Source organism: Lithobates pipiens, unplaced genomic scaffold (assembly GCF_037356315.1).
Source record: "Lithobates pipiens isolate NorthernLeopardFrog02 unplaced genomic scaffold, aLitPip1_a1.2 Scaffold_10, whole genome shotgun sequence".
NCBI classification, from domain to species: domain Eukaryota; kingdom Metazoa; phylum Chordata; class Amphibia; order Anura; family Ranidae; genus Lithobates; species Lithobates pipiens.
The window spans coordinates 32,737,557-32,881,735 of NW_027507686.1; the positions used below are offsets into that span (position 1 = coordinate 32,737,557).

General features: G+C 47.1%; 2 protein-coding genes and 1 long non-coding RNA gene across 5 annotated transcripts in view; 1 reads left to right on the forward strand and 2 right to left on the reverse strand.

Annotated features, from left to right (window-relative positions):
- Nucleotides 1–18,881: 18,881 nt before the first annotated feature.
- LOC143929345 (uncharacterized) lies at nt 18,882–24,818 on the reverse strand. 2 transcript variants are annotated; one of them, XR_013262537.1, is made up of 4 exons: nt 24,440–24,818; nt 23,058–23,124; nt 20,108–20,202; nt 18,882–19,068 (listed from the first exon to the last, which is right to left on the reverse strand). It is a non-coding gene; the product is annotated as an uncharacterized LOC143929345 (long non-coding RNA). The 2 variants fall into 2 exon arrangements; XR_013262538.1 differs by having other exon boundaries at nt 18,882–19,065; nt 24,440–24,811.
- Nucleotides 24,819–33,713: 8,895 nt separating this feature from the next.
- Nucleotides 33,714–86,673, forward strand: LOC143929319 (solute carrier family 66 member 2-like). 2 transcript variants are annotated; one of them, XM_077453411.1, is made up of 5 exons: nt 33,714–33,856; nt 62,968–63,174; nt 66,091–66,224; nt 73,741–73,957; nt 81,943–86,673. In XM_077453411.1, the coding sequence occupies exons 2-5, from the start codon at nt 62,984–62,986 to the stop codon at nt 82,115–82,117; spliced, it is 717 nt and encodes a 238-aa protein (XP_077309537.1). In that variant the 5' UTR covers nt 33,714–33,856; nt 62,968–62,983; the 3' UTR covers nt 82,118–86,673. The 2 variants fall into 2 exon arrangements, with proteins under 2 accessions (XP_077309537.1, XP_077309536.1); XM_077453410.1 differs by lacking the exon at nt 33,714–33,856 and adding an exon at nt 55,122–55,242.
- Nucleotides 86,674–142,062: 55,389 nt separating this feature from the next.
- Nucleotides 142,063–144,179, reverse strand: part of LOC143929371 (voltage-gated potassium channel regulatory subunit KCNG4-like) — a 34,842-nt gene continuing 32,725 nt past the window's right edge. Inside the window, exon 3 of the mRNA XM_077453412.1 lies at nt 142,063–143,770. Within this exon, the coding sequence (XP_077309538.1) occupies nt 143,000–143,770 (771 nt within the window). The 3' untranslated portion in view covers nt 142,063–142,999. The remainder of the gene's footprint in view (nt 143,771–144,179) is intronic.

Below are 144,179 nucleotides of genomic sequence, written 5' to 3' on the forward strand. Positions count from 1 at the left end.
GTTCACAACCTTTGTGGAAACAAGGTTCACAGTGTTAAGCTGTGTATACAATTATTATTATTTTTTTCATTTGACCAGCGGGTTGAATGAAACAAAAACCTGAAAGAACACCACAGCAGCACAAAAAATGTTGGCGGGATCTCCCCCCCTGAGCTATAGTATTCCCCCCTTTCCAGAATACACAGATCAATACTTGCAGCGATTGGCTGTGAGCGCTGATCGAATGATGGTTTTCCCAGCAGGACTGTTCAACAGAAGCCGGTCCTTAGACGACTTTTCTATGTGTGTGCTCTTCTCTGTTCAACAGAAGTTGGTCTGATTCATGTTGAATTGGACAACTTTTGGTATGTGTGTACCCGGTTTTGGATTGGTAATGCTGCACTATGCAGTCTGGTTGGCTCACACAGGTACCCCTCCCACTCCTAGTCCCAGTCCTATATTTTGGGGGGTTTACAAGGTTTATAGATTTTCAAATGTGTTTTTTCTCCAGGAGGAACTCTGATATATGCTGGGCAACACATTTCTGTTATGCAGAAACTGGAGCTAGATATGTGGGTTTCATTCGTTAGTTAACTATTTCCTTTTTTGACCATTAAGGGACACAGGAATTCAGAAATAGTTATGTTATGCTGCTGCCTAAAAGAGGTTGGGGCAAAAAAATCCAGATGATCCCTCGACCAAGTAGTTCCTGGCCTTACTTCTCATCTTATGGGAGGCTTCCGTGCTTTATAGTGAAAAGGGGGAGGCTATGGAAGGCCTCTGTGCTTTATGGTGAAAAGGGGGGGGCCTCCATTCTTTATGGTGAAGAGGGGGAGACTATGGAAGGCCTCTGTGCTTTATGGTGAAAAGAGGGAGGCTATGGAAGGCCTCCGTGCTTTATGGTGAAAAGAGGGAGGCTATGGAAGGCCTCCGTGCTTTATGGTGAAAAGGGGGAGGCTATGGAAGGCCTCCGTGCTTTATGGTGAAAAGGGGGAAGCTATGGAAGGCCTCCGTGCTTTATGGTGAAAAGGGGGAGGCTATGGAAGGCCTCCGTGCTTTATGGTGAAAAGGGGGAGGCTATGGAAGGCCTCTGTACTTTATGGTGAAAAAGGGAGGCTATGGAAGGCCTCTGTACTTTATGGTGAAAAGGGGGAGGCTATGGAAGGCCCCTGTACTTTATGGTGAAAAGGGGAGGCTATGGTAGGCCTCTGTACTTTATGGTGAAAAGGGGAGGCTATGGAAGGCCTCTGCGCTTTATGACAAAAAGGGTGAGGTTGCAGGATGACGATGCTTAATGGAGAAAAGGTGAGGCTGTGCCAGGACTTGGCACTTTATGGAGAGAAATGGAGGCTGTGGGAGGACACCTTGCTCTTTGGAGACAAGAGTGGAGGCTGTGGAACGATTCTGCCCTTCATGGACAGAAGGGGAGGCTGTCAGAGGCTTTTGTGCTTTATGGTGAGAAGGAGGCTTCTGCGCTTTATGATGAAAAGGGGAGGCTGTGGAAGGACGCTGAATTCTATGGAAGAGAACGCTGTGCACTATGGAGGGAATGAGGGAGGATGTGGAAGGGCTCTATGTTTTATGGATAGAAAGGGGAGGCAGTAGGAAGTTGCTGAGATGTATAGAGAGAAGGGGAGGCTGCTGTGCCCTATCCAGAGTATGGGAGGCTGCAGGAGGATTCTGGAGAGAAGGATGGCAGTGCTCCCCAGCTGGGAGTCCGTGTGTCTGGCTCCTTGCCCCTTCCTTTTGACCATTAATCACAGCCAGTCCAGATGTATAGCTAAAGTTAACCTGTCATGGGGGATCTGTTGTATGCCACCACTGCTGACATCTCTTTCTGAAAATGCTATGTTCCTAAATGGTATGAAACAAAGCTTTAAAGTGGTTGTAAACCTCAGACATGAAATATGAACAGAAAATATCCCTCTATAGTGTATACTTGTCTCAATCCAGAGCACTAAGTGTCATTTCTGTCTGCTGCCTCATTCATCTGCTATCAGCATAATTCACTTCTGACAAGTTTTCCTGACACCAAGAGGAAAAAAGGTGACGGGAAGGAGCTCCAGCACACAGCCTCAGCTCGGTTCCTGTGCGTCTGTCTCCCTTCCCTCCAATCAGGTCTCCTCCCTAAGCTCTGCAGAGTGTAACTTCAGCTGTCTGCCTCCTGTTTGTAGAGAAGACTGCAGATAACAGGTACAACTTACATAGGAAGATTTGTTTAATCTCTGTATCACCTGAGGATAGTCACTTCAAGTGGTTGTAAACCCTTAGATATTCCCAGTGAAGTCTGACTTCACAGGCTGCATGCTTGTACGGAGTCAATGATTCTGCATATTGAAACCCAGCCGTTGGCATGTTCAAACAGAGCTCAAGATCGGCCACCTGCATACTTTCCTCAGTGCGGTTTTTCCTTTAAGATCCGGCAGCTCCAGATGAAGCGCCAGACGGTGGCTGTGATCTTCGGCAGAAAATGTTCATCCTTTAATTAGAGTCTTCATGTCAGATTGTTCATTAAGAAATTGGCTGGGCGGACACAGCTTCACAGGAACAATCCGCTGCAGCGCAGACGGAGGAGGAGGTGGCGCAATTTGTGCCGCGTCATGTAGAGATCACACCTGTTCACCACTCATCAAGGCCATGGATAAGGGGGTACCAATCGGTCCTCCTGTATGGTGCCCAGCTGGGTGAATCGGATGTGCACAGGGAGAGTGATCGGATGTGGGGGGGATACTGGAATCGATCCCCTGCATGGCTCCCTCTGCGACAGCTGAAAGCTGACTTCTCTCCCTCCTGCCAGCTTTCAGCTTCTGCAGAGAAAGCCATATAGAAGGTTGGTTCCAGGAAACGCCCTTCCTGTGCACCATACATCTCCCCCTGTGTGCCCCCCACCCCCTGCAGTGCTGCCGGCTTTCCTCCTCTCCTTCCCACTGCCAGCTGCAAGCACACAATAGGATCCTTCAGGATGGAGAGTGAGGAAAGGGTCTGGTAAATACGCTATATTGTCAAAGTATGGGGACACCTGCCTTCTACACGCAAGTGAACTTTAAAGGCATCCCAGCCTTAGTCCGTATTCGGTTGAGGTCAGGACTCTGTACAGGACAGTCAAGTTCCTCCACCCCAAACTCGCTCATCCATGTCTTTATGGACCACACTTTGTGCATTGGTATAATGGGCAGCGCAGTGGCCATCAACCCTGGCTCAGGACCCACTAACAGGCCAGGTTTGCAAGATAACTGAAATACATGACAGGTGATAGCATTTGCTGCTCAGTGATTGCCGTATTCTAGTCTGCATCTCCCCCAAGGTAATACATAAAACCTGGCCTGTTACTGAGCCCTGAGGACAGGGATGATGAGCAGCATTTCTCAACTCCAGTCCTCAAGGTGCACCAACAGGTCCTGTTTTCAGTATTTCCCTCAGAGGAAACGGCTGGGGTAATTACTAAGGCAGTGAAACTGATCCAGTCACCTGTGCAAAATAATGGAAAGCCTGAAAACATGACCTGTTGGGGCGCCTTGAGGACTGGAGTTGAGAAACACTGGTCTAGTGGATCACACTTTCACCTAGCAGTAAGAAGGGTTGCTGGTTCGAATCCCAGCCATGATACAACCTGCATGGAGTTTGCATGTTCTCCCTGTGCCTGCGTGGGTTTCCTCCAGGTACTCCGGTTTCCTCCCACACTCCAAAGACATGCCGGTAGGTTAATTGGATCCTGTCTAAATTGTCCCTAGTATGTATGAATGTGAGTTAGGGACCTTAGAATGTAGAGTGCCCCTTGAGGGTAGGGACTGATGTGAATGTACAATATATATGTAAAAGCTGCGTAAATTGATGGTTATATATAAGTACCTGAAATAAATAAATCATTTGGTGGAGGGGGGATTATGGTGTGGGGTTGTTTTTTCAGGGGTCATGTTGGCCCCTTAGTTCCAGTGAAGCTCTTAGGGCGTCAGCATACAAAGACATTTTGGACAATTTCATGCTCCCAACTTTGTGGGAACAGTTTGGGGACGGCCCGTCCCTGTTCCAACATGACTGCGCACCAGTGCACAAAGCAAGGTCCATAAAGACATGGATGAGCGAGTTTGGGGTGGAGGAACTTGACGGGCCTGCACAGAGTCCTGACCTCAACCCGACAGAAAACCTTTGGGTTGAATTAAAGCAGACACTGCGAGCCAGGGCTTCTCGTCCAACATAAGTGCCTGACCTCGCAAATGCTCTCCTGGAAGAATGGTCAAACATTCCCATAGACACACTCCTAAACCTTGTGGACGGCCTTCCCAGAAGAGTTGAAACTGTTATAGCTGCAAAGGGTGGGCCAACTCAGGTATTGAAACCCTAAGGTCTAAGACAGAGATGCAATTAACATTCATGTGCGTGTAAAGGCAGGTGTCCCAATACTTCTGACAATATTGTGTAATGCTGGCCATACACGGTTAGAATATTGTTCGGAAAAACGTCCGCTACGCTCGATCGTTCGAAACGTTAGTGGTTACATTTCGATTCTCGAAATGCAAATTTTGTGCCGAAAAAAAAAAACCCCAACGTGTTGGTTTTCTTTCGCAAAAACTATTGAGTTTCGAACTACTGTGTAATCGAACGAAAATAGTTCGAAAAATCGACAGCGCATGCGCATGTTAAAATCTAACCCCGGAAGTAATTTCAACCAGGAAACGAACAGAAAGATCTTTCTATTTTTTGACTTTTCGTTCACAATGGCAAAACTAAAATATTAGATTGGAGTTCAGGGTAAGTAATTAGGGGGTGATGGGGAGGCTACAATCAACGACTATTGCAAAACCTCCAACGACAGATGTATCGTGCACGGCAAAAATATCTGACGGGTTTCCGTAGGAGGATTCTCAAAGGTCAAATCCTTGTTACATAATTTCCCCGCTTATATAATCGATCGAGGACAATTGTACTATTTATGTTGTTCACGATCGCTAATATGTCGAATATTGGGCGACATCTATTGATACAATGTTGGCGTTCTCGCATGCGCGTTCGACACCGCGCAGATGTGGACCAAGCCTTACCTCCATTTTGAAGCAACCCACCCCCTGCCTGCTGTGTTAACTGCCCTGGAATCAGTATGCAGCTTCTATCACAGCCTTCTCACCCAGGTCTTTCACTTCCTGACAGATTCCTTTGAAATCCCGTGTGAAAGCGGGAGTCCGCCGGTACTCCGCGTTTTTTTTTTTTTTAAAAGCCAGCAGCTACAAATACTGCAGCTGCTGACTTTTAAAATAGTGACACTTACCTGTCCAGCGCGCCCGCGATGTCGGCACCCGAAGCCGATCTCTCGATCGTCTCTCGGGTGCTGCCGCCGCCATCTTGGGTATGGGAATCAGGAAGTGGAGCCTTTCGGCTTCATTTCCCGGTTCCCTACTGCGCATGCGCGAGTCGCGCTGCGCAATAAGGCTGCCTCTGGGATCCGTGTGTTTCCCAGCAGACAGCGGGGTGACTTTCGGAAAGGGGCGTAATCTACGCCTCTTTCCGCAGAGAGCTATCCCGGAAGTGGGTGCAGATACCTGTGCTGTACAGGTACCTGCACCCCCCTTCCCCCTGAAAGGTGCCAATTGTGGCGCCGGAGGGTGGACCTCCGCTTGAAGTGTTTAGCAGTCCCAGCAGAGCTTTGGTGTTCCTGCAATTTATGGGGAGTCGTGCTTCAGGAATTTACATGCCCTAAAGAGGGCAGGTAATACAGCAATACAGCATACGCTTTGTGGTCCATTTAGAAACTACACAAGAAGTCAGCGAATCAATACACAACGAATTCCATTATCTCCGTAGAACAATTCATCAGACGTTCGCGGACAGTTGTCACAGCCAACCAACACCCTCATCGCAAACCAATCGGGGAATATTTCAGGTGGACCTGTGGGGGGCGCTCAGTGGACATTTTTTAATTTTTTGGGAGCATAATCTTCAATATATCCTGTTTTATTTTCTTCACATGAAGCACAAAGTTGTATAACAAGTGAATACGTTCACCGTCTTCCCGCCCCCCACCCCTTGTTTTGGAGGAGGAGCTTCTGTAGAGGCCAAAACGCACGCTCCTCAAATAGGGGTGTCGGAAAAGATTTTTGATATCAAAGTGCCACAAGCCTGAAAAATAAATAGATGGCAGACAAACCCAGACCAGAAAAATCTGCCGACTCTATGAAAACGGCGCACGTTCTACCACCTTGCGCCGCCATGCTTCTTTGGTTTGTAATCTCAATTTAAAACAGAACTATCGGCAGCTATAGAACACTAAATAATCCCTTTATAACTAAAGGTAAAACTTTATTTTTTATTTTAGTTTTGGATAGAGTGGAGAGGGATTAGAACTCCTGTCAGATTTTTATTAGTCTGTGCCCCCATTAGGGAGATTCACCCTATTTGTCCTGTTTGCCATTATCATGGAGAGTAAAAGAAAATCCAAAATTTTGGGTTGTCACCAGAACAGGAATAGAGGGAAACTCTCCCACTGGGGACAGCCAGGGATTCCTGGAGAATGAAGAAGCAGCAAGGAACTGATCAGGTCATCTTGCTGCCCTCTCCTTCCCTCGCTGCGTTCTCTCCTTCCCTCGCAGCGTTCTCTCCTTCCCTCGCAGCGTTCTCTCCTTCCCTCGCAGCGTTCTCTCCTTCCCTCGCAGCGTTCTCTCCTTCCCTCGCTGCGTTCTCTCCTTCCCTCGCGGCGTTCTCTCCTTCCCTCGCGGCGTTCTCTCCTTCCCTCGCGGCGTTCTCTCCTTCCCTCGCGGCGTTCTCTCCTTCCCTCGCGGCGTTCTCTCCTTCCCTCGCGGCGTTCTCTCCTTCCCTCGCGGCGTTCTCTCCTTCCCTCGCAGCGTTCTCTCCTTCCCTCGCAGCGTTCTCTCCTTCCCTCGCTGCGTTCTCTCCTACCCTCGCTGCGTTCTCCCCTTCCCTCGCTGCGTTCTCCCCTTCCCTCGCTGCGTTCTCCCCTTCCCTCGCTGCGTTCTCTCCTACCCTCGCTGCGTTCTCCCCTTCCCTCGCTGCGTTCTCTCCTTCCCTCGCTGCGTTCTCTCCTTCCCTCGCAGCGTTCTCTCCTTCCCTCGCAGCGTTCTCTCCTTCCCTCGCTGCGTTCTCTCCTTCCCTCGCTGCGTTCTCCCCTTCCCTCGCTGCGTTCTCTCCTTCCCTCGCAGCGTTCTCTCCTTCCCTCGCTGCGTTCTCTCCTTCCCTCGCAGCGTTCTCTCCTTCCCTCGCAGCGTTCTCTCCTTCCCTCGCAGCGTTCTCTCCTTCCCTCGCAGCGTTCTCTCCTTCCCTCGCAGCGTTCTCTCCTACCCTCGCTGCGTTCTCCCCTTCCCTCGCTGCGTTCTCTCCTTCCCTCGCAGCGTTCTCTCCTTCCCTCGCAGCGTTCTCTCCTTCCCTCGCAGCGTTCTCTCCTTCCCTCGCTGCGTTCTCCCCTTCCCTCGCTGCGTTCTCCCCTTCCCTCGCTGCGTTCTCCCCTTCCCTCGCTGCGTTCTCTCCTTCCCTCGCTGCGTTCTCTCCTTCCCTCGCTGCGTTCTCCCCTTCCCTCGCTGCGTTCTCTCCTACCCTCGCTGCGTTCTCTCCTACCCTCGCTGCGTTCTCTCCTACCCTCGCTGCGTTCTCTCCTACCCTCGCTGCGTTCTCTCCTACCCTCGCTGCGTTCTCCCCTTCCCTCGCTGCGTTCTCTCCTTCCCTCGCTTCGTTCTCTCCTTCCCTCGCGGCGTTCTCTCCTTCCCTCGCGGCGTTCTCTCCTTCCCTCGCGGCGTTCTCTCCTTCCCTCGCGGCGTTCTCTCCTTCCCTCGCGGCGTTCTCTCCTTCCCTCGCGGCGTTCTCTCCTTCCCTCGCGGCGTTCTCTCCTTCCCTCGCGGCGTTCTCTCCTTCCCTCTCTGCGTTCTCTCCTTCCCTCGCGGCGTTCTCTCCTTCCCTCGCTGCGTTCTCTCCTACCCTCGCTGCGTTCTCTCCTACCCTCGCTGCGTTCTCTCCTACCCTCGCTGCGTTCTCTCCTACCCTCGCTGCGTTCTCTCCTACCCTCGCTGCGTTCTCCCCTTCCCTCGCTGCGTTCTCTCCTTCCCTCGCTTCGTTCTCTCCTTCCCTCGCGGCGTTCTCTCCTTCCCTCGCGGCGTTCTCTCCTTCCCTCGCGGCGTTCTCTCCTTCCCTCTCTGCGTTCTCTCCTTCCCTCGCGGCGTTCTCTCCTTCCCTCGCGGCGTTCTCTCCTTCCCTCGCGGCGTTCTCTCCTTCCCTCTCTGCGTTCTCTCCTTCCCTCGCGGCGTTCTCTCCTTCCCTCGCGGCGTTCTCTCCTTCCCTCGCGGCGTTCTCCCCTTCCCTCGCGGCGTTCTCCCCTTCCCTCGCGGCGTTCTCCCCTTCCCTCGCTGCGTTCTCTACTTCCCCAGCGTGACTTGTGCATGCGCAGTAGAGAACAAGCCTGTGAACCCGCAAGGCTTCACTTCCTGATTCCCTTATTGAAGATGGCGGAGCCTCCACCTGAGAGCCGAGGGACAAATCGGCTTTGAGGGAAAGACATTGCGGGCACCCTGGACAGGTAATTGTCCTAATATTAAAAGTCAACAGCTGCATTATTTGTAGCGGCTGACTTTTCTTTTTTTTTTTTTTTTTCAGTGGAACTCCGCTTTAAGGAGTATGAAGCTTCATTTCTATCAGTGCAGTAAGGCTGCATTAACACCTCTGTGTTCTGAAAACGCAGCCTGAAACGTACATCTCTACCTGCATTTTTGGAAACACGCTACAAACCAGCAAAAACGCACAATGCACTTGCGGCGCCGTTATTTATAAATAAAGTGAGTAGCAGTCCCGTGTTTTGATGCGCAAAAAAAAAAAATAAATACAGGAAAATGCAAAATGCAATGCGTGCTTGGCTCAGGGCCAAAAACAGGTACTTGAGCTACTTTGGCGTGCGTGGGGAAGCTCATTCAAGTGAATGGGCTTCCCTATGTTGTTGCACGACAAATTCTGCAAAAAAATGCACTAAAAAAAGTTCTGCAAATGGGGCTTTAAACAAAAAACTGGTAAAAACATGGGGAGGAACATCTCAGGGGATACCTTGCCCCCCCCCACGTTACTGTATGTGGGTGGGGATCTGACCAAGCTGTATTTCTTAACCACTCGCTTACCGGGCACTTCTACCCCCTTCCTGCTCAGGCCAATTATCAGCTTTCAGCACTGTTACACTGAACGACAATTGTGCGGTTATACAATACTGTACCCAAACAAAATTTTTAGCATTTCTTCACACAAATTGAGCTTTCTTTTGGTGGTATTTAACCACTTAAAGCGGTTCTTCACCCTAAAGGGGAAGTTCCGCTAGTATTATCCCTCCCCCCCTCCGGTGCCACAATCGGCACCTTTCGGGGGGAGGGGGGTGCAGTTACCTGGATAATCCAGGTAACTGCACCCACTTCCGGACAGACCGCCGCATGGCTCCGCCCATCGCCGCATGGCTCCGCCCCCCCCCCCCCGTTGTGTTCTGGGAAGCACACAGTTCCCAGAGACACAGCGGGGAACCAGCGCAGCGCGACTCGCACATGCGCAGTAGGGAACCGGGCAGTGAAGCCCTCATGCTTCACTTCCCGATTCCCTGACAGAGGATGGCGGCGGTGCCTGCAGCGAGACGAGCGATCGCTCGTCATCTGCCGCCGACATCGCTGGACCCTGGGACAGGTAAGTGTGATATTATTAAAAGTCAGCAGCTGCAATATTAGTAGCTGCTGGCTTTTAATATTTTTTTTTTAGGTGCAGCTCCTCTTTAAGGACCAGGCCTCTTTTTCAGACTGTTTTCATGTTTAAAACTGTTTTTTTTGCTAGAAAATTACTTAGAACCCCCAAACATTTTATATTGTTTTTTTTCTAACACCCTAGAGAATAAAATGGCGGTCATTGAAATACTTTTTTTTACACCGTATTTGCGCAGCGGTCTTACAAGCGCACTTTTTTTTGGAAAAAATTCACTTTTTTGAATAAAAAAATAAGACAACAGTAAAATTAGCCCAATTTTTTTATATTGTGAAAGATAATGGTACGCCAAGTAAATTGATACCCAACATGTCACGCTTCAAAATTGCGCCCGCTCGTGGAATGGCGTCAAACTTTTAGCCTCAAAAATCTCCATAAGCGACATTTAAAAAATTCTACAGGTTGCATTTTTTGCATTACAGAGGAGGTCTAGGGCTAGAATTATTGCTCTCGCTCTACCGATCGTGGCGATACCTCACATGTGTGGTTTGACCACCGTTTTCATATGCGGGCGCTACTCACGTATGCGCCCGCTTCTGTGCGCAAGCTCGTCGTGACGGGGTGTTTTAAAAAAAAAAAATGTTTTTCTTATTTATTTTAATTGATTTTATTTATTTTTACACTGTTTTAAAAAAAAAAAATGGATCACTTTTATTCCTATTACAAGGAATGTAAACATCCCTTGTAATAGAAAAAAGCATGACAGGTCCTCTTAAATATGAGATCTGGGGTCAAAAAGTCCTCAGATCTCATATTTGGGCTAAAATGCAACAAAAAAAAAAAAAAAGAAAATCTGACATTTAAAAAAAATATACCTTTAAGAGGTATGGGCGGAAGTGACGTTTTGACGTTGCTTCCGCCCTCCTATGGTATAGAGACGAGTGGGGGCCATCTTAGCCTCACTTGTCTCTATGCCCAGCTAGGAAGAGGACCCGATCGCCTCCGCCGCTACCGATGGCTCCGGTAAGCGGCGGAAGGTGCGGGAGGGCAGCGGGAGGGGGGTGGCACCTCTCCCGCCGCCGATAGCGGTAATCTCGCGGTGAATCCGTCGCGGAGACCACCGTTATCGTACAGCCGACCGCCGCCTGAAGAGATGGATATCTCGGTTGTGGCAGCAGCTGCTGCCGTTACCGAGATATCCCTCTTCAAAAATAGGACGTACATCGTCGTGCGGCGGTCGGCAAGTGGTTAAACAACCCTTGTTTTTTAATTTTTTTGCTAAACAAATAAAGACCAAAAATTTGGAAAAAAACTAAATGTTTTCATAATTTGGTATAACATTTTGCAAACAGGTCATTTTTCTTCTTCACTGATGTATGCTGTTGAGGCGGCACTGATGGGCGAGACTGATGAGGCGGCATTGATGGGCACTGATAGGTGACACTGATGAGGTGGCACTGATAGGCACTGGCAACACTGGTGGCCACTGTTGGGACTGCACTGATAATCTGGGCACTGATAGGTGGCACTGATTGGCAGCACTGGTGGCCACTGTTGGGACTGCACTAATAATCTGGGCCCTGATAGGTGACACTGATTGGCAGCACTGGTGGCCACTGTTGGGACTGCACTGATAATCGGGACACTCCTTCTTAATTTGTAACAGTTTATCTGCAGCTCTTTTTTTTCTCTACATCCGTTCAAAGTCCAGAGTTTATAAAGCTTCTCTGAGATTTCAGAAAAAAAGGGGCAGATAGATGAAATTACACATTGGACAGCTCAGTGAGGAGAGCTCTGAGAGATGATTGGAGGGAAGAGACACACCCTCCCCTTCACACAGCATCCAGGTACAGAGTTGAGGCTGTCAATCACAGGCTGTGTGCTGGATCTCCCGATCACCTTTTTTCTCTTGGTGTCAGAAAAACTGGTCAGACGTGACTCATGCTAATAGCAGAGGACGGAAGCAGCAGCCAGAAATAACACTTAGTGCTCTGGATAGAGACAAGTACACACTATAGAGGGATATGCTTTGTTCATATTTCATGTCTGGGGTTTACAACCACTTTAACTGCAGCAGAACAAAGCTGGGCCAGCAGGCTGGCTGTGTAAATCCTTTGATCTATGGCGCAGCTCTTATATGTGTATTTTGCCGGAGTTCTGCTTTAATGCAGATATACATTTGCTGATTTTTAGCGGCTGCACGGGTAGGGGGATGTTTTCTCATTCAGGGCTCTCTGTGTTATGAAATCCATTTGGACTAATTGCCGCCCCTGTAAAAGCGTTCGCTGTTCGCGCTCTTGTCCTCGCAGAAATCAGGTAATTGGAGTGATGTTTTGACACTGCGCTGCAATTATTATTCTAATCCCAAGGATTTTCCTGATGACGGCGAAGACTTGTCGCGGCGGGGAGGCGCGCTCAGCCCTCGACTTTTCACTCAGTGCGTGGCGGGGATCCTTTATCTTCCAACGCGGCGGATCGCGCTGTTCTGTAAAGTGCCGCCTTCACTGTGGTTGCTAAGCGAAGCAGAACGCCGCAGGAACATTTTCCGTACTTTTTTGCCTTTTTTGTTCTGCTCTCCTCTAGTTATTAAAATGGATTTTTTTTTCTGCTGAATATTAAACAGGAGAAATTACCACCTGTGACGGGCATTTTCGGAAGCTTAAATCCATCGGGGGGTAATTGTTATTGCTTACTGCCATTCAGTGCAAGTGCTCAGAAAGAATGAGGATTTGTTCCTTCTGTAATAGAAGATGATCAGCGTGTGTGCATGGATTGTACACTTCTGTTCTTTAAGGCGATTGGAAAATGTACCTAATTAATCGCCAAAGATGATTAATGATCGATTTCTATTGATTTTGCTTCTTGCAGCTGCTGGGGGGACTAAAACTCCCAGCATGTTCTCTCATCCTATGTAAAGTAACTACACCTTCCCACATTCATACATGAGACCTTAAAGGGTCAGTTGTGGAGGGAAGGGGATGGAGGGGTTGTGGTACAGTAGATGGATGACCCTGGGGGGGGGGTGAGGGGTCAGGATACAGTAGATGAATGGCTGTGGAGGGATTGGGGTACAGTAGATGGCTGGGGGGGGGGAAGGTTCGGGGTACAGTAGATGGATGGCTGTGGAGGGAGAGGGATGGAGGGGTCGTCGTACAGTAGATGGATGGCTGTGGAGGGAGGGGGATGGAGGGGTCGGCGTACAGTAGATGGATGGCTCGGGGGGCGGGGAGGGTTCGGGGTACAGTAGATGGATGGCTGTGGAGGGAGGGGGATGGAGAGGTTAGGGTATAGTAGATGGATGGCTGTGGAGGGAAGAGGACGGAGGGGTTGGGGTACAGTAGATGGATGGCTGTGGAGGGAGGGGGATGGAGAGGTTGGGGTATAGTAGATGGATGGCTGTAGAGGGAAGAGGACGGAGGGGTTGGGGTACAGTAGATGGACAGTTGTGGAGGGAAGGGGACAGGAGTTGGGGTACAGTAGATGGTTGACCCGGGGGGGGGCGAGGGGGTCAGGATACAGTAGGCAGACTGTGGGGGGAGGGTTTGGGGTACAGTAGATGGATGGCTGTGGAGGGGGGGGAAGGGTTTGGGGTACAGTAGATGGATGGCTGTGAAGGGAGGGGGATGGAGGGGTTGGGGTACAGTAGATGGGTAGCTGTGGGAGGGGGGAGAGTTCGGGGCACAGTAGATGGATGGCAGTGGAGGGAGGGGGATGGAGGGGTCGGGCTACAGTAGATGGATGGCTCGGGGGGCGGGGAGGGTTCGGGGTACAGTAGATGGATGGCTGTGGAGGGAGGGGGATGGAGAGGTTGGGCCACAGTAGATGGACAGCTGTGGAGGGAAGGGGACAGAGGAGTTGGGGTACAGTACATGTACAATTGTGGAGGGAAGGGGATAGAGTCAGGGTACAGTAGATGGGCAGTTGTGGAGGGAAGGGAGCAAAGGGGTCGGGCTACAGTAGATGGACGACTGTAAAGGAAAGGGGAAGGATAGGCCATGGTACTGTAGATCAGCCTTTTTCAATTGGGATGCCCAGGCACCCTCGGATGCCTTCAGTTTTCTTCATGGTTGCCCTGGCAAAATGCCCAGATATTGCCCCAAAATTGTATAGAAGCCAGCGGATGGATGAAACCCACCTTTTAGTTCCACAAAGCCACAGGCTTTCATTGTTTACTAGTACAACCTTCCAGCCACCAGAATCCTAACAACCAATAATGTCATTTGGTTGATGAGGATGTTTGGAGCCTGCACAGCATCCTTGTTTGCCCCTCTCCATCATCACTGGGGTCACATTAGCTAAATGAGGGAGAGAAACTGAAGAGAAACATTGGCATACATGCCAGCGTGCAAAGGTGTGTTTGTTTTGGAAGAATAAATCACTTCTAAAGCCTCGTACACCCGGTACGATTGTTGGCAGGGGATTGTCTATTGACAGACTGTTGTCCTAAAATCTTACCATTAGTACGCTCCTTTTGACAATTGTTGTCCAACTTTCGGGCAAAAAATGTTGTATAACAGGCTAGTAAATTTTTGGCGGACAACGGTTTGACGTCAGATTTTCGTATGGTAAGTACATAAATCCGTCACACAAAAATCGAAAGTACAAACACACATGCTCGGGATCAATGCTCACCAAACATGAAATTAGCAGAAGGGGCCCAAAGGGTGGCGCTCAAGAGCTGAAATTCCTCGTAGTACATCACTGTTTGTGTTTGTGGTACGACAATTGTGTGCCGTTAGTATACAAGACAAGATCCTGGCACACGCCCTTTTGACAAAAATCAGACGCTCGTTTGGCCAACAATCATACCGTGTGTACGAGGCTTAAGACCCCATATACCTTATATAACTTTTGTTGTCTGATTTCCTTTAGATTTACCAAAACCATGTAGTGCAAGGGCTTGCCTGATTGCATAAAAATTAAAACTTTCAGGCCGGGTTCACACCTATGCAAATTAGATGCGGGTTTCACCGCAGCCAATTCGCATGGAAGGAAAATGTGACCGACTCCCTATGAAGCTGGTTCACATATCTCTGTTGCGGCTGCAGAGCGCACTGCACAGAAACGCTGTGCATCTTTGCCTCCGTTTCAGGGCATAGATTCGGCCCTGGTTCATCCCTGAAACGGGGAGCAGAGACGCACAGCGCTCCTGTGCGATCCGCAGCTGGTTCCACCATGAACCCGGCATTAAGGTTTGACCTTGTATTCAATGGTATTGGTAAATCTGAAGTAAAAAAATCTACAGAAAATTGTATAGTGTGTATCCAGCTTAATGTTGGGTATTTTACGTGTGGGGATGGTGCTGCAGTTTGCAAAACTATTAGTATAGTTTTTTTTTACATTTCGGAGCACCCCACTCCATGATTGTGCAGTTTAAAGGGTGCCCTGCCTGAAAAAAGGTTGAGAAACACTGCTGACATGAGAGGAAGGGGTTGGGGTACAGCAAGACAAATTTGGAGCATAAGGGAGGGATAGAGGGGTTGGGGGAAAGTAGATGAACAGTTGTGGAGGGAACAGGATGGAGGAGTCGGGGTACAGTAGATGGACGGTTGTAGAGGGAAAGGGATGGAGGGGTCGGGATATAGTAAATGGACAGCTGTGGAGGGAAGGGGATGGAGGGGTTGGGAGAAAGTAGATGGACAGCTGTGGAGGGAAGGGGATAGAGGATCGGGGTACAGTAGATGGACAGTTGTAGAGGGAACAGGATGGAGGGGTCGGGGTACAGTAGATGGAAAGCTGTGGAGGGAAGGGAATAGAGGGGTCGGGGTACAGTAGATGGAAAATTATGGAGGGGTCGGGGTACAGTAGATGGACAGTTGTGGAGGGAATGAGATAGAGGATCGGGGTACAGTAGATGGACAGTTGTGGAGGGAGGGGAATGGAGGGGTTGGGGTATAGTAGATGGACAGTTGTGGAGGGAAGGGGATGTAGGGGTCGGGGTACAGTGGACAGATGGTTGTGGAAGGGAGGGGTTTGCATTACAGAAAAAAGAAGAAAAGGTGTGCAAGGTGCTACACTTCGTTTTGTTACTGTTACGGAGTTGAAAAGCCTGTCTGCTGTCAGCATGCTACAGAGAAGTACCTTTGTTCTCTGTGTAGAAGCAGTGGCCTCTCTGCAGAGGTCCAAATGCCTTCTGTTTAGAGCTCTCCACGAGAAGCATAAACTTTGCCAATTGCAGAGCTATAGGTCTAAATCAGAATGAATGGCTTCCTAATCAAGAGAAGTAGATAGTGGCCTGGTTTGGATGATGCCTGAACAACTATGGCGGGGTCTTCTAGAGAGATAAGCAGATAAAGTCTTTGTCAGGGGGGTGCACTGTGGTCTCCGTTATCACTGTTTTACCCCTGGCAGTATTACACTAACATATTACTGAGCAAATTGCACCCAATGTGAAAATATACGTTGCTGACAGGTCCACGTCAAACAATCCCCCCCCCCCCCCCCAAAAAAAAAAATCCTGTTCCTTGGTCTCATAAATCTTTTTTAAAGGGTTGAGTACAATTTGTCACTGGAGGCTCCTCTGTGGTATTATGCCGCCCTCTGCTGTCCATTGATAATTATTGCAGATGTGCTCTAATTATCGATCTGTGTGCACGGGTTTGGCGCAGGTCAGGATTGGTTTTCTCCCCATACAAGTCAGCGGGAATCATAAAGCAGCCTAGAAGGAACTTAAAGGGTAACTCTACTTTTGTGGGCGGAAAAAAAGCCACAAATAAATAATATAGTAGTGTATACAATTGTGACACAAGTCATATTGTAATTTAATTTTATTAAAAATGATCTTTCCTTTTCAATCTGCAGTGCTGTCATTTTCTGTGAAATGCAATATGGCTACCTCAACGTGTTCTGTACACAGACTGTGTGTCAGGTAATGATGTTGGATGAGAAGACCTGGCTCACAATTGGCATTCCAGTTAATTCCAAAGGAGTTCAGTAGGGTTGAGGTCGGGGCTCTGTACAGGACACTCTAGTTCCTCCACACCAAACCAGTCAAACCATGTCTTTATGGAGCTGGCTTTGTACACAGGGGGAACAGAAACGGGTATTCCCCAAACTCTTACCACAACGTTGGAAGAGTACAATTGTGCACAATGTCTTTGCTTGATGTAGTATTATCAGTGCTCTTCACTGGAGACACCTGCACTCCATCATTGGGTTCATATAGTTTTGGCCTTGTTAGATTTATTCACCTGATAAATTCATATGTGGCTACTTCCCGAAAAATATACCCAAAGTCTGACACAATGGCGGAATACATGCAATAAATTGTACAGCCATCACATGGGTCATCCATACTGGGAAGGTCCCAGATAAAAAGGGGAACCTAATCCATGGGCATGGGGATCACAACACACATTCTCTGGTCTTTGCTTCCTTTGCATTGTGACAGAAGCTGCAGATGCAAATGTTGGTAAGAAGTCAAAGAGGACCTGTCACATAACTGTGAATTGTTGCTTCCAATACCCATGAGTATATTGCTGGAAGAATAACAGATGACAATGCTGTGACGGCCTCTGGTGACACCAATTAAATCAGAATTGGCTAATGACAACTGTGGTGTAGAGTGTGGCGATTGTACGGATTAGCTGACGGAGTGGTAAAGTCACCCGGTGCTCCTCCATGAAATGGACAATGACTCCACTCATTAAACTGACACATTGATTTATACGCTGCGTGTTAGATCGCAGATCATTCTCGCTTGTATGAGGGGAGAATCGATCAAAGAGCGTGGTTGGTGACAAAGGAAATTAGAGTCAAGTGGATTATAAGATACCCATTACTTCTCCACTACGGGTCCCCTCCCCCACCCAGAGGGTAACCACAGAGCTCAATATACAGAAAGAGGCAGCCCTATATGGAGCAGGATGTGTAAGTCATGTATTCAGGTTTATTCTTTTATGATGGAAAAAAAAAAGATCAGTTTTGGCTTTGCAGCAATCAGTCTGGGAAATGATAACCTACGACCAAAACCCCCATTGGGGGAGTTTCCCTTTAAAGTGATTGTAAATTCTCTGTTGTTATTGTAAAATAAAAAATGTCAGACTTACCTCCTCTGTGCAGTTGGTTTTGCATAGAGCAGCGCAGATCCTCCGCTTCTTGGGTACCTCTTCTGTGATCCTGGTCCCTCCGTCCTGTTAAGTGCCCCCACAGCAACCAGCTTGCTATGGGGGTACCCGAGCCATATCACAGCTCCCTTTGTCCATTCAGACATGGAGCCGTGACCCAACCCACCCCCTCTCTCTGCAGATTGGCCCACGCTGCTGTCTCAACCAATGAGGAGGGGAATCCCAGCCAGCTGAGAAACTCCTACAACAATCACTGGATAAACATGGGCTCAGGTAAGTGTTTTGGGGGGCTGCTACTGCATACAGAAGTTTTTTTTATCTTAATGCATTAAGATGAAAAAAACCTTGGGCCTGTACAATCCCTTTAATTCCAGGCCTGAAGACACAACAGGAAGTAAGAGAATTCTCCTCTTAGTTGTCACCAGAACAGGTGTCCCCCACGTAGGAAGATTTCTCTCTATTCGTATTTTAGTGATAACTAACATTTTGGATTTTTGTCACTTCCTGTCTTGGTGACACCAGGACACACAGAAGGTGAATATCCTCGGGGGGGGGGGGGGGGGGGGGTTAAAACCTGACAGGGATTCTAACTCACGTGCCTGGCTTTAGATTCAGTTTTCAGTGGAATGGTAATGCAATGTACCTCACCATTGGGATGAAGCTCATCCATACTCCAATACCAGCTTGAAGGTGACACAAAGCTGCAGCATATGAATAATAGTGCCACCCTCTCTCTGCACCACCTGCCTGTCTAGTGGTGGCACCGTCTGTGCAGTCCAGCTCTGAATAGTGGTGCCAACCTTTGTGCAGACTGGCTCTGAATACTGGTGTCACCCTCTGTCTGTGCAGCCTGGCTTTGTACAGTGGTGTTGCCCTCTGTACAGGCTGGCTCCGAATAATGGTGTCACCATCTTTGTGTGCATCCCGGCTGTAATATTATGGTGTCACCTGCTGTCTGTGCAGTCTGGCTCTGAATAGCCGTGTCATCCTCTGTGCAAACAGGATCTGAGTATGGCTATGAAAATTAATGTCACCCTCTGTATGTGCAGGCTGTCTCCAAATAGTGGTATCACCCTCTGTGCAAGCTGGCTTTTAATAATGGTGTCACCCTCTGTCTGTGCCTGGAGACGCTCTGTTCTCCTTTCGTTCTTAAGAAAAAGAAAAAACAGCAGAGTTGTTGTTTTACATTTATTTTACTGTATATGTTTAAAATAAAAGTGACATCACAGGTCATCATAAAGTACAAAACAAAACACTCTAAATATACAATACATTATTAAATGACCGCTATCACATCCGGAATTAGAAAACTGCAGACGACAATCTTGATAGAAAATGTCACCCAGAATCACTTGGGGGCCTGCTGGAAAAAAAGAGAGAGAGAGAGAGAGCGACCAATCAGCTGGAACCATGTGTGGGGACATTTTCCCCTTTGTGTCTGAGGATAAAACAAATCTAAAATGCCCAAGCACAATTTTGCAATGCATCAGTAAAACCGTACATAATCACAAACTACTTTATACATCCAGGTGGATTATACCTTGTTGTAATGGATATCTCAGGATCATCATCAGGAGGATGATGGCTCAAAAAAGTAAAAAAAAAAAAAAAAAAAAAAAAAAAAATTTTTTTTTTTTAATTTAGTTGTATATTTATTGTTACTACCATAACTTACCACTAAAGAAGAACCCAAAATAAATTCTCCTGCCCCTGACAATTGCAGTGATACCACATATGTATATGTTAGGTGTTGCATAGTACAGTCCAAAAACAATAGTGCGCATTTTACTTGTTTTTTGTCCAACCTAAAGTTAAAAAATGCTTTTTTAATAAAATCCTGCCCAAAATATACTGACCCTAACCTTTGACCCAAACACTAACCCTGACCTAGATCAAACCTTGATCTAGTATTTAAGATAGATGACAGATAGTGTCTTGAAATTTTCCACCATTTTGTCATGTTTACAACCAAAAATTTAAATATATTTTTTTGTAATAGACCAACACAAAGTGGCATATGATAAAATGGTTTTCAACATTTGTTTACAAATAAATATGTGAAAAGTGCGGCGTGCTTTTGTATTCAACCCTTTTACTCTGATACCCCTAACCAAAACCTAGTGCAGGGGTAGGCAACCTTGGGGAGATGGAGATCTACTTGAACAACACTGATGAAGTCAAATATCACCAGGCAAATGGTCCTGTTAGGGCCGGTTCACACCAGAACGCAATGCCAAAGAGGCACGTGCCGCGAGTTTCCCGCACTGTGGTCAAAACGCACTGCCTTTGTGAGGATACATTGTTAACCCCAAAATGTAGATCCCAAACACAGTGGACATAAAAAAAAAATAAAAAAAAATTATTAGAGAGAGTGCAGGGATCGGGGGGGGCTTGGCACTGACCTTGTTTCCCGGGTCCTCCTCCTCCACACCGGCTTGTGTCATAAGATCTGCGATGTTCTTCTCCAGGTCATCAATGCGTGTGCTCATCTCATCAAGTGTTTGGATTAAGGAAAGCACATACAGTGGCGATGTACACAGAGAAACTAGATCACCACAATACACTCTGTATGTAAGGGGAAAACGCCTGAGAAAGAACCCGATTATATAAAAGTCCTTTCTATTGCTGGAGTGTTTATGAAACAGGTTCTGAAGGTCATAAGAGCCCCTTCTCCCCATGCCTGTCAAAGGGTCCTGTGAGGCTTCGAAACGTTGCACTCTCTTGTGATGTGATCACTCTGCAAGAAAAACCTTTGGACGACATTTGAGGATCCTTGGTGTGCTGGCGAATATGTGCCTTTACATACAGATGTCAGCAAGCCGCATAGGATATCACTGACCGACAGCTTTGAAATCGCACAGAAGTAGCATGATTTCAAAGCCGCAAAGCTGGCTAAAAGTGATTATAAAGGTTGTGATAAAAAAATAAAAAAAGTCCATTCACAGACAGACCGCAGCTCAGCTCCGCCCCCACTCTCTCCTCATCGGCTCACTGCCTGTGATTGACAGTAGCAGGAGCCAATTGCTTATGCTGCTGTGTGAGCCAATGAGAAGAGAGACCTGGGATAGCTGCTGCTCTCATGCACATAGCTGGGCTGAGATGGGGCTCAGGTAAGTAGGCGGGAGGGCTGGGGGTTGCTGCACACAGGTTATACTATTTACCCCTTTATATCCCTTGATTTACTAGTCAGTCCCAATTGGCTCCTTCGTTCCCATCACTATTTAGTTTTGTTTTTTAATACCATTTTTTAACTCTTTTCATTCGTTTGCCTTGCTGAGTCTCTGGGTCCCGTCACAGAAAGTGCTGTACTGTCTGCAGTATGTACACCAGAATGGGAAATGATTTCTAGCCCTGTTCATACTAGGGGAGGATATTCTACCACACACAGCAGGCTTCCTGTCCAGGACTTGTAACCCCTGAGCCCAAAGGTTGCTCAGAATGGGCACAGCAGCTACACATCCGATTTCTTATCGTCCGTGCAGGCGCAGGGAAGGCCATTTCTTCGAGTCTGTCCCTGTAAGCGCCATTACTCTCCCACATAAAGTCCTTTTTTTATAGGAAGTGCACATTTCCTCTTCACTGAAGAGGAAGGCTCCGTAGCTCATTAATCAGGATGGAGGCCGAAGTATTGTTAGTTTACAGTCTCCTCGGTAACAATGGCTTGCTATGGAGGTACAGAGAGTTGCCGTGGACACAGCTCAGCCCACTGCATTGTGAGGGGTTAGAGTTCGGTTTGTAATGAAGAGGAGGATGACCTTCAACATGGGTCAGCTTAAAGGGGAACTCTTAACCAGACAGTTCTCAGAATGAAATAGTCGTATCCTGTCATTTACCGCTTGACACATTGTCCCTTCTGCCATTGCGTGTGCAGGACCAAAGTGTGCTTCCAAGTTCAGGCTTTTTAAATGCTTTCCAAAAATGGGTGCTGATAGTTTCCAAGTAAACTGGAAGTGATGTCAGGTCATCAGTCCGGTTTACTATAAGGCTGGGTTCACACTGAAGCGATGCGGGAACGCCGCAAATCCGCGGCAGGTTCCCGCATCGCATGCCTCCCACTGGCAGTTCACACTGCCCTATGCGAATTGCTGGGAGTGTCAGTGAAACCTTAATGACACCCCCAGATCAGTTTGCATATCGCAGTGCAATCTGCAAACTCGGACAGGAATCGGATCGCATGGTGTGAACACCCATGCGATCCGATTCTGCTGCGGACCAAAAAAAGGGTCCCGTGCGAGTTTGCGGCGGGTGCGATGCAAATTCAGCCATACTATCTGTATGGCTGAACTCGCATCGCACAGAGATCGGATGCGATTTGCACTGCAGTGCGGTTCTCGTAGCCGCTCCAGTGTGAACCCAGCCTAAAGGAACAGATAATCAAAGCCGGTCCTGGCTTTGTTCAGCTGTCCAGCCAGCCGACGGATGCGCCAGCTAGCTGCTCAGGTCTCCCGATGGGACTGGAAAGCCAGAGAGCCGCAGTGGACGCTGCCATGCCTCTGGTGAGCTGGCTCTAAAAAAAAAAAACTGTACTGGAAATATGCCTGCATCTTTTGGTACAACCACCGTGGTCCAGTGATGTACCGGTACGTTGTTGGACGGGAAGTGATTAATTTAGCCCATTACTTCCTGTCTCATGTAAATTGCAAACGTGATTTTTAAATTTTTTTTTTGTGAATAAATGACCTCTGTAAAGTGCATTAGGTCATGTCATTACCTTGAAAGAGAAAACTCTGGGCACCCGGAAGAGGTATGTACAAAGCGTCCACACCATTCCCTCAGTGTTTGGCACTGCTGGATCAAACTACAATTCCCATCATGCACTGGAAATTAGAACTGAACATGGTGGGATTGTGATCTGTCAATCATGTCTAGGTCATCATGGATGGGACAGAACGGGAGTTTTCTGGCTGGTCAATCAAAATTGACTGTGTTAGTGGGTAGCATGTGACCACCTCCCCCCCACCACCAGAATGGCCCCCAGTGACCACTGCCTTCATGGGTCAGATTGGCCCCTAGTGCCAGAGTCTCTGATAGCCCCACATAGAGTGCAGGTGTATGCTAATGTATGTGTGTTGCCGCAGCCAATCAGACACAGCACGAAGGGTAGGACACGATGTGCAAGAGGCCTCAAATAGACACTAACCTCACTCACCCCCCCCCTCCCCCATGCACATAAAAAAAAACAAAAAAAACAAGCAGTCACATGGTCTGCTCTGATTGGTCGGGAAGAACACTCGACTACACCCCCTTCTGTGGCATCCAATCAGAGATCAGCCTGTGTATAGTACAGAATATATAATAAGGGAGGTGGGATTTCTGGAAGGAGTAATACCCCTTGTGTCCAGGAAAGGATATTTCTGCCGATGATCTGGTCAGACATGGTCTGGAACTTGTCCTGCATCTGCTGGAGAAGATTCTGGACCTGTAAGAGAAAAGAACCAATCAGGAGCTGAGAAGAGGACCCCATTTACTGCCAGGTGTACAATTACAATGGTGAGGTTGTGAGATGTAGAGGGGGAACATGGGAAGGTTGTATATAAGGGGGAGGTGGGGGGGGCGGGGCTGTATATAGGGGAATGTAGAGGGGACATGGAGGAGAGGTACACACACATAAGGGGAAAAAAAAAAAAAAAAAGCCATAACTTTGTGACCACCCACTTAATACGGAGTCGGTCCTCTCCCTGACCCCTCAAGGTATGGGTGCCACTAGCCCTCTGAAGGTCCCCTCACTGTGGTGTCTGGCACCACCAAGCCCTCAGTAGCAGATCCTTTAGCCCTGGTTCACACGGATGTGATGAAGGAAACTGAATGTTGCTGCGTTTCCCCACATCGTACTACAGACGCACAGCAACCACGTGATCCGCTGTGGGTGTCAATGTTAGAGTAACAACACCTGTATGGGGCCTCTTTTTCCAGCACATCCCACAGATGCTCCATTGGATTGAGATCTGGGGAATCTGGAGGCCAAGTTAACACCGTAAACGCTTTATGTTCCTCAAACTATTCTTGAACCATGTCTGCAGTGTGGCAGGGCACATTAATCGTGCCTAAAGAGGCCACTGCCATCAGAGAATACGTTTTCCATGAAGGGGTGGGACTTGGTAATCAATGATTAGGTAGGTGGTACAGTCCATATCAAAGTACCATCCAATGAATGGCAGGGCACAATGTTTCCCAGCAGAACATTTCCCAAAGCATCCCACTGCCTCCGCCAGCTTCACTTCTCATACTGCATCCCGGTGCCATCTCTTCCCTAGGTAAGCGATGCACACACCCCACCCGCACACCCCGCCGCACACAGCCCGCCCGCACACCCCGCCGCGCACACCCCGCCATCCACATGGTGTAAAAGAAACCGTGATCATCAGACCAGTCTGCCTTATTCCATTGCTCTGTGGTCCAGGTCTGATGCCCATGTGCCCATTGAGGGCGCTGAGGACACGGCTCAGTATGGGCACCCTGACCGCTCTGCCACCCCACAGCAAACTGCCATCTCCATTTCATCTGCTTTCAAACACATCAACTTCGGGGACAACATGTTCACTTGCTGCCTAATATATCCACCGGCTGTCAGATGTCATTGTACCAAGATAATCAATGTATAGAGGGGACACTGATAGACAGGATTATCATCCTTCCTGTGTGGGGCCCTCAGGAGCAGCGATCTGGGTACGGGGCCCCTGGCAGTGCACTGTGTCTCCTACAGACAGCATGTGGCCCCTCCTCCCCGCACTCACCACCTCGGTCAGGTCTTGTACCGTCTTGGGATCCGTACTGTCCGCCATCTCCCGGCTCTTTCTCCGCTCTTCCCAAGGCCGCACGGAATACACCCCGCTCTCCCAACCAGCCAATCGGAGCCACGGATGTCAGCGTTCCAGCTCCGCCTCTTCCGGGAACATCACCATGGAGACGACAAGCCGTTGTCAAGCGGAAAGAGTTGCTCTGCGCGCCATCCCGTGCGCGTCGCCACCTCCTCCTACACTACGCATGCGCAATGTTTCTTCAAAGCTGGTCACAGGAGGCGGAGCTCCACGTTTATACAGCAGAGCTGTGATTGGCCGTCAGAGATAAAACTCCACCCCAAGCTGAATTCTCTTCCTCATACAGGGGAGAATATGTTGCAGAAATGGCAAATTTTGCCCTTCAGAGCGACATATCGCTCTGCTACCCCACACCGCCCCTCCTTCATCAGCAACAATCCCTCCCACTTCCTGCCCCTCCCTCAAAACTAACCCCTCCCTCTCTCAACACTAAACCCACCCTCGCTCTGTACTGCCCCTCCCTCATCAGCAACAATCCCTCCCACCTTCTGCCCCTCCCTCTCTCAAAATTAACCCCTCCCTCTCTGCACTGCCCCTTCCTCATCAGCAACAATCCCTCCCACTTCCTGCCCCTCCCTCATCACTTACCCCTCCCTCTCTCTGCACTGCCCCTCCCTCAACACTAAGCCCTCCCTCTCTCTGTACTGCCCCTCCCTCATCAGCAACAATCCCTCCCACCTTCTGCCCCTCCCTCTCTCAACACTAACCCCTCCCTCTCTCTGCACTGCCCCTTCCTCATCAGCAACAATCCCTCCCACTTCCTGCCCCTCCCTCTGTCTGCCCCTCCCTCATCAGCAACAATCCCTCCCTCAACACTAACCCCTCCCTCGCTCTGTACTGCCCCTCCCTCATCAGCAACAATCCCTCCCACCTCCTGCCCCTCCCTCAACACTAACCCCTCCCTCTCTCTGTACTGCCCCTCCCTCATCAGCAACAATCCCTCCCACTTCCTGCCCCTCCCTCATCACTAACCCCTCCCTCTCTCAACACTAAGCCCTCCCTCATTAGCAACAATCCCTCCCACCTTCTGCCCCTCTCTCAACACTAACCCCTCCCTCTCTCTGTACTGCCCCTCCCTCATCAGCAACAATCCCTCCCACTTCCTGCCCCTCCCTCATCACTAACCCCTCCCTCTCTCAACACTAACCCCTCCCTCGCTCTGTACTGCCCCTCCCTCATCAGCAACAATCCCTCCCACTTCCTGCCCCTCCCTCAACACAAACCCCTCCCTCTCTCTGCACTTCCCCTCAATCATCAGCAACAATCCCTCCCACTTCCTGCCCCTCCTTCAACACTAACCCCTCCCTCTCTGCACTGCCCCTCCCTCTCTCAACACTAACCCCTCCCTCTCTCTGCACTGCTCCTTCCTCATCAGTAACAATCCCTCCCACTTCCTGCCCCTCCCTCAACACTAACCCCTCCCTCTCTCTGTACTGCCCCTCCCTCATCAGCAACAATCCCTCCCACTTTCTGCCCCTCCCTCAACACTAACCCCTCCCTCTCTCCGTGCTGCCCCTCCCTCATCAGCAACAATCCCTCCCACTTCCTGCCCCTCCCTCAACACTAACCCCTCCCTCTCTCTGCACTGCCCCTCCCTCTCTCAACACTGACCCCTCCCTCTCTCTGCACTGCCCCTTCCTCATCAGCAACAATCCCTCCCACTTCCTGCCCCTCCCTCAACACTAATCTCTCTCTCTCTCTGTACTGCCCCTCCCTCATCAGCAACAATCCCTCCCACTTCCTGCCCCTCTCTCAACACTAACCCCTCCCTCTCTCTGCACTGCCCCTCCCTCTCTCTGCACTGCCCCTCCCTCTCTCAACACTGACCCCTCCCTCTCTCTGCACTGCCCCTTCCTCATCAGCAACAATCCCTCCCACTTTCTGCCCCTCCCTCAACACTAACCTCTCCCTCTCTCTGTACTGCCCCTCCCTCATCAGCAACAATCCCTCCCACTTCCTGCCCCTCCTTCAACACTAACCCCTCCCTCTCTGCACTGCCCCTCCCTCTCTCAACACTGACCCCTCCCTCTCTCTGCACTGCCCCTTCCTCATCAGCAACAATCCCTCCCACTTCCTGCCCCTCCCTCAACACTAATCTCTCTCTCTCTGTACTGCCCCTCCCTCATCAGCAACAATCCCTCCCACTTCCTGCCTCTCCTTCAACACTAACCCCTCCCTCTCTGCACTGCCCCTCCCTCTCTCAACACTAACCCCTCCCTCTCTCTGCACTGCCCCTTCCTCATCAGCAACAATCCCTCCCACTTCCTGCCCCTCCCTCAACACTAACCCCTCCCTCTCTCTGTACTGCCCCTCCCTCATCAGCAACAATCCCTCCCACTTCCTGCCCCTCTCTCAACACTAACCCCTCCCTCTCTCTGCACTGCCCCTCCCTCTCTCAACACTGACCCCTCCCTCTCTCTGCACTGCCCCTTCCTCATCAGCAACAATCCCTCCCACTTCCTGCCCCTCCCTCAACACTAACCTCTCCCTCTCTCTGTACTGCCCCTCCCTCATCAGCAACAATCCCTCCCACTTCCTGCCCCTCCTTCAACACTAACCCCTCCCTCTCTGCACTGCCCCTCCCTCTCTCAACACTAACCCCTCCCTCTCTCTGCACTGCCCCTTCCTCATCAGCAACAATCCCTCCCACTTCCTGCCCCTCCCTCAACACTAACCCCTCCCTCTCTCTGTACTGCCCCTCCCTCATCAGCAACAATCCCTCCCACTTCCTGCCCCTCCCTCAACACTAACCCCTCCCTCTCTGTACTGCCCCTCCCTCATCAGCAACAATCCCTCACACCTCCTGCCCCTCCCTCAACACTAACCCCTCCCTCTCTCTACACTGGCCCTCCCTCTCTCAACACTAACCCCTCCCTCGCTCTGTACTGCCCCTCCCTCATCAGCAACAATCCCTCCCACTTCCTGCCCCTCCCTCATCACTAACCCCTCCCTCTCTCAACACTAACCCCTCCCTCGCTCTGTACTGCCCCTCCCTCATCAGCAACAATCCCTCCCACTTCCTGCCCCTCCCTCAACACAAACCCCTCCCTCTCTCTGCACTTCCCCTCAATCATCAGCAACAATCCCTCCCACTTCCTGCCCCTCCTTCAACACTAACCCCTCCCTCTCTGCACTGCCCCTCCCTCTCTCAACACTAACCCCTGCCTCTCTCAGCACTGCTCCTTCCTCATCAGTAACAATCCCTCCCACTTCCTGCCCCTCCCTCAACACTAACCCCTCCCTCTCTCTGTACTGCCCCTCCCTCATCAGCAACAATCCCTCCCACTTTCTGCCCCTCCCTCAACACTAACCCCTCCCTCTCTCCGTGCTGCCCCTCCCTCATCAGCAACAATCCCTCCCACTTCCTGCCCCTCCCTCAACACTAACCCCTCCCTCTCTCTGCACTGCCCCTCCCTCTCTCAACACTGACCCCTCCCTCTCTCTGCACTGCCCCTTCCTCATCAGCAACAATCCCTCCCACTTCCTGCCCCTCCCTCAACACTAATCTCTCTCTCTCTCTGTACTGCCCCTCCCTCATCAGCAACAATCCCTCCCACTTCCTGCCCCTCTCTCAACACTAACCCCTCCCTCTCTCTGCACTGCCCCTCCCTCTCTCAACACTGACCCCTCCCTCTCTCTGCACTGCCCCTTCCTCATCAGCAACAATCCCTCCCACTTTCTGCCCCTCCCTCAACACTAACCTCTCCCTCTCTCTGTACTGCCCCTCCCTCATCAGCAACAATCCCTCCCACTTCCTGCCCCTCCTTCAACACTAACCCCTCCCTCTCTGCACTGCCCCTCCCTCTCTCAACACTGACCCCTCCCTCTCTCTGCACTGCCCCTTCCTCATCAGCAACAATCCCTCCCACTTCCTGCCCCTCCCTCAACACTAATCTCTCTCTCTCTGTACTGCCCCTCCCTCATCAGCAACAATCCCTCCCACTTCCTGCCTCTCCTTCAACACTAACCCCTCCCTCTCTGCACTGCCCCTCCCTCTCTCAACACTAACCCCTCCCTCTCTCTGCACTGCCCCTTCCTCATCAGCAACAATCCCTCCCACTTCCTGCCCCTCCCTCAACACTAACCCCTCCCTCTCTCTGTACTGCCCCTCCCTCATCAGCAACAATCCCTCCCACTTCCTGCCCCTCTCTCAACACTAACCCCTCCCTCTCTCTGCACTGCCCCTCCCTCTCTCAACACTGACCCCTCCCTCTCTCTGCACTGCCCCTTCCTCATCAGCAACAATCCCTCCCACTTCCTGCCCCTCCCTCAACACTAACCTCTCCCTCTCTCTGTACTGCCCCTCCCTCATCAGCAACAATCCCTCCCACTTCCTGCCCCTCCTTCAACACTAACCCCTCCCTCTCTGCACTGCCCCTCCCTCTCTCAACACTAACCCCTCCCTCTCTCTGCACTGCCCCTTCCTCATCAGCAACAATCCCTCCCACTTCCTGCCCCTCCCTCAACACTAACCCCTCCCTCTCTCTGTACTGCCCCTCCCTCATCAGCAACAATCCCTCCCACTTCCTGCCCCTCCCTCAACACTAACCCCTCCCTCTCTGTACTGCCCCTCCCTCATCAGCAACAATCCCTCACACCTCCTGCCCCTCCCTCAACACTAACTCCTCCCTCTCTCTACACTGCCCCTCCCTCTCTCAACACTAACCCCTCCCTCGCTCTGTACTGCCCCTCCCTCATCAGCAACAATCCCTCCCACCTCCTGCCCCTCCCTCAACCCTAACCCCTTCCTCACTCTGCACTGCCCCTCCCTCTCTCAACACTAACCCCTCCCTTGCTCTGTACTGCCCCACCATCTGATCCTATGATATATATATATATATATATATATATATATATATATATATATATAACTAATCCCTCCCTCATCAGCAACAATCCCTCCCACTTCCTGCCCCTCCCTCATCACTAACCCTCCCTCTCTCTGCACTGCCCCACCATCTGATCCTATATATAATAACTAATCATCTAATCATCTGATATATCAGTGATCTGTGATTATAGAGCTGAACACAGAGAACCCCCAACTAGATGTGCAGAACGAAAAAAAAATGTTTAGTTTTATTTCCATAAATTTGTTTCATTAAATGCGTTTTTGGAATTTTGCTTTGTTTATTCATATTCAAATCGATTGGAATTTTCAGAATTCCAATCAATTCCAATTTCCATTCGAATTGCATTCACATTTTGGATGATGGTTATATTCTTTCTATTCCATTTTATTCTATTGTTTTCTATATTCTATTCTATTCTATTCTTTTCTATTCAAATTTCGGAAAACAGTTATATTGTTATATACTTTCTATTCTATTCTTTTCTATTTGTTTATTCAATTCTATTCTTTTCTATTCAAATTCAAATTTATTCTATTCGAATTTCTGAAGATGGTTATAATCTTTCTAATCTATTCTGTTTTTATATATATATATATATATATATATATATATATATATATATATATATACTATTCTGTTATTTTCTATTCTATGTAATCTATTCTTTTCTATTATATCCAAATTCAAATTGATTCTATTTGATATTCTTTCTATTCTATTCTTTTTGAATGCTATTCTATTTTTTTTCTATTTAAATTTATTCTATTTTAAATTCAAATTGTAGAATATGGTCATATTCTTTCTATTTTATTCTATTCTTTTTTTATTCTATTTTATTTGTTCTCTTCTATTCTGTTCTGTACTTTTGTTTTCTATTCTAATATAACCATCTTCTGCAATTTGAATTTGAATTTCAGAGTACATTTAAATAGAAAAAAAAGAATAGAATAGAATTCAAAAAGAATAGAATAGAAAGAATATAACCATTTTCCAAAATTCAAATAGAATCAGTTCGAATTTTGAAAACTATTCAAGATTGATTAGAAAACTATTCAAATCGATTCGAATTATGTCCCAATTTTTTTCCATTATTTTGGATTCCTCTAAATTCCTTACTATTGTAATTCGGAAATACGGATACATCAGAATTTCCGAAAAACGAAAAATGTGTCCGAATTTTAATTCAGAACGAAACAAACTGCACATGTCTACCTCCAACACATGTCGGCTTTGGCCTCCTTGGAGACCTTCTGACCTCCGGGCTTCCCTTCAATCTTAAACCTTACCTGGACTAAAATGGCTTATTCTGATTTCACTGCACACTGTGAGCTTCTCACAATGTGCATTAGAAGCTGCAGCAAATCAGATAGAGCAAAACCAAAGAAATTCCCAACTCAACTTACCGACCAGTCTGCAACCAACCAAATTATCCTGTCTAAAGTTAAAATCAGGGGTTTAGTCTGCACACCACACATTTGCAGGTAAATGCGTGAGCTACAGGCCCCGCCAGGGCACCCCAGTATTATGTAGTCCTAACTCTAAAATTTGAGAGCCTCCATAGTGGAAGCACATACATTATAATGGATAGATAGGGGGCAGGTGAGCCTGCAGGGAGCCCACCCCTCCATAAAGACACAGGGGTGCACTGGACACCCAGCATACAGCACAGGGGCAGCAAAGGGGTCCAGTGTGCCCCCTCTCCAATATTACATCAGTACAAACAAATGGCCCCTGCCTTCACCTATAGCTGGCCTTTGCAGCAAGGAGCACATTGAAGGGCCACGCATGCAAAACAAAACCAAATAATTTCCCAGCTCAACCTTACCGACCAGTCTGCAACCAACCAAATGATCCTGTCTAACTGTATGCATTAAAACCCCTGGTCAGGACTGAGGTCTCTTGAGAGGAGTGCGGGGGGCAGGATTCTGGGATGTTTTCAGGAAGCTATGTACAACACCCTGCTGGCTCCTCCCACCAGCCATGATCTGCCTGCATTGCATAGAGAAGCACAGAGACCCAGTGATGACATCAGGCCATCTAATACAAGGTCATGAAAACGGAAAGGATTTAATAAAAAAAAATGTCATTATCACGGTGATGAGGGGGGAGGAAGGAACCAGGGAAGGCGGAATATAAACCACTTCCCGCCAGGAGGGCATACATGGACAGTGGTTATACCGGGATGATACTGGCACCTACAGGCATCATCCTGGTATTGATCTTTTCAGCCGGCGATTCTCTTCAAGGCAGAAGTGATTTGAGTGGCTAATTAGCCACTCGATCACTTTTGCGGGTGGGAAAAGGGGGTTTTTCCCCCCACCACTGCCTCTCCTGGGCTCTCCAGTCCCATTGCAGAGGCTGGGAGTAATGCGGCCGGCGGTGATGGTTGCCCTGTACAGAGGGAGAGGAACTGACGTTGTTCCCCTCTCTCTGTAACCCTGGAAACCGGAAGAGATGAGCTGTTGGTTACTTCTGGTTCGGCCCCTTTATTTACCTGGCCAGCAACGGCCAGGTAAGTAGCCGATCGGACTTATCTGTGTCTGTCAACTGTGCAAGACTGGCCGAAGGTCAGAAGGTATCCAAGGAGACCAAAGCAAACGTGTGTTGGGGGTAGACATTGCAGATTGTTTCGTTCCGAGTTGAAATTTAGACAAATTTTGAGTTTCTCAGGAAATTCGGATGTATCCAAATTTCCGAATTACAATAATAACAAACTTAAAACGAATCCGAAATAACGGAAAAAATATTTGGATGTAATTCGAATCAGTTTAGAATAGCTTTTGAATAAATTTCAAATAGTTTTCGAATAGTTTTCGATTTGTTTTCCATTGGCTACATGGGAGGCCAGAGGACAGATTTGGGGTCTAATAGAAAGAGGACCTGTCAAGGCTCATGCTATCCCAAGGGATGTTGTTCATGCTTTGTAATGGCAATAAAGTTAGTACAAAAAAAAGTATAAAAAAATATGTTTGTAAAAAAAAAAAAATATTCAATGTGCCCCCGTCCCACCATGTTTACGCACAAATGTGAATGCATACGTTACTCCCGCACACACATGTAAACAGCGATCGAACCCCACATGTGAGGTATTGTCGAGAACATCAGAACGAGAGCAATAATTCTAGCACCAGAAAGTACTGTAGTTTGCCGCCATTCCACTGGCAGACGCAATTTTAAAATGTTAGGTGTCTATTTACTCGGCGTAACATCATCTTTCACATTATGCAAAAAAAAATGGGCTAACTTTGAAAGTGTTTTTTTTTTCCCCCAAAAATAGTGTTTGAAAAATCGCTGTGCAAATACCGTGTGATATAAACAAATTGCAACTCCCACCATTTTATTCTATAGCAGGGGTAGGGAACCTTTTTGGCTGAGAGAGCCATGAACTCCACAATGCACACATATTTTAAAATGTAATTCTGTGAGAGCCATACAATATGTTTAAAACTCATTTTCTTTTTTTTTTTAATCGGTTAATCGACTAATTTAAATTATAACTGTAATAGCCACATCTCCCCTACGATTGTCTGCTTGCTTACCACTACACAGGCAGGCAGATCCATGAGCAGTTGAGGCGGGTGATGATGGCATCACCTAGGCCGCCGCCGGGTGTACCAAGATGGCTGCAGCTCCTCAGCTAGGCCGAAGCTGCGGCCTTTCCTATGGGCTCAATCCACGGATCGGCACACCACGCAATCCGCAGATTGAGAGGTGAGAGCCAGATGCAGCCATCAAAAAAGCCACATCTGGCTCGAGAGCCATAGGTTCCCTACCCCTGTTCTATAGGGTCTCTGCTTAAAAAAAAAAAAGTATATAATGAGGGGGTTCTAAGACATTTTCTAGCAAAAAAAAGTTGATTTTTACATGTAAGAGCGACATGTCAGAAAGGGCCCGGTAGGCAAGTGGTTAAACTTCATCCGTCAGTAAAATATAATTCTGGGTGGTTGTAGGGGGATTCTTATATATAGGATTTCCTATTGACCATCCACAGAACATACAACTTCACACAAACCTGGAGTGATCAGAGCTCCTCATCGATCGAAGGATTATTTTGAGGTTCTCACCCTCCACACACTGGATACAATGTAATACTTTCTGGTGGTCGGTGATGGGATATATGTAGAATGTCGGAGGAGGGGGTCACTTCCATCGCTGTATATGATTAGCTGACCAGTCCGTGTGCACAGGTGATATCTGATATCGTTGATCTCCGGAGAATTTCCGTCCGGGAAGAGGGAAGATGACCCCCCCCCCCCACCTTCTATCTTGTCACCTGTCTCGATCACTCTATAAAACTATATTTAGTCAAAGTCATTTGAGGAGTATCCTGTGTTTGTAGCTGACATAACAACCCCTCCGTGAGAGAACGCCATGGATATTCAGCAATCGGTGGTGTCATTCCGATGGGAAATATTCCTTATTTATGGGATGTCGGCAATGGAACGTTCTGAGCCAGAACAATGAGAAATCTCCATGTCAGGTTGGTTTGTATGGGGGGGGGGGTGATGAATGGGGGAGGGGGTCACTGTGTACCATGATAAACAGGGACTAATTTCCTATGTACTTTAGCACCATCTTGGCACCAAAATGGGGTACTACTAGTTTTAGAGGCATGCACAGAGGAAGATTTTTGGCCAATGAAGGTAATAGCACCATCTAGTGGTTCCAAGGCACGACTTTTACCTTTAAAAGCTTAAAGGGGCTGACAGGGTCTTTTCAAGTTTAGGGAGCATCTGGAAAAGGTTGGCACTGGGTCGGATCCTGGACAGGAAATGAGGTGTGCTGAGATAAACATACTTTAGGAGGAATTAAATATTTTGATTTTGGAACCATGTGGGGTGCCCGGGTCTGTACACCTACTATCATAGGTGTGTGCACAGGGCGTTCCAGATGTGCCTGGGCACACCCTAATCACCTAGTGTGCATTAGCATTTTCGCTTTGTGTAGAAGTGGGGAGATGGGAAATATCTCCCTCTTACCGGTTCAACCATAAGAGAAGTGCTTATGCACTTCTCTGTCACTGTGCCAGCAGGGAGACCAATGTGCCAGGGCCATATATATATATATATATATATATATATATATATATATATATATATATATATATATATATATATATATATATATATATATATATATATATATATATATATATATATATATGACACACGCATGTGTGTTTGAGCTTTAGGGTGTACACCTCTGTGCCCATTGTGAGGGGCTCCCACCATCCCTGTGCTGAGTTCCCAAGTCTGTACACCTGCTGTGCCCATTATGAGGGGTTTTATGCTATGAAAGATACAGCAGGAGGTGTTGACAGCAGCAGTACTGTGAGAAGTAAATGTAACATACATGTCCATATTGATTGATAGGTCCACTTACTAGCACTGTGTACCAATTCCACGTGAACTCTCCTAACTTTGTATAATGAACACTAGATGGCAGCGCTGCTCTCTGTATAGTGGGAGCCATGTGTACCGGTAAGAGAACTCATGAAGATCCTTAAAGCGGGATTCCACCCTAAAGTGGAACCTCCGCTGATCGGATCCCTCCCCCCCTCCGGTGTCACAATTGACACCTTTTAGGGGGGTGGAGATACCTGTCAAAGACAGGTATTTACACCCACTTCCGGGCATAGACTCCCGTGTGAGTCTACGCCATTTCCTGCCCTGCCGCGCTGTCTGCTGGGACACACACTCGCACATGCGCAGTAGGGAACCGGGAAGTGAAGCCGATTCGCTTCACTTCCTGATTCCCTCACCTAGAATGGTGGCGGCAGCAGCCGAGAGCTGAGCGATCGATCGGCCTCGGCTGCCGGCATCGCTGGAACCCGGGACAGGTGAGTGTCCATTTATTAAAAGACAGCAGCTGTAGTATTTATAGCTGCTGGCTTTTAATATTTTTTTTTTTTTTTTTTGGTGGAATCCCTCTTTAAAGAGGAGGTCCACCAAAAAAAAAAAAAATAAATAAAAAAATTAAAAGCCAGCAGCTACAAATACTGCAGCTGCTGACTTTTAATAAATTGACACTTACCTGTCCCGGGTTACAGCGATGTCGGCAGCCGAAGCCATCCTCGGTGAGGGAATCAGGGAGTGAAATGTTGCTGCTTCACCTCCCGATTTCCTACTGCGCATGTGCAAGTCGCTCTGCGTGTCCTAACTGGTCCCCGCTCTCTCCTGGGAACTGTGTGTTTCCCAGGAGAGAGCAAGGGGGGGGGGGGGGGGGGGCGTGACTCCTGCAGAAGTTTATTGCTGGAAGTGGGTACTAATACTTGTATTATACAGGTATCTGCACCCACTCCCCCCTGAAAGGTGCCAAATGTGACACCATGGGGGGGGGGGGGGTTTCCGAAAAAGCGGAGTTCCAGTTTTTTCGTTTATTAAAAGTCAGCAGCTACAAAAAGTGTAGCTGCTGACTTTTAATAAACAGACACTCACCGTCCCACGGTCCAGTGATGTGGCCGCCGGAGCCTCGCTCCTCTCCGCAGGTGCCATCATAGCCACTGTGGGCACCCAGCCATGACAGCTTTTGGCTGTGCTCTGCTAGTCGCGTGTCCCAGAAGATTGCTGGCAGGGAGGGGCCACTTAGGGGGAGGGGAGGAGTCGCCTAGGGGGAGGGGAGGGGTCACCTACAGGGAGAGGAGGAGTCGCCTAGGCGGCCAAGAGCAAGAAGGAGGAAGTGGGACAGGAAGTCCCACTCTAAACTAAGTACCCACTCCCCACCCCCAAAAAAATGACATGCCATATGGCATGTCAGGGGGCGAGGAGTGCTTAAAGCAGAAATTCCACTTTTGGGTGGAGCTCCGCTTTAATAGAATCATCACACACGGTGCTGGATTTATGAAAGGGGCAAATACCCTGACAGAAGTCCCCACCCCACACAAAATAATATTAAACAATAAAATAAAAAAAAGTACTCTGGACTGGTATATTTTGTCGCTTTTAAAACTGAATTATGGTAGCTCTTGCAAACACCCATAACCTCAGAACGGTGTTTTGTAGGCTTTGGTCTCCTTGGAAACCTTCTGACCTCCGGCCTTCCCTCCCCCAGTCTTGCACAGTAGTACAGATTCCTCTCCTAGACTGAAATGGCTTACTCACTGCACACTGTGAGCTTCTCACAATGTGCATTAGAAGCTGAAGCAAGTCAGATAGAACAAAACCAAACAAAAATTCCCAGCTCAACTTGCCAACCAATCTGTGACCAACTGAATTATCCTTTCTAACAGTATGCGTTAAAAACAGGGGTTTAGTTCGCACACATTTGCAGGTACATGCGTGAGCTACAGGCCCCGCCAAGGCACCCCAGTATTATCTGTAGTCCTAACTCTAAATTTTGAGAGCCTCCATAGTGGAAGCACATGCATTATAATGAATAGGCAGAGGGCAGGTGAGCCTGGAGGGAGCCCACCCCTCCATAAAGACACAGGGGTGCATACAGCACAGGGGCAGCAAAGGGGTCCAGTGTGCCCCCTCTCCAATATTACATCAGTACAAACAAATGGCCCCTGCCCTCACCCATAGCTGGCCTTTTTTCCAGCAAGGAGCACATGGAAGGGCAACGCATGTAAAACAAAATCAAAGACTTTCCCAGCTCAACTTACTGACAGCAGCAGTAGTATGGTTTCTGTGAGAAGTAAATGTAGCATACATGTCCACAGAGGCGGCTCTAGACTTTCTGAGGCCTTAGGCAAAACTTAGACATGAGGCCCCACTCACGCCCATAATGGGAAAAATATTATAAAAATGATAAAAATTAACTGTATGAATGCATATATTAACTTAATTCCTATGAACTATGAATTCACCGTTTCTATAAATTTCTCTAGCCAATTATTCTTTAATCAAATATCATTAAACATAGGGTGGGTGGGTATATATGTTACACGCACACAGATATAGATCAAATTGTGCAGCTGCCTACTCATTATCCTTTGTGCTGTCTCATAAATGTGAAATTAATTTGTCAACAAAGTATAAAACAAAAAAAAAAGTAATTTTACAACATATTCTAAAACATAACCTGTTTAATGCAACAAGTCCAATCCAGCTAAGGAGCAGTCCCAGCTGAGGGATATAGTCATAGTCCAACCCAGCTGATAGACATAGTCCGACCCATCCAATCCAGCTAAGGGACAGTCCCAGATAAGAGACAGCCCAGCTAAGAGACAGTCCAATCCAGCTAAAGGACAGTCACCGACCTCACATCCATGATACAAGAGATGGTCAGAGACTGTGTACGGGCAATAATACAGGAGATGGTCAGAGACTGTGTGTGGACAATGATACAGGAGATGGTCAGAGACTGTGTGTGGACAATGATACAGGAGATGGTCAGAGTCTATGCAGACAATTATACAGGAGACGGTCAGAGACTGTGCAGACAATGATACAGGCAAGGGTCAGAGACTGTGGACAATGATACAGGAGATGGTTTTATTATGGTAATGACAAGCAAACTCTTACCTGGCTAACATGGTATCAAACGTTGGAGCCACTGACAGGGTGCTGACAGACAATCATGCAGGAGATGGTCATAGACTGCGGAAAATTATACAGGAGATGGTCAGAGACTGTGTGTGGACAATGAATCAGGAGATGGTCAGAGACTGTGTGTGGACAATGAATAAGGAGATGGCCAGAGACTGTGTGTGGACAATGATACAGGAGACGGTCAGAGACTGTGTGTGGACAATGATACAGGAGACGGTCAGAGACTGTGTGTGGACAAGGATACAGGAGACGGTCAGAGACTGTGTGTGGACAAGGATACAGGAGACGGTCAGAGACTTGCAGAGACAATGATACAGGAGACGGTTTTATTATGGTAATAACAAGCAAACTCTTACCTGGCTAACACGGTATGAAAAGTTGGAGCCACTGACAGGGTGCTGACAGACAATCATGCCACAAAGATGCAGGAGATGGTCAGATACTGTGCGCAGATAATGATACAGGAAATGGTCAGAGACTGTGGGCGGACAATGATACAGGAGCCACTGTGCCATCAAAAGCAGCCACCGTGCCAGTAATCGCAGCCACTGTGTCATCAAACACAGCCACTGTGTCATCAAACGCAGCCACTGTGCCCTCAAACGCAGCCACTGTGCCAAAACGCAGCCACTGTGCCCATCAATTGCAGCCACTGTGCCCATCAAACTCAGCCACTGTGCCCATCAAATGCAGCCACTGCGCCATCAAACGCAGCCACTGTGCCATCAAACGCAACCACTGTGCCATCAAACGCAGCCACTGTGCCCTTAAACGCAGCCACTGTGCCCTCAAACGCAGCGACTGTGCCCTCAAACGCAGCCACTGTGCCCATCAATTGCAGCCACTGTGCCCATCAAATGCAGCCACTGCGCCATCAAACGCATCCACTGTGCCATCAAACGCAGCCACTGTGCCCATCAAACGCAGCCACTGCGACATCAAACGCAGCCACCGTGCCAACAAAAGCAGCCACCGTGCCATCAAACACAGCCACTGTGCCATCAAACGCAGCCACTGTGCCCATCAAACGCAGCCACTGTGCCCATCAAACGCAGCCACTGCGACATCAAACGCAGCCACCGTGCCAACAAAAGCAGCCACCGTGCCATCAAACACAGCCACTGTGCCCATCAATTGCAGCCACTGTGCCATCAAACTCAGCCACTGTGCCCATCAAATGCAGCCACCGTGCCCATCAAATGCAGCCACTGCGCCATCAATTGCAGCCACCGTGCCATCAAACTCAGCCACTGTGCCCATCAAATGCAGTCACTGCGCCATCAAACGTAGCCACTGTGCTCATCAAACGCAGCCACCGTGCCATCAAACACAGCCACTGTGCCCATCAATTGCAGCCACTGTGCCATCAAACTCAGCCACTGTGCCCATCAAATGCAGCCACTGCACCATCAATTGCAACCACCATGCCATCAAACTCAGCCACTGTGCCCATCAAATGCAGCCACTGCGCCATCAAACACAGCCACTGTGCCATCAAACGCATCCACTGTGCCATCAAACGCAGCCACTGTGCCCATCAAACGCAGCCACTGCGACATCAAACGCAGCCACCGTGCCAACAAAAGCAGCCACCGTGCCATCAAACACAGCCACTGTGCCATCAAACGCAGCCACTGTGCCCATCAAACGCAGCCACTGTGCCCATCAAACGCAGCCACTGCGACATCAAACGCAGCCACCGTGCCAACAAAAGCAGCCACCGTGCCATCAAACACAGCCACTGTGCCCATCAATTGCAGCCACTGTGCCATCAAACTCAGCCACTGTGCCCATCAAATGCAGCCACCGTGCCCATCAAATGCAGCCACTGCGCCATCAATTGCAGCCACCGTGCCATCAAACTCAGCCACTGTGCCCATCAAATGCAGTCACTGCGCCATCAAACGTAGCCACTGTGCCCATCAAACGCAGCCACTGTGCCATCAAATGCAGCCACTGTGCCATCAAACGCAGCCACTGTGCCATCAAACACAGCCACCGTGCCCATCAAATGCAGCCACTGTGCCCATCAATTGCAGCCACCGTGCCCATCAATTGCAGCCACCGTGCCATCAAACTCAGCCACTGTGCCCATCAATTGCAGCCACCGTGCCATCAAACTCAGCCACTGTGCCCATCAATTGCAGCCACCGTGCCATCAAACTCAGCCACTGTACCCATCAAATGCAGTCATTGCGCCATCAAACGCAGCCACTGTGCCATCAAACGCCGCCACTGTGCCATCAAACGCAGCCACTGTGCCCATCAATTGCAGCCACTGTGCCATCAAACACAGCCACCGTGCCCATCAAATGCAGCCACCGTGTCATCAAACTCAGCCACTGTGCCCATCAAATGCAGCCACTGTGCCATCAATTGCAGCCACCGTGCCATCAAACTCAGCCACTGTGCCCATCAAATGCAGTCACTGCGCCATCAAATGCAGCCACTGTGCCAGCAAACGCAGCCACTGTGCCCATCAAACTCAGCCACTGTGCCATCAAACGCAGCCACTGTGCCATCAAACACAGCCACCGTGCCCATCAAATGCAGCCACTGTGCCATCAAACGCAGCCACTGTGCTCAATAATTGCAGCCACTGTGCCATTAAACCCAGCCACTGTGCCATCAATTGCAGCCACCATGCCATCAAACACAGCCACTGTAAAGCATCCTCAGTAAAGCAGATGAAAAGTTATTTTTAGAATGTGTGAAAATAAAACTGTCTTGTCAATGCAGAGTTAATATGGCCTTTGGACTCTTAGATTTGGTGGGGGTGCATTGTTGTTAGGTTTTTCATATATATATATATATATATATATATATATATATATATGAAAAACCTATATATAAACTGTACCTGATGATCCTGCTCCTCGCCTTGGTGACAAATTTGTAAAGGCAGCAGGACTCAGTTGGAGAAGCAACACATGATGTTCTAGCTCTGCCCTGCAGTGCAATCTGGGAGTTGTAGTCTCTGCAGAGCACAGGCACCAGACGGCCATGTTAAAGTCTATGTGCCTGTGCTCTGTGGGAGAACTACAATTCCCGGCATGCAATGGGGCCGCCGTTAGGGGAAGGAAGGGCTAGGACTCGGAGGACAGCGCTGCTGCTATTGGACACACAGGCAGCCTAAGCCATGCATATTAGACAGTCGGACATACTCTTATCACCCCCCTCATCCACCGCCGCGGAGCTCACTCTGTCTGCAGCTGTGTGCAGCGCGCCCGCCGCTCGCTCACCCCGCCGTTTGAGAGACACTCCACACAGCAGCAGACAGTGCAGCACAACACCTCAGAGACAAATTAGGCAATCGCTCGATGGCGAGGCCCTTCCTGTGGGCGAGGCCTAAGGCAATCGCCTAATTTGCCTAATTAAAGAGCCGCCTCTGCATGTCCATATTGAATGACAGGTCCACTTACTAGCACCGTGTACCAATTCCACATGAACTCCCCCCAAACTGTCACTTTGTATAATGAACACTAGATGGCAGCGCTGCTCTCTGTACAGCCGTGTGTACAAGTAAGAGAACACATGAAGATCCTGGATGGAATCATCACACACAGTCCTGGATTTATAAAGGGGGCAACTAGCCTGGGCCCCCCCTGATAGAAGCTCCACCTTACAAAATAATATTAAAGAAAAAAAAAGTACTCTGGACTTGTATATTATTGTGTCATTAAATTATAGTAGCTCTTGCAAACACACATGGCCTCATAATGAATTTGTGTCATACATTTTAAAAATGTATGCCTGTCATTAAGAATGTAAACCAACTTTATGTATGAGGGGCCTCCCAAACCTGACGTGCCCTAGGCCCTCCAAAGTCTAAATCTGGCCCTAATTACACGCCGGGGACGCAGAGCACACATATCACATGGAGGGGGGCACAGAGGACATATATATCACCTGGGAGGGGGGCACAGAGCACACATATCACATGGAGGGGGCACAAAGCACATATATATCACCCAGGAGGGGGCACAGAGCTAACATATCACATGGAGGGGGGCACAGAGCACACATATAACATGGAGGATGGCACAGAGCACACATATCACATGGGGGGGCACAGAGCACACATATCACATGGAGGGGGGCATAGAGCACACATATAACATGGAGGGGGGCACAGAGCACACATATCACATGGGGGGCACAGAGCACACATATCACATGGAGGGGGGCATAGAGCACACATATAACATGGAGGGGGGCACAGAGCACACATATATCACACAGGGGTGCACAGAGTACATGGAGGGGGCACAGAACACACATATATCACATAGGGGGCACAGATCACACATATCACATGGAGGGGGGCAAAGAGCACTAATATCACACAGAGAGGGGCACAGAGCATACACATATCACACAGGGGTACACAGAGCACACATATCACATTGAGAGGGGGCACAGAGCACACATATTACGTGGAGGAGGGCACAGAGAACACATATCACATGGAGAGGGGAACAGAGCACATGGGGGGGGGGGGGGGCACAGAGCACACATATCTCATGGAGGGGGGCACAGAGAACACATTTTTACATGGAGGAGAGCACAGAGCACACATATCCCATGGGGGGGACAGAGCATACATATCCCATTGAGGGAGGCACAGAGCACACATATTACATTGAGGAGGGGGCACAGAGCTAGGGTTGCCACCTGTCCAGGTTTTAGACTGCCTGAAACCCGGACACATTATTTAGACTGGACTATGGCTTACCAGCAGGGATGCTGGCTGCAGTTGTCTAAGCTGAGTGTGTCTGTCACTCCTTCACAACACATAAAGCCGGCATTAACAACCCCCCCCCCCCCAAAAAAAAACACACCCACAGATGTGATAGGAGAGAGGGCTCAATCTGCACCTCTTCCCCCCTACCCCTACTCCTCTGTGTCTGCCCACACTCCAAATTTCCAGCCCCAACTTTCTTTTTCTGAGGCATAGAGCCGAGGATTGAAGTCCAGCAGCCTCAGATACATCTGGATGAGAGGTGCGGACTGCCAAGGAGTGAGTGAGCTCACCATCCATCCCTGTCTGTGATTGAAGCCTACCCCCCTTCTCTCTCCTGCCTCTGAGTAAGTACACTGAGGCAAATCAGGGTTCTCAGAGCACCCCTTACATCAGAGTTCCCCTTTAAACCAGAGGCCACAGTATTTCCCCTTACATCAGAGTCCTCTACGTACATCAGAGTGTTCAGTGTCCCCCCATAAATCAGGGTTCCCAGAGCATCCCTTATGTTAGAGGCCCCAGAGTTCTTCCTTACATCAGAGTCTGCAGAGTCCTCCCTTACAGTGAAAAAGAACTCTGCGAGTTCAGATGTAAAAGGGGAACTCTGTGGATCCAGATGTAAAGGGGGACTCTTGTTATTAACTTTCTATCATTAGAAATGTTATTTAATAACAAAATATATATATAGTTTATACTATGAAAAAAATAAAAATGCCGGGCGCCTCTAAACTGTTCGGGTTTAACTTGAAGAAAAGGTGGCAACCCTACACAGAGCACACATATCACATTGAGGGGGGGGGGGGGGGGGGCACAGAGCACACATATCCCATGGAGGGGGGGGTCACAACACAAAGCACACATTTTTACATGTGAGCACATATATCACATGGGGGGGGGGGGGGGGGGTAAAGAGCACATCGTAAGTGAGGTCACCCCTCACATTTTTGTAAATATTTTGTTCTATCTTTTTATGTGACAACATTGAAGAAATACATTTCCTACAATGTAAAGTAGTGAGTGTACAGCTTGTATAACAGTGTACATTTGCTGTCCCCTCAAAATAACTCAACAAACAGCCATTAATGTCTAAACCGCTGACAATAAAAGTGAGTACACCCCTAAGTGAAAATGTCCAAATTGGGCACAAAGTGTCAATATTTTGTGTGGTCACCATTATTTTCCAGCACTGCCTTAAACCTCTTGGGCATGGAGTTCACCAGAGCTTCACAGGTTGCCACTGGAGTCCTCTTCCACTCCTCCATGACAAATTCATAGAGCTGGTGGATGTTGGAGACCTTGCGCTCCTCTACCTTCCATTTGAAGATGCCCCACAGATGCTCAATAGGGTTTAGGTCTGGAGACATGATTGGCCAGTCCATCGCCTTTACCCTCAGCTTCTTTAGCAAGGCCGTGATTGTCTTGGAGATGTGTTTGGGGTCGTTATCATGTTGGAATACTGCCCTGCGGGCCAGTCTCTGAAGGGAGGGGATCATGCTCTGCTTCAGTATGTCACAGTACATGTTGGCATTCCTGGTTCCCTCAATGAACTGTAGCTCCCCAGTGCCAGCAGCACTCATGCAGCCCCAGACCATGACACTCCCACCCCCATGCTTGACTGTTGGCAAGACACTTGTCTTTGTACTCCTCCCCTGGTTGTCACCGCACACGCTTGACCCCATCTGAACCAAATAAGTTTATCTTGGTCTCATCAGATCACAGAACATGGTTCCAGTAATCCATGTCCTTAGTCTGCTTGTCTTTAGCAAACTGTTTGCAGGCTTTCTTGTGCATCATCTTTAGAAGAGATTTCCTTCTGGGACGACAGCCATGCAGACCAATTTGATGCAGTGTGCAGCGTATGGTCTGAGCACTGGCAGGCTGACCCCCCCCCACCCCACCCCTTCAACCTCTGCAGCAATGCTGGCAGCACTCATATGCAGTGGTGTATTTAGGTTTGTGCTGCCTTAGGCCTTACTAAACTCGTGCACCCCCTCATTTAAATATGACCCACCCCTTCCTGTGAAGGTCACAACCCTTCCTTTTTAGGATCCGCCCTATCATCTTCATGGGAGGAGGACAGAGGGATGCAACAACCCTTACCCCCCCCCCCCACTTCCCTCCCATCACTCCACGTGTGCATCTGTTATCTGCCCCCCCCCTCCCCAGTTACTGTGTCCGCCTCCACTGTAAACGTTACACAGACCTCTGGCTCTCTTTCTGGTGGTGCGGATACAGCGTGGCTCTCGCTATGGTGGTGCTGGTACAGCGTGGCTCTCGCTATGGTGGTGCAGGTACAGCGTGGCTCTCTCTCTGGTGGTGCAGGTACAGTGTGGCTCCCTCTCTGGTGGTGCAGGTACAGCGTGGCTCTCTCTCTGGTGGTGTGGGTACAGCATAGCTCTCTCTCTTGTGGTGTGGGTACAGCATGGCTCTCTCTCTTGTGGTGCGGGTACAGCATGGCTCTCTCTCGTGGTGCGGGTACAGCATGGCTCTCTCTCGTGGTGCGGGTACAGCATGGCTCTCTCTCTTGTGGTGCGGGTACAGCATGGCTCTCTCTCTTGTGGTGCGGGTACAGCATGGCTCTCTCTCTTGTGGTGCGGGTACAGCATGGCTCTTTCTCTGGTGGTGCGGGTACAGCATGGCTCTTTCTCTGGTGGTGCGGGTACAGCGTGGCTCCCTCTCTGGTGGTGCGGGTACAGCGTGGCTCCCTCTCTGGTGGTGCGGGTACAGCGTGGCTCCCTCTCTGTTGGTGCGGGTACTGCATGGCTCTCTGGTGGTGCGGGTACAGCGTGGCTCTCTGGTGGTGCGGGTACAGCGTGGCTCTCTGGTGGTGCGGGTACAGCCTGGCTCTCTGGTGGTGCGGGTACAGCGTGGCTCTCTGGTGGTGCGGGTACAGCCTGGCTCTCTGGTGGTGTGGGTACAGCCTGGCTCTCTGGTGGTGCGGGTACAGCCTGGCTCTCTGGTGGTGTGGGTACAGCCTGGCTTTTTGTCTGGCTTTCCCCAGCACAGTACTCTCTTTTTCTCTTTTTCTGTAGCACTCAATTCCTCTGCTTTTTGCCGGGTTCCATGTTCTCCCCCCAGCAGAGTACATGCATGCATGCTGGGGGACTGTAGCATGCTGTCTGTGGACACACTGGGGATGCCAATCTTGAGGGACTACATTTCCCATGATGCCCCCCCCCCCAGTGGCTTCTGATTGGCTCTCTGTTGAGGCCAATGGTGAGGGAAACAGCGGGCAGGAAGCTGGGTGGCGACACTGTTAACCCAATTAGAGCCGCTCTCACCTTTGCCTTCGGCTAAACAGGAGAAAGGGGGGGGGGGGGGCGAGTGGGATAGATGCACAGTCAGCCCACAGCTCGCCTCTCCCTGTCACAGCGCTGCTGAAAACTCTCTGGAAAATGGAGAAGCGGCGCTGTCACTGCTTTGCCAAGGGAAGAGAGGAGGGGGGTGGCTCAATGGCACCCAAAAAAATGCTTCCTGTTGTCACCCCCGACGCCCATGCTCTCTTCAGCTGTACTCCCCTGATGCTGGCCCTGCGTGCGGGAGGAGGGCACGGGTGCTTTTTTCGTGCAGGGGGCTTTTTTGTTGCCCCCTGCAAAGTGCCACCATAGGCCTGGGCCTTTGTCGGCCTAGGCCAAAACACAGCACTGCTCATATGTCTATTTCCCAAAGACAACCTCTGGATATGACGCTGAGCATGTGCTCTTAACTTCTTTGGTGAGCTCAGTTTCAGAGTCTTGACAATCTTCTTATAGCCTAGGCCATCTTTATGTAGAGCAACAATTCTTTTTTTTCAGATCCTCAGAGAGTTATTTGCCATGAGGTGCCATGTTAAACTTCCAGTGACCAGTATGAGAGAGTGAGAGCGATAACACCAAATTTAACACACCTGCTCCCCATTCACACCTGAGACCTTGTAACACTAACGAGTCACATGACACCAGGGAGGGAAAATGAATAATTGGGCCCAATTTGGACATTTTCACTGTTATACATACCTCCCAACTGTCCCTGATTTGGAGCAATGTCCCTCTGTCCCTCATTACTCCTCATTTGTCCCTCATTTTGCTCTGATCTATTTAGTTGTATATAAAATGCACCTTTTATCTTTCAAAAAGTGTTTCCCAGTGCTAAACCTTTCATCCAATTTCTAAATTGCTGCATTTATAAACTTCAAAAGCCAATATAAAGGAATAGTAGTGGTAAAAATAAAGCACTTGTGGGTTTAACTAATCATTTTTTTGTATAATTCTCCTTGAGGGGTGTGTCTTATGCCTACATACTTTTGCTAATAGGTGTCCCACACTCCCATCTCAGAAAGTTGGGAGGTATGCTGTTATACAAGTTGTACACTCATTACTTTACATTGTAGCAAAGTTTCATTTCTTCAGTGTTGTCAGATGAAAAGATAGAATAAAATATTTACAAAAATGTGAGGGGTGGGGCACAGAGCACACACATATCACATGGGGGTGGGGCACAGAGCACACACATATCACATGGGGGTGGGGCACAGAGCACACACATATCACATGGGGGTGGGGCACAGAGCACACACATATCACATGGGGGTGGGGCACAGAGCACACACATATCACATGGGGGTGGGGCACAGAGCACACACATATCACATGGGGGTGGGGCACAGAGCACACACATATCACATGGGGGTGGGGCACAGAGCACACACATATCACATGGGGGTGGGGCACAGAGCACACACATATCACATGGGGGTGGGGCACAGAGCACACACATATCACATGGGGGTGGGGCACAGAGCACACACATATCACATGGAGGGGAGCACAGAGCACACACATATCACATGGAGGGGGGCACAGAGCACACACATATCACACGGGGGGGGGGGCACAGAGCACACACATATCACATGGAGGGGGGCACAGAGCACACACATATCACATGGAGGGGGGGCACAGAGCACACACATATCACACGGGGGGGGGGGCACAGAGCACACACATATCACACGGGGGGGGGGCTCAGAGCACACACATATCACACGGGGGGGGGCTCAGAGCACACACATATCACATGGAGGGGGGGCACAGAGCACACACATATCACATGGGGGGGGCACAGAGCACACACATATCACATGGGGGGGGCACAGAGCACACACATATCACATGGGGGGGCACAGAGCACACACATATCACATGGGGGTGGGGCACAGAGCACACACATATCACATGGAGGGGGGCACAGAGCACACACATATCACATGGAGGGGGGCACAGAGCACACACATATCACATGGGGGTGGGGCACAGAGCACACACATATCACATGGGGGTGGGGCACAGAGCACACACATATCACATGGGGGTGGGGCACAGAGCACACACATATCACATGGAGGGGGGCACAGAGCACACACATATCACATGGGGGTGGGGCACAGAGCACACACATATCACATGGGGGTGGGGCACAGAGCACACACATATCACATGGGGGTGGGGCACAGAGCACACACATATCACATGGGGGTGGGGCACAGAGCACACACATATCACATGGGGGTGGGGCACAGAGCACACACATATCACATGGGGGTGGGGCACAGAGCACACACATATCACATGGAGGGTGGTGGGGGAGGGCACAAAGCACACATATATCACATGGAGGGGGGCATAGAGCACACATATATCACATGGAGGGGGGCATAAAGCACAGATATCACATGGTAGGGGATACAGAGCACATACATGTCACACAGGGGGAACACTGAGCACACACCATAGCTCCCAACTGTCCCTGATTTGGAGCAATGTCCCTCTGTCCCTCTTTCCTCCTCATTTGTTCCTCATTTTGGTCTGATCTATAGAGTTGTATATAAAATGCACTATTTATTTTTCAAAAAGTGTTTCCCAGTGCTAAACCTTTCATCCAACTTCTAAATTGCTGCATTTTTAAATTTCAAAATATAATATAAATGAATAGTAGTGTTAAAAAAAAAAACACCTGTGTCTTTAAGGCCCCTTGCGCACTGGGGCGGTGGGTGCGTCGACTGTAAAGCACTGCTATTTTTTGCAGCGCTTTGCCATCAATTTCACGGTGCAATTCGCCGCTAGCAGGGTGCTTTTACCCCCGCTAGCGGCCAAGAAAGGGTTAAAACCACCCTCAAAACGCTTTGCCGGCGGTATAGCTGCACCGCCCATTGATTTCAATGGGCAGGAGCGGTATACACACCGCTCCAAAGATGCTGCTAGCAGGACTTCTTTTAGCTTCCTGCCAGCGCACCGCTCCACTGTGAAAGCCATCGGGGCTTTCACATTGGAGAGACGGGAGCGGATCTTTCAGGGTGCTTTTCAGGTGCTATTTTTAGCACTATAGCGCCTGCAAAGTGCCCCAGTGTGAAAGGGGTCTAATCATTTTTTGTATAATTCTCCTTTAGGCGACATGGCAGGGGGTGTGTCCTATGCCTACATACTTTTGCTAATAAGTGTCCTTTGTTCCCATCTCAAAAAGTTGGGAGGTATGCATAATACACAGGGGGGTACAGAGCACACATTTCACAGGAAGGGGGGGGGCACAGAGCACATATCACACAGGGGGGCACGGAGCACACATATCACATGGGGGGAACACAGAGCACACATATCACATGGGGGGGGGGCACAGACCTCATATCACATAGGGGAACACAGAGCACACATATTACATGTGGGGGGCACAGAGCTCATATCACATGGGAAGAACACGGAGCACACATATCAGGGGGGGGTTGGGGGGGGCACAGAGAACACACATATCACAAAGGGGAGCAGATCCCAGTCAAAGTCACGTGTGTTGTGACGTAACGCGTAGGATACCGAGAGGCAAACGGACACCGGAAAAGACGGTCAGGTACGAGCTCGGCGCTCGTTTTTACATTGCATGATCTACACATGGAAATGTGAGTTTTCTATGGTCTTATTAATAAACTTCAGCTTTTTACCGAAAACATACTGCACCATGGTAGGCCTCTTTATCCTCTTTTATACCCTGACATATTGAGCATTTGAGCGATTGCAAACAACTGTTCAGTGGAAGGAAAGGAAAGGATCCCCCCCCGGTTCTACTCCATATACAGTGGGAATGCACAGGAATACACTGATCCGAAGGGATCCAACCCCCTTTATCCTCTCTACATGCTGTTTACCTTACAGCAGTAAGGTAATCATTTAGTACAACCACGGATGTCAGTGACACTTAAGACACATTTTGCACTTAAAGTCACAGCGACAGTGGATATCATTGTATCACCACACAGTGTTCCTGTGAAACACTTGCACACCTGCACTATTTTTGCACACCGGACCCTGAAGAGCGTCCAATATTGGACTATAGACTCTATATATCTATACTTATCCTTGTGATTGATTTTGCTTATTTTGCACTTTGTTGCTTATGTTGCACATTTATGTTTACACCTATTTATATACTTTGCGGATTTTGCACATTTATAGATTACACTTAGTAATACCGTCAATTATCTTCGGGTGAAATTGCACATTGTGTAATACTATTATAATCTTTTTTTTTGCACGCTATGTGTGTGTATATACTCTGCATCCAGTGTAACCTATATCTATAGTGCATTCAGTGGTGTACTGTTTCTAATACACTTCAGGCGGTGTACACAGTATATAATACAGTTTGTACAATTTCTACTACACTTCTAGTGGTGTACACAGTATAAAATACAGTACAGCCATTGTACAGTTTCTAATGCGGTGTACACAGTATCTAATACAGTGTGTACAGTTCCTACTACACTTCTGGTGGTGTACACAATACAGTGAAGATCTATTACAGTTTCTAATACAGTGCAGGCGGTGTACAAAGTATCTAATACAGTGTGTACAGTTTCTACTACACTTCTGGTGGTGTACACAATACAGTGCAGCCATAGTACTGTTTCTAATACAGTGCAGGCTGTGTACACAGTATCTAATACAGTGTGTACAGTATCTATTACACTTCTGGTGGTGTACACAGTATACAAAAAAAGTGCAGCCATTGTACAGTTCCTAATACAGTGCAGTTTCTACTACACTTCTGGTGATGTACACAGTACACAATACAGTGCAGCTGTAGTACCATTTCTAATACAGTGCAGGCAGTGCACACAGTATCTAATACAGTGTGTACAGTTTCTAATACACTTCGGGTGGTGTACATAGTATCTAATACAGTGTAGTGTGGCGTTGCAAAACAAAATATACCTCATGTCCGCAAGGCCACCAAGTAGAGGCATACGCTCAAAGGCCACTAAAATAGGGCAAGCAGTCTCTGTGTCTACAGTCAACAGTGGTGGTCGTGGACATGGTGCATCCCCTGCAGGTGGCCGTGGGGCACTCTTGTCCTTTTTTTTCTGCTGTTGGCCATGTGATTGAGCCAGAACATGCAGAAGAGTTGGTGGAGTGGATAACAAAGCCGTCCTTATCCTCGGTTACCCGGGCTCAGAGTAGTTTGCCTTCCAACACAGCTGCCAAAGCGGCCTATTCTGCTGGATTCTTGTCCACAGTCACTCTTTCCATAGCCCCACCATCATGCACGGAGGTGTCCCCAGAATTATTCAACCACAGGTAAAATAAAAAGGCAGACTTCTCCTTGCTCCTCATCTGAGATCTCCAACCCTCCACTCCTCTCAAAAACCTGCACTGAGAAGAATGAAGGTATAGCAATAGGTGTCCCAAATACTTGCAGCTAATCTGCTAGCAGTGCACCACCATCTGATTTTAACAGGCAAATTTACTTACCCCAGTTGCTGAACTGTAAAAAGAGATTTGGTCCCAGCCATCCACATGCTCAGCGTCTAAATGCTAGCTTGGCCAAATTGCTAGCATTGCAACTGCTGCCTTTTCATCTGGTAGACTCTGACCCTTTTATGAATTTGTGGAATGTGCTGTACCTCAAAGGGCCATTAATGAGTATCTGTGCGAATATGGCACCAGGACAGGGTCAGGGGAGCTTGGGTTCTTTTTGCCACGCCAGTGGCTACTGATCAAGGATGCATGCACTGTCCTGTTACCATTTGAGGAGGCCACAAGGATTGTGAGAAGCAACAATGCATGCATCAGTGACATTGTCCCTCTAGTCTTCCTGTTGGAGCACACGCTTCATGGAATCATGGACAGGGCACTTGAGGCAGAATAGCGGGAGGAAGAGGAGGACTTCCTTACCTCTCAAGGCCCCCTTTATCCAGCTAGCATTCCTGTGGGGCCCGCCAAAACACACAGGAAGATGAGAAGGATAACACTCAGGAGCAGTCTTCAAGGGATGGTTTTCAATCCCCAGAAACCCAATGAGTTGTACAGGGCTGGGAGGAGGTAGTTAGGGATCATGTGATCCTTAGTGACCCAGAGGACTCAAAATCGAATGCCTCTGCAAACTTACACTGCATGGCCTCCCTGATTCTGCAAAGCCTGCGAAAGGACCCTAGGATTCATGGTATCAAGGAGAGGGATCATTACTGGCTGGCAACCCTTAACCACTTGCCGCCCGCCCTATAGGGAATTGACGGCGGCAAAGTGGTTTCATAATCCTAACCGGACGTCATATGACGTGATTAGGATTATGAGCCGCTGCCGGTGATCGGCTTTCCCTCACTCGCGTCTGTCAGACGCGAGTAGAGGAGAGCCGATCGGCTGCTCCTCTGACAGGGGGGGTCTGTGCTGATCGATTATCAGCACAGCCCCCCCGAGGATGCCCACACTGGACCACCAGGGACACCACTAGACCACCAGGGAAAAGGTAATAAAATCCATAATCCTCCCTAGACCACCAGGGATGCCAGTCAGCACAATGGGTGCCAATCAGTGCCCATAATGGATGCCAATCAGTGCCCACAATGGGCATCACTGATTGGCATGCATTATTGTTTGGCACTGATTGGCATCCATTACTATAACACCGATGCCGCCTATGAGTGCCCACTTGGCCGCCTGAGTGCCCACCTGTGCCGCCTATGAGTGCCCACCTGTGCCGCCTATGAGTGCCCACCTGTGCCGCCTATCCATGCCCACCTGTGCCGCCTATCCATGCCCACCTGTGCCGCCTATCCATGCCCACCTGTGCCGCCTATCCATGCCCATCCGTGCCACCCATCCGTGCCGCCCATCCGTGCCAGCTATCAGTGCCAATTTGTGCCACCTATCAGTGTCCGTCCGTGTTGCCCATCCGTGTCGCCCATCCGTGTCGCCCATCCGTGTCGCCCATCTGTGTCGCCCATCAGTGCCGCCTATCAGTGCCACTTCATTGGTGCCACATTGGTGCCCATCAGTGCCACCTTATCAGTGCCCATCAGTGTAGCCCCATCAGTGCCCATCAGTGAAGGAGAAAACGTACTTATTTACAAAGTTTTGAAACTGAAACAAAAAAAAACACTTTTTTTTTCAAAATTTTCGGTATTTTTTTATTTGTAGCGCAAAAAATAAAAACCGTAGAGGTGATCAAATACCACCAAAAGAAAGCTCTATTTGTGGGAAAAAATGATAAAAATTTCATTTGGGTACAGTGTAGCATGACCGCGCAATTGTCATTTAAAGTGCGACAGCGCTGAAAGCTCAAAATTGGTCTGGGCAGGAAGGTGTTTAAGTGCCCTGTATTGAAGTGGTTAAGGTTGCAGAACTTATCCTGCCTTCGCAGAGGGAGCAAAGGATGAAACATCTTTAGGAGGCCTTGAAGAAAGGCAGCACAGTTCCAGACTCTGGGAGGTTACAATTTCTTGGTGCTGGACAACGTGTTGCTGAGGTTTAGTTCGGTCGGAAGAAGAGCGGTATAGAAGGTGGCTGGTTGACCGATGTCTTTAAACAATTTTTAAGTCCTCAGCGCCAAGGTCTGATCGGTTCAAGCAACCATCGCCAGTGTCTGCATTACGTGGTGCAGGAATATTTAGGGGCAAGAGCAGACTTGGAGATCTTTTCAACTGAGCATCCACTGGGTTACTGGGTCTTGAGGATGGACCACTGGCCAGAACTTGCTCAGTAAGCAATTGAGCTTATGGCCTGTCCTGCATCCATGCTGCTTTCTGAACGCACATTTAGTGCTGATGGAGGGTTTGTAACGGATCGAATAGTGCGCCTGTCCACAGGGTCCGTTGATAGGCTCACATTCATAAAAATTAATCAGTCTTGGATCAGCAGCTATCAAGCACCTGATGCTGATTAAATTTGCTATGGATGTGGGATCCCTTGAAGACTGCCTATGCTGACTATCCTATTCCTCCTCAATCTTGGTGATGCTAGCTTCCAACAATATTTTTGGTTTAGGGCACCACTACCACCCATGGCCCATTTTTTCTGTCCGTGTTTACAGGGGCATGTAATTATAATTTTTGATCTAATATTTCACAGCAGGGCCCGTTCCTGCGCCCGGCAAAAGTATCTGTGAGGGGTTACAGTGTTGTGGCACCACCACCCAAGGCCCAATTTTTCTGCCCCTATTTAACAGCTGCGTGTAATTACAATTTTTCATGTAATATTTCAATGATGGGCCCGTTCCTGAGCCAAAAAAGAGTGACTGTGAGGGCTTATAGTGTTGCGACACCACCGCCCAAGGCCAGTAATCAATGCATTTGTATAGCATTGATCGTTGTATTAATGCCTACGGTCCCAATAATGTGTCAAAATTGGCTAATGTGTCCACTATAATGTCGCAGTCACGATAAAAATCACAGATCACCACCATTACTAGTAAAAAAAATATTAATAATGCTATAAATCTATCCCCTATTTTGTAGATGCTATTACTTTTGTGCAAACCAATCAATATACGCTTATTGCAATTTTTTTTTTTTTACCAAAAATATGTAGAAGAATACCCAAACTGAGGGAAAAAAATTGTTTATAGATTTTTGGGGAATATTTATTATAGCAAAAAGTAAAAAACAATGCATTTTTTTCAAAATTGTCGCTATGCTTTTGTTAATGCAAAAAAAAAAATAACCGCAGAGGTGATCAGATACCACCAGAAGAAAGCTCTATTTGTGGAAAAAAAAGGACATTGGGTACAACGTTGCACGACCGTGCAACTGTTAGTTAAAGCGACGCAGTGCTGAATCGCAAAAAGTGCTCTGGTCAGGAAGGGGGTACATCCTTCCCGGGTTGAAGTGGTTAAGCATTATTAAAATCATTGCTCCCGAAAAAACTTTAAAACATATCCCCTGGGGCAGGACCCAGGTCCCCAAACACTTTTTATGGCAATAACTTGCATATAAGCCTTTAAAATTAGCACTTTTGATTTTTCACATTCGTGTCCCATAGACTTTAAGGGTGTTCGTGTGTTGGAACACATTTTTTGCCTGTTCGGATGTTCTGCTGCGAACCGAATCGGGAGATGTTCGGCTCATCCCTATTCATCATTATAGAACAAGTCCAACTGAATGTGACCAACTACTACTAGATATATCATGAACTGCATAATGAGAACATTGACATGCACGCTCTGCAATGACATCTCAGTGCACGTTTCAGCTGTAGTTGTTACAGTAGCCGGTAATTCCATCCTGAGCAGGAAGTTACTTCCAGCTGTTTACATATTCAGCTTAACCTCGTCTCCTCCTCCTTGTGCTACTACACAAATTCCATCCCCACACCGGACTGTGCTGGAGCCCTGACGGTGAGTACAGCCAGGTGTTCTCTCTCCTCCATCACTGACACAAGTGGGGGGCACTGCTATCCTGTACACATGGGGTACAGGACATTTTCTATTATGTACACAGCTGACAACTTTTTCTCCATCCCTTTCCCTCTACAGCTGTTCACCTACTATACCCCAAACCCTCCGTCCCCTTCCCTTCACAGCTGTCCACCTACTGTACCTTAAACCCCCTGTCCCTTTCCCTCCACATCTGTCCACCTACTGTACCCCAAACCCTCTGTCCCCTTCCCTCCATATCTGTCCATCTACTGTACCATAATCCCTTCGTCCCCTTCCCTTCACAGCTGTCTACCTACTGTACCTTAAACCCCTGTCCCTTTCCCTCCACATCTGTCCACCTACTGTACCCCAAACCCTCCGTCCCCTTCCCTCCATATCTGTCCATCTACTGTACCATAATCCCTTCGTCCCCTTCCCTTCACAGCTGTCCACCTACTGTACCCTAAACCCTCTGTCCCCTTCCCTCCACATCTGTCCACCTATTATACCCCAAACCCTCCGCCCCCTTCCCTCCACATCTGTCCACATACTGTACCATAAACCCTTTGTCCCCTTCCCTCCACATCTGTCCACTTACTGTAGCCCAAACCTTCTGTCCCCTTCCCTCCACAGCTGTCCACCTACTGTAACCAACCCCTCCGTTCCCTTCCCTTCACAGCTTGCCACCTACTGTACCCCAACCCCTCTGTTCCCTTCTCTCCACATCTGTCCACCTACTGTACCCTGACCCCTCTGTCCCCTTTCCTCCACAGCTGTCCACCTACTGTAATCGACCCCTCCATTCCCTTTCCTTCACAGCTGTCTATTTACTGTACCAGTCCCCCCTTCCCTCCACAGCTGTCCACCTACTGTGCCCTGACCCCTCTGACCCCTTCCCTCCACAGCTGTCCACCTACTATACCCCCACCCCCCCCCCCCAACCCATTCCCTCCACATCTGTCCCCTTTCTTCCACATCTGTCCACTCACTATTCCCAACCCATCTGTCCCCTTCCCTCCACAGCTGTCTACCTACTGTGCCCCAACCCCTTCGTCCCTTCCCTTCACTGTTGTCTACCTACTGTACCCTGACCCCCTCATCCACTTCCCTTTACAGCTGTTCACCTACTATACCCTGACCCCTTCATCCCCTTCCCTCCAGTGCTGTTCACCTACTGTACCCCCTGTCCCCCCCCCCGTACTTTTCCCTCCACAGCTGTCCACCTGTTGTACCCTGCCCACCCCCATCCTCTTCCCTCCACAGCTGTCCACCTACTGTGCCCTGACCCCTTCCCTCCAAAGCTGTCCACCTACTATACCCTGACCCCCCCCCCCCCCAACCCCTTCCCTCCACATCTGTCCCTTCCCCTCCACAGCCTTCCACCTACTATACCCCATCCTCTCCACCCCCTTCCTTCCACATCTGTCCACATGCTATACCCCAACCCCTCTGTTCCCATTCCCTCCACAGCCTTCCATCTACTGTAGCTGACCCCTTTGTCTTCTTCTCTCCACAGCTGTCCAACCTACTGTACCCCAACCCCTTTGTACCCTTCCCACAATATCTGTTCACCTACTATTCCTAAACCCCTCCATTCCCTCCGCTCCACAGCTGTCCACTTACTGTACCCTGAACCCCCCCCATCCCCTTCCCTCCACAGCGGTCTACCTACTATTCCCCAACTCCTCCGTCCCTTCCCTTCGCAGATGTCCACCTACTGTACCCCGCCCCCCTGTCCCCTTACCTCCACAGCTGTCCACCTACTATACCTTGACCCCTCAGTCCTCCTCCCTCCTCAGATGTCCACCTACTGTACCCCGACCCCTTCTCTCCACAGCTGATCACCTACTATACCCTGACCCTTCCAACCTCTTCCCTCCACATCTGTCCTTCCACAGCCTTCCACCTACTGTACCCCATCTCCTCCATTACCTTCCCTCCACAGCTGTCAATCTACTATACCCCAAACCCTCTGTCCCCTTCCGTCTACAGCTGTCCATCAACTGTATCCCAGCCCCTCATTCCACTTCCCTCTACAGTCTTCAACCTCCTGTACCCCAACCCCTCAGTACCCTTCCCTCCATATCTGTCCACTATTTCCAGACCCCCTTCATCGCCTCCTTTCCACAGCTGTCCACTTATTGTACCCCAATATCCTCCCCTTCCCTCCACAGCTGTCTACCTACTATTTCACCGACCCCTCTGTCCCTTCCCTTCACTGCTGTCTACCTATTGTACCACGACCCCCCATCCCCTTCCTTCCACAGCTGTCCACTTACTATACCTCAACCTCTTCATCCCCTTCCCTCCACAGCTGTCCACCTCCTGTACCCCAACCCCTTAGTCGCCTTCCCTCTACAGCCATCCATCTACTATACCCCAACCCCTCTGTTCCCGTCCCCCTGCAGCCTTCCTTGAACTGTACCCTGACCCCTCTGTCACTTTACCCCCACAGCCGTCCATCTACTGTACCCCGACCCCTCCATCCCCTTCTCTCCACAACTGTCCATCTACTGTACCCCGACCCCCCCATCCCCTTCTCTCCACAACCATCCATCTACTGTACCCTGACTCCCAAGTCCCCTTCCCCCCACAGCCTTTCTTCTACTGTACCCCTCCTTTTCTGTCCCTCCACAACCTTCCATCTACTGTACCCCGACTCCACTGTCCTATTCCCTCATCTTCGGTTCATCTGCTGTACCCCAAACTCTACATTCCCTTCCGAACCTTCTATTTACTGTACCTTGACCCTTCTGTCCCTTTCCCTCCACAGTCGTCCGTCTACTGCATCTCAACCCTTCTGTTCCCTTCCATCCATCTACTGTACCCTGACCCTACTGACCCTACCACCTGACCCTACTGTCCTACTGTCCCCTTCTCTCCACAACTGATCGTCTACTGAGCCCTGACCCCTCCAGAGTAGTTTGCTAGAAGATGAAATAATGCAGAAACGACAGTAACTTTTTTCTACCAATCACCATTCATCTCTCATTCTGCTGCATATAGTTACTTTCTTTTACCGTACATCATTCTCCCTCGTTGTGTCACTTTATCACTTCTGCCTGTAATCCATTCTGCTGGCTGACACACAGGACAAGTCTGGGGACATGATGGATGTCTGGATATGTTTCCATAGGAGGTACACCGGGAATGGAGTCTCTTATATCACATTAAAGAGACACTGAACATTATTTGGAAATCTTTTTATATAAAGCCCAATTGAACTTTCATTTTAAATCAACTAAATCCATTTCAGGTGCATCAATACAAAAGATGTGCAAACAGCCTGTAGAAAAGTAGAAAAGTCTGTCCCCTGTCAGCATGCTGTGGACAAGGACTCTTTGTGGAAGCAGTGATCTCTCTGCAGAGGTCCAACACACCTCTTGGTGAGATGCAGCTGGAGTTCTCCAATCAGTGGAAGCTTTGCCGATTGGAGAGCGCTATGGCGGCTGGACCTCTGCAGAGAGACTGCTGCTTCCACGCAGAGAACAAGGACGCTGCTCCGCAGCATAGTGGCAGAGAATAGTCTTCTCTACTTGAAAGTGTTACGAAACATTTCCTCTGCAGCTGAGTTGATCACACATTTCTTCATAAAAGAGGAAGTGTGTCTAGTGATAAGTTTATACAGTTTAACCATCCAGTTTGTTGTTGGCTGATATGTATCATATTATTAAAGGGGACCTGTAATGTATAGTAGACAGAGGATTTTTCTGTTATAAGTTCCTGATCGTTACCAGACCCTTGTTCTTGTCAATCATTAGATCACGTTCTATGCAGAGTGTGGTGAATAATGACAGGTTCTCTTAGATTAGGAATTACCGGCACACTCAGGAAGCATCAGCGCCCTTCCCTTCCCTCCTGTGCGCCATATAATCAGCCTCAGCTTGTCCTGCCAATGTGTCAGCCGTCCTGTACAACTAGTTCTGAGAGCCAGTGTAACAGTGACATTGTGACCACGTACCGGGCGATTGGGGCGAGCCAGGGCGTGCGCACTGACAATTAGACCATCCACCATAATTATCACTATTATTATTATTATACATTTATATAGCTCTGACATATACCATAGTGCTGAACAGAGAACACTGAGCCAGTCACATCAGTCTCTGTACCAGAAGAGCTTACACTTCAATGCCCCCCCCCCCCCCCCCCAGTCAGACATTATTATTATACATTTTTATAGCTCTGACATATACCATAGTGATGTACAGAGAACACTGAGCCAATCACATCTGTCTCTGCACCAGAGGAGCTTACAATCTAAGGCCCCCCACAGTCACATGCTATTATTATTATACAATGATGTAGCTCTGACATATACCACAGTGCTGTACAGAGAACACTGAGCCAGTCGCATCAGTCTCCCTACCAGAAGAGCTTACACTCTAATGCCCCCCCCCAATCAGACATAATTATTACACATTTTTATAACTCTGACATATACCACAGTGCTGTACAGAGAACCCTGAGCCAGTCACATCCGTCTCTGCACCAGAGGAGCTTGCAATCTAATGTCCCCCACAGTCACATGCTATTATTATTATAACAATATGTAGCTCTGACATGTACCACAGTGCTGTACAGAGAACACTGAGCCAGTCACATCAGTCTCTGCACCAGAAGAGCTTACACTCTAATGCCCCCCATAGTCACACGCTATTATTATTATACATTTATATAGCTCTGACATATACTGCAGTGCTGTACAGAGAACACTAAGCCAGTCACATCAGTCTCTGCACCAGAGGAGCTTACACTCTAATGCCCCCCACAGTCACATGCTATTATTATTATACAATTATGTAGCTCTGACATATACCACAGTGCTGTACAGAGAACACTGAGCCAGTCAAATCCGTCTTTGCACCAGAAGAGCTTACACTCTAATGTCCCTTCACGCACTGTGTGACCATGGAGGTGAAAGCCGCCAGGTAATGTAATAAGGTGGAGCTGTGATGATTAATGATGCTTTTCGCGTTGGTCCTGTCCACACCGATCGCTCCACTCTCCTGTCCACCGATGTGACGCGCCATCTTATTATCTGTCATTATGTCGCCATTCCTGATCCCGTTCTTTTACTTTATTTTTATTTTTTTCTGCGATTTGACCGATTTGAGGTTTTATTTGCACTGACGCTCAGTGTGGGGGGGGGGGGGGACAAGGAGCGGGTTCAGGGTTTTCCATGTCAGCGTGTTTGATGGATTAGAGAACAAGGCAAACAGGACATGGAGAGGGAGACAGCGGCATCTTTCATCGAGAGAGCAGAAGCAGGATGCCACACACCCTCTGCCGCTGCGCTACATTGCCCGCGTGTCAGGAGGACACAATGCACAGGGTTTACTCTTAGTGATGGGATTTAAATTCACTTCAACAATCTCAATTCACAAATGGTCATACTATCATATTTCAGAAAAGCTCCACCTTTTGTTCTGGTTCACACCAGTTCAGCTTTGAAATCGCACCACGTCAGCACCATTTCAAATCCGTGGATTTGGATCTCCAATTTCATTGTGGCTTGCGACTTTATTTATCAGAAGTCAGTGCAAGTCGCAATGAATTTGCAGAAAAAAGGGCAGGAACCCTTTTCAGAGTCGCAATGATTTGAACGGATCCATTGCCGAAAATAGGGTGCAGCTTGTCATGCAATTTTTTCACTGTCAAATCGGATTACAAATCGCATAGGCGGGAACGAAGGCTTTTTTATTAAAAAGTTGTCCTTGAACCCAAGTCAGTGACTTTGTCTAGGCTCAGATGATGTCATCAGTCTGAGGATTTCCTTAATCTCCCCTCCCCCAGTGTTCAGGCTGTGACATTGTAACTTTGTAGCAAGTCACAAGGTGAGCGGCTGCAGTAGCTATAAAGGTTTAACGCTGCAGTCTGATCACTGAGAAAGTGTAACATTGTAAAAAAAAAAAAAATCACAATGTGGTCTGATCACCGAAGTATGGAAACATTGTGATCTGTGTCAGACATTTGTGAACACAGCCCAGAACTGCACAGGCACCAGGATGTACATGATCGTGTCATCTCTGAGCTCGCATCTCAATCCAGAAAGTGAATGGTGATCCTGGATGATGCCTGAACAAGGATGGTGCCATCCTTCTGAAAATCAGATAAAGGCGTTGTCAGGGGGGAGTACTGTGATCTCTGTGAGTGGGAATAAATACCTGGGTTACACTGACATATAGGAAGTTATTTACGAAAGGTAAATCCACTTTGCACTGCAAGTGCACTTGGAAGTGCAGTCGTTCTAAATCTAAGGGGTAGATCTGAAATGAGGGGAAGCTCTGCTGATTTTATCATCCAATCATGTGCAAGCTAAAATGATGATTTTTTATCTTCCTTGCATGTCCCCCTCGGATCTACAGCGACTGCACTTCCAAGTGCACTTGAAGTGCAAAGTGGCTTTTCCTTTAGTAAATACCCCACATAGTTAGTCAGATTAAAAAGACACAAGTCCATCCAGTTCCACCAAAAAAAACTACAATCCCAAATACACAATGCTATACACACAGTTGATCCAGAGGAAGGCGAAAAACCCCAGCAAAGCATGGTTCAATTTGCTACAGCAGACAAAATAATTACTTTCCGATCCCCGAGAGGCAATCAGATATTCCCTGGATCAACTTTACTGATAAATGTTAGTATCCAGGTATATTATATACATTTAGGAAAGAATCTAGGCCTTTCTTAACCACTTCAGCCCCAGAAGATTTGGCTGCTAAATGACCGGACCATTTTTCACAGTCACAGTGCGCAGCGCAGCTCATGCATACCCAGTGTGTACCCCCACAGTGACAATCTTGGCGCCACGGAGAGGAGGGGGATCGGGGCTTCATTCGCCCGCATCCCTGGACCGTGGGACAGGTGAATGTCCGATTGATAAAAGTCAGCAGCTACACTTTTTGTAGCTGCTGACTTTTATATGGGTGGAACTCCACTTTAATACAAAAAAGGACTTTGCTCGCTTTGAAAACCTCAGCTTGGCATTGCATGCTATTATTGAGCTTATGATCTACCAAAACCCAGAGATCCTTCTCCACTACGGACCCCCCCCCCCCCCCCCCCCAGTTGTACTCCCCCTAGTATGAATGATGCATGCATATTCTTAGCCCCCAAGTGCATAACTTTACATTTCTCAACATTAAACCTCATTTGCCACTTAGTTGCCCAATTAGACCGTGCATTGAGGTTGGCTTGTAAATTGGAGACATCTTGTAAGGACGTTATTCTACTGCATAGCTTGGTGTCATCTGCAAAGACAGAAATGGTATAATTAATCCCAGACTCTATACCATTTATATAGATATTACAAAGTAAGGGACACATTATACAGCATGTTGCATTTACCATGAAAATATATCTGATGACAGGTCTATTTTAAAATATGTAAACCACAGGGTGTATTTATATAAAATGTGCTACGTAAATTCCTCAGCATGAGAATAATCCCCATAATGTGTTTTAGATGTGTATGTCCTATGATCATCAGTTCCATCTAGTGGTTATAATGTGGTATTTTCCTGAAATATCACAATCAGAAAAATAATGTATTGTGGCCACTAGATGGAGCTGGCTATCATAGGAATACACATATTAGTGACATTACGGGGATTATCCTCATGCTGAGGCATTCACACAGTGAATTTCTTTCTAACTAGACCCCTTGGTTTGACCAATGGTGGGGATTTTCTCTTCTCACAGGTGCTCTGTGTAAAGGATGATGGACGCAGATGGCGATGGCGGATGGCTCCTCCTCTCTTGGGTCTCTTCCTGTCTCATGGTGGTCGGAGGCATCGTCCCGTACATACCCCAGTATCAGGAAATTAAAAGGACCTCCAATGCAGAGGGCTTCTCAACCTGGGTCTGTCTGGTTCTGCTGGTGGCCAATATTCTCCGCATATTCTTCTGGTAGGTGGACAGCATTCCACTCAAAACTGAAAGATCAGGCTATGAAGTCAGAAATTAGCTCCACGCTGGGCAGAAATTGAGGGCCGGTGCCATACAGGGCTCTACAATCTGATGGTATTGTACCGAATAGGTTCAGCTAAGGAAGACCACATTTAAGGTGGACATAGACTGGATCTCCTTGAGATATGGCTTGCTGCAGCATGAGACTCCCTCTTATTAGCTTTCTTATATTGAGATAAGACATACAAACATCCACACAAAACTAAATAATGATCTGAAGGGGGGGGGGGGGGGGGGCAATAACCACATGGGAAGTAAAAAGAAATCTTCAGAACCTGACAGAAGCTCTGACCTCCCCTGTGAGTAAAGAAGCTTTGGCCGGAGTTCCACTTTAATCCCCACTCCACTTGTCCTCCTGGATGTCTTATCTCACAGCTGGAAGTTTCCCAACCTTCGGCCGCTCTGCACGGTCACCTTTCTTCCAATTAGGAAGTCATCGTCCCCTCCAGGGATGTTTTATTTCTAATTAATGCTCCGGCCACACATGGTAATTATTAATAGTGCAGTTGTGGGGAGCGAAGGTGATTTTTAATGATGTGATTGTTGCCGAGAAAAAGTCATTGGATCCAATTCCTGTAATTGTCATTTTTTTTCTTTGAGCGCCTCAGATCACTTCAGCGGCATGAAATGTGCGTGGAATTAATGGGAGCGTCTCTGCTTCTCCTTACAATCCCGCTAATGGGACTTCCAGAATCAGAACCAGTGTTAGAGAGGAGCAAACTAGGCAAATACCAGGGGCCCCAACCTTCTCCAGTGCACCATTTGAATACTCTGTGCCCCAAATCCTCTTCAGGCCGCGTACACACGGGCAGACTGTTCGCCCAACTTAGTTCGTCAGACAATCCGACAAACAGTCCGCTCAAAATTTGCATGAATGGACTTGACCACACACGATGAGCAGACAGTCCACTGAAAGCGTGCGCGATGACGTGAACGGCACGTACGACGGGACGAGAAATTCGACGTCCAATACACTGCAATGCAACCTTCGCCGTGTAAATCCTTTCTGAGCATGCGCGAAACTTAGTCTGTCGAACGAGCCTACACACGAGCGGACTGTCCGCTGAAACCAAGTTTGGGCGGACAGTCTTACGGAAATTCCGAAAAACTTTGTTCGTCAGACTGTCCGCTGAAACAGTCCGCTGAAGCCCACACACGAGCGGACTGTCCGCTGAAACACTGTTCAGCGGACAAAGTTGGGCGAACAGTCCGCCCGTGTGTACACGGCCTCAGACTCCCATCTAGATACCCAAGGCTCCAAACCCTCCCAAGTCTCCTAGTTGGATACCCTGAGCCCCAACCATCGCTAATGCTCCAGTTGGAGACCTATAGTCAGGCTCTCCATGCTCCAAATTGGATATACTGGGCCCCAATCCCTCTCTGGGCCTCCAGTTGAATACCCAGGGCAGTAATCTGCTCAAGTTTCCCAGCCGGATACTCAGGGTGCCAACTGTCACCAGGCTCCCAGTTGGATACCTAAAGCCCCAACTTTCTACAGGCTCCCATTTGGATACCTTGGGTCAAAAACCCTCCCTGGGTCCCCAGTTAGATACTTGGAGCCCAAGCCCTCTTCAGGCTCCCATTTGGAAACCTTGGGCCTCAAACCCTCTTTGAGGTCACAGTTAGATGCCTAGAGTCCCAATCCTCTCCAGGCTCCCATTTGCATACCTTGGGCCACAAATCCTCCCTGGGCCCCCAGTTAGATATCTAGAGCCCCAACCCTCTCTAGGCTCCCATCTGAATACCTTGGGTCACAAACCCCCCCTGGGTCCCCAGTTAGATACTTGGAGCCCCAGCCCTCTCCAGGCTCCCATTTGCATACCTTGGGCCACAAATCCTCCCTGGGCCCCCAGTTAGATACCTAGAGCCCCAGCTCTCTCCAGGCTCCCATTTGGATACTTTGGGCTGCAAACCCTCTGTGTGTCAATAGTTAGATACATAGAGCCACAACCCTCTCCAAGCTCCCATTTGGATACCTTGGGCTGCAAACTCTCTCTGGGTCCACAGTTAGATAACTAGCGACCCAGCCCTCTCCATTTGAATATCCTGGACCCCAAACCCTCTCCAGGCCCCCAGTCAGTTGCCCAGGTCTTCAACCCTCTCCAGTCCCACAGTTGGATACCCAACCAACTCCATACCATACCAACACCCATCTACCGGGCCACAGTTGGATACCCTAGGCCCCAACCCTCCTTTACTAAAATCCCATGTAAGCTTTTTAGTAAGCTTAATTTTTAGTCTTTCTAAATCTGCAGCTCTAAAAAAAAATCCCGGTGATCCTGACATGACAGTCCTTGTTCAGGCACTTCCTGCTATAGGGTGACACACCTCTGTCTCCCAATTGTGCTTCTGCATTGTCCCCCCCCTTACATGGGCTTCTGATGGAGAATACAAGTGTCTGTTTCAACAAACATTACACAGACATGTCTACTGTTGTCACCATCAGGAAACCCATCCTGAGAAATGCCATGCAGCCATCACTGGTGTACATTTAGATAGGAAGTGGCAGTAAAGGGTCTGCAGGAGATCAGCAACCTTGAGATGTAACAAAGGATGAAAAAGGGCTGAAAACAGGATTTTAAAAAGTAGCAATTCCATATATGATACAAAGAACAAACAAACGCAGTGTGTTCGCTTGCACCGGATCTGGTGCAGTGAGTTTTCGAAAAGTGGTGCATAGTGCAATTTCATCCCATTCAAATAAATGGGCTGAAAATTGCACTGCACTGAGTAGCACAGGGATGTGGACTGCTTTCCTGTGCGATTCAGGTATTAACCGGCCCTAAAATATTACGCCGTCCCTGGCTATCTCAGAGTCTCTTGCTGCCTGTTGACCGCCACGTTTACTCTTCGCAGGTTTGGGAAGTACTTTGAGTTCCCGCTACTACTGCAGAGTGTTCTCATGATCGGCGCCATGTTGGCCATTCTGAACCTGTGCTGCTCTACTCAGTCTGCAAACCGCGTTTCCACCAAACAACGCTCCTTTACAGGTGAGAGCCACTGACACCATAGATGAACATAACAGGACGGAGGAGATCAGGCCGATGGGGCCACCGACATACAAAAACTATCTATACTGCCAGTTACATCAGTCTCTGCACCAAAAGAGCTTACACTCTAATGTCCTCCCACAGCCACACACTATTATTATTATACATTTATATAGCTCTGACATATACTACAGTGCTGGATATAGAAGACTGAGCCAGTCACATCAGTCTCTGCACCAGAGGAGCTTACACTCTAATGTCCCCACTACAGTCGCACACTATTATTATTATAAATTGACATAGTTCTGTCATATACACCATAGTGCTGCACAGAGAACACTGAGCCACTCCCCCCACATTCATGTGTAGTGAAGTGTTTCTGTATTCCAGTCATATAAGGGGAAGCTCAGTCTTTCTGTTACAGTTGGATATTTGAGTCACTTTATACTTTAGTAAATTGGCCCCATGTGATGGGGAGAAAATACAGACTCCATGCAGATAAAGGGAAAGGATATAACTTGAATTACAGTATAAGTCCCAGCTTGCTCTGGTTACCTGAACACAGATTTTATCTGACATCAGATGATTTGTCCCGGATTCATTTGTCCTTCCAGATATCAATGATGCGCTCAGCATTGACCGTTAATGGCCTCATTATATAAATCAGATGATCTGTGGTAATAATGTTGGGGGGAGATTTTACTGGCGCACCACCTGGTACCAGAGATGGAAAAATCTGTGATAAATCAGAACCAGAGGACTGTAAATGCTTTTACTGCTCCCTACTAATCCATCCGGGGATTGAGAGAGTCCATTCTTATCAACAACCCCATATCCCATGTTATCCATCTGTCTGTCCAACCCACCCTCGTGTTAGTCATCTGTCTATATATCCATCCATCCCATCCCATGTTTCCACCTGTCTGTCCTTCCATCCTATCCCATGTTATCCATCTGTCTGTCTGTCCATCCCATCCCATGTTATCCATCTGTCTGTCTGTCCATCCCATCCCATGTTATCCATCTGTTTGTCTGTCCATCCCATTCCACTTTATCCATCCATCAAACTATCTATCCATTCCATTTTATTCTGATTCATCTGTCCATCCATCCCATATTTCCATCTGTCTGTCCATCCATTCTGTCCCATGCTCCCATGCTAACCATGTGCCTATCCATCCCAAATCATGTTATCCATCTGTCTACCCATCTATATCATCCAATATTATACATGTGTCTGTACATTTATCTTATCCCACATTACCCATCTGTCCATCCTGAATTGCCTTACCTGTTTGTCCATCTGTCCATCCCATGTTAACCACAATGTGTCTGTACATGCATTCCATCCTTAACCATGTGTCTGTCCATCTATCTCATCCCACGTTACCCATGTGTCCTTCCATCTAACCCACCCTATGCTATTCATCTGTCTAAACATCCATTCCATCCTATGTTATACATCTGTCTGTCTGTCCATGCCATCCTGTATTGTCCTTCTGCCCATCAAGCCCATCCTGCATTATCCTTCTGTATGTCTGTCCATCCTGCCCTCATTATCCATCTGTCCATATCCCCCCGTATTATCCATTTGTCTGTCCATCCATGCCATCCTGTCTTACTCATCTGTCTATCCTGTCCTGCATTATCCATCTGAATGTCTGTCCATCTGCCCTGTATTATCCATCTGTCCATCCTGTTCCATGTTATCCTTCTGTTTGTCCATCCCATGTTATCTACTGTAACACTGTGTTACTGTGAATGCAGATTTGTATTTAACCACAAGATGGCAGTGTTTAGCATTACTGTTCATCACAGCCTCAATACAGGTGTCCAGAGACTGCTGGGAGTTGTATGCTGTATGCAGAACTTTCTTCAACTAAACTACATAGTCCATGAGCAATCACTAGGGGGCAGGAGCATATAGAAGCAAAAGCCCAGGAACATGGGAGTGAGTTGGAAAGAGACTTTGCTGGTGAGAGGAGGTGTGTATACAAGAGCTGTGTCTAGTCAAGTGGGCATGGAGCGGGTTAGGCAGAGAAGCCACAGAGTACGCTGTCTAAGCCGAGCATCGGGTAGAAGTAGCCGACTTGTGGAGACCTGTTCACTACAGAAGGGTGAGAACCACCAGCAGCACAGCTGCATCCTCAAGATAAAGGAGAGGCCTCTCATTGCTGGAAGCTTATTGCTTTGCTGATTATTACCTTAGGATTACCTAAGGCCAAAATAAGGGCCCCAGCTAAGCCGGCAGAAGAATCAACCTTTCAAATTAATTGTGCTCAGGGACTATCTTTCTTAAAAGTCCTGGTGTGTAGGAGATTTGACTGAGGGCCTACAAGTGACCTACCAGTTGGAGGGTTATTTTTTATATCCTCAGTCCTGCAGGACAGGTAGCCACAATTTAAAGGGTATGTGACTGTATTGTATTGTTCTTGTGCTGATTCACCTTGCTTACTGTTAACCCTTTCTTCACTGTTCGATTGCTTACCATTTTCTGTATTGCTAAAAATACAACCTGATCACTTATTTTATAACGATGCCTGCATATTTTTCGTGTGTTGCTGCCACAAGACTCCCCAGCTAAGGTAATTTGGTGGTGTCAACAGTAGTGGGGCTCTGTTCAGGGTCAAGTGAAAAACAGAGATCCCAAATATACCAGCAGCTCCTTCAGGGGTAGCACTAAATGTGGGGGCTCATCCGGGATCTCCTTTGCTGTATCAGTTAGACACAAAGACAACGAGCCAAAGACAATCGCCATGGATGCTGTTGCTGCAGCCCAGTGGTGAAAATGGCCACTGAGAGCTAATTGTGGTGGTAGAGATCCCCATGGAACTCTGCTTTAAGGCAGTGAAGAACAGTAATTCTAAACACTGCCATCCTGTGGTTAAGTATAAATTTGCATTCACAGTAACAATGCAGTGTTACATACCACCCCCACTTAGTGTTTTTAGTCCCAAAAAAAATGTAATAGTTCAAACCAACAGTGTTTGAGAACAAGAAAAATATGAACAGGGATAACAGTTCAACAATATTAACCAGGAGGGACAATTATAGGTAAGTTCTCATTACAAAACAAACTTAGTAACAGGGTTTCTCACCATGGATTAGGATGGGTCAGTTGTTTGTGGGAAGAGGCGACATCGCAGAATTTGCCTCGCTGGTGGTGTCAGTGAGAGGGGTCACATTCTCTCATGTGCAGTCAGCTGCACTGAATACAGGGGCATCAAGAGTTTGTTGGCTGGAGGGGATCACTTCCTCAGTACTTTCACCTAGATTGTCATAAGCCAGTATTTTGAGCAGTTTTATAGCCTGCTTTCCTCACTGAGTGTGAGCTGGTTTCGTCTTCAGCCTCTGAGGCCCTCTCCTCCTGCTCTAAGCTGCCATCTAAGGCCTCAGGAGTTATAGGCTCAGTGAAGTTCTCTACTTCCTCTAAGTTCGGGATGTTAGGCTCAGGTTCGGAAGGTTCAGGGTCAATAGGCTCTGGGCCCAAATTAGGACACTTATCTGTCCTGGAATGCAGCGATGTCAGCACCCCAGCCAATGTTTCCATCGGCTCTCGGGTGTTGCCGGAGCCATTCGTGGTCAGGGAAACTGGCAGTGAAGCTGAAAGGCCGAAAGGGAAAGGAGGAGGGGGGCAGAACTTCCGAGTGATCTGGCCATGGTGAAATCTCACAGAAGTGGGGATGGGTACATGTTTTTGCCAAATGTGACAGGGGGGGGGGGGGGCAGATAAGTGTAGCTTCCACTTTTGGATGGAACTCCACTTTAATGCAGGTGTCCAGAGACTGCTGGGAGTTGTATGCTTCAAGTAGAACTTTTTTCATAGTTAAGCTGCAACTAAACTACACATTCCGTGAGACATGACCGGGAGCATGAGCATATAAAAACAAGAGCCCTGGAACACGGGAGGGAGTTGGAGAGAGATGATTCTGGTCAAAGGAGGTGTGTGTACAAGAGCTGTGGTGTTAAGTCATGTGGCCCTGGACTGGAAGCCCTTGTACACACGGTCGGAGATTTCGACAACCAAATCCATCGGATTTTGTCCGTCGGATTTTGTCCGTCGGATTTTGTTCGTCAGATCTTGTCCGAAACTGTTGCGTACACACGGTTGGACTAAGTTGTCGAAAAATCCAATCATTCAGAACGTGATGACGTAATTTCGTTACGATGGGACTACATTCAGGCGAGTAGCCAATAGCTTTGATGTAGGAATTTGATCTGAGCATGCGTGGCACTTGGTCCGATCAAAATTCTCTACACATGATCGGAGTATGTCTGATCGAACCAGTTGGTCGGGAAATATTTCCAACAAGTTGGAAAATTGGGTCCGACGGATATTCCGACGGAATCAGTCCGATGCATACCACACACAGTTGGATTATCCGACAACATGGTCCGATAGGACACATTCCGACGGATTCTCCGACCATGTGTACAAGGGCGAACAGGTTTGGCCAAGGAGCCGCCAAGTACACTGTTTAAGCCGAGCATTGGGTAGAAGTAGAAAACTTGTGGAGACCTGTTCCCAGCAAAAGGTGGAGAGCAGCTGCCAGCACAGCCGCATTCTCAAGAGAAAAGAGAGCCCCTCATCGCCAGAAGCTCATCGCTTTGCTGATCATCACCTAAGGACTGGGTGAAAGAGTCTCTAACCCACTTATCGACATTTCCAATTACAAACACTTGCTGCTATTTAGGTTCTTCGAGTTAAAGACACTCTTCAGCACAGACCAATAGAAGTGACAGCGCCTTTATTGCTACAAACTGTCATTTTTCAAATGCTATCAAGATCACTGCCTGAAGGCTACTGAACTAGGTTATTCCATCTGCTCCCTGCAGGGAGGAATTTTGCTGCTTAAAGAGGAGGTCCAGCCCCCCCCCCCCCCCCCCCCCCCACCAAAAAAAGTTAAAGTCAGCAGTTACAAATACTGTACTATACTACAAAGACCAAAAAACAAAAAAAAAAAACACCTTAATGTTCCCTCGGACGTCAATACATTGTGCAGAGATGGCTATATTTGTTCCCAAAATTTCTGAGAAACAAAATATTTTCTTCAGTTTTTCAGATTGTATAATCAGCTTGTGACGTGTGTGATCAGATCTCATTGAGAGCCGTGGAGTTCAGAGTTCAGTGTTTCAAGAAGCTCATCCACAGTGTTGGATTTACCCCAATATGCACGTCCCTCTGGAGCCCCCTGGTGGTGGTGGCAGTTATTTTTTACTTTGTTTGTTGCTGATACCGGATGAAAAAAATTAAACAATGATAAAAATAAGATGAAATCTAAAACAATCTCTTTTAGATTTTATTCCTCCTCTGAACTATGCGATCTGGTCAGAGAGGAAGACAATATCTCTATCACATGGCATGTTATCTCTGCGAGTTATAGAAACAGGAAGTGGTAGTTTCTATTTTGTAATTCTGTATATAACTTGTTTGTAATAATAAATGCTAAAGAGACCAAATAGCTAAATATTCAATTGTAATTCATATATGGGAACAAATTTGCCTTTCAGAATTCCTTTAATTTTGTTCAACTAGTTTTGTGATACTGACCACTGCCACTCAGCGTAGCCCATAGCTCCCAACTGTCACTGATTTGGAGGGACTGTCACTGATTTGGAGCAATGTCCCTCTGTCCCTCATTCCTCCTCATTTGTCTCATTTTGGTCTGATCTATAATAGTTGTATATAAAATGCACTTTTTATCTTTCAAAAAAGTGTTTCCCAGAGCTAAACCTTTCATCCAAATTCTAAATTGCTGCATTTGTAAATGTCAAAACCTAGTATAAAGGAATAGTAATGGTAAAAAAAGAACTTGGGAGTTTAACATATTTTTTTTATATATGTCTCCTTTAAGGGGGCGTGGCAGAGGGCGTTTCCTTTGCCTACATATATTTGCTAATAGGTGTCCCTCATTCCCATCTCAAAAAGTTGGGAGGCATTATAGCCAGAGGGGTGACACTGTTATTCAAGGCTGTGGCTTTTATACTGTTCATTGATCACCAGCTTGCTCATCCAATTGAGAATCAGCATCATCTATATACTGCTGAGGGGGTTCCATGCCTAAACACCCAGGGTCTGCAACATGTTATGCCACATACAGTACACACGACCAGACTTTCCGGCAGACTAGTTCCGACGGAATCAGTCCGTGGGACAATCCGATCGTGTGTGGGCAAATCCGATCGTTTTCCACATAAAAAATCTGACGGACCTAGAAATAGAACATGTTTCAAATCTGTCCCACGGACTCAATTCCGATCGGGAAAACCGATCGTCTGTATGCTGGTCCAACAGGCCAAATACGACGCAAGGGAAGCTATTGGCTACTGGCTATTGAACTTCCTTTTTTTGTCCCGTCTTAAGTCATCACGTTCAAAACGAACGGACTTTCAAACGGACTTAGTACGTTTGTGTGTGGCCAAGCCCGTTAGTTTGGAAGGTCCGCCGGAACTCCACTGAAAGTCCGTTGGGAAGACCGTCGAAAATAGTCTGCCGGAAAGTCGGGTTGTGTGTGTGGCATTAGGGTAGCGGCAGTGTGGAATTCCAGAAATCCTACCTGACTGCCAGTGCTGACATGCCCACTCTCCACCTGATTTATAGTGTGCAGGGTCTGGGATGAAGAAAATAAAGACAAGGATCAAGTTATACTAGCAGCCATGGAAATTTTTTTCATTTAAAATGTAACTCAAGACAAAACTTCCCGCATGTCTCTGTGCGCTCCGTATTGTAACGCACTCTCTTGTCACGGCAGCTCTTACTTTGAGAATAGAATAGAGATCATTATGGAAGTACAGTGAGCTCAGTTGCCCTGGAATTCTTTTATCAGTAAGAATGAAAATATCCGCCATCTAGGAAGGTTTTCTCCCCTCGCACGGTGCTCCATTTATTACACTTTATGCCACATACACACGGTCGGAAATTCCGACAGAAAAAGTCAGATCGGATTATGTTGTCGGAAAATCCGATTGTGTGTGGGCTCTATGGGACTTTTTCTGTCGGAATTTCTAACGGAAAAAGTTTGAGAGCTGGATCTAAAATTTTCTGACAACAAAATCCGATGTCACCTCGTTCCAAACGATTGGATTTTCCGACAACTTTGTGCAACCGTGTGTATGCAAGACAAGTTTCGGCCAAAATCCGTCTGAAAAAATCAGATGGATTTTGTGGTCGGAATGTCCGACTGTGTGTATGGGGCATTAGGCGCAATACACTGACTGACTTCTCGCCGTTTGCCAATTCACTGATTAGATTGACGAAGGAGATCAGAATACATATAAACATGATCAAGGCATACACACCCAATGTAGATGGTGTTTCATTCAGACCCAGGGCCCCAGTGGTGCAAGGCAGTAATACTAACGACTAAACATACCAAGCCTCCTTCTTTTTTTTTTTTTTTTACTTTCAGGGTGACAGGTGCTCCGCAGAGGCGGAGCTAATGTTTGGGGCATTTCATTGGTCACTGATATTTGGATCTTGTGATGTCACACTGACAGTGTTTGTGATTCATTGCAGATTTCCAGCAGAAGGACTTCTGGAATTGGAGCCGGTTTGAGGATTATGTTCAATTCTGCCTGGCGTTGGTGGTGTGTGGAGCTCTCCTTACCTACGTCCTCATCGATGTCCCCGTCTTTGTGGAGGGAGTTGGCCTGCTGGCTCTGATGACGGAGGCAATGCTCGGACTCCCCCAGTTCTTGCAGAATAGGAGGAACCGATCCACCCGGGGGATGAGGTAACATTGCACAACATCCCTCCAGTTTATGTGACTGATATTGTCAGCCAGGGGGTTATGGGAAAGGAATAATATCCCCCATTATGCCCCCTCATTGGGGACAAAGGATACCCCCCCCCCCCCGGAAGCTGGTAGGATACTCCCTATTGGGGACAAGAAGGATATCACTCACTGGGGGCAGGAAGGATACCACCCTAGTGGCACAGGAAGGATATTTCCCAGTGGGGGAAGAAAGGATTCCTCCCCTTGGAGACAAGAAGTATATCCCCCCCCCATTTGAAACAGGAAGGTTACCACCCTAGAGGCACAAGAAGGATGCTACCCTAGTGGCACAGAAAGGATATTCCTCAGTGGGGGCAGGAACGATACTCCCTTGTGGGGAAGGAAGGATAACCTATCGTGGGATTGAAAGGATATTCTCCAGTGGGGGCAGGAAGGATACCCCCTAGTGGTGAAGGAAGGACAACCCATAGTGGGACTGAAAGAATATTCCCCAGTGGGGGGTAGAAAGCATACTCCCTAGTGGGAAAGGAAGAATAACCTATAGTGGGACAAAAAAGATATCCCCCTAGTGGAGCAGGAAGGATATACCCCTAGTGGGGCAGGAGGACTATCTTCCTGGTGCAGGAAAGAAGGATGTCCTTTCAGTGAGGCATGAAAAATATCCCCACAGAGGGGGCAGAAAGGATATCTCCCTAATGAACCAGGAAGGATATTCCCCTACCCTATTGGGACAGGAAGGATTTCCACCAAGAGGGACAGGAAGTATATTTTCCAAGTGGGGCAGGAAGGATTTCCAAAAAGTGAAGAAAAAAGGGGCGATTCCTCCACCGGGGCAGGAAGGACATCCCCCTACTCTATTGGGACAGGAAGGATTTCCACCAAGAGGGAAAGGAAGTATATTTTCCAAGTGGGGGCAAGTGGGATATCCCACAGTGGAGCAGGAAGGATATCCCTCTAATGAACCAGGAAGGATATCCCCTAATGAACCAGGAAGGATATCCCCCTACCCTATTGAGACAGGAAGGATTTCCACCAAGAGGGACAGGGAGTATATTTTCCAAGTGGGGGCAAGAGGGATATCCCACAGTGGGGCAGGAAGGATTTCCAAAAAGTGAAGTAAAATGGGGAATTCCTCCACCAGGACAGGAAGGATATCCCCCTAATGAATCAGGAAGGATATCCCCCTACCCTATTGGGACAGGAAGGATTTCCACCAAGAGTGACAGGAAGTATATTTTCAAAGAGGGGGCAAGAAGGATATTCCACAGTGGGGCAGGAAGGATTTCCAAAAAGTGAAGAAAGAGAGGGAATTCCTCCCCCGGGGCAGGAAGGCTATCCCCCTAGTGGAGCATGAAGGATTTCCAAAAAGTGAGGAAAGAAGGATATCACTTCAGTTGGGTAAGAAGGATATTCCGCCAGTGGGGTAGGAAGGATATCCCCCTTGTGGGCAGGAAGGCTATCCTCCTGGGGGCAATAAGGATATCCCACCAGTGAGACATAAAGGTTTCCCCCTAGTGGGGGTAAGAAGGACATCTCCTTAGTGGGGAAGCAAGAATATTTCTCCAGAGAGCGTAGGAAGGATATCCCCTCAGAGAGAATAGTAGATACCCCCTATGGGGGCATGCATAATACACCCCCTTTCCCTGGCATTCAGCTCAGTTTAGGCAGCTCCAGAAAACTGAGATTTCAGCTCCCCTGTGACAGACTGGTGTCCCACGGGGAAGAATGTTCCACTCCATCTTTACTCTGTCCCCATCTGTATTTCCCCGGGGAAAGGCGCAGAGCCCCGTCCTGGCATATTGGGTATTTTGTCTGGTGATGCGGTGTCCTCACACCAGAGACAAGCGGTGGAGTTTCCCCCCAGACACAATTAGGAAAAACTGCAGACAGGAATAATCAGTATAACCCCCCCAGAGCCGATTCCTAGCCGCCGGAGACTATCCATTGTGTCCAAGGAAAACATTCTCCAGATGCAGAGAACACAAATGACATAATTTGTTACCTCCCGCTCCGGGCGGATCTCCGCCACCAACCGGTAATAAATGGGGTCTGCAGAACAGAACTAAGAATATACAATTACTCTGGGGTGGGGAGCTGGGGCCGCCGTGCATTCAAATTAAAGCAGGCCTCCAGGCAGAACAGGAAGTTTGTAATCATTAAAAAAAATCCTTAATAAAAAACTGCTGGTATAACTGCCTGAAATATGTCTCTTATATTAGTTTCCCACAGTAGAAATGAGCAGTGAGCCCTCAGATTTTTGTTAGTGTGACATGTTTCAGGCACTGGGGGCATTGTCTGGCAAACTTATGGAAGCAGAAATCCAGCTGTGTCATGATGTTTGTTCACAGACTAGTGAGCAGGCTGGGGGTGGGGAGGTGACACAGGAAGCTGCTCTATTGAATGATGGTGTCACCCTCTCAGTTCTGCATTATGTCTGCAGAAGCACAAGGTTGTGCTTATTATTCTGATTATGCAGAATGTACCTCAGCTGTGTGTTTAGCTGTCCAGCTGGAGTTCCCCTTTAGTGTTGCGAGCTGCGTCCCGCCGGGGATACTTTGAGATCCGTCAGCACTGAAAACTGCACAATGTCATTACCAAGCTGGGAGCAGAAATCATTATTTTCCGTCTGCTGAGAAAGTCATTAATGATTTCTGGAGGGGAAACCCGCTGAATAAACACCGGCCCATTACAATCACTTTGATTTAACTCCGCCCGTCAACGAGGAGGAACGCGGAAGGCAGCCAGCGCGGCGGTTATGTTTAATACATGACGGAGGGCGATGAGAGGTGATGAGGGGAATCGGGGGAAAATCCTTGTTTTAAAGCGACAGATGCCTCTATGTTCCCGAAGATTGGGATGGTTTTCCGTCAATTTTTGTCATTTCCTCCGTAAATCCCCCCAATCCCAGAGCGTTTTTTTTTAAAGTAATGTCTCATTTGCGCACATTTTAGCTTTTCAAATTTGTATCCCACTCCAACATATAATGCCCCGTACACACGGTCGGACTTTCCGACGGAAAATGTGCGTTCGGATCGTGTTGTCGGAAAATCCAATCGTGTGTGGGCTCCATCTGACCTTTTCCATCGGAATTTCCGACACACACAAAGTTTGAGAGCAGGATCTAAAATTTTCCAACAACAAAATCCGATCGTTTCAATTCCGTTCGTGTGTAGGCAATTCTGACGGACAAAGTGCCACGCACGCTCAGAATAATTTACGAGACGAAAGCTATTGGCTACTGGCCTCTTTATAGTCGCATCGTACATGGTTTACGTCACTGCGTTCCGAACGATCGGGTTTTCTGACAACTTTGTGCGCGCGTGTGTATGCAAGACAAGTTTGGGCCAAAATCTGTCAGAAAAAATCCGACGGATTTTGTTGTCGGAATGTCCGACCGTGTGTACAGGGCATTCTACGTTGTTTTTTCAGGACAGCTAGAGATTTAATTTGTTAGTAGATTTGGATACATTTATTTACCGTCTGCCCTTATATTGTATAGCACTGCGCAGACTATTGGCACAATATAAATCCTGTATAATAATAATAATAATAATAATTTCCTCAGTTCCTCGGCTTTAGTTGGTAATAACTTGTAAAAAATGTAAAAAAAAAAAAAATATGCATTTTCCTGTAATTCTACCCAACGCAACAATTGCATAGTTTGTGACCTTCACATATTTACCACAAAATATAATCCACAATATCTGCCGATTAACCACTTGAGCTCTGGAAAGTTTTACCTCTTCATGACCAGGCCATTTTTTGCAACACTGTGGCCAAACCAAATTTTTTGCATTTTTTATTTCCCTCACAAATAGAGCTTTCTATTGGTGAATTTTTTTTTTTTTTGTTATAGACCAAAAAAAAGATAGAAAATGTTGAAAAAAACAATATTTTTTGCTTTCTGATGCAAAAGATATTCAATAAAAAAAGAAATAAACATTCTTCATAAATTTTGGCCAAAATGTATCCTGCTATTGTATATATATATTGTATATAGTGTATATTGATTGGTTTGGGTGAAAGTTATAGCACCTACATACTACGGTATATATACAAATATACAGGATTTTATTTTATACTACTAATGGCGGTGATCAGCAGCTTATAATGGGACTGCGATACTGCTTTGGGCAATTTGACACTAACTGACGCTGAGGGGGAACTAAACTGCCACTGACATCACCAGTGACACTAAGAACCTTTTAACACTAAGGCGCTTTTTAGGTGTTTTTTAGCGCTAAAAATAGCACCTGAAAAGCACCTCTCATGCGTCTCCTGTGTGAAACCCCCGAGTGCCTTCACACTGGGGTGGGCGGTGCACTTGTGGGACAGGAAAAAGTCTTTGGGGCGGTGTGTTAGTGCTGTATACAGTGCTCCCACAGTGACCCTGCCTATTGAAATGAATGGGCAGTACTTCCGAAAGTGCCTGAATAGCGATTCCGAAGCACTGCAACCCTTTCTTCAGCAGCTAAAGGGGGTTAAAAACTCCCCGGTAGCGGCTGAAAGGCACCACTAAAACGATGGTAAAGGGCTGCTAAAATGAGCGGCAATTTGCCATCAATGCAGCCGCGGCTGCATGTGAAAGCAGCCTAATACAGTGATCAGTGCTAAATGTATACACTGTCACTGTACAAATGACACTGGCTGGGAAGGTGTTAACATCTAGGGCAATCAAAGGATTAAATGTGTGCCTAACTATGTGTAACATGTGCTTCTTTTACTAAATGATCTCTTAGTTTCTCATCCCTGCTTTGCAGGGATGAGAAACAGAGGGATCTTTCCCACTGTACAGAGCTCTGTGTTGGTTACTATTGAATCATTGGTTGGGACTTGCTGACAGGCTCCTGCTGTGTACCATTACGGGTGCTGGGCAGGGGGCACATCCTAAACCCGTAAGCAGGCACCAATGTATGGGTACGCCTCTTTGTCTGTGCGGGCCACCCATCCGCAGTACATTGTGGGTGCACAGTCCGCAAGTGGTTAAAGGCTAAGTTCAACTTTTGTAAAAAAAAAAAAACAATAAATGCACATTACACAATTTGCATGTAAAAAAATGTGCATTGCACCCACGATTATCAGTTTATGGGTGCAATGTCATGCTCCTGCAGACACACAATACAGCTGTCTGCCCGTACCTCTCATACAGGCAGACAGTAAGGCCCCATTCACATCTCATGATTTTGTAACAATCACAGTACAATGCGCTGCATGCATTTGGGTGCCATTGCCCTTCAATTGCACTTCAAACGCATTGCAAATCTGCCACGATTGTCATAGGACAGGATCGTGTGGCAATCATGGCAAACCACACCTTCACAAATCGCGTGAAGCTTGTTACCCGAAAAGTATCATGAGAAACAATTTGAGCAACAAATGTGCAAGTGAATGGGCTGCCCTATGCAAAACACAGAATCATATGAAAATCCTAATGTCAAAATCGCATAGTGGGAACGCTCATTGTCGCTACAGGATAATGTGAACGGGACCACCTTACTGAAGTGCAGGAAGTGTCAATGAACTATGAGAGCGCTTACCAGCACCCTCGCAGTTCATTGAGAACTACAAGCCATCTGCCCTGGTGGCACTGGCGGGCAGGAATGCATGTTCACTCGTTCACAGAACTCTGAGAATGAATGATGTGGTTGTGTGGGCGGAGTCACAAACAGCCGTGTAGTTTTTAAATTGTAACAGTGGGTATGGGGAGAAGATCCCCGTCAGCTGTACTGTTAGAGCCTGGCAACACTAAGCCACTGAATTTTAATTAGCGGCAGCGTTGTCAGCCTGCCGTGTGCGCATTGGCTGCATATTTACCCAATTTAAACAGAAGTATCTGTAAACAGTTTTTGATGATAATAAATAGAAAATAAATAAAATAAACACTTTTATCCTGTGGCTGCATTCGCCACATTTTGCATTATATCTCTGGTTTCTGGATAAAAGCTGGAGCTGGGTGTGGCTTTTTCACCCCACCTTCATTGCTATTAAAGCCCACCCCTGAGCTTCCTACCATACATTTTGTTTTTATCACTAGGCCCCACCCCCATATTGTGTTTTATTATTTTTTATCAATCCTACAGAAAGCAGCAGGGCTTTGCAGGGGGGGGGGGGGGGGGGACACAATTGAAATGTACATGATCATTGCACCTCTTGGGGCCCCAGCAGGATTTCCAGCTTTCCCCTTACCAAGTTCTGCCATTATAGTAAACAGTATGCCTGGGGTGGCGGTATTCACAGAAAGCCTCATAGTTATCTAGAAACAAGGACAGCGTTATCTCAGGTGACCTCTTCACATAGAAATTGTCTATTGAGAATATCCTTGATATGAAGCTCATTTTCAGATCTTCGGAGCGTGGGGAGACCCCGCTGCAACCCCTGAGCCCACCCTGCCGGGCCCCGTTCCCTTCATATCCTTCAAACACAACACAGCCAGATAGCAGCATGATCGCCTCTGGCCCTAGGGCCTCTGTGTGGACAGACCTGCTCTAGCTGGGTGATGGATGATCCTGTCAGTAGCAAATGTGGTGAAAATGTGCGGTCACTGAAGTGGGAGACTGGTGAAGGTGACGGATGATGGAGACAAATGGACTCTCCTAGAGAGAAATGGAGCACACAGATGGATAATACAGAGTGCCTTAATGAAGTCCCCCAGACATGGGGCCACCAGGGGGAAGACATAGGGCCCCGTTCAACCTCACAAACCGCTTATAGATGGCGCCAGAAATTTCACCATCTCCTGTAGTATGTCCGAAGTCTCTGACCATCTCCTATAGTGTGTCTACAGTCTCTGACCATCTCCTGTGCCATGTCTGCAGCCTCTGACCATCTCCTGTAGTATGTCTGCAGCCTCTGACCATCTCCTGTAGTATGTCTGCAGTCTCTGACCATCTCCTGTAGTATGTCTGCAGTCTCTGACCATCTCCTGTAGTATGTCTGCAGCCTCTGACCATCTCCTGTAGTATGTCTGCAGTCTCTGACCATCTCCTGTAGTATGTCTGCAGCCTCTGACCATCTCCTGTAGTATGTCTGCAGCCTCTGACCATCTCCTGTAGTATGTCTGCAGTCTCTGACCATCTCCTGTAGTATGTCTGCAGTCTCTGACCATCTCCTGTAGTATGTCTGCAGCCTCTGACCATCTCCTGTAGTATGTCTGCAGCCTCTGACCATCTCCTGTAGTATGTCTGCAGCCTCTGACCATCTCCTGTAGTATGTCTGCAGCCTCTGACCATCTCCTGTAGTATGTCTGCAGCCTCTGACCATCTCCTGTAGTATGTCTGCAGTCTCTGACCATCTCCTGTAGTATGTCTGCAGTCTCTGACCATCTCCTGTAGTATGTCTGCAGTCTCTGACCATCTCCTGTAGTATGTCTGCAGTCTCTGACCATCTCCTGTAGTATGTCTGCAGTCTCTGACCATCTCCTGTAGTATGTCTGCAGTCTCTGACCATCTCCTGTAGTATGTCTGCAGTCTCTGACCATCTCCTGTAGTATGTCTGCAGTCTCTGACCATCTCCTGTAGTATGTCTGCAGTCTCTGACCATCTCCTGTAGTATGTCTGCAGTCTCTGACCATCTCCTGTAGTATGTCTGCAGTCTCTGACCATCTCCTGTAGTATGTCTGCAGTCTCTGACCATCTCCTGTAGTATGTCTGCAGTCTCTGACCATCTCCTATAGTATGTCTGCAGCCTCTGACCATCTCCTGTGCCATGTCTGCAGCCTCTGACCATCTCCTGTAGTATGTGTGCACCCTTCTAGGAATGTCAGGGGCCACCGTCGGTTGAGTTGATTAACAATGCTGGTATACCTCACATAAGTTCAGGGAAGGGACATGAAGGACATGAAGGATGCAGAAATTTGACTTTCTGTACAGAATGGAATGTTAGTAGGAATGGTGGGGTCCCCAGGTTTAGGGGCCCCTGTATTACCCCCCCCCCCCCCCCCCGAGTAGATTCTGTCTGTAATTCCTGCTCTGCTCTCTCCTCAGTGTGAAGATGGTTCTGCTCTGGATGGCTGGTGATTGCTTCAAGACCACCTACTTCATCATAAAAGACACCCCCGCCCAATTCTGGCTGTGTGGGGCCCTGCAGATCGGTCTGGACATGGCGATCCTCTCTCAGGTGTATCACTATAAGCGGACAACTGACACGAAATTCTGGTGACCGCTCAGCCAATAACAAGCAGTAAAGTAAATGACTTTGTACTGCCCGCCATGTTACCCCTGAGACTTCCTTCTGCTGGAGAACCACAAATATCAGCCGGCCTTGGCAGCTGGAGGCCAAGATCTGAGATTCCCCAACTCTTGGAGGTCCACCGATGGTCCATACATGAAGTATTATGACACTGCCATTGACACTGGAACAAAGATCTATCTCTCTGTGGTCTATGTCAGCCTCTCTGCACTCTCCAGTCTCCTGACCTCCACCTCTCACAAATCTCAATGTTGTGGAGCAGATGGAGGCAGTATAGAAATCACCTTTCACATTTATCTTGCCATTGCTGGGTAATTAGCAGTGGAAAATCAGCTTTTTGGGGTTTTCTTGTACCTTTTTTTAATCTCTGGCTCTGAGCTGCATGGAGTTGGAACTGTGAGCACTGCATGACATTACAAGAGGAGTGTAGTGTTACAATGTCATTTATGACTGGAAGATTATTGTATCAAGTATTGTTTCTGATTGGAGGGATCTTTGTGATTGGAGGGATCTCTGTTTGAATAGAGTGATTTCTGTGATCATAGGGATCTCTGTGTGATTGGAATGATTTCTGTGATTGGACAGAATTCTGTGCGATTGGAGGGATCTCTGTGATTAGAAGGATCTCTATATGTTTGGAGGGATCTCTGTGATTGGAGGGATTTCTGGATGTTTTAAGGGATCTATGAGTGATTGAAGGGATCCCTGTGATTGAAGGGTTTCTCTGGATAATTGGGTGAATCTCTGTGATTGGAGGGTTCTCTTTGACTCAAGGTATCTCTGAATTATTTGAGTGGTCTCTGTGATTGGCGGGATCCCTGTGATTGGAGGGATCTTTGTGTGATTGGAGGGATCTCTATGTATATGTTTGGAGGGATCTCTGCGATTGGAGGAATCACTGTGGTCTGAGGGGGTCTCTGTGATTGGAAGGATTTCTGGATGTTTTTAGGGATCTCTGGGTGATTGGCGGGATCTCTGTGATTGAATGAATCTCTGGATAATTGGATGGATCTCTGTGATTGGAGGAACCACTGTGATCTGTGGGGGTCTCTGTGATTGGAGCGATCTCTGTGACTCAAGGTATCTCTGAATTATTAAAGTGATCTCTGTGATTGGAGAAATCTCTGTGTGATTTGAGGGATCTCTGTATGATTGGAGGATGGGGTGGGGGTGGGGGGTGTGTGTCTCTGTATGATTGGAGGGATCTCTGTGTAGCAAGGTCCCAGGCCTTCTTCAGTCTACGGAGAACCTCCAGGGCCAGAGATAGCTGACATCCTTCTGTATATGATGGGTTGTGAGGCATAGTGGGTGCAAAGTAGTTAAAGTCATTGGGCACCAGACACTTCTTGAATGCAAAAGAGATTTTATTTCTCTTAATAGAACTTTGGGAGAGAGGGTTAGGGCCAGGGCACCCTTAGGTAGTTGGAAGATTAATTAGCAGACTCCAAGACTTCAACAGGACAGCCATGCAGGGAAAGGCATCCAGCAAGACACCACATCTGCATGTGTAGGAATGCTGTCTCCTATGGCAACAGTCTTTAACATTTCCTAACACAAAGTATAACAATTCCTTTGCTTCCACTACAATCACTTCTTGTAGTTCTTCAGCCCACTGAGCTCCCAATCTCTCTCACTAGGCTAGTTTATTCACTGCCACTGAATCCCTTGAGCTACGCCAATCTTCACAGTAGTATCTTCCTCAAGTGTCACCCCCGCCTCTCTGCTGGGTCCCTAGCAGGGCACTCAAGATGCTTCTCAAGCTTCACCCCACTGGCCTTCTCGGTTCCTGGCTTGACACACAAGGCTACTCTTCAAGCATCACCTCCACTGGCCGGGTCCCTGGCTTAATACCCACTGAAGTTTCCTGATTCTTCACCATCACCATCCCCAGTTGGTGAGAATACTGCTCCGGTACTGGTAATAAGGCAGATGGTTCCTTACTGACGACAGCTTCCTCTCTACCTCTGACCACGACAGGTTCTCCGGCTGGCAGAACCATCACTTCTGGTTGGACTGCAAGCCGCAATCCCAACCCTGCGCTGCTCTCTAGCTTCTGCATAGGCCCTCAGACAGCCTAGCAGCCAGATGTGCCTGGGATAGGCCCAATATCTAGCCAAGCATCCCGGGCAATACAAAACACGTCCACCCAGACAGCTGTCCAGATGGCACGGAACACCGATCATCTGACTCCACCTAAATATATAGGTTCTCCCAACAGGTCAAGGGATACAAGAAAACCCCTGCCCATTGGCTGGGATACCCCATATACCCATAACCTGACCTTGCATTACCCTTCTCATATGTAATGCCACCAAGCGGCAAAAGAGAGAAGTGTAGCAATTACAGACTTAGAGTGAAATCAATTGATCCTCAACAAATAGCCAAGGTAGCCTATACCTGGCAGGTAAATTTAGGAGCAACTCTGCTTAAACACCAGGGTGCTACATCTGTATGATTGCAGGGGTCTCTGTGTGATTGGAGGGGCCTCTGTATGATTGGAGAGATCTCTGTGATTGGAGGGTTCTCTATATGATTGGAGGGGCCTCTATATGATTGGAGGGGCCTCTGTATGATTGGAGGGGCCTCTGTATGATTGGAGGGGCCTCTGTATGATTGGAGGGGCCTCTGTATGATTGGAGGGGCCTCTGTATGATTGGAGGGGCCTCTGTATGATTGGAGGGGCCTCTGTATGATTGGAGGGGTCTCTGTATGATTGGAGGGGTCTCTATGATTGGAGGGGTCTCTGTATGATTGGAGGGGTCTCTGTATGATTGGAGGGGTCTCTGTATGATTGGAGGGATCTCTGTGATTGGAGGGGCCTCTGTATGATTGGAGGGGCCTCTGTATGATTGGAGGGATCTCTGTATGATTGGAGGGATCTCTGTATGATTCGAGGTGTCTCTGTACGATTGGAGAGATCTTTGTACGATTGGAGGGATCTTTGTACGATTTGAGGGATCTCTGTATGATTGGTGGTGTCTCTTTATGATTGGAGGTGTCTCTGTATGATTGTAGGGGCCTCTGCATGATTGGAGAGATCTCTGTGATTGGAGAGATCTCTGTGATTGGAGGGGTCTCTGTATGATTAGAGGGATCTCTGTATGATTAGAGGGATCTCTGTAAGATTGGAGGGATCTCTGTATGATTGGAGGTGTCTCTGTATGATTGGAGGTGTCTCTGTATGATTGGAGGTGTCTCTGTATGATTGGAGGTGTCTCTGTATGATTGGAGGGATCTCTGTATGATTGGAGGGATCTCTCTATGATTGGAGGGATCTCTCTATGATTAGAGGGATCTCTGTATGATTGGAGGAATCTCTATATGATTGGAGTAATCTCTGTGATTGGGGGATCTGTATGATTGGAGGGATCTGTGTGATTGGGGGGATGTCTGTATGATTGGAGGGATCTATGTGATTGGGGGGATGTCTGTATGATTGGAGGGATCTATGTGATTGGGGGGATGTCTGTATTATTGGAGGGATCTATGTGATTGGGGGGATGTCTGTATGATGGGAGGGATCTATGTGATTGGGGGGATGTCTGTATGATTGGAGGGATCTCTATGATTGGGGGGATGTCTGTATGATTGGGGGGATCTCTATGATTGGGGGGATCTCTGTATGATTGGAATGATCTCTGTGATTAGACTGACCTCTTTATGTATTTTGTTACAGTGCCATAGTCGGAAGTGTTACAAGGTTTCCTCCTCGCTGAATATTTTTTCAGGTCTGGTGTCTCTGTTGTATTATATTGTACAGGGGTGACATTGTATAACGTCAGGTATAATATAACAAAAGCCTTATTGTATGGCAGAGCAGCCAATCAGTTCTCAGGAAAATGTGGCATAAGGCACGTCATTATTCAGCTAGTAATTTGATAGGCTTGATGTAGGTTACAGGTGCTCTTTTATACTATATTATTACTTCGCTGTGTAGAATGTGGCTGGCAATTGTTATGTATATTCAAAGCCAAAAGCTTGTCTTTCAGTTTTTGGTGGAGTGTGGAAGGGTTAGACCCTCTGTTAGGTTTGTATTGCTGTTTATCCTGGAGAGATTCACTCCATATTTATCTTGGTGTCCCCAGAACAGGAAGTGAGGAGGCATCCAAAAGTATACAGTTGTCACCAGAACATGAATGGAGGGGAAACCTTCCAATGGGGACACCTGTTCTCTAGAGGATTTCCTCTTATTTCCTGTTATGTCTTTGGGACAGGAAGTGAATTGAAATCTCATAAAATCTCCCTCTCCTTCCTTCCTTGCAGACTGTCCAGGATAAGCCTTCTCCAGACTCCGATCGACTCCACCTTGAACTGAACTAAGAACTGTCTTTGTTGCCCCATAACAGCACATGAGCTACAGACCTACCTTGGAGTGACAAATGGAATAAGAATGTCTGATTGGTTGCTGTGGGGTAGCACAGACAGTTCATAACACACAATGGTACATTGTATACAAGTCCTGGATTTCTGCTGTGTCAGTCCTTGCTCACAGCTCATCCTACTGAATAAAGATGTTCATCCGCTGATACTGGTCCTTCCTGGAGTGATTTCCTCTTCTTTCATTTTACCTTTAAACAATGGAAAACACAACTCCATCCACACTAAGCAATGATAGCGCCACCTTGAGGCTCCAGCGTCAGGTTACAGTTTAGGGTGGAGAAGGTTCTCTGTGAGATTTTAATTGTAAAGTAGGGAGATTGATCTCAGCTCTGTAGAAATGAGAAACAAATGAGCCAGCAAGACCCGGAGAAGGTTTAAAATAGGGAAAGGTTTTGTCCAAAGATCAAAATGTTAAAGATAGAGTTCCCCTTTAATTGCCTGGTGATTTGCAGTGGAGTAGATTTGCCATATTTTCTCTTCTCCTAATTAAAGCCGATCTCTGTTCTCTGACTCACGTCTTCCTCATCCTCGCAGATGGCACCGTGGGATTGCAGGACTCCGCGCCAAAAATCTGAACAAAACATCTCTGAAATATCTGAAGATAGGAACAAATTATAAACAGGTGATAGTACAGAGTGTGAGCTCTGACGGCTCCCGTTGTAGAGTGTGAGCTCTGAGGGTTCCTATTGTAGAGTTTGGGCTCTGAGGGCTCCTAATATTGAGTGTGAGCTCAGAGTTCCTAGTGTAGATTGTGTACCCTGAGGGTTCCTAGTGTAGATTGTGATCTCTGAGGGTTCCTAGTGTAGATTGTGAGCTCTGAGTGTTCCTAGAAAAAGTTTGAGCTCTGAGAGTTCCCATTATAGAGTGTGAACTCTGAGGGTTCCAATGATGGAGTGTGAACTCTGAGGGTTCCAATGATAGAGTGTAAGCTCTGAGGGTTCCTATCGTAGAGTGTAAGCTCTGAGGGTTCCTATCGTAGAGTGTAAGCTCTGAGGGTTCCTATTGTAGAGTGTAAGCTCTGAGGGTTCCTATTGTAGAATGTGAGCTCTGAGGGTTCAGAGTGTAGATTGTCAGCTCTGAGGGTTCCAAAGTGTAGATTGTGAGCTCTGAGGGCTCCTAGAAAAAGTTTGAGCTCTGAGGGTTCCTATTGTAGAGTGTGAACTCTGAGGGTTCCTATTGTAGAGTGTGAACTCTGAGGGTTCCTATTGTAGAGTGTGAACTCTGAGGGTTCCTATTGTAGAGTGTGAACTCTGAGAGTTCCTATTGTAGAGTGTGAACTCTGAGGCCGCGTACACACGGGCGGATTGTCTGCCCAACTAAGTTCGTCAGACAATCCGACAGACAGTCCGTTCAAAATTTGAATGAACGGACTTGACCACACACGATGAGCAGACAGTCCGCTGAAAGCGTGCGCGATGACGTGTACAGCACGTACGACGGGACTAGAAAAACAACGTCCTATACACTGCAATGCAACCTTCGGCCGTGTAAACCCTTTCTGAGCATGCACCATACTTAGTCCGTCCAACTTGCCTACACACGAGCGGACTGTCCGCTGAAACCAAGTTTGGACGGACAAAACCAAGTTTGAACGGACAAAATTACGGAAATTCCGTAAGACTTTGTTCGTCAGACAGTCCGCTGAAAAAGTCCGCTGAAGCCCACACACGAGCGGATTGTCCGCTGAAACACGGTTCAGCGGACTAAGTTGGACAGACAATCCGCCCGTGTGTACGCGGCCTGAGAGTTCCTATTGTAGAATGTGAGCTCTGAGGGTTCCTATTGTAGAATGTGAGCTCTGAGGGTTTCTATTGTAGATTGTGAGCTCTGAGGGTTCCTAGTGTAGATTGTGAGCTCGGAGGGTTCCTATTGTAGAGTGTGAGCTCGGAGGGTTCCTATTGTAGAGTGTGAGCTCGGAGGGTTCCTATTGTAGAGTGTGAGCTCGGAGGGTTCCTATTGTAGAGTGTGAGCTCGGAGGGTTCCTATTGTAGAGTGTGAGCTCGGAGGGTTCCTATTGTAGAGTGTGAGCTCGGAGGGTTCCTATTGTAGAGTGTGAGCTCTGAGGGTTCCTATTGTAGAGTGTAAGCTCTGAGGGTTTACATTATAGAGTCTGAGGGTTCCTTTATAGGAGGGTTTCTGGTACCGATCATGAGCTCTGAGGTTCCCAATCTAGAGTATGTTAGCTCTGAGGGTTCACAAGTATGGATTGTGAGCTCTGAAGGTTCCTGGTACAGAGTGTGAGTTCTGACGGTTCCCAGAACAGAGTGTGAGCTCCAGTGGCGGCTCGTTCATTAGGGGTGCCCGCCACCTAGATCTGGTCCACCGTGCTGGAGATGAGGACACCGGAGCTGCTGCCCGCCACCCGCCACCTAGATGGGGTAAGTGCCGGACTGACCGGCAGACGGTCCACTGGTGAGCTCTGAGGGTCCCAGTATAGAGTGTGAGCCCTAAGGGCTTTGAGGGTTCCCAGTATGGAGTGTGAGCTATAACCGTTCCTAGTACAGAGCACAAGCTCCGAAAGTTCCCAGTACTGAGTGTGAGCTCTGAAGGTTCCCAGTACAGAGTGCTAGCTCTGAAATTTCTCATTTCAGAGGGTGTGTTTGAGGGTTCCCAGTTCAAAATATGAACTCTGTCTGCTTGTGTCATTGAGTAATACAGTATAACAATAAATTGTTACATTGTGTTTACTATTTCATGCATATGTAGGCGTGACCTTTATTCTGCATTATGACATCACTTAAAAAAACTTTCCTTCTTCTCCTTCTCCCCATAGCTATTATTTTTCTGCTAATTGTCTGTATCTAGTTTTTACCTTTTAAAATAATTTTGTTTGCTATTTTTTTTCAGTGTTACACAACAAGAGAATATGCAAAAAAAAACACCTTTTTGCATTTGGAAAGAACCTTGAGGCCCGATTCGCACCGCATTGCTGTTCAGATCACATGCGATGCCTGTGCGATGCAATTTCAGCCATACAAACTGTATAGCTGAAATCACATCACTTTCACACCAAAATGCTGCAGGACCCTTTTTTGGTCTGCACTGGAATTGGATCGCATGGGTGTTCACACTTATGCGATCCGATTCCTGCACCATTTCACAGTTCACACTGCGATCTGCTGACCAATCTGGGTGTGTCGTTAACTTTACATTGACATCCGCAGCAGTTTGCAGATCTCAGTGTGAACCACTGTGTGATTCAGGTGCGATGTGGGAAGCCGCACTGGTTTTGCAGGATTCTTGCATCGCACTAGTCTGAACTGGCACTGAAATGCTTTGTAGAAGAAACATAATTTTAATGTCATCTAAACAGCACAAACCATAGAATGAAATGTACACTTTTTATTTCCATTAAAACTACAGTTTTCACGTCTGTAGATTTCATAGGGCTTAAAATTAATTTCTAAACGGAATTTAATAATTTTATAAAAATAGCTTTGTGAAGGGTAAGCCTAACTTTTAGGCTGGATTTACACCTATGCAGTTTTAGACTGGATTGACACCTGTGCAGTTTTAGTGCTTTTTGCATTTTGCAGATTTGCACTACAATCCATTTAACATTGTTTCCTATGGTACACGATCTGTAGTGCATATCTGCAAAATGCAAAAAGCACATATAATGCTTAGGTGTGAATGCAGCCTAAGGCTGGATTCACACCTGGGCGTTTTGAATCATGGGCAGATTTGCCCCGATTCTGCCCTCAATTGTAAAATGCACCAGATGTGAATGACAAATCGCACAACGCACATTTGAGGGCACCTAAAATTGAGGTGCTGTTCTGCCGTGATTGTTGCACAATAGACTGCGCTGCATTTGCGCAAACCACATTACGTGAAGCATGTCGCCCAAGCGAAGCTCCTGAACTTTTTTGGGTGACTAACTTCACGCGATGCGATTTGCCACGATTGCAGCGCACTGTGATTTTAGGCTGCATTCACACCTATGGCATTTTTTGTGCTTTTTGCATTTTGCAGATTAGTACTACAGAACGTATTACATAGGAAACAACGTTAAATGGGCTCTAGTGCAAATCTGCAAAATGCAAAAAAGCACTAAAACTGCATAGGTGTGAAATGTGCGTTGTGCGGTTTGTCATTCACACCTGGGCGTTTTGAAATCGCGGGCGGAATCGTGGAAAATCTGCCCGCGATTCCAAACGCCCAGGTGTGAATGCAGCCTGTGTAAAAATGACAAAGGTATTGCCAATTAACCAGACCCATAGTAGAAAATGTAAAAATGTCTCAGATCGGGGGAGGGGTACAAGGTGTGAAAGCTGAAGCGATTAAAGCTGATATCAGATCCTTGTGATTGGATTTCTTTATACTTTAGGACTTTTCTTCCTCTCTCTATGCGGAGACTTTTCTGGGCGTTGGAGGATATTTCCAGGTAAATTGCGTTCATCCGGCAGTTATATCTTCATTTTCATCCTCCATCATGCCTGTGATCTGCTCACAGACGGCAAATCCGATAATTAAGCAAAGAATCTGAAACATAAAGACGCCTCCGACCGCTAAGATGCCCTCGACATCCTCGAACGCGCGCCATGCTCCCAGTACCGCCGTCTGCTCCATTGTAAATGAGACGCTCGCCATTGTCTTAAAGAGCGAAACGAGAGAGATTTTTATCTGATGCGCCTTTTGATTGTCCTCCGCAGAAGGAAGATTCCAGAAGTCTTTGTCATGAGACGACTAACTTTTCCGTGTTTTGATATTCCGCCGGCGGGGGATTGTATATCGCCAACGTTCCTGAACCGTCGCTACGCGTCTGAAGATTATGATAACAATAAAAGGAAACGATAGGAGAGCTTTATCTAGAGGACCCGGAGAGCCGCCGCAGATAATACAAAACACGTGAGAGCGCTTTGATCAGAAAGAAAAAAGGGCGACTCCGAAAAACGTGATGAAGCGTATCAGCAGACGGCAAACAGAAACACGGCGGCGGACCTACAGTACGTCTGAGGAATTCTGGGTAGACGGCACAAAGGGAACTATAAAATACACTATATTACCAAAAGTATTGGGACACCTGTCTTTACACACACGTGAACTTTAATGGCATCCTAGTCTTGGTCCTAAAATAAGCATACCACCCAACATTTTGAGATGGGAATGAGGGACACCTACCAGCAAATGTATGTAGGCATAGTACACGCCCCCTGCCACACCCCCTAAAAGGAAAATTAACCATAAAAAAGTTCATTAAATCCACAAGGACTTTTTTTTATCACTATTATTCCTATATATTGGCTTTTCACATTTACAAATGCAGCAATTTAGAATTTGGATGAAAGGTTTAGCACTGAGAAATACTTTTTTAAAGATAAAAAATGCATTTTATATACATCTATATAGATCAGAGCAAAATGAGGGACAAATGAGGAGGAATGAGGGACATTGCTCCAAATCAGGGACAGTCCCTCCAAATTAGGGACAGTTGGGAGCTGTGAAATAAGGTAGGTAATGAAAATGGAAATGTTTAATTTTAAATGTCATTATTATGTTAATGATGGGGGAGGGGAGAACAGGACAAAATATGGTGTAAAATAAAAGTCTTAGCACAGGAAAAATCGCACCGGCGATAAGCGGAAGATCTAAAAGATCTTCTCTGAGAGTTCGCACTCATCTCTCCATGTAGGAAGACCCGCCTGTGCCAAGCTCTGGGTGTGAAATGTCATCAGCGGTGCACCGGGCAGACGCAGCGCCCTCCATCATGATCCCCCCCCCCCCAGGGCGACATGTTTATTAAACTCCCTAAATCGCTGGCAGTCCTTCCTGTCGAGGATCAGAGAACATTACACACATTAGCATCAGATATCAGCGGCGCCACTTCAAGTGCCCGCTCCAATAAAAATTATATCTGTAATACGCTCAAAACAATTTCTCACGACGCGCCTTTACATCTGTACTGAATGCAAATCTTTACCGCCGTACATATTGATGGAGGCCGCATTTCGCAGCAGGAGCCGCCCCCGCTCAGTGTAAAGGCCACCGGCCCGGGTTTGCTAAGCGCTGCTGCAATCCATCGCTGGAACTCATTTAAAAGGGGGACACCGCTGATATCTGAAGTCTTATTTCAATGTCAGTGGACACCCTTAGGGATCGCTACAGTCGCTGCACTGCTCTCCCCATGCTTTACGCTTACATGCACATACACAGAAAAGTGATCACCCCTCTTATCCTTTACATCTTCACTTAGATTCTTTTGCTTGCATAATAACCAACTTCTTTGCAAATAATAGTGTCAGGGCCGGGACAAGGGGTGAGCAGAAGCAGGCCCGTCTTTAATATTGATTTGACCCTGGGCAATAAATTTCTTGCCCCCCCCCCCCCGGCATGCAATTTCCCTCTCCACCTGCTCTGAGACATACAATAAATTATAGCAACTAGACTTAAAACCAGTTACTGTATCATATCAGGCAGCAATTGCAATTGGTTGCCAGCGGTTATAGCATATCATTACTGTTTACTGACTGGTTGCTAGAGGTTACAGCACACATTACTGCTCACTGATTAGCTGCTAGAGGTTACAGCACACATTACTGCTCACTGATTAGCTGCTAGAGGTTACAGCACACATTACGGCTCACTGATTAGTAGCTAGAGGTCACAGCACACATGACTGCTCACTGATTAGCTGCTAGAGGTTACAGCACACATTACTGCTCACTGATTCGTTTCTAGAGGTTACAGCACACATTACTGCTCACTCATTAGTTTCTAGAGGCTAAAAAAATGTAAATAATAAAAAAATAAAAATGTATGTCTCCTTATGTTCTTAAGGCTTCATGCACACTAGTGTTTTTTTTTTTTTTTTTAAGCTCCTGGAAGCTAAATAGTGTTATCCTATGTGTGCATGCACATTACTTTAGTCTATTAGCATTGTTTAAGCATCAGCATCTAGGAGCAGAATAAAAAAAAATGTAGAGTCTCCTGGAAAGTTTTTCCAGCAGAAATGCTCTTATACGCTGCTAATAGCATTTTTTTAGCTTTTTTTCTTTTATTGCAAGAAGCCAATAAAATGCTAATGCTCCTAAATGCTCTTAAATGCTTCTAAAACGCTGCTAAAATGCTACTACAAAAAGCTATTACCAGCGTTTTTCATCCAGTGATTTTTTTAGCTTAAAAAAAATGCTAGTGTGCATGGAGTCTAAAACATTTTTTGGTTTAATTCTTATTTGTCTAGTTATTTTTACATAAGTTTTATCGCTATCACATAGAGGACCAATAGCCCCCATGTGATGGCATATATGCATACCTCCCACTACTATTCCTTTATATTGGCCTTTGGAATTTACAAATGCAGCAATTTAGAAATCAGATGAAAGGTTTAGTGCTGGAAAACACTTTTTGATAGATAAAAAGTTAATTTTATATAGATCAGACCAAAATGAGGGACAGAGGGACATTGCTCCAAATCAGGGACAGTCCCTTCGAAATCAGGGACAGTTGGGAGCTATGTATATGTGACAGGTTCTCTTTATGGAGACACCCGGGGTCTATTAGACTCTGCTTGTGTCCTCTCGAATGCACTGCAGCTGATGGAACACAGACCGCATTCCATCAGCTGCTTCCTCCAGCACTGATCCCGGAGAATGACTGCTGCGGTCCAGGAAGTGATGTCATACAGGAGGTCCAAAGAGATTCTGCCACCCTTCCCAGCGACACCTGCCATGATAGCATCAGACCCGCAGGTGGGACAGCAAAGCCCGCTGAACATGTCGCTTGTATCACTTTCACATGAAAGCCGATAGTCGGCTTTACTAAAGTACACACACTCACGGCTGAGTATGTAAAAAAACACATCTGCAACACTGTAAAAATCCATAACACTGGCAAGTGGATGGGATTTGGATTTTACTGCCCCCCCCCCCCCCCCCATCCTGGTGCCAGGTAGCGCCGGCCGTGACTGACAGCGTCTGTCTTCAGAGGGTGAAATGAGGCCTGGCAGGTCTGGTCCCAAATGGGAGGCTTCAGTACAGTATTGAAAGGAACTAGCCTGTTCCTACTCTTTTGGAACCTTTCCCTGCCGCTATCACTTTTTCTGACAGTCCGTTTCTCTTTCCCTGCTCTAGCTACTTTGCGTGCCAAATCCAAATAGACTCTGCCACACCCAAGATGGCTGTCAGAGACACATGGGCAGCCAGTATCCCATTGGATTGCTGCCTCAGTGAATCAGGAAACCATAGCAGGACCGTGTTCCTCTTGACTTCCTCTACCTCTGCATTGCCACTGTGGTTGAACACCACCTTTAGTTGTAGACAGCAGACTGCACCTGCCTACACACATATTAACTGGCCACAATGGGTGGACAGAAAAATGAACTGGAGTGTAACAGGTGGATGTACCTGCACTGAGGAATAATCTGCACTGAAGAATAATCTGTATTGAGGAATAATCTGCATTGATTTAATAATCTGTACTGAGGAATAATCTGCACTGAGGAACAATCTGTACGAGGAATAATCTGTACTGAGGAATAATCTGTACAAGGAATAATCTACATTGAGAAATAATCTGTACTGAGGAATAATCTGTATGAGAAATAATCTGTATTGAGGAATAATCTGTATTGAGGAATAATATGTACAAGGAATAATCTGTATTGAGCAATAATCTGCATTGAGGAATAATCTACATTGAGGAATAATCTGTACAAGGAATAATCTGTATTGAGGAATAATCTGTACGAGGAATAATCTGTATTGCGAAATAATCTACATTGAGGCATAATCTGTACTGAGGAATAATCTGTATTGAGGAATAATCTAAACTAAGGAATAATCTGTACTGAGGAATAATATTCATTGAGGAATAATCTGTACTGAGGAACACTCTACGAGAAATAATCTGTACTGAGGAATAATCTGCACAGGGAATAATCTGTACTGAGGAATAATCTGTATTAAGGAATAATCTGCACTGAGAAATAATCTGTACGAGGAATATTCTGTACTGAGGAATAATCTCAATTGAGGAATAATCTGTACTGAGGAACAATCTGTACTGAGGAATAATCTGTATGAGAAATAATCTGTATTGAGGAATAATCTGTATTGCGGAATAATCTACATTGAGGCATAATCTGTAGTGAGGAATAATCTGTACTGAGGAATAATCTGTACTGAGGAATAATCTCTATGAGGAATAATCTACATTAAGGCATAATCTGCATTGAGGGATAATCTGTATGAGGAATAATCTGTATTGAGTAATAATCTGAACTGAGGAATAATCTGTACTGAGGAATAATCTGAATTGAGGACAAATCTTTACTGAGGAATAATCTGTACGAGGAATAATGTGCAGGAGGAATAATCTGTATTGAGGAATAATATGTACTGAGGAATAATCTTTAATGAGGAATAATCTGTATTGAGGAACAATCTGCACTGAGGAATAATCTGTATTGAGGAATAATTTTTACTGAAGAAAATCTTTACTGAGGAATAATCTGTATTGAGTAACAATCTACATTGAGGAATAATCTATACTGAGGAACAATCTACGAGAAATAATCTGCATTGAGGAATAATCTGTATTGAGGAACAATCTACATTGAGGAATAATCTATACTGAGGAACAATCTATGAGAAATAACCTGTATTGAGGAATAATCTACATTGAGGAATAATCTGTACAAGGAGTAATCTGTATTGAGGAATAATCTACATTGAGGAATAATCTGTACGAGGAGTAATCTGTATTGAGGAATAATCTGTATTGAGGAATAGTCTACATTGAGGAATAATCTGTACTGAGGAACAATCTACGAGAAATAATCTGTACTGAGGAATAATCTGTACTGAGGAACAATCTACGAGAAATAATCTGTACTGAGGAATAATCTGCACTGAGGAATAATCTGCATTGAGGAATAATCTGCATTGAGGAATAATCAGCACGGAGGACAAATGTGGATGAATGAAGAGAGGAATGATTGCTAAACCCACATGGTTTCTGCTGGGAGAGAATCAATGATTACTTTGAATGTCTGAAAAATCTGAATCTACAGAGCTGTGTGCAAAGTAAGAGAGGTGATTGCTAAAGCTACAGGCGGTATGACTGTTATCTGCAAAGGCTTGGTGGGCAGAAGAATCTGAGTGAATAGTGCTGTGTAAAGGATAGGAGAGCATATCTGAAATGCTGTCTGTGATCATTACCATGCTTATCAAATGTCTCATGAAAGGAATTGCTGCATTTTCATCACATCTCTGACATTTTTTTTTTTTTTTAATGAAGGTTCAATGGTTTTGCATCCTTCTGGCCCCATCTGTTTATCCAGTTTTTAGTATTTTTTTATTTTTTTTTTCACAGCTATCCTATGAAATAGACCTGAATTCCAGGAGAGATCACATTACACAGACTGCTGAATAGTTCAGAGGAGGGACATACCCATCCATCCCTCCCTTATTGGATGACTTAGTAAAACCCCTTTCACATGAACATTCCGATCGGGTCCTCTTGTCCATTTTCCAGGTAGACCCGCTCGGATTATCCATAGCTCTCTATGGAGCTATGTTCGCTGACACCCGCCAGCATCTGATCCGATCCGGGCCGCCAAAAACATCTGGTGGATCGGATTGGATGACAGGCGGTCCAGTTCCATCCGACCGCCCCAGAGAGAAGAGCAGGCTGTGTCCACTCTGCATAGCTGAGCGGAGATGGACCTGTCATCCGCCTGTGCAGTGAGGATCAGCGGAGAGATCCTCCAATGAGCAGGCGGATCCACTGGACGGAGTCCGGGGCCCGTGTGAAAGGGGCCTTCGAGATTCCAATCAGACAAAGCCAGCTACAAAGCAGGCAGGTTCTTCTGTGCTATCTCTATAGCCACTTGCCACCTAACTGACACGTTCCTCATTACTTTCCAGTTAAATATCAGGGTTATGTCTGCAACTAGATGCCATAACCCAGTATCTTTTCTTTCTTCAGGTGGTGGGCTTTCTGATAAAAGTAATCCCAGCAGCAGTTTCACCACAGGATCTCTTTTATAGGCGGCGGGAGCGGTGCCCCCCCCCCCCCCTCTGTCGCTTCCTGGAAGTTTCCGAGCTTACCGGAGCTGTCGGTAAGCCAATCTGGTGTTTCATCAGATTTGGCGACACGTCAGAAATGGTAACGGAAGTTACATGTTGTCTCTGCCATTTTGCTACACCCCGCATTCCTCCACAGTAAGGATACACTGAGAAGGGGCAAGCGGACATCTTGTTACAGTTACACCCACCAGAGTTTTTCATTTCACAGTTATTTTTACCAGGAAACAGAGCATATATGGTGAAATACAGTATTTGGAAATCCATTGGACTATTTACATAATGAATTTTAAAAGCAGAGCTGTTACGACAATTAACAAACCTGGGAGATTAGTACGTTTGCCGCTGCTTTTAAAATTCAACATCCAAACAGCCCATCGGATTTCTAAATACTGTATTTTACCTTATAAGCTCCATTTCCTGTTAAAAATAACCTTGGAATGCAAAACTCTGGGGGGTGTAGCAAGATGCCCGCTTGCCCCCTTCTTGGTCTATCCTTACTGTGGAGGAGTGTGGGGTGTAGCAAGATGGTGGCGACAGAACGTCACTTCTGTTACCAATTCTGAGGGGTCGCCATATCTGACAGAACACCGGTGCAGCTGATGGCTAGTCTGATGTCACACATCATGTTCTCAGGCAGACAGGAGGATTTTTTTTTTTTTTTTTTTTTTACAGGCAAAATGTCTTTTTTTTTTTTGCTTTTAAAGATAAATTAGAGATCTCTCAGTGAAGAGGACCTTTCATGCTTTATTTCTATTACATGTTTACATTCCTTGTAATAGGAATTGAAGTGATCAAAAAAAATAAATAAATAAAGGGACAGTGTAAAAATAAAAATAAAAAGTAGAATAAATAATAAAAACTTTTTTTTTTTTTTTAAAGCTCCCCCATCACTCTGAGCATATGTAAGTCGCGCCCACATATGTAAACCGTGTTCGAACCACACATGTGAGGTATCGCCGTGATTGTTAGAGCAAAACCAATAAATCTACCACTAGACCTTCTGTACAGCTCTAAACGGGTAACATTTTTTAAGCATCGCCTATGGAGATTTTTATATACCGTAGTTTGTCACCATTTCAAGAGCGTGCGCAATTTTAAAGCATGACATGCTAGGTATCTATTTACTCAACGTAAAATCATCTTTCACATTTTACAAAAGAATTGGGCTAACTTTACTGTTTTGTTTTCAGTTCATTAAAGTGTGATTTTTTTTCTCAAAATATTGAAAGACCTCTGCGCAAATACAGTGTCACGTTTAATATTGCAATGACTGTCATTTTATTCTCTAGGGTCTCCTGTGAAAAAATATATAATGTTTGGGGGTTCTAAGTAATTTTCTGGAAAATATATTGATTTTTACTTGTAAACAACATGTCAGAAAAAGGCCTGGTCAGTAAGTGGATAGATAACCTATAGTGCTCTGGGAATCCTTTATCGTGTATTAGATGTTTAATTGTAAAATAATGTAATATATACTCATATATCCCAATTTTTTGAGAGGGGAATGAACTACACCTATCAGCAAAAGTATGCAGGCATAGGACACACCCCTTGCTACGCCCCCTTAAAGGAGAATTGTACAAAAAAAAACAAGATTGGCTAAACTCACAAGTGCTTTTTTTACTACTACTATTCCTTTATATTGGCTTCTGGAATTTAGAAATGCAGCAATTTAGAAATCAGATGAAAGGTTTAGCGCTGGTCGCTGGGAAACACTTTTAGATAAAAAGTGCATTTTATATATATCTACAGTATATAGATCAGACCAAACTGAGTGACAAATGAGGAGGAATGAGGGACAGAGGGACATTACTTCAAAAGAGGGACAGTCCCTCGAAATCAGGGACAGTTGGGAGCTATGGTGAATCTGTTGCAGACTTTCTTACCTGGAGATCAGTAATGGCAAATCCTGTTGCAGGCTGACAACACGAATCCTCTTCATCACTATTAGCAGCAGGATTGTCAGCCTGCATCCATGTTTCCCATGGTTGGCAGTTGAGTTGCCTATCTGACAGACCTGATAACAGACAATGCTGCTGATGTAAGCAAAGACACCATACCAGCTCTGTCTCAAACAATATCTTCCTCCTCCACCATCAGTCATACTGGCGTGTGATAAATCACAGCAAACCCCACATGTGACGTGAGGCGGATGTTAGCTGCACTGTACTGGCTGTGCCTGTTGGAGGAGCCAACAAATGAGGCCCTCTGGGGCTAATTTAGGAAAGGTTGCCCATTCCCAGAGTCCAAGGCACTCTGGCTGGCAATATGGAGGGTGGTAGGAGGTAACCCAGCTCTGCATGATTTATAGGAGCGGAATTTTCGCTGTAATTATACCTGGGCTGCACCGACTTCTGTTCACCAAAATTCCTTTTCATGAGTTCCAGAAATCTCATAGCACGTACACGGGAATTAAAGGGAGCGCTCCGGACAAAAGTAAAAATGAAATTCACAAAGTGATGTAGAGTTTCTGTAATAAAGATTCTCAAGTTTTCTGTTTCAATATGTTTATTGAATTTTTGGATAAACAACAGATTCATAGACAAGCTCGTTGATCGGGGTTAGAAATGTGTAAAAATTACCAATGTTCAATATTGTTCAAAATTATCCTATGACATAGTGAAAATAGGGGATGGTATCAAAAAATGAATACTGCATAAAATGCCACATCCCCAAAATCGTTGCCGAAGGGGAAGCTCTTCTCCAGCAACTCCACCCTCCATATGAGGCAACGGCAGGAACCAAGATAGTGAGAAACCAGAAAGAAAACCAGAAGAGCGAAAAGGCAGAGACAGAAGGTCATAGATAGGAGAGAGGGAATCGGGAGCCCCACAGAAGGGAATCAGACAAGGCCCAAACAGGACACTTGGAGTGTGGGGAACTCATAAGAGATCCACGGTTCCCAAATTTTGAGAAATATGGCGTGAGTCATTCACAATACTGGGCATTCGTTCTTGAAGCAACATAGCAGTCTAAGCCCTTGTACACACGGTCGGACATTCCGACAACCAAATCTGATTTTGTCCCACGGATTTTGTCCGAAACTGTTGCATACGCACAGTCAGACAAAGTTGTCAGAAAATCCAATCGTACTTAACGTGATGACGTTATTTAGTTAGGATGGGACTACGTTCAGGCTAGTAGCCAATAGCTTTGGTCTAGGAATTTGATCTGAGCATGCGTGGCACTTTGTCCAATCGGAATTCTCTACACATGATCGGACAAAGTCCGATCGGATCATGTTGTTGGAAAATTTTATAGCCCAGCTGGAAAACTTGGTCCGTCGGAAACAGTCTGATGGAGCCCACACACTGTCGGATTATCCGACAACACGGTCCTATCGGACATTGTTATCGGAATGTCCGACCGTGTGTACAAGGGCATACATGTCCTCACCCCTTGGAAAGCTATGTGTTTCAGGCTTAAGCTATGTTCAGTTTAGCAGCTATAAAGAGGTAAGTGGCTTCTGCTGTGGCACCAATAAACCAGGTATTAGACAATGTAATAGGGCTAACTTAGCGTCCATACAGACTGTTAGATGGAAAAGGGCCTGCAGTAAGCCAAGAACCCTAGAGGAGAGACCACCAAGTATGTATGACAACCTCCCACTGTACACAGTTGCGGAAAGCATGAGCCAGGACTCAGTATCATCAGAATAGAACCTTCTAAGTTGCTTCCAGGGTGTGTGTGTTAAATTAGTATTTGGCCACCATTTTCCAGGCCTTACTCCAGTTGTCAGGACCTGGACTTGAACCTGAGAACTCAGCTCTGTCTGGGAGTGAATCTTCTCTCTGAGCTATTTGAGATGCTGGACAGTGCCTTGTCAGATCCTTTAGACAACCCTGCCTTGTACCTTGATTTGAGCTGAACCTTGAACTCTTTGCTCCTCCCATGAACTTCCTGATATAAGCCATGTCTCTGCACTTCCTCCTTGCTAGAATATTGTGCTATCTCCAGCTTGTATCTCGCTCCTGTCTTCCCTGCTGCCGTTTATATTTGCTACTGCTCCTTATCGACCCTTGGCTTGTTCCACGACTACGCTTCTGCCTGATCCCAACCTGCAACAACTCATTACTGACCTTTTGGCTTGCTTACTGACCACACTTCTGTTTGAACCTTACCTGCTCATCCGTTACTGAACCCCGGCTTGCTCACCTCCTGGTGGGGCGATCCTGAGGACCGCGACCTGGTACTACCACGCAGCTAAATCCATCTCCACCATCAGGAGCTCTAGTGAAAACCGGTTAGTACTTAGACTCCGCACCTCAGGTGAGCCTGTGTCATCTGCCAGGGTGACTGCCTGTGTACCTATCCTGCTGGTTAGTGGTAGTCCTGCAACTGCTATAGCAATTGGTCTTCGAGCCTGACCCCTGATCGTGACAGAATATTCTGGCCAATAACATGGAGACTATAGCAAATGCTGTGGCTCCGTTCAGGCAGGAAATCGCAGAGCTGCAGGAGTTTGGTGTCACTTACCAAGAAAAATTCTCCGTACTGGAAGGTATGGTGAAGGACCAGCACGAAGAGATCCGTGCTCTGACAAAACAATTGCTGGATCTACGTTCCTGAGATGATACTAACGCACATATGCCTCACCCACCCAAGTTTAATGGCGACCTCCACCATTATAGAGGTTTTCTTAACCAGTGTTGCATCTATTTCCAAATGCGACCCACTGCATTAATTTCTGAAAGACAGAAGGTAATGTTTGTTATCAATCTCCTGACTGGGGAAGCTCTAGCCTGGGGCTCCCCCTATATCGAACAAGACAGCGCCATGCTGAATAATTTCCAGACTTTCGAGGATGCAACGAATCAAGTTTCTAATGACCCCAACTGCTGCGCTATGGCTGAAGCGAAGTTGCATAGTTTACGGCAGGGTAAACGCTCTGTTGCTGAGTACACCGCTGAATTCAGACGTTGGATGGCAGATACCACTTGGAACCCAGCAGCGCAAAAAAGTCAGTTCCGCCAAGGGCTATCTGAACAGGTAAAAGATGAGTTTGCCAGAGTAGAGACTTCTAATGATCTTGAAGCCTTCATCCAACTATGTATCCGAGTTGATCAGAGGCTTACAGAAAGGAGGAAGGAGAGGCTGGGAATGTTTGGAAGTAATGGTGGCATGCGTTTCTCTGCTAGTCAGTTTGCTCAGAAGGATCCAAGAGTTTCTCCAGATTCTGACACAGCTGAACCTATGCAGGTTAATGCAATTAAGAGATCCATTTCTTTTCAGGAGAAAGAAAGAAGACGTTCAAGGAACCCCTGTCTATATTGTGGAGACTCTGGGCATTACGCAGTTAACTGTCCCAACAAGGTTAGAAGAACAATTGTGGCGACTGATGTGATCCTGTCTGACCAAATCAACTCTATTACCCAGTCTATCTCCCCATTGATTCTCAAAGAAAATAAAGTAAATTATCCACTGTCTCATTTTGTCATCCCTATTAAACTTATTTCTGAGGGCCATGAAATCCCCTGCTCTGCTATGCAGGACTCTGGGGCTGGAGGAAACTTTATGGACATAGAGTTTGCCCACCGCAATAACATTCAAGCCAGAAATACATCTGCTCCTATAGAGATAGAGATGGTTGATGGTTCACCCTTATCCTCAGGACCTGTTACCCATAAAACAGTTCCTCTGGTAACCCGGTTTGAGGCTGACCATCAGCTTTCAGTTAATCACATCACCCAAATTTCCCATCATTTTGGGCATTCCTTGGTTCTCCACTCACAATCCCTCTATCAACTGGGGAACACGGACCATAGATTTCACATCTCCCCACTGCAAGGAACACTGTAGGGAATCTTGCCAAACAAGTTCTCCGCTGGTCAAGGAATTGCAAGTTGGTGTGGTAACTATCCAGTCATATCACAACTTGCCTCCACAATACCATGCGTTCCGGGATGTCTGTGACAAGAAAAATGCAGATCAATTACCTCCTCACCGCCCATACGATTGCCCCATTGAGCCGCTCCCAGGGGCTGAAATACCTTTCGGCCACCTTTTTAATCTGTTAGAACCTGAATTAAAAGTGCTCAGGGAGTGGCTTGATGAAACTTTAGAGAAAGGTTTTATTAGACACTCAACATCTCCTGCAGGAGCAGTTCTATTCTTTGTTGAAAAGAAAGACCCCACCTTGCGTTCATGCATTGATTACAGGCACATAAATAAGGTCACTATAATAAACTGTTATCCACTCCCCTTGATTTCGGAAATGTTGGAAAGTTCTGCCAAAGTGTTTACAAAACTTGACCTACGGGGAGCATATAACCTGGTCCGTGTTCGTCCAGGAGAAGAATGGAAAACCAGATATGGACATTTTGAGTCCTTGGTCATGCCTTTTGGTCTCTGCAATTCCCCCGTGACCTTTCAACACTTCATAAACTATGTTTTTCGAGATCTCTTGGACCAATTTGTCATTGCTTATCTTGATGACATCCTTATCTTTTCCGATAACCTGGAAGAGCACCGCAAGCATGTTTGCACTGTCTTTGAAAGATTAAGGCAGAATCGACTTTACATCAAACTAGAGAAGTGTGAGTTTGAACAAGTCCAGATCCAGTTCTTAGGGTATAGTATTTCTCCAGATGGAGTAAGCATGGATCTCGAGAAGATTAAAGCAGTGGTAGATTGGCCTGCGCCTGGAAACATTAAGGAAATCCAATGATTTGTCGGGTTTGCTAACTTTTACAGAAAATTCATACGGAACTTCTCTAATGTGATAGCTCCAATTACCCAACTAACAAAGAAAGGGGTGCCCTTTTTTGTGGTCAGCTGAGGCACAGGCTGCTTTTGGAAAGTTAAAAACTCTTTTTACTTCTTCACCAGTATTAGTACATCCCAATCCTGAATTACCTTTTATAGTGGAAGTGGATGCTTCGGACTCTGCCATTGGAGCTATCTTCTCTCAACGACGTGGTGAAAAGATGCAGCTTCATCCTTGCGCTTACTTCTCTCATTTAATGTCTTCAGCCGAAAGAAATTATGATATTGGGAATAAGGAGTTACTGGCAATTAAGGAAGCATTTTCTAAATGGAGGCATTTGCTGGAAGGCGCTAAGCATCCTGTGACCGTTCTCACAGATCATAAGAATCTGGAATTCATTCGTTCTGCCAAGAGATTGTCTTCTAGGCAAGCATGTTGGTCATTGTTCTTTTCCAGGTTCAATTTTATTATCTCATATCGACCTGGGTCAATGAATGGTAAGGCTGATGCCTTATCACGAATGTTGTCTGGGCTTCTCCAGGAAAACAACTCTGAATACACAGTCCTGCCTCAAAAGAACTTTCTAGGTGCCACAAGTTCTAAAGCACTCTTGAGTCTCCTCAAGGAAGGGTATGAGAATGACCCACTCCTCAAAAATCCTCCTATGGACATCATCCTTGAGTACAAAAATGGCTTCTGGACTCAAGCACATTGCTCTATGTACCTAAAGTTGCTCGGGTTGAAGTCCTCAAGTTGGTTCATGACTTCAAACTTGCTGGACATTTTGGAGTTTCTAAGACAGAGGAACTTTTATCCCGTTCCTTTTGGTGGCCTGGGTACAAAAGAGATGTCAAAGGTTATGTAGCCTCGTGCCTGGTCTGTGCTCGCAATAAGACACCCCGAGCTTCTCCTTTGGGGTTGCTCCAGCCACTCCCTGTCCCATCAAGACCATGGGGATCAATTTCTTTGGACTTTGTAGTCGATTTACCCCCCTCAAAAGAAATGACCACTATCTTGGTTGTTATTGACCGCTTCACGAAGATGGCTCACTTTATACCGGTCAAGGGGGTACCCTCTGCAGAACAAACTGCGGAGTTGATGGTTCGAGAAATCTTTAGACTACATGGAATTCCAGAAGATGTCGTTTCTGACAGAGGAGTACAGTTCACTTCAAAATTTTGGAAAAGCTTTTGCTCAGCTCTAGGAGTAACAATTAATCTATCTTCTGCTTTTCATCCTCAGTCTAATGGTCAGACCGAGAGGACCAATCAAACATTAGAGCAGAAACTTTGATGTTTTGTTAATTATCTTCAGGATGACTGGGTGGACTATCTTCCTACAGCGGAGTTTGCTTATAACAATTCCAAACATAGCTCCACCTCTCAGACCCCTTTTTTCCTAAATACCGGGCATCATCCAGCTTTTATCCCTGATCTCCCTATCTCAACTCCGATTCCTGCTGTTACCAACAGATTAACTGCTTTACAGGAGATCCAGGAGAAATTGATCGAGACTTTGAGGGAAGCTCAGGAAAGTTACAAGAAGGCTGCAGATAGACATCGCAGAGCACTTCCTACCTTTCATGTGGGTGATTGAGTTTGGTTATCTACGAAAAATTTGAAGGTTCATGTTCCATCTGCAAAGTTGGGACAAAAGTTTATGGGACCTTTTCAGATCTCCGCCGAGATCAACCCAGTCACCTTTCGCCTAAAACTTCCAGCCAGTATGAAGATTCACCCTGTGTTTCACATATCGCTACTCAAACCTTTTCACAAAAATACTTTTTCGGGAAGAATTCTTCCACCCCCTCCACCTGTTAAGGTACAGGGTGAAGAAGAATATGTGGTGGAGAAAATTCTTGATTCCAGGATCTACAGGAACAAATTGCAATATCTGGTTCAATGGGAAGGATATGGGCCAGAAGAAAATTCTTGGGAGCCTGAGCGGAATGTTCATGCTCTTAGATTAACAAGAGAATTCCACTAGAGGTTCCCTCACAAAACAGGCCCCATGATGTCCAGTGGACATCCTGGGAGTGGAGTACTGTCTGGACCTGGACTTGAACTTGGGAACTCAGCTGTGTCTGGCAATGAATCTTTTCACTGAGCTATCTGAGATGCTGGACAGTGCCTTGTCAGATCCTTTAGACAACCCTGCCTTGTACCTTGATTTCAGCTGAACCTTGAACTCTTTGCTCCTCCCATGAACTTCCTGATATAAGCCATGTCTCTGCACTTCCTCCTTGCCAGAATATTGTACTATCTCCAGCCTGTATCTCGCTCCTGTCTTCCCTTCTGCCGTTTATATTTGCTACTGCTCCTTATCGACCCTTGGCTTGTTCCACTACTCTTCTGCCTGATCCCAACCTGCAACAACTCGTTACCGACCTTTTGGCTTGCTTACTGACCACGCTTCTGTTTGATCCTTACCTGCTCATCCGCTACTGAACCCCGGCTTGCTCATCTCTTGGTGGGGCGATCCTGAGGACCGCGACCTGGTACTAACACGCAGCTAAATCCATCTCCACTATCAGGAGCTCTGGTGAAAAGTTAGTACTTAGACTCCGCACCTCAGGTGAGCATGTGTCATCTGCCAGGGTGACTGCCTGTGTACCTATCCTGCTGGTTAGTGGTAGTCCTGCAACTGCTATAGCAATTGGTCTTCAAGCCTGACCCCTGATTGTGACACCAGTCTTCTAGGAGGTCCCTTTCCCATTGGGCTATATAAGAGAGGGGTGCTGATGACGAACGTCCATTCAAAAATACATAGATATCTGAAATGAGGCCGGGGACCCAGGGGCATGCTGACATGCATGTTCAAAAAAGGTCTTTTGAAATGGGTAAATGGACGTGCGGCGCAAGGCAAGTAATCCAGTGTTTCAATTGAAGGAAGCAATAATGTTCTCTAGCTGGTGTGGCGTGTGTTTCTCGGATGGTCTCCACAGAAAGAAAAGAGCGGGAGGAAAGAAAGTTTTGAACCCCTGGGTAGCCACGAGAGAGCCACCAAGAGAATGCCTAAGGCTCCTCAAGGCCTGGGGGGGGGGGGGGGAGAGGATTGTGAGTGATAGGGAGTAGTGGTAAAAAGGAGGACATCAAATTACCAGGGTAACGAACTGTGTCCCAAAACTGCAGGCCATGCAGCAGCATGGGCCTCAGATGGGGGGGGGGGGACTTTATGAGGGAGCCAGAGCAAAGCATAGAGCGAGGACGAGTCACAGTTGAGCAAGGGGGGGGGAAGAAAGAGTTGGGCATTGCATCCTAACTGTAGGATACTCGAGGGGTGGCTCTAGCACCAACCACATGGCTTTAAATTGCATGAAATATAACCGCCCCTGGAGAGGGGACTAAGAAAAAAAAAAAAAATGAAACGCACACCTCAAAATTCAGAACACTATACCTAAAGAGACATAAAAATGAATGCAGCACAATTTAACATCTCCAGTCAGGCGTCCCCAGTAAGGGAACGCCTGAGGGAGGTCGATAGTAAAGGTCCCCAGTTGTAGCTCCCATTCAAGGGCTCCACTGAACCTCCAGTGACCCAAACTACCCACAAAGGTGGGGTGAAGGCCAACCGAGGCACAAGACAACAATCTATCTGGAAGACCACTGATATGGGCACAGCACTGGTATCAAAAAAATAAAAATAATAATAAAAAAAAGGAGGGGGGTTGTGAGGGTGGAGAAGGGGAGGGGGAGGGGGAGGGAGGGAATGGGAGAAATAGAGGGTGTGAGGAGAACAGCAGGTTTTTCGGCTAACAAGGCTCAGGTGCCACCGGAGTTACAAATCCCATCTGATCTCCCAGGCACCCGGAGCCAATAAGGCCCAAGTTGAGACCCCAGATTCATCCCAGTGAGGACCTGAGTAAAAAAACTAGTCCTGGGAGGGCCAGTCCACCAGTAAGGCAACAGGCCAACAGAGGAATATATAGGTGGACATGCTAAATTGGTCAATGCTATATGAAAAAAAAAAAGGTGCACAGTCATTGCAAATAAAGCAGGAACCGTCTAACCATCAGGGGGAAACTACATCTGGCGAGCGAGTAAGTCTCAGCTTCACAGAAGAGGCGTAGCAAGCAGGCTCACCCATTCCATCATTCATCCTGGGTCAGAGCGAGGGGATCATGAAAGCGGTGGGGTGCTAGGAAGGGCCCGTTTACGGCTGCCGACTGACTCCCACGCATGACCCAATTGCTTGGATGAAGGCTGGGCGCCTGAAGCCCTCACATAGCTGTTGGAGGCATCCAGAGGGGACATCAGGTGAAGTGCCTTGAAGGTCATCTGGGCCTCCTCCACAGTGCGAATAGTGTGGCTCCGCACTTGGTAAGTAAATGTCAGGCTGAAGGGGAAGACCCAATATACTTAATATGACGTTCCATCAGAACTGAGGTGTATGGCTTCAACTGTCGCCGCTTTTGTACTGTAGAGGGTGCCAGGTCCGTGAAGAGCTGTTACTTGAGCCCTTGGAAGCATAAATTAGGCTTGTCGCATGCTGCCTTAAGAAGGGTCTCCTTGGTGCGAAAGTAGAACTTGATAATAATGTCCCGGGGGTCCCACCTCTCTCCTTGGCCCCAGAGCTCTGTGGATTTGATCAAACTCCATACGCTCTATGTGGATGGCTGGAACCAGTTCCTGGAACAGGGCAGTGGCAGTGGAGGTCAGGTCAACAATGGTTTCTGGGAGGCCTCCCCTGTCGGAACCTATTCTCATAATCCTCCAATTTTAAAAGGGCTGCATCCAGTTCCTTATGAAGGTCATGCAGATGCTGTTCATGGTGGTCTATCACAGTCACTGCAGCATCCATTCTGTCCTCTAAAGCATTTGTTGCGGCTGCCAAGCTCCCGGATCTCTTTTGTGAGGTATGTAGCCAGCTTTGAGGTGGCAGCAGATAACTCACCCTGGAGCATGGTTTTAAAATGAGCCAGCAGGTCTGCATCTCTCAATACTCTTGTTGGATATGGCTGCTGGGCCCCATGCAGGCTCTCTGCGTCTGAGCAGGCATCCGGCTCACCTGATAGTGGCGGGGGGTGAGGGCTCCATGTCAGAGGCTGGTGTCTCCAGCAGGATGTCTGGCGGGAAGGCCGCAGAGTTCCTGTGAGAGGCATGCTTCGCGGTGCTATGCCTGCAGAAGCTGGGATGAGAAGCTCTCCAGTCTGCTTTATTTCAGCCAATGTGGTCAGTAGCGGAGGAACGGGATTATCTTGTGGCCATCTTTGTGCGCTGCTCGCGAGCACCCCCAAAGGTTCTCAAGTTTTTTAAAGATGTAACCAGGTGCTGGGCTACAGCAATATGAAGAAGGCATTGCCTTCTATTCTTCTCTCCTCCTATTGTGATACTGATGTTATGCTGAACCAGCCTCCTCTAGCCAGCAGGGAGAGAGCTAAAGCCAAGCAAACCTATAGACTTATATGCAGAGCTGAGAATCCTGGGAGTTATAGCTTGAGATGGCAGCCATGCAATGAGACAAATAGACTCCTTAAGATACATATCCCAATAGGCACTGTGCAGTTGGAGTGGAGAGATGATTTTTATTAAACTGCCCAGGAAAGTTCTTCCGCTGGGTACCGAGGGAGTTATAGAGATAGCACCTTTCTCTGGATAGTTGCTTGCCAGCTGGAGACCATACCAGCAGAGATCTGAGCCTAAGCCCTTGTACACACGGTCGGAGATTCTGACAACCAAATCCGTCGGATTTTGTCCGAAACTGTTGCATACACACGGTCGGACAAAGTTGTCGGAAAATCCGACGTGATCACGTTATTTCGTTACGACGGGACTACGTTCACGCTAGTAGCCAATAGCTTTGGTGTAGGAATTTGATCTGAGCATGCGTGGCACTTTGTCCGATCGGAATTCTCTACACATGATCGGAGTATGTCCGATCGGAGCATTTTGTCTGAAAATTTTACCGGCAAGTTGGAAAAGTTGGTCCGTCGGATACTCAGACGGAAACAGTCCGATGCAGACCACACACAGTCGGAATATCCGACAAAACGGTCCGATAGGACACATTCCGTCTGAATCTCCGACCGTGTGTACAAGGGCTAAGAGTGAGTATACCTGGGGGCAGCGCAGCACAGCCCACATCGCAGATCCTGCACTGCTGCAGCAGGAAGACTGAAGCACCCACTCACTCTCTGCTTCCCACCCCGATCACCAGTGGAGAGACTGAGGGGCCCCCTTTCTACAGCAATAGGTTACCATAGCATTCTGGGGACTGGTGAAACTGCCCATTTCTAAAACCACTGCAGGGACTGAGCCACTTAGAGCAGGACACCAAGCATATCCAATCCACACCGCACCCATACTGCACTCTGTAGCACAATTCCAAACCTAGACTGCACCTATTTCATCCCTATACCACATAATACAGAACCTTTACTGCATCTACCTTGCACCTGTACCGAGACGTTACTGTACCTATACTGCATGCAGGTTAACTGGGACTGTTTTTAAGTGCAAAGACAATCTTTTAGAGCCCCAACGATAGCCGGCAGAAGACTATTTAAAAGGACTGCCCCTCCTGGAATACTTATTCTGCAAGCCCCCTTTGTTCCCCTGACCCCTCCATGACCATCGTCCTTTTCTTTTAGACAGTGCATACCCAGTTGTTTTAGGATCAGCATCGCCGTCATAAATGCGTCCTGGCATTATAGTTTCAGCACTCTGTAGATTAATAGGATTAAATAGATTAATAGCCAGGTCATAATTATGCAGTTCTCTGCTGTATAACCTCTCTTTCATGCTGAAGTGTGTATGTTTAGGGTGGGTGGATGGTAGCCAGGTTATAATTATACAATTCTGCGATCTGCAACCTCCCTCTCATGCTCCACTGTGTGTGCTTGGGGTGGGGGAGGGGGGGTTGGGGTGAAGGGATGGTAGCCAGGTCATAATTAAACAATTCTGCACTCTGCAACCTCCCTCTCATGCTCCACTGTGTGTGCTTGGGGTGGGGGGTTTGGGGTGAAGGGATGGCAGCCAGGTCATAATTTTGCAATTCTCTGCTGTGCAACCTCCCTTTAATGCTTCATTGTGTTTGGCTGGGCTCAGAGAGGGGGTGGAGCTGGGAACCTGGAAACACGCTTGCTGAATTTTCCCAAAGTCAGAGAAGGAGGAGCCATTGCAGGGGAAGCCAGATGCAGAAAATGATAATCAGGAGCTGATGTGTGTCCCCCCGAAGCTGATTACATACAAAGGTCACCCTTCTCACGGCACACTAGCTGAAATTTCAAATCAGGCTGGCTTGCACAAAGCGACAAACATGATTACACAAATATGGTCATTGGATGAGCTGTGTGATTCCACTGCTCCGACCATGTATAATATCCTCCTAATAGAGGGAGGCCGGTTCAGCCCGGCGGTCACTGCGATATTTATAGAACAAATATTACCGCCACCTTTCATCAAAGACGGCGGTAATTGAATCATCAGCTCCAGCGCTGTCCTCAATGAACCGATCCATAATGTTCCCATCTCATTCCTGTAATTACATTGTATCCCCGGACGCTGTGTTTAATTATGTGCAAATAGCGGACTCTGAGCTCCGCTGGCGGCACATGAAACATGACAGAGAGGAGCGGGCGAGTCCATAAACTGCAGTAGGTCCTACGCCACAAGATCATGTGATCACCCAGACCCGTGCCTTGCCACCACTCCACTACTACTAGAATACTGTCAGAGCTTCAGCTATATCATTACTATGCGATTTGTTGAATGTGATTCTGCCAGTAAATGGAATTGTGGAATCAGTAAAATAAATCTAAAGCCGAAGCATTATAGTTTTTTTTGTATAGTATTGAAAGGTTAGAACCCCTGCTAGGTTTTTGATATCTGTGTTCTAGTAAGATCTCCTGTCTCAGAGACACAATAGGAAGAGAAGGAGAGACTCTCTTTAACCACTTGCCTACCGGGCACTTCCACCCCGTTCCTGCCCAGGCCAATGTTCAGCGCTGTCACACTTTGTATGACAATTTCCGGTCATGCAACGATGTACCCAAATTAATATTTTATCATTTTCTTTCCTCAAATAGAGCTTTCTTTTGGTGGTATTTAATCACGACTGGGTTTTAAAAAAAATTTTTAAAACAAAAAAAGCCTGAAAAAATACATTTTTCTTAGTTTCTGTCCAAAATTTTTGTAAATAAGTAATTTTTTCTCATTCACTGGTGTGCGCTGATGAGACTGCACTGATGGGCAGTGATGAGGCAGTGCTGATGGGGTGGCACTGGTGAGGCAACACTGATGGGCACTGATGGGCACTGAGGAGCACTGAGGAGGCACTGATATGCAGCACTGATGAACACTGATAGGCGGAGCTTGGAGGTGGCACTGATGTGCAGCACTGAGCACTAATAGGCAGCACTGATAGGTGGAACTGATGGGCACTGATAAGGCAGCACTGAAGCACCGGTGAGATGGCATTGTTGAGATGGCACTGATGAGGAGGCACTAATATGCAACACTGATGGGCACTGATATGCAGCACCAATGAGCACTGATAGGTAGCACTGAGCACTAATAGGCAGCACTGATGGGTGCTGATAGGTGGCACTGATGGGCACTGATGAGCAGCACTGGTTGGCAGCACAAATTGGCATCACTGATGGGCACAGACTGGTGTCACTGGGCACAGATTGGATTCTCCTTACTTCATGTTCTGCTGGCAACCTTCAAATTTCAAATTTCCCCTATACATTCACAATGCCTGCTGAAGGACGGCACTATCTTTGTTCAGGCATCATCCATATTCACATCTATTCCTGGGCTAAAATCCTGGCTCAGAGATGACACAATCATGTAAATATTGGTGCCTGTGCAGTTTTGGACTGTATTCACAAACATCTGACACAGATCAGCCTCTGTTGCAGCCTCTCACCTCGTGACTCGCTGTAAACTGTTGCAGTCTGGTCACAGGGAGAAGAGACTGAGAAGATGCTTCCTCCTGCCTGTAGCAGAATGATCACATGGAAGAGGGGTGTTAGAGGAGACAGTGGAAATGCTTCCTCCTGTCTGCAGAAGACTGATGACATCGTCTCAGCTTAGGCAAAGTCACTGACTGCAGCTGACAGACAGGTTCTTAATGATAAAGGTGGAGCTCATCTGATTAAAGGTGCTGTTGCTGTGTATTTTAAAAGATATATCTATGGGACTTTAAAGCTGAGCTCCAGGCTCCATCAGAAAAAAATGAAAAGTCAGCTACTGACTTTTAATATAAAGACTAGGGATGAGCCGAACACCCCCCAGTTCGGATCGCACCAGAAATTGCGAACGACCCCCGCGTTCGGTACGAACGTTAGAACCCCATTGAAGTCTATGGGACTCGAACGTTCGAATTGGAAAGTGCTAATTTTAACGGCTAATATGCAAGATAGTGTCCTAAAAAGGGTTTGGCGACCTGCCTCCTGCCTCAGGGGACATGGGTCACTGCAAAAAAAAGTTTTAAAAACTACCGTTTTGGTGGGAGCACTGATTTTAATGACGATTAAAGTGAAAAAAAAAAAGTGAAATATTCCTTTAAATATGGTGCCTGGTGGGTGTCTGTAGTATGCCTGTGAATGGCCACGTGTTTCCCGTGTTTAGAACAGTCCCTGCACAAAATGACATTAAGCGGAAATAACACCATTTAAAACTGCTTGCGGTTTTAATGTTATATCTGGTTCCTGCAATATGGTTGAAAATCATTCAGAAAAATGGCATGGGTAGCCCTCCCTGCCCATTACCAGCCTATTTGGGTCTTGTACGCATATTAAGGGGAACCCTGTACCCATATTAAAAAAAGGAAATGCGTGTGGCCCCCAGGCCCTATATACTCAGAACAGAAGTATACAGGCGGTGCAAACAAGACAGGGACTGTGTAGGTTTGTTGTGTTAAGTTGAATCTGTTTGTAATTTTCAACCGGTACATTTTTAAAGTGTAGCTCCAGTCAAAAAAAATATTTTTAAGCTTTTTGGAAAACATAGGGAAGGGTTATCACCCCTGTATAATTTGTTTTGTCGTCCATCTTTTTTATCTCACTTGCTGTTGTCTCCTTCCGTTTGCAAGTAGGAGATGTTTGTAAATTGGATGTTTGAAAGTAGGGGCCTGCCCTATATGCTCTGCAGAAATGGCGGAACAAGGTGTTGGTTTTGCAACAACATTGTAAGCCCTCAAAGTGACTCTTGGTGGGCGCTGGAGCGCCCTGCTGTGAACGATTATATCAAGAATTGTAATTACATGCCATTGTTGAACAGTGGTAGAAAAATTGACCTTTGGTGGTTGTGGTGCTGGTGCCACAACACTATAAGTCCTCACAGTTACTCTGGGTGGGCACAGGAAGGGGCCCTCCTGTGAAATATTATATCAAGAATTGTAATTACATGTCCCTGTTAAACAGGGGCAGAAAAATTGGGCCTTAGGCACTGGTGCCATCACACTGCAACCTCTGCCATATACTCTAGTTTTATTGCAGGAATTAGCCCTGCTGCAAAGCATTGCATCAAAAATTGTACTTAAACGCCCCTGTTAAACAGGGGCAGAAAAATTGGGCCTTAGGCACTGGTGCCATCCCACTGCAACCTCTGCCATATACTCTAGTTTTATTGCAGGAATTAGCCCTGCTGCAAAGCATTGCATCAAAAATTGTACTTAAACGCCCCTGTTAAACAGGGGCAGAAAAATTGGGCCTTAGGCACTGGTGCCATCACACTGCAACCTCTGCCATACACTCTAGTTTTATTGCAGGAATTAGCCCTGCTGCAAAGCATTGCATCAAAAATTGTACTTAAACGCCCCTGTTAAACAGGGGCAGAAAAATTGGGCCTTAGGCACTGGTGCCATCACACTGCAACCTCTGCCATACACTCTAGTTTTATTGCAGGAATTAGCCCTGCTGCAAAGCATTGCATCAAAAATTGTACTTAAACGCCCCTGTTAAACAGGGGCAGAAAAATTGGGCCTTAGGCACTGGTGCCATCACACTGCAACCTCTGCCATACACTCTAGTTTTATTGCAGGAATTAGCCCTGCTGCAAAGCATTGCATCAAAAATTGTACTTAAACGCCCCTGTTAAACAGGGGCAGAAAAATTGGGCCTTAGGCACTGGTGCCATCACACTGCAACCTCTGCCATATACTCTAGTTTTATTGCAGGAATTAGCCCTGCTGCAAAGCATTGCATCAAAAATTGTACTTAAACGCCCCTGTTAAACAGGGGCAGAAAAATTGGGCCTTAGGCACTGGTGCCATCACACTGCAACCTCTGCCATATACTCTAGTTTTATTGCAGGAATTAGCCCTGCTGCAAAGCATTGCATCAAAAATTGTACTTAAACGCCCCTGTTAAACAGGGGCAGAAAAATTGGGCCTTAGGCACTGGTGCCATCCCACTGCAACCTCTGCCATATACTCTAGTTTTATTGCAGGAATTAGCCCTGCTGCAAAGCATTGCATCAAAAATTGTACTTAAACGCCCCTGTTAAACAGGGGCAGAAAAATTGGGCCTTAGGCACTGGTGCCATCACACTGCAACCTCTGCCATACACTCTAGTTTTATTGCAGGAATTAGCCCTGCTGCAAAGCATTGCATCAAAAATTGTACTTAAACGCCCCTGTTAAACAGGGGCAGAAAAATTGGGCCTTAGGCACTGGTGCCATCACACTGCAACCTCTGCCATACACTCTAGTTTTATTGCAGGAATTAGCCCTGCTGCAAAGCATTGCATCAAAAATTGTACTTAAACGCCCCTGTTAAACAGGGGCAGAAAAATTGGGCCTTAGGCACTGGTGCCATCACACTGCAACCTCTGCCATACACTCTAGTTTTATTGCAGGAATTAGCCCTGCTGCAAAGCATTGCATCAAAAATTGTACTTAAACGCCCCTGTTAAACAGGGGCAGAAAAATTGGGCCTTAGGCACTGGTGCCATCCCACTGCAACCTCTGCCATATACTCTAGTTTTATTGCAGGAATTAGCCCTGCTGCAAAGCATTGCATCAAAAATTGTACTTAAACGCCCCTGTTAAACAGGGGCAGAAAAATTGGGCCTTAGGCACTGGTGCCATCACACTGCAACCTCTGCCATACACTCTAGTTTTATTGCAGGAATTAGCCCTGCTGCAAAGCATTGCATCAAAAATTGTACTTAAACGCCCCTGTTAAACAGGGGCAGAAAAATTGGGCCTTAGGCACTGGTGCCATCACACTGCAACCTCTGCCATACACTCTAGTTTTATTGCAGGAATTAGCCCTGCTGCAAAGCATTGCATCAAAAATTGTACTTAAACGCCCCTGTTAAACAGGGGCAGAAAAATTGGGCCTTAGGCACTGGTGCCATCACACTGCAACCTCTGCCATACACTCTAGTTTTATTGCAGGAATTAGCCCTGCTGCAAAGCATTGCATCAAAAATTGTACTTAAACGCCCCTGTTAAACAGGGGCAGAAAAATTGGGCCTTAGGCACTGGTGCCATCACACTGCAACCTCTGCCATATACTCTAGTTTTATTGCAGGAATTAGCCCTGCTGCAAAGCATTGCATCAAAAATTGTACTTAAACGCCCCTGTTAAACAGGGGCAGAAAAATTGGGCCTTAGGCACTGGTGCCATCACACTGCAACCTCTGCCATATACTCTAGTTTTATTGCAGGAATTAGCCCTGCTGCAAAGCATTGCATCAAAAATTGTACTTAAACGCCCCTGTTAAACAGGGGCAGAAAAATTGGGCCTTAGGCACTGGTGCCATCACACTGCAACCTCTGCCATATACTCTAGTTTTATTGCAGGAATTAGCCCTGCTGCAAAGCATTGCATCAAAAATTGTACTTAAACGCCCCTGTTAAACAGGGGCAGAAAAATTGGGCTGCTGGCATCACCCAGAACCAAAAATGTTCTTCCAACATATCAGCGGAGGAGGAAGAGGATAGACAATCAACATAACAGGACAGTCACTCAGCATCAGCATAGGCAGTCTTGAAGGGATGTGGTATTTCAAAAAAAATTATTCGGTTACATCAGCTTCAGGTGCTTGGTAGCTGTGGGTGATCCAAGACTGATTCATCTTGATGAAGGCCAGTCGATCAACTGATTCGGTGGACAGGCGCACCCTGTGATCGGTAACAAAGCCACCAGCAGCACTGAAGGTGCGTTCCGAAAGAACGCTGGATGCAGGACAGGCCAGTAGCTCAATTGCATACTGTGCAAGCTCTGGCCAGTGGTCCATCCTCAAGACCCAGTAAGCCAGAGGATTTTCAGTGGGAAAGGTGTCCAAGTCTGACCTTGCCCCTAGGTATTCCTGCACCATGTAAATTAGACGCTGGCGATGGGTGCTGGAACCAATCATACCTTGGGGCTGCGGACTAAAAAATTGTCTGAAAGCATCAGTCAGACGGCCACCTTCTCCACCGCTCCTTCTGACTGATGCCTCAGCAACACGTTGTCCAGGACCAGGAGTTTGTGACCTCCCAGTCTCTGGGAACGCGTTGCACAGAGCTTTCTGCAAGGCCTCCCGGAGATGTCTCATCCTCTGCTCCCTCTGCGATGGCAAGATAAGGTCGGCAACCTTACCCTTGTACCGTGGATCAAGGAGAGTGGCCAGCCAGTAATGGTCCCTCTCCTTGATCCGAAGAATACGAGGATCCTTCCGCAGGCTTTGCAGGATCAGGGAGGCCATGCAGCGTAGGTTAGCTGAGGCATTCGGTCCGGAGTCCTCTGGGTCACTAAGGACAACATGATCCGCAGCTACCTCCTCCCAGCCACGTACAAGTCCACGTGTTTCTTGGGACTGTAAATCATCCCTATAAGACTGCTGCTGCTGATGCTGAGTGCCAGCCTCCACCTCCATGCTGACACAATCATCCTCCTCCTCCTCTTCCTCCTCCTCACCCTCTTCCTGTGTGATGGGTGGCACAGCAGGAACACTGTCTGGATAAAGGGGGCCTTGAGAGGCAAGGAAGTCCTCCTCTTCCTGCCTCTGTTCTGCCTCAAGTGCCCTGTCCATTATTCCACGCAGCGTATGCTCCAAGAGGTGGACAAGAGGTATAGTGTCACTGATGCATGCACTGTCACTGCTCACCATCCTTGTGGCCTCCTCAAACGGTGACAGGACAGTGCATGCATCCCTGATCATGCCCCACTGGCGTGGTGAGAAAAAACCAAGCTCCCCTGACCCTGTCCTGGTGCCGTAGTCGCACAGGTACTCATTGATGGCCCTCTGCTGCGTGTGCAGCCGCTGCAGCATGGCCAATGTTGAGTTCCATCTGGTGGGCATGTCACATATAAGGCGGTTCTTGGGCAGGTTCAACTCCTTTTGGAGCTCAGCCAGCCGAACACAGGCATTAAATGATCGGCGGAAATGCACACAGACTCTCCTGGCCTGTTTCAGGACATCCTGTAAGCCGGGGTACCTGCCCAAGAACCGCTGCACCACCAGGTTAAGGACGTGAGCTACACAGGGCACATGGGTCAGTTGTCCCTGTCGGAGGGCGGAGAGGAGGTTGGTGCCATTGTCGCAAACCACCATTCCTGGCTTAAGCTGGCGTGGCGTCAACCACCTCTCGGCCTGCCCCTGTAGAGCTGACAAAACATCCGCCCCAGTGTGGCTCCTGTCCCCCAAACAAACCAGCGCAAGCACGGCATGGCATCGTTTTGCCTGCGTACTTGCGTAGCCCCTGCAACGCCTACGGAGCACCGCTGGTTCTGAGGACAGAGCACTGGAAGAGGCCATGGAGGAAGAAGAAGAGGAGGGGGTGGAGGAGAGAGGTGTGTCACAACCAATAGTAGCATTTTGGAGGCGTGGTGGCGGAACAACCTCCAACACTACTGCACCTTGTCCTGCATCCTTCCCAGCAGCCAGGAGAGTGACCCAATGGGCCGTGAAAGACAGGTAACGTCCCTGTCCATGCCTGCTGGACCATGAGTCAGCGGTAATATGCACCTTACCGCTGACCGCCCTGTCCAGCGAGGCAAGGACATTGCCTTCCACATGCCGGTAGAGAGCCGGAATCGCTTTCCGTGAGAAAAAGTGGCGTTTGGGGACCTGCCACTGAGGAACCGCACATTGTACAAACTCACGGAAGGGGGCCGAGTCTACCAACTGAAAAGGCAGCAGTTGAAGTGCTAGCAATTTAGCCAAGCTAGCATTCAACCGCTGGGCATGTGGATGGCTGGGAGTAAATTTCTTCCGCCGGTCCAGCAGCTGGGGCAGGGACATTTGTCTGCTATAATCGGACGTGGATGTACCACTAGCAGAGTTCCCGGAAGCACTTGGCTGTGACACACCTAATTCTACACCTTCATTCCTCTCAGAGCAGGTTTCAGAGAGGACTGAAGGTCTAGTGGGGTTGGAGATGCCAGCTGATGAGGAGCAAGGAGAGGTCCGCTTTGTTCTTTGGTGTGGGTCTTTGAGGTATGCTTGCCAACGAGCTGCATGGCAGGTCAACATATGTCTGGTCAAGCATGTGGTGCCCAAGCGGCTGATGTTTTGGCCACGTGAGATACGCTTGAGACATATGTTGCAAATAGCAGCGGTGCGATCTGATGCACTCGTCTCAAAAAAGGCCCACACCAAAGAACTTTTAGAATAACGCGCAGAGGAAGCGCTCTGCGCAGAGGAAGCGCTCTGCGCAGGCGGAGCTCTGCGGTGTGATTCAGTCGGTGTGCTGCCCCTAAGCTGGCCCCCGGAGGGCATCCTGCCTCGTTGGACATGTGCCTCCTCCTCCTCCCTCCTTCCAGGCACCCACGTGGAGTCAGTGCCCTCATCATCCCCTCCCTCTTCATCGCTGTAGCAAACCTGGCAGTATGCTGCAGCTTGTGGAACATGACTGCCAGATTGCTGTCCTTCTTGAGCATCCCCTCTCTCTGTGCTCACGCTACTGCCTTCCTCTAGCTGAGTGTCATCATCAGAGCCCACCAAACACTGGGCATCCTCCTGGAGCATGTACCCAACACTGTGCTCAAAGAGTTCAGGAGACTCCTCAGGAGGACGTGGTGGGTCTAGGGAAGGAGTCACTGATGATGACATTGAGAGGAGGGACGACGATGTGTTGGCAGCTGCTTTTCTACTACCCTGAGACTGGGTGAGAGAGGATGAGGAGGATGAAGAGGGCTTGGTCATCCACTCTACCAAGTCGTTGGCATGTTGCGGTTCAACATGTCCAGCTGCAGAAAAGAAGGACAAGCATGTCACATGGCCACGTGCTGATGACAATGCACCGCGTCCACGACCAGCACTGTTGTCTCTAGACACAGAGCCTGCTTGCCCTCTTTTATCGGCTCGCGCCTGTCTGCCTCTCCTTGCTGGCCTTCCAGACATGGTAATGGCCTGAAGGGAGTTGGGTAAAACAGTACCGTATATACTCGAGTATAGGCCGACCCGAATATAAGCCGAGGCCCCCAATTTACCCCCAAAAAACTGGAAAACTTATTGACTCGTGTATAAGCCGAGGGTGAGACATGGCTGTCCATCCCTGTGTGTCCGTCCATCCCTGTGTGTGTGTCCGTCCATCCATCCCTGTGTGTGTGTCCATCCATCCATCCATCCTTGTGTGTGTGTCCGTCCATCCATCCCTGTGTGTGTATCCATCCATCCATCCATCCCTGTGTGTGTGTGTGTGTGTGTGTGTGTGTATTCATCCATCCATCCATCCCTGTGTGTGTGTGTGTGTGTGTATCCATCCATCCATCCATCCATCCCTGTGTGTGTGTGTGTGTGTGTGTATCCATCCATCCATCCATCCATCCCTGTGTGTGTGTGTGTGTGTGTGTGTGTGTGTGTGTGTCCGTGCAGCCTTGTGTGTGTGTCCAGCCTACCTGTGTCCCAAGCCTCCGTCCCGAGCCGCCGTCGTCCCGAGCCTCCTCTGTCCCGTGCCTCCTCTGTCCCGTGCCTCCTCTGTCCCGTGCCTCCTCCGTCCCGTGTCGTGCCGATGGATCGCCGCTCTTCTCGGCGGCCATTCTACAATTCAAAAGCCGCGCCTCCGTCCTCCGCCTGTGATAGGCGGAACACTCAATTTCCCAGCAGCCTGTGTTCCGCCTATCACGGACATCCTCTCATACTCGTCCGTAGTATGAGAATGAACGGATGTCCGTGATAGGCGGAACACTGACTGCTGGGAAATTCAGTGTTCCGCCTATCACAGGCGGAGGCGGAGAAGGAGGCGCGGCTTTTGAATTTTAATGTCCGCCGTCTGTCTGCTCGATACGCTGATCGAGCAGTCAGACAGCGGTGACTCGAGTATAAGCCGAGGGGGCACTTTCAGCCTCAAAAAAGAGGCTGAAAATCTCGGCTTATACTCGAGTATATACGGTAGTTGGGTAGTTGATATTGTGCTGGAGGCACACAACACCCACTAACTCCTGCAGATGCCTTTGTTATAGAACAGCAGAGTTAAAGGGGTATATACAGATGTATACTGTGCTGTGCTGGAAGCACACACAACTTCCAATAACTCCCGCAGATGCCAATCGGGCCCAAATAGAGAACAGCTATGTAGGTGGATAATAGCGGTATGTACTGGGTACAGAGCAGGCACACAGCACGCACTATCTCCTGAGTGACACTACTGACTGCAAGCTCTATTGTTAAAGATGGACCACTAGCTATATAGGTGAGGTGAATATCACGGTGTATACTGCGGTCAGGGCACGCAGACAATAACCAGAAAACAGCAGAGTTAAAGGGGTATATACAGATGTATACTGTGCTGTGCTGGAGGCACACACAACTTCCAATAACTCCCGCAAATGCCAATCGGGCCCAAATAGAGAACAGCTATGTAGGTGGATAATAGCGGTATGTACTGGGTACAGAGCAGGCACACAGCACGCACTATCTCCTGAGTGACACTACTGACTGCAAGCTCTATTGTTAAAGATGGACCACTAGCTATATAGGTGAGGTGAATATCACGGTGTATACTGCGGTCAGGGCACGCAGACAATAACCAGAAAACAGCAGAGTTAAAGGGGTATATACAGATGTATACTGTGCTGTGCTGGAGGCACACACAACTTCCAATAACTCCCGCAGATGCCAATCGGGCCCAAATAGAGAACAGCTATGTAGGTGGATAATAGCGGTATGTACTGGGTACAGAGCAGGCACACAGCACGCACTATCTCCTGAGTGACACTACTGACTGCAAGCTCTATTGTTAAAGATGGACCACTAGCTATATAGGTGAGGTGAATATCACGGTGTATACTGCGGTCAGGGCACGCAGACAATAACAAGAAAACAGCAGAGTTAAAGGGGTATATACAGATGTATACTGTGCTGTGCTGGAGGCACACACAACTTCCAATAACTCCAGCAAATGACAATCGGGCTCAAATAGAGAACAGCTATGTAGGTGTATATAGTGGTATGTACTGGGTACAGAGCACGCAGACAGCACGCACTAACACTACTGACTGCAAGCTCTATTATTAAAGCTAGATCACTAGCTATATAGGTGAGGTGAATATAGTGGTGTATACTGCGGTCAGGGCACAGACAGTAACCACTACACAAGAGCAAAATAGTAAATCAGCCAAAAACGATTGGTGTGTAACTGTGTTGAAGGTACACAGAACACCCACTGCTTCAGATGCTAACAAACACTACACGAGGCCGCCTGAAAGGCAGCTTTATATAGTGTGGGGAGTGCACTACACAGCCTGAGCTATGATTGGCCACAGGCAGGATGCCTGTGGCCAACCATTGCTCTCCTCGCTACTGGCGCTGCGATTGGCCAAGCATGCGGGGTCACAGTGCATGCTTGGCCAATCGTGAGACAGCAATGCATTGCGCCATCGCAATGCATTGTGGGCCACACGAATTTTGCCGCGAACGGCCCAAACGTTCGGAATTCGGCGAACGCACGAACGACCGATGTTCGAGTCGAACATGCGTTCGACTCGAACACGAAGCTCATCCCTAATAAAGACACTTACCTGTCCAAAAATCCAGCGGTGTCCTCACCCAAGCTGATTTTTCCATCAGCTCTCGGGTGCTGCCTCTGCCATTTCTTGTAAGGGGGCCTTGTGGCTTCACAGCCAGCTCCCTACTGCGCATGCGTGAAGCGTGCTGCGCTTTGTGAATAGCCTGATGGTGGGGAAAGGAGGAGGGGGCTGTGGCGAAGTCACCCTGAAGTAGGAACGGGTACCTATCAAAATAAGGTACCCACTCTCCCCCCGGAAGGGGCCAAATGTGGCAGCGAAGTGGGAGAGGAAGCAAACAAGTGGAGCTTCCCCTTTTGGGTGGAGCTCCAATTTAAAGTAAAACTATAGGCAAAATGTTTTTTCCATTTTGATTAGAGCAAAGGAGGGTTGCACCAATACCCTTTTTTTTATTGGCGAGTACAAGTACCAATACTTTTGATCAAGTACCGATACCGAGAACCGATACCTTGCCGTGCAATTTGCACCCAAGCATAGTGAATGGGTTTAAATTGCACTGCAAACAATTGCATGCAGTTTTAATAGGAATGCGATGCGATTCCTGTCTAAATCGCATGTGGTTTGAATTGCAATTCCTGTCCGAATTGCATGCGTTTTCCCCACCACTCCTGTATGAACCCAGGCTTGTCATAGTGATTTCAGCCAGGGGTACTGCAGGAAATCACATGCTATTTGGACAGAAATCGCACCGCATTCCTATTCAAGCTGCCTGCGATCCTATGTGGTGTGATTTGAGACCATACATTTTGTATGGGCGCAAATTTCACCGCAAAGTATCGGTTTCAGGTATTGGATCAGTATGGGTGCATCCCCAGTTATAACCTCTGTCAGATTTTTTTTTTTTGCCATCTATGTCCCATTTGGGAGATTTCTCATCATTCACTGTCTCATAGCCAAACAGGAAGTGAGAAGAAATTCCTGCACGCTAAGGGAATTCCTTACCTAGAACTAGTGTCCCCACTGGAAGATTTCCCCTTTATTTGCTTTCTGCAAACAACCCAAAATGTGAGATTTTCTTTTACTATAACTTTCAATGATAACGGTATACAGGACAAATAGAGAGGGTGTAAATCCCTAACGGGAGCACAGACAGCCACTATTATAATCATGCTCCACTCTATCCAACATTAACCACATGCCGACCGGTACACACCGATGCATGTCGGCAGAATGGCATGGACAGGCAAATGGTTGTACAGGTAAGTCCCTTTAAATTTGCTGCCGTACCATCACGTGCGCGCCGGTTGGAACCTCCTTGAGTCCGATCGTGGGTCTCGCGGACTCAATCGCCGTGGGGGAGGAAGAACATTGAGATGCTAATGTAAACAAGCATCTCCCCATTCTGCCTAGTGACAGTGTCACTGATCTCTGCTTAGTGTGATCGGAGCAGAGATCAGTGACGTGTCATAGATAGCCACGCCCCCCCACAGTTAGAAACACACCCCTAGGACACACTTAACCTCTACACTGCCACCTAGTGGTTAACCCATTCACTGCCAGTGTCATTTACACAGGAATCAGTGCATTTGTATAAAACTGATTGCTGTATAAATGATAATGGTCCCAAAAATGTGTCAAAAATGTCCGATGTGTCCGCCATAATGTCACAGTCATGATAAAAAATCACTGATCGTCGCCATTTTAAAAAAAAATTATTAATAAAAATACCCTATTTTGTAAACGCTATATCTTTTGCACAAACCAATCAATAATTGCTTATTGCGATTTTAAAAAAAATCAAAAATATGTAGAAGAATACTTATCGGCCTAAAATTCCATAATATGAGTGGCCGATCCCCTCTGACCATCTTATGGGGGTGATCTGTAGTCTGCACGTGGCTGTGCCCCCACATCACAGATCTGTATTAGTGTGATAGTGATTTACCTGCCTGTAGAGGGCGCCCTGCAGCTCTGTGCCTCATTACAGGGCTTCATGGAGTGTCGGAACCATGAAATAGACATTGTTTCATTTCATTTCATTTGTGTAACATGGCGAAGCAGACAGGTCGTCTCATCAATAATTCACATCACAGGAAATAAAGTTTGTAGTTTATTTGGCACGGAGTAGACAGGGGAGGGGTAGGATTAGCGCTGGACGGTGGGTCCTCGGGGACTCCGGCTGTACATATATATTGGTAAGGTGTTCCCAGCGGAGTACCCCGGATTATCTCCCCCCTGCAGCAAGGTAGCAGCTCGGCGCACTCCACGGCCTGACACCGGGGCAGCCGGTCCAGATGGGGCTCATTAAAAATGATGTACGGCCCTTCAGGGGAACTCCGCATCCGAAAAACACTGCGAGAAACAAACAAACAAAATCCTGCTGAGCGCAGACACATTTAACGCTCTCTCTGCCGCTCCTGCAAAATAAACCAGACAGAAAAAAGACAGACTGGACACCGAAATCTCTGCACTGCCGTCACCATCATTATTTCTTTTTATTAATTTCGGAGGCGCCTTTTTCCCTGTGGACCTCTAGTGCTATATAAATCGATGTTGTGGGGTGGGTGTCCTCAGGGTATTATCGTACTAGGGACGATTTTTTGGCAGGGGCCAATTATTTTAATTTACTTAATTGAGTGTGAGCAGAAATTCACCCTAACTCCTAGCAGTTCTGGGGTCCTTCCAATTTAAACCAAGGACACCAGGGCTGCAAGGCAGACATGCTAACCGTTACCTTCCACCCTCAATGCCTTGGGTGAACTACATGTCCCAGCATGTTCTGCCATCCATCTATGCAATAATCCAGTAATAAAGACCGCTCACTGCTGCTTTCTATCCTTATGCAGTGTGACTGGTCTTGTCTCCACCCCCTCCTGTAGTTTTCTACAGGCACCCTGTAATGGGTGGAGCCTGCTGGGCCCCTCCCACAGCTCTGCTCTCTCTCCATGTGCAGGGTGACTGGTCTTGTCTCCACCCCCTCCTGCAGTTTTCTGCAGGCAGCCTTTAGTAGGTGGAGCCTAATGGGCTCCTCCCACAGCTCTGCTCTCTCTCTTTATGCAGGGTGAATGGTCTTATCTCCACCCCCTCCTGTAGTTTTCTGCAGGCAGCCTTTAGTGGGTGGAGCCTGCTGGGCCCCTCCCACAGCTCTGCTCTCTCTCTTTATGCAGGGTGACAGGTCTTGTCTCCACCCCCTCCTGTAGTTTTCTGCAGGCACCCTGTCATGGGTGAAGCCTGCCGGGCCCCTTCCACAGCTCTGCTCTTTCTCCATGTGCAGGTGACTGGTCTTGTCTCCACCCCCTCCTGCAGTTTTCTGCAGGCAGCCTTTAGTGGGTGGAGCCTAATGGGCCCCTCCCACATCTCTGCTCTCTCTCCTTATGCAGGGGGAGTGGTATTGTCTCCACCCCCTCCTGTAGTTTTCTGCAGGCAGCCTTTAGTGGGTGGAGCCTACTGGGACCCTCCTACAGCTTTGCTCTCTTTCCATGTGCAGGGTCACTGGTCTTGTCTCCCCGCCCCCTCTATTCATTTTCTGCAGGCAGCCTTTAATGGGTGGAGTCTAATGGGCCCCTCCCACAGCTCTGCTCGTTCTTCTTGTGCAGGGTGACTGGTCTTGTCTCCACCCCCTCTTGTAGTTTTCTACAGGCAGCCTGTAGTGGGTGGAGCCTGCTAGGCCCCTCCCACAGCTCTGCGCTGTGCACAGTCGATTTACAGCACAGTGAAGATGTCACTGTTACTTCTACAGGGTAATATCTGGGTTTGCAAAGACATTTGGTGCACACAAATGGGAATTATGACCTTGTGGCTACTAAAGAATATATTTAAATGAAAATTTTCACACCTGGAGTTTACCTTTAACAACCATTACCAGGAGACAAGTAAAATTAAATCAGGCTTTTGTGGAGGACTTCTTGTCACATGATGCTATGCCATGTATCTTCCTATCATGGTCCAGTTTGGGTCTATGATGGGCTCAGAGCTGGAATTTAGGCTGCAACTTCAGAGGCTTCCGTCCAATTAGAAGAAAAGGATATGGAGGGGACGTTCCCTAGAGGAGCTCACATGTTTATAATTGACTGAAATGTGTCTTTAAAGGGCAATCCACCAACAGAAAATTGTATTTCAGTTATAGGTGGAATGTAGAGGGCTGACTCACCTACCATCTTATCATACCTCCTGGGGGCCGGTGGAGGTGACATCTCCCTGTATAGATGCTGCAGAGCTGGGAAGTCTAATTCAGAAACAAATAAATCACCTATGTCTGACCTGTAATTGGCAATCAAATCATCATTAACCCAGAACCGATTCCAGGGAAATCTGCGGCCGGTGAGATGGCGGCACATTCTTGCGTGGACGTCTGTACAGTCTGCGTGTGCCGATACATCTTGTGGAAGTTCCTGCCAGCGGAACATGAAAGGAAATTAGTGCAGTTATTGATCTGTAGAGATAATTAGAGATATATCACTAATCAATAAACTCGCCGGATTGAGAATCCTGATTGTACAAGATATTCAGTGGCGAACAAAGACTCAACTCTGAAAGTCCCAACATGATCAGATGCCAAAGCAGGTGGACATGATGGAGGATCTCATGACGGCTTCTCATTCCATTCTTCTGATCCCTTTCCATTAAGGGTGGAGGATCTCATGATGCTTCTCATTCCATTCTTCTGATACCTTTCCATTAAGGGTAGAGGATCTCATGATGCTTTTCATTCCATTCTTCTGATACCTTTCCATTAAGGGTGGAGGATCTCATGATGCTTCTCATTCCATTCTTCTGATACCTTTCCATTAAGGGTGGAGGATCTCATGATGCTTCTCATTCCATTCTTCTGATACCTTTCCATTAAGGGTAGAGGATCTCATGATGCTTTTCATTCCATTCTTCTGATACCTTTCCATTAAGGGTGGAGGATCTCATGATGCTTCTCATTCCATTCTTCTGATACCTTTCCATTAAGGGTGGAGGATCTCATGATGCTTCTCATTCCATTCTTCTGATACCTTTCCATTAAGGGTGGAGGATCTCATGATGCTTCTCATTCCATTCTTCTGATACCTTTCCATTAAGGGTGGAGGATCTCATGATGCTTGCCATTCCATTCTTCTGATATCTTTCCATTAAGAGTGGAGGATCTCATGATGCTTGCCATTCCATTCTTCTGATATCTTTCCATTAAGAGTGGAGGCTCTCATCACGCTTCCCATTCCATTTTTCTGATACCTTTCCATTAAGGGTGGAGGATCTCATGATGCTTCCCATTCCATTCTTCTGATACCTTTCCATGAAGGATGGAGGATCTCATGACGCTTCCCATTCCATTCTTCTGATACCTTTCCATTAAGGATGGAGGATCTCATGACGCTTCCCATTCCATTCTTCTGAAGCCTTTCCATTAAGGATGGAGGATCTCATGATGCTTCCAATTCCATTCTTCTGATACCTTTCTTTAAAATGTGGAGGATCTCATGACGTTTTCCATTCCATTCTTCTGATACCTTTCCATTAAGGGTGGAGGATTTCATGACCTTTCCCATTCCATTCTTCTGATACCTTTCCATTAAGGATGGAGGATCTCATGACGCTTCCCATTCCATTCTTCTGATACCTTTCCATTAAGGATGGAGGATCTCATGACGCTTCCCATTCCATTCTTCTGAAGCCTTTCCATTAAGGATGGAGGATCTCATGATGCTTCCAATTCCATTCTTCTGATACCTTTCTTTAAAATGTGGAGGATCTCATGACGTTTTCCATTCCATTCTTCTGATACCTTTCCATTAAGGGTGGAGGATTTCATGACCTTTCCCATTCCATTCTTCTGATACCTTTCCATTAAGGATGGAGGATCTCATGACGCTTCCCATTCCATTCTTCTGATACCTTTCCATTAAGGATGGAGGATCTCATGACGCTTCCCATTCCATTCTTCTGAAGCCTTTCCATTAAGGATGGAGGATCTCATGATGCTTCCAATTCCATTCTTCTGATACCTTTCCTTTAAAATGTGGAGGATCTCATGACGTTTCCCATTCCATTCTTCTGATACCTTTCCATTAAGGATGGAGGATCTCATGATGCTTCCAATTCCATTCTTCTGATACATTTCTTTAAAATGTGGAGGATCTCATGACGCTTCTCATTCCATTCTTCTGATACCTTTCCATTAAGGGTGTAGGTTCTCATGACGCTTCCCATTACATTCTACTGATACCTTTCCATTAAGGGTGGCATCAGGATTATCTTTCCAGGAAATTCTGCTTTGTCTTTTCCAGCGAATACAAAAAAGTATGTGAACACCCCACCTGATCAGATCAGTAGTATGTAATGCAAGCTCTGGTGAGAGCTGTGTGAATCTTGGATGAGAACTTTCTGAATCCTGGTTGGGGAGCTGTGTGAATCTTGGGTGGGGGCTGTGTGAATCTTGGGTGGGGGCTGTGTGAATCTTGGGTGAAACTCATTGAATCTTGAGTGAAAGCTTTGAATCTTGGGTGGGGCTGTGTGACTCTTGGGTGGGAGCAGTGGGAATCTTTGGTGAGCGCTATGTGAATTTTGAGTGAGAACTATGTGAATTATGGGTGGGATCTGTTTGAATCTTTGGTGAGAGCTCTGTGTATCTTGGGTGGGAGCTGTGTGACTCTTGGATGGGAGCTGTATGAAACTGAGGTGAGAGCTGTGTAAATCTCAGGTGTGAGCTGCCTGAATATTGGGTGAGAACTGTATCAAACTCGGGCATAAGCTGGGTGCTGTAGACGTTAGCTGTGCAATCTGCTGATCGGCTGCTTGATTACACTCTAATAGAGCAAATTGAGTACTGTCCGTGATACTTTTTACGGCTACAATCACATCAACTCTAATAGATCAAATCAGTAGTATGTTATACAAGCTCTGGTGAGAGCTTTGTGAATCTTGGGTGAGAACTTTCGGAATCTTGGGTGGGAGCTGTGAGAATCTTGGGTGGGAGCTGTGAGAATCTTGGGTGGGAGCTGTGAGAATCTTGGGTGGGAGTTGTGTGACTCTTTAGTGAGAGTGCATTTTGGGTGAGAGCATTGAGCATCCTAGGTAGAACTGTGTGAATCTCTGATGAGTGCTGTGTGAATCTCTGGTGAGCTTTGGTTTGGTCGGGTCCACTGCTTTATAAATATGCCCCATTTTTTTACAGCCATTTGGTAGAATTGTATAAATCGGGGTGATAGCAGAGGATGAGAATACTAGGCCGGCTCCTCTCTGTATGGGAATTGTACATGACAGCGATCTCAGGAAGAATTCCGCTCTGATAAGACAGAAGAATACATATTTATTGGGTCAGGATGGAGATATCGGGGACAGCCTGGGATTGTGGCAGCACTCCGACCCCAGGGGGGACTTATTAAAGCTGTGCTGCCAGAGAAATTATAGGAGGACGCTGCAGGGGAGATTAGTGTCTCAGCTCTGGCCTCGGGCTGTGCTTCCTGACAATCCACATCTCTGAAACCAATATAAAGAAAAAGTAAAATAAACTGGAACACACGTGTCTTACTGCAATGTGGACTTATTCATTTTAAATAGCACCCCAACACTCTGCAGTGTAGAGCCCCACAGCACACGGCACTGGATTACTAAAGACGGGTCCTGATTGATTTTCATCAGGTAGATTTCATTGGCTACCTTAACACAGCACAAAATAATGCACAACATAATGCAATTTACCGCACCACAAAGAAATAAATGGTCATGAAAGATATTTTTGAACACAACCAATGTGACTACCTGAATTTGACTTGATTTTGGCCTGTAACGTGCAACTCAGACTGGCAGAAGGAGGGGCAGTACAATGAGCCAATAATGTGTACCGTATACAAATATGTTAATGTATGTATGTATGTTAATGTAGCGACTACTAGCAAAAGCATGTGTAATAATCAGTGTCCTCATATTTGTGTGCCCAACAAAGTGAATTATGGGACGTATAGTTCTCCTTCAGAGAGTTGCTTTGCACCCATGTACATTGAGACTACACGTCCCAGGGATCTGTGCTGCAACATGAAGATTGCTGGAAATAGCTATAAAAAGAGCAAAAAGCCGAGCGGAGTCTCTTCCTCCTGGGCCTGACGCAAAATGGACCTCTCTGTGCAACAGGGAGATAGGTCGCGGCCTACCACGCGGAGTCTTACTTCCAACCCAAGGCCTAAGGGGTCTACCCTGTTTCCCCAAAAATAAGACCTAGCGTGAATGTCGGTGATGGCTGCAATGTAAGCCCTACCCCCCAAATAAGCCCTACTCTGTTTCGCTGAAAATAAGCCCTACCCTGAAAATAAGACCTGCAAGGACTGTAACTAGGGCTTATTTGGGGGTAGAGCTTATATTGCACCCATCACGAACAATCACGCTAGGTCTTATTTTCGGGGAAACAGGGTCGCTCTGTTATTCACTGTTGGACATCCTGTTGTCAACATCACCCGGATTTCCTGCCTGTCGGTGGGTGTGGCCAGCTGCTCTTCAGAAGATCGAGACAGCATATCTGCTGGACGCGTGCCACTACAAGAGTTCCTGTACAGAAGATATCGAAGCGGTTTGGTTGTTGGTGAGAGGGCAAATTGCTCGACCTTTATCTATTCATTGCCACCATTACAGAGACACTTTGCACAGACATCTTTACCCTAAGAACATCTTACTGCATTGTTTGAACGTTGTGCTCAGTCGCTTTTGGATCTTCACCACTAAGAATCTATTGCTTTCATCAAACCCAAACGGATTACAGTTAACGAGCTCCAACTAGCTAGCAAAGAACATTAGATCTGCAACGTGGGACACTTTTGCAATTACTTATAGGAAGGCCTTTATACAACCTTTTGTAGACCTGCTCCTTTCATTAGGATAGCATAGGCTGACTAGATTACATCTTTACTAGTGTAGCCGCATAAATAGTTAACGGAAACATCCACTAGGAGGTGACCTCTGATCAAAAAGGGAGTGCATATATATATATGTGTATATATATATATATATATATATATATATATATATATATATATATATATATATATATGTATGTGTGTGTGTGTGTGTGTATAGTTGTGTTATGTTGTAGCTGAATAATTATTTTGTGTTGAGTTGACGCTGTTATCATGACTCAGATTTATTACCTCTCTCTTTGAAGTAACTTTCCCTTATTGGGTCCAAGTGAAGTATTGCAGAACCTAATTATACTGAGTTGTTTGGTTATTGCAACACAGCACTACGAGGATGTCTGAACCCAGAGTGTCAGGTGGGTTGGAGGGTTCACTTGGTCATGGCCGTACAGATGAGCAGGTAATTCTCAGCAGTCCTCAAGAGGGCAGTGCTACATTAATAAGTGACATGCTGATAGGAGGAGAGAGAGGAGCTCATCAGTCTGCTGCTGCTCCTTCATTGTCCAGTCGCAGGCTGAGGGCAGGAAGATGGCCAAGCTCTGTTGCTTACCTGCAGAAGTGTAAAATCAGCTCCCTGGGCAGAGCTGTGTAAATTTTAGGACTGGATGGACACAAATACAAATCTTTTGGCAGATATAACAGATCCCATCTATGTACTTCATCTATGTGTGTAGCTGTTTGCTGTAAAGTCTCCCCTCTGTCCTACATCTATGGAGAAGTCTTTGCTGCTCAGGAACTCTCACCTCGATCTGCCTGTGGCTCAGAAATAATTGTCTCAGTTATAAACGACCCCCGGGTGCTTCTATAGAGCAGAGAAGAATTTCTGTGCCCCGGGGTGAGAGGCTCCCTCTGCCATACCTGTGGCAGCCTCCATAGCATTTGCTAAATGGCTGGGATGCTTAACTTGTCCCTCCTCCCCCCCCCCCAAATTGTCACTTTAACCCCATCCTGACCCAGCCTTTTTCTGACATTTGTTGCTTACATGTTATAATCTGTAATTTTTTGCTAGAAAATCACCTAGAACCCCCAAACATTATATATATATATATATATATATATATATATATATATATATATATATATATATATATATATTTTTTTTTTTATCAGAGACCATAGAGAATAAAATGGAGATTGTTGCAAGTAAATAGATATCTAACATGTCATGCTTGAAAATTGCACTGATTCGTAGAATGGCGACAAACTATGGTACTTAAAAATCTTAAAGGAGGTCTTGTCTAAAATTATAACTCTCGCTCTGTCGATCATTTACATATGTGGGCGTGACTTACATATGCGTTCGCTTTTATGCAGAGGGACAGGGGGAATTTAAATGTTTTTTTTGTCTTTTTACACTGTCTCTTTATTTTATTTTTTTTTGATCACTTTCATTCCTAGTACAAGGAATGTAAACATCCCCTGTAATAGACATAAGCATGACAGGTCCTCTTTAAAACGGAGGTCCGCCAAAATTATTATTTTTTTTTAAAAGTCAGCAGCTACATATACTGCAGCTGCTGACTTTTAAAATATGGCCACTTACCTGTCCAGGGCGCCCGTGATGTCGGCACCCGAAGCCGATCTGTTGCTCGGCTCTCGGGTGCTGCCGCCGCCATCTTCGGTAAGGGAATCAGGATCTGAAGCCTTGTGGCTTCACTTCCTGGTTCCCTATTGCGCATGCGCAAGTCGCGCTGCGCAATCCGGATGGTCCCTGCTGTCTCTGGGCATCGTGTGTTTCCCAGCAGACAGCAGGGGAGGGGGGAAGAGGCGTAGGCTCCCACGGGAGTCTATGCACGGAAGTGGGTGCAAATACCTGTATTATACAGTTATCTGCACCCCCCTCCCCCCTGAAAGGTGCCAAATGTGACACGGGGGGGGGGGGGGGAGGGGGGGTTCCAAAAACGAAGGTTCCATTTTTGTGTGAACCTCCGCTTTAATGAGATCTAGGGTCAAAAAGACCCCAGATCTCTCATTTACCTTAAAGTGGTTCTTCACCCTAAGGGCGAAGTTCCGCTAATCTGATCCCTCCCCCCCTCCGGTGCCACAATTGGCACCTTTCAGGGGGGAGGGGGGTGCAGTTACCTGGATAATCCAGGTAACTGCACCCACTTCCGGCCAGACCGCCGCAGACCCCCGCAGACGCCCCGCCCCCCGTTGTGTTCTGGGAAACACACAGTTCCCAGAGACACAGCGGGGGACCATAAGAGACGCGCAGCCCGACTCGTGCATGCGCAGTAGGGAACCGGACAGTGAAGCTGTAATGCTTCAGTTCCCGATTCCCTGACAGAGGATGGCGGCGGGGGCAGCAGCGAGACGAGCGATCGCTCGTCATCTGCCGCCGACATCGCTGGACCCTGGGACAGGTAAGTGTGATTTTATTAAAAGTCAGCAGCTGCAATATTAGTAGCTGCTGGCTTTTAATATTTTTATTTTAGGTGCAGAACCGCTTTAAAGAGGGATTTCACTGTGAAAAAAATTATTAAAAGCCAGCAGCTACAAATACTGCAGCTGCTGACTTTTAATAAATGGACACTCACCTGTCCCGGGGTCCAGCGATGTCGGCAGCCGAGGCCGATCGATCGCTTGGCTCTCGGCTGCTGCCCCGCCATTCTAGGTGAGAGAATCAGGAAGTGAAGTGCTGCGGCTTCACTTCCCGTTTCCCTACTGCGCATGCGCGAGTCGCGCAGCGCAATAGGAACTGTCCGCGCTGTCTCTGGGACCCGTGTGTGTCCCAGCAGACAGCGTGCCAGGACAGGAAGAGGCATAGACTCCCGTGGGAGTCTATGCCCGGAAGTGGGTGCAAATACCTGTCTTAGACAGGTATCTGCACCCCTCTCCCCCCCGAAAGGTGCCAACTGTGACACCAGAGGGGGGGAGGGTTCCGATAAGCGGAAGTTCCACTTTAGGGTGGAACCCCGATTTAAGAAGCAAAAGATACACTTTGACTTAAAAAAAATTATCTCTTTAAAGTGGGGTTGCACACCAAAAAAAAAAAAATCCTAAAAATTCATAAAAAAAAAAACATTTGGAATTTTTTTTTAACTCACCTCTAAATGCCTGTTGCTAGGGGGTCCCTTCGTAGTCTGCCTCCTTCAGTGCCTGGGCTGGTGACATCACTTTCCCGTGGTGCAGGAAGGGCTTGGCTCTGCCCCCTTCATCCTGTCAGTCATCTGGGACACGTGACAGGTCCCAGATGACTGCGCAGCCAATCACGGCGCGCGGCGCAGCTCGCGCATATGCAGTGGCTGCCCGGCTGTGAACCCACAGCCGGGTTCCCGCGGTTACGATGCCGGCGCCACTGAGCAGAGGGGGGGGGGGGGTGAGCGGGGCTTCGATCCCCCGCATTGCTAGATCCTGGAACAGGTAAGTGTCCAATTATTAAAAGTCAGCAGCTGCAATATTTGTAGCTGCTGACTTTAAATTTTTTTTTTTTTTTTTTTAATGGAAACTCCTCTTTAAAGTGGGGTTCCAGCTGTTTTTGTGTTTATTAAAAGTCAGCAACTACCAAAAGTGAAGCTGCTGCTGACTTTTAATAAACGGACCCTCACCTGTCCCACTGCCCAGCGATGCGGCCGCCCGATCCCTTGTCTCTCCCAAGCTCCAGCATTGAAAGTGTTGGGCATCCAGCTTGCAGCTTTACAGTAGGTTTGCCACCTGTCTGGGATTCACCCGGACAGTCCGTCCTAACGAAAAAAAGAATACTGCGGTTACGGCATGTCGCTGCAGCCATAACTCCGGTATTTAATGTCAAAACCATGACATACATTTCCTGTTAGGCAGTGGGCAACATGCTAGGGTCCCTATACTTTGCATTGTGCCCACCGCAAAAAATGAACCCCCCTATTGCTGCCGATTCCAATCCATTGAAGCAACCTCCCAACAACTGTATGCAGTGCAGGGGGTTGTGGTGAGCTGGTGCAGCGTTTACAGGGTTAAAACGGGCAGTAAGGTCTGTCAAATGTCCCTGAAAAGTGATCTGAAAGTGGATCGCTTTTAAGAGGCACGTCAATTTCAACGCCTAATTCTGCTCCAATCAGAGCAATGGAGGGGGCGGGCTCAGATACATTATTTTGGGGTGTCAGGATCTGGACCCAGACTAATCAGTACTGGCACTCCGCTGCTAATAATAAAGAACTGGTCACAGGTTTACTTAGCGCTTTCAGTCTCAGCACCATATATGGGAATGGGCGGAGCCTGATGTCACCGCTGTAGCAGTAGCGCTGTGCAACTGTCACACTTTGCTCAGTGCAATTTGATTGTATGGAAAATCAATAGAGTTGCAACCAAAACTACTCTCTGCAGTTTATCCTCCAATGTTCAGCGAGGATGCCGATTGACACCCTGGTGCTGTGTGTTGAAGCATTGCATGAAAGCATCTATTGTCCAATCATTGGAATGTCAGATTGTAAGAAAAGATTGTGGCGTGTGTAGCCATAGATTCAATCAGCACCCCGTCCCTGATCTTCACCCCCCTCAAATTCTCCTTGTTGGTTCAGAGATGTGCGGAGTGCCCCTTTATATTCCCATCCTTCATTTCCACCCCCCTGAATGGAGGAACTCCGCTCCCATAAATCACAGAGAAGTCACGTTTCCAGAAGACGACGCGCCGCCGTCAGATATTCTCTTTATAAGACTCGGGAGGCTTCTTAATTATCGCAGATGAAAAGCGCAGCTGGCTCGCCGTGTCTGACACGATGGCCGCCGCTGTCAATTATTGATTGGCGATTTGCATGCTGCTCCGGCAGATTCATTTCAATGAGAGACCTTGTTAGGTAATTAAAGGGAGACCATAGACCTGAGAGGATCAATTAGACTTTGTAATGTGGTAATGGCGAGCGCCAGTCCCGGAGACGCGGCTCCGCCACACAATCGCGTAACACCATCCGTCTGGATTACACGCCGCTCGTTATTGGGAAGATGTCGTTCAGCTGTATTCACTGACAGAACGGATCTATTTACAAATGTTTTCACCCAGAATTCACACAGCTCTCACCCAAGGTTCATATAGCTTATGCCTGAGATTCACACAAATCTCACCCAAGATTCATATAGTCTATGCCTGAGATTCACACATCTCTAACCCAAGATTCATATAGCTTATGCCTGAGATTCACACAGCTCTCATCCAAGATTCATATAGCCTATGCCTGAGATTCACGCAGATCTCATCCAAGATTCATATAGCTTATGCCTGAGATTCACACAACTCTCACCCAAGATTTATATAGCTCTCATGCAAGACCCCCCAAGATTCATATTGCTTATGCCTGGGATTCACACAGCTTTCAGACAAGAGTCATATAGCGTATGCCTGAGATTCATACAGCTTTCACCCAAGATTCATATAGCTTATGCCTGAGATTCACACAACTGTCATCCAATATTTATATAGCTTATGCCTGAGATTCACACAACTGTCATCCAATATTTATATAGCTTATGCCTGAGATTCACACAGCTCTTACCCAAGATTATTATAGCTTATGCCTGAGATTCACACAGCTCTCACCCAAGATTCATATAGCTTATGCCTAAGATTCACACAGCTCTTACCCAAGATTCATATAACGTATGCCTGAGATTCACACAACTCTCACCCAAGATTCATATAGCTTATGCCTGAGATTCACACAGCTTATGCCTGAGATTCACACAGCACTCACCCAAAATTCATACAGCTTATGCCCAAGATTCACATAGTTCTCACCCAAGAGTTACACAGCTTTCACACCCAAGATTTACACATCTCACACCTGAGATTCACACAGGTTTTACCCAAGATTCATACAGCTCCCACTCATGATTCACACAGCATACATCCAAGAGTCACACAGCTCTTACCCAAGATTCACACAGCTCCCACTCAAGGTTAATACAGTTCTCTCTGAAGATTCACATAGCTCTCACCCAAGATTCACACAACTCTCATCCCAAGATTCACACAACTCTCACCCCAAGATTCACACAGCTCACACCCAAGATTCACACATCTCACACCTGAGATTCACACAGCTTTTACCTGAGATTCATATAGCTCCCACTCCTGATTCACACAGCATACATCCAGGAGTCACACAGCTCTTACCGAAGATTCACAGAGCTCTCACCCAAGATTCACACAGCTCCCACACAAGGTTAACACAATTCTATTTGAAGATTCACACAGCTTTCACCCAAGATTCACACAGACTCCAGTCATGATTAACACACAGCTCTGAGATTCACACAGCTTTTACCCAAGAGAGACAGCTCCCAGAGGAAAGTCACACACGGCTCTCACCAAAGGTTCACTGAGCTTGCACACAAAATTCACACCCCCCTCACCCATGATTCACCCAGCTTTCATCCAAGATTCACACAGTTCACACCCTTAATTCGCACAGTTTAGGCCTCTTTCACACAAACGATCCGTTCAGGTCCGCCCTTCAGTTTTTTAGGCGGACCGGAACGGATGCTCCATAGACCTCTATGGGGCGTCGGATGTCATCGGTGACAAGTCCACTGACATCCGACCCGCTCCGATCCGAAAAAGTGTGACGGAGGAAAAACCTACTTTTCTGTCTGTCTGAGGATCTGATCAGGTGACGACGTCGTCATCATCCGATCCCCCATAGGGGAGAGCGGCGCTCTGGCAGGCCCGTCCCCGCGCAGTGCGCAGAGACAGACCTGTCATCTTCCCGCTCAGCGGGGATCGACGGAGCGATCCCCGCTGAGCAAGTGGATGTCCACGGGGTGGATCATCACAGATCCGTCCCGCGTGAAAGAGGCCTTTCATCCAACAAAGATTTACAAAGCTGTCATCCAAGATTTACACAGTTTTACATCCAAGAGTCACACAGCTCGCACCAAGGATTCACAAAGCTTTCACCTAATATTTACACAGCCCCCACACAATAGTCACACAATAGTCACACATCTCACATATGAGATTGACACGGCTCACATACGAGACTCACACAGCTTACACCTGAGGATCACACAGCTCACATCCCAAGATTTGCACAGCTTTTCTTGAGATTCACACAGCTTTCACCCATGATTGGGGTCCCATTTACATTGTTGCGGTACATTGACACACATTATGTTGCATATTAATGTGCATCGCAGTAAAGCAACCTATTGAGATTTTAAGGTGGCAGTCAAAACAAATGGCAGTAGGAAGTGACAATGAATGGAACGGTAATATGTGTGTTCCTGTAAATAGACCCCACACGTTCTTCTACTTGGGTTCAATCTGAAAAATGTTTGAATCTTCGGTAAATGTTGTGTGAATCCTGTGTAAAACATTCATAGAGTGCATAATCTCAGCACACCCAATCAGATTCTAGCTCTGACTTCTGATTGTTATGTCATCCAGTCTGTACACCTTCTCATGGCCACTCCTTAAAGTGGACCTGTCATCAGACATATATTTCTAATGCTCAGTGCAGCGTGCTGAGTAAAGCTTCTGTCTGGAAGCTCGGCGCCATCCTTGTTCAGGCATCATCTAAGGTCACCATTTACTATCTGGAATAAGATGCTGGCTCAGCAATGACACAATCATGTAAATCCTGGTGCCTGTGCAATTCCTGTTCACAAACATCTGACAGATCAGATCAGTTCCTGCTGCAGCCTCTCACTTTGTCACTTGCTACAAAGTTAGTGTACAGTCTGATCACTGGGAATAGGAAACTGAGGAAATGCTTCATCCTGCCCGCAGCAAAATGATCACTGAGGGAGAGGAAGAGGCTGTAGTGCATTATGTAGAACGCAAATCAAGGTAAAATATGTTTTTTTTTTTTTTTTTATAAAATACATTTTCTGAACGAATGTCACAAGTATTCGAGTCGTAAAAAAAAACAAAAAACCCTTGTATTTTGACTAATAGGCTTATTTTCTATTATTGCCAGCTCCATCTAGAGGCCATAATATGGTATTTTCCTGATTGGGGTATTTTAGGAAAATTCGCTGATGATCATAGGAAATAAAACCACAGTGCCTTGAAAAAGTATTCATACCCCTTGACATTTTCAACGTTTGGTCATGTTACGACCAAAAACGTAAATGTATTTTATTGGGATTTTATGTGATAGACCAACACAAAGTGGCACATAATTGTGAAATGGAAGGAAAATGATGAATGGTTTTCTAATGTGTTTACAAATAAATATGTGAAAAGTGTGGCTGCATTTGTATGTGTTGCAAAGAAGAATGGGTAAAAATGTCCCTCTCTGGATGTGAAAAGCTGGTAGAGACATCCACAAAAGACTGGCAGCTGTAATTGCAGTGAAAAGCGGTTCTACAAAGTATTGACTCCAGGGGGCGCCATACAAATGTACCCCACGCTTTTCACATATTCTTTATATTATATACATATTATATTATTTATATTTTAAAAATGTATAATTTTCCTTCCAGAATTATGTGCCACTCTTATGTGTCTATCACATAAAATCCCAATAAAATACATTTATGTTTTTGGTTGAAACATGACAAAATGTGGGAAATTTCAAGGGGTATGAATACTTTTTCAAGGCACCGTTTTAGACAAAATATGGGGAAAATTAAAGGATAACTTAGGCCTGGTTCACCGCTATGCATTTTTAGTGCTTTTTGCATTTTGCAGATTTGCACTACAGAACGTGTTCCATAGGAAACAATGTTAAATGGACTGCAGTACTAATCTGCAAAATGCACTAAAAATGCATAGCGGTGAACCAGGCCTAGGGCCACGCATGCGGCTCCCAGCAGGGGTCCGGGGTGTGTCCCCGTTCACTGTTTCAGGTCCGATTTCAGCCCAGATTTCTGGGTGAATTCGGACCTGAAAAGGACCAAAAGACGCACAGGGCTCCTGTGCAAATTGCACCGGAGCCGCAGCGGACATTTGTGAACCAGCTCCATAGAGAAACGGTCAAAATCTCCTACTATTGCGAATTGGATGTGAGAAATCTGCATCCAATTTGCAATAGTGTGAACCCAGCCTAAATGTAAAACTTTTTTTTTTTTTTTAGTTATGGATGGAGTGGAGAGGGATTAGACCCCCTGTTAGTTTTTATTGCTGTCTGAGCCCCTGTTAGGGAGTGTCACCCTCTCTATTTGCCCTGCTTACTGTTATCATTGAAAGTAAAAGGAAATCCCAAATTTTGGGTTGCCCCCAGAAAAGTATAGTATTATACTTTTCTGGGGGCAACCCAAAATTTGGGATTTCCTTTTACTTTCACACGATCGGAAATTTCGACAGCAAAAATCCAATGTGAGCTTTTGGTCAGAAATTCCGACCGTGTGTGTGCTCCATCGGACTTTTGCTGGCGGAATTCCCACCAGCAAATGATTGAGAGAATGTTCTCAATTTTTTGGTCGGAAAAAGTTCCGATCGGAAATTCCAATCGTCTGTACCAATTCTCCTATACATGCTTGGAAACAATTTGACACATGCTCAGAAGCATTGAACTTCATTTTCTCGGCCCGTCGTAGTGTTGTACATCACCGCATTCTTGACGGCCGAAAGTTCCGAGAACTTTTGTGTGACTGTGTTTATGCAAGGCAAGCTTGAGCGGAATTCCGTTAAAAAAAAACTCCAAGATTTTTTTGATGGAAATTCCGCTCGTGTGTAGGAGGCATTAGAGTGGAAATCTTCCAATGGGGACACTAGTTCTGGTGACCTGGGGTTACCCAAGGGATTCTCTTAATTTGCTGGGATTTCCTCTGATTTCCTGTTAGGCTATGGGACAAGTCAATGTAAATCTCCCCAATGAGACAAAGAGTTAAGACTTAATAAACCTGGCAGGGGTTATACTCCTCCCAAAATGAAAAAAAAAGAAAAAAAAAGTTCTACAAATACTTGTGACATTTGTCTAGCAAATGTTTTTCTTTATAAATAGACCCCAAACTGTTTCTAAAACCAATAATTTTTCTTTTAGTTTTGGATGCAATGGTTAGGACGCATGTCAGGTTTTTTTTCTCTTTGTGTCCCAATACAGTAGATTTCCTTTCACTTCCTGTCCCGGAGACACAACAGGAAGTGAGCGGATATTTCCAAAATGAAGAGAAATCCCCCATCGTGTTCATTTGCTCATCTGGATCTCTTGTATTAGGTAAATAAATGACTATTTATTTAAAATTGAACTATGATTTCCTTCCACAAAGTGAAACATCCAAATGATTAATATGTCGCATTCAAAAAAATACAATTCTCATAAAATACAGAATTAGATCATTTCAAGGAAGAGTCCACCCAAAACTGATATTTGACTTCTGGGTGGGGTTGCTTGGCCTAAAGGCTGGATTCACACTTATGCATTTTTAGTGCTTTTTGCATTTTGCAGATTTACACTACACAACGTGTCCCATAGCAAACCAATGTTAAGTGGATTGTAGTGCAAATCTGCAAAATGCACTAAAAATGCCATAGGTGTGAGTCCAGCTTAATATTCTGTTGATCACTCTTATGCCTTCAGTGGTGGGATCTCAGTAGAATTCCCATTATTTCACTCATTATGTAGCCAATAAAGTCTCACTCTTTATGCTGCATTCTTAATACAGTAAAAAGAGATGATTCAATGACATAACGGTGACACCCTCCCCCTACATAGGTCGCAGAGGTGGGTTGAGCCAGGAGCTCAGATTCCAGGATCTCATGACTGGAGATCAAAAGAGAGAGAAGAGGCGTGATTGAAGTTATCATATCAGTTTTGGGTGGACTTTACTTTTAAAGGGGATGAATAGAGGGGTGCTGTCATTGCTGGCTTGCTTCTTAAAGGTGCAGGCATGGCTATCATCTTGTTCCTGGCTTTATTACTCAGTAAGTCTTTGACCTGGAACCGGGAGGCATGATCAGAGTTCAGACTTTCCGACTTCACTGGCTGCATGCTTGTTCCAGGTCAAGATGGAGGCGCTTTGACCTAACAGTGTTCAGAGAGCCTTAGATTGGAGGCATTATCCTCTTTGAGTGCACTATGGCCATATAATTCCAGTTTAGGGGTTGTATGGCATCCCAGGACTCCAGTGCTGTCCCTGTAAGGGTCACTTTCCATTGTAGAAGTACTGGTAGGTCTCCTCGGATGCCAAGCTATCCGTGTCGTTGAAGGTGTCACTCTCACCAGATTGGTTGGCGTCCTTCATCCTCAGTAGCCGGCTCTGGAGCCTCTCCTGTTCCCGTTTGAGTTCAGAGTAGGAGCGGGAGAAGGTGTGGAAAATGGAGGTGGCGGGAAAGGCCATAATCAGGATCCCACTAAGGATGCTGCTGAGGGCCACCACCTGGCCAGGGATACTGCGAGGCACCATGTCGCCATAGCCCACAGTGGTCATGGAGATGATGGCCCACCAGTAGGACGCTGGCACGCTGGTAAACTCTTGGCATCGGCCCATCTCGTTCTCGGCCAGGTGGACCAGCGGGGCAAAAAGGGTGACGGCCACACACAGGAAGAGCAAGAGCAGCCCAAATTCCCTGGTGCACCTCCGGACGGTGAGGCCCAACGTCTGCAGTCCCAATGAGTGCCTCGCCAGGCGCATGACGTAGAGTATCCTCAAGGCACGTAGGACCCGCAGCACCAGGCTGATCTTCTCCAGGTATGAGTTGGTCCCGGGCTTGTCCTCAGACTTCTGCTCGTCCTCCACGATGAGCGACACGTAGTAGGGCAAGATGGCCAACGCGTCGATGATGTTCAGGGGCCCCCTGAAGAAACGACATTTGCTCTTCGCCTGGATGAAACGGAGGAGGAACTCCAGAGAAAACCAAGCCACGCACACTGTCTCAATGATGAAGATGTTGTAACATTTCTGGGAACATTCCCCCTGTGAAGAGAGATGGGAGAGGTCAATTCACCAGACGTGTCTTAAAGTGGTTATACAGACATGAAATATGAACCAGGACTTTTTTTTCTCAGAGATTAGGTGCAGGATCTCCCCCCTTGCCTCCGCCCTCTACCCACCCCTGAGCACCATCTCTTGGTTCCACCCTCTACCCACCTACCAGTACTGTCCCTTTCAGAGAATACAGACCCAAGTATCATAGTTTGTATGGAATTTGTTAATGATAACAAGAAAAGCAGTAAAATTGAACCTTCTACAGCCAGCAACAATAGATCCCACCCCAGCAACACAAGATCCCCCCCCCCCCCCCGCAACAATAGACTCCCCCAGCAACAATAGACCCCGCCCCAACAACACAACATTCCCCACCACCCCGCAATAATAGACTCCC

Excerpts from the sequence above, each read along its gene's own strand:
- LOC143929319 (XM_077453411.1), top strand. The coding sequence starts at position 62,984 with ATGATGGACGCAGATGGCGATGGCGGATGGCTCCTCCTCTCTTGGGTC. Across the intron at positions 63,175-66,090 it reads ATTCTCCGCATATTCTTCTG|GTTTGGGAAGTACTTTGAGT; the intron begins GTAGGTGGACAG and ends TACTCTTCGCAG. Across the intron at positions 73,958-81,942 it reads CGATCCACCCGGGGGATGAG|TGTGAAGATGGTTCTGCTCT; the intron begins GTAACATTGCAC and ends CTCTCTCCTCAG.